We start from the raw sequence: 123,670 nt of genomic DNA, 5'->3' as shown, positions 1-123,670 counted from the left end.
TAGCATCAAAAAATATTTAGGACTTGGGCAGCCCCAGTGGCTCAGCGATTTAGTGCTGCCTTCAGCCCAGGGCCTGATCCTAGAGACCTGGGATCAAGTCCCACATCGGGCTCCCTGCATGGAGCCTGCTTCTCCCTCTGCCAGTATCTCTGCCTCTCTCTCTCTCTCTCTCTCTCTGTGCGTGTGTCTCTCATGAATAAATAAAATCTTTAAAAATATATATTTAGGACTAAATTTAACCAAAGAAATGAAAGATCTGAAAACCATAAGACATTAGAGAAACTGAAGATACAAATAAATAGAAAGATATTCCATGTTCATGGACAGGAAGGATATTGTTAAAATGTTATACTCCCCACAGTGATAAATATATTCAATGCAATCCTTATCAAAATTCCCAAGGCATTCTTTCACAGAAATAGAACAATCATAAAATTTGTATGAAATCACAATATAAAACCTCAAATAGCTAACGCAAACTTAAGAACAGCTGGAAGCATCACACATTCATATTTCAAACTATAATACAAACCTATAATCAAAATAGTATGGTAGTGGTATTAAAAACAGACATCTAGATCAATGGAACACAATGGAGAGCCCAGAAATAAACTCATGCATATATGATCAATTAATTTACAACAAATGAACAGACTATACAAGGATATATAGAAGGAAAGGGGAAGAAACTATAATAAATGGTATTGGGAAAATTGGATAGGCACATGCAAAACAATGAAACTGGATGCCTATCTTACACCATACACAAAAAGCAACTCGAAATGGATCAGACTTGAATGTAAGACCTCAAACTGTAAAATCCCTGGAAGAAAATATATGAGGTAAGCTCTTTGACATCAGTCTTGGCAATGATTTTTTGGATTTGACACAAAAACAAAAGCAAAGATAAACAAGTGACACTACATCAAATTAAAAACCTTCTGCACAGCAAACGGCACTATCAACAAAGTGAAAAACAACCTGTCCAAGTGGAAGAAAGTATTTGCAAACCATGTATTGGATAATGGGTTAATATTCAAAATACATAAAGAATTCCTATGACAGAATAGCAAAAAAAGAATCAAATTTAAAAATGGGCAGGGATGCCTCGGTGGCTCAGTGGTTGAGCGTCTGCCTTCAGCTCAGGGCCTGATATCCCCATCGGGCTCCCCACATGGAGCCTGCTTCTCCCTCTACCTGTGTCTCTGCCTCTCTAGGTCTTTCATGAATAAATAAAATCTCTAAAAAAAAAAAATTAACATTTTTTTTAATTGAACAGATTAAAAAAGAATTGAACACTTTTAAAAGATTTTTATTTAAATAATCTCTACATCCAGTCTGGGGCTTGAATTTACAACCCTGAGATCAAAGTCATGCGCCAGGCACCCCGAACAGACATTTTTCCAGACAACATAGCTTGTACACGAGAAAGTGCTCATTACTCATCATCAGTGGAATGCAAATCAAAACCACAGTGAGACATCATGTCACACCAGTTAGGATGGTAACCATCAAAAAGACAAGAGATAGGGATGCCTGGGTGGCTCAAGCAGTTGATCGTCTGCCTTCGGCTCAGGGCATGATCCCGGAGTCGCGGGATCAAGTCCCACATCGGGCTCCCTGCATGGATCCTGCTTCTCCCTCTGTGTCTCTGCCTCTCTTTCTCTGCCATGAATAAATAAATAAAATTAAGAAAAAAAAAAACAGAAAAACAAGAGATAACAAGTGTTGGTGAGGATGTGGAGAAAAGGGAACCCTTATGCACTGTTGGTGGGGATATAAATTGGTGCAGCCACTGTGGTTAATGGTATAGAGGTTTCTCAAAAGTAGAAACTAGAAGTACCCTATGATCCATCAAACTCACTTCTGGGTACTTATCCAAAGGAAATGAGAACAGGTTCTTTAAGAGATATGTGGACTGCCATGTTCACTGCACTAGTGTGAACAATAGTCAAGATATGGAAACTTAAGTGACCATCAGGGGATGGATGAGCAATGATGATGTGGTGTGTATATATATATATATTATATGTATATACATATGTGTGTATATATACACAATGAAATGTTATTCAGCCATGAGAAAGGATATCCTGCTCCTTGCAACAACACAAATGGACTTTGAGGGCATTCTGCTAAGTGATATAAGGCACAGAAATACAAATACTGTATGTTCTCACATAGGGAATTTTAAAAAGGTGAACTCATAGAAACAGACTAAACTGGTGGTTACAAGGAGCTGGGGAGTGGGGAAGAGATGTTGGTCAAAGAGCACACACTTCCAGTTACAAGATGAGTAAATTCAGAAAATCTGACGTACAGCAGTGATTACAGTTAATAATATTGTATCATATACTTTTTAATTTTTTTTTATTTATATATGACAGTCACACAGAGAGAGAGGCAGAGGCACAGGCAGAGTAAGAAGCAGGCTCCATGCACCAGGAGCCCAACATGGGATTCGATCCCGGGTCTCCAGGATCGCGCCCTGGGCCAAAGGCAGGCGCCAAACCTCTGCGCCACCCAGGGATCCCTGTATCATATACTTAAAAGTTGCTATGTTTTAACTGTAAGTGGTGATTATGTGACATGATGCAGGTGTCTGCTATGGTAGTCATCATTTTGCAACATGTAAGTGCACCACATCAACACGTTCTTTTTTTTTTTTTTAAGATTTTATTTATTTATTCATGAGAGACACAGAGAGGGGCAGAGACACAGGCGGAGGGAGGAGCAGGCTCCCTGTAGGGAGCCCGATGCAGGACTCTATCCCGGGATCACGACCTGAGCCAAAGGCAGATGCTCAACTGCTGAGCCACGCAGGTGCCCCTCATCAACACGTTCTATACCTTAAGTTCATGCAGTGTTACAGGTCAATTTTATCTGAAAGCTGGAAGAAAAAAAAAAGACATTATGAGGTGGTGCTGGAACAGATGATGCCAAGTTCCTAGTGGCAACAGGACTCAATGTCTGATATGCTAAGTGTGATAATGATGAGGCTTAGACAACTTATTTCTTCAATTACTTCCAAAGGTATACTGCTATGAAAAATTCCTTAGAAGCCTAAGCAATAATAGACACCAAAAAATCACCTTCCCACTTTGTGAGAACTCAGTGACCTTTACTAAGCATCACTGGCAAAACCAATACAACCCTATCTGTATTTGTACAGGGCAATGATCTCTGGGACCTCACTGAAAAGACGAACCAGACAACCCCATCCCATGGTAGGAGCTGGGGGACCATCGGTTAGCACCTGTCTCATTCCCAAGGAACCCCTCCAGTCCAGGCAATCTGGGTTGGTGGTCACCCTCAGGGCTGTTCTGTGTGGCATTTTTTGGTGACTATACTGGCAGTGTCATAAAAGCTTTTCCAAGAGGCTCCCACACACAAGATGCTGCCTTGTGAGGTACAGGTGTGCAAAGATGAAGACAGTTCTGCGGGTGCTGTGTGAGAGTGCAGTTATCTTATTTTTTTCAATATGTAGTTTCTAAAGGTCATTCTGGAAATGGACATCCAATGGGCAACTCACTGAAAGTTGTGGGATGTCCTCCACAGGAGCAGCTCCAGAACAGCTCAGCTTAGAGGCAGCATTGGTCTCCCATCCTGACTCTGCAACTTGATGGCTATGAGACCCTGATCAAGTCACTCACCTCTCTGTGCCTCGCATTTCCTCGTCTATAAAATGTGGAGAGTCATGGTACATGTGCTTCGTATCGATAGGAATTAAATGAATTAAAACATGAAGATTTAAAATCGTATCTGGTACACATAAAGTGCTCAGTAAATGTTATCTCTTCTTTTTAACACCATCATCTAAGAAGGGGTCGTGTTCACTCTCAAGAAAAAAGATGTGAAAAGTGAAGACCAGAGGGGATACTGTATTATTTCTAACACCTGCAATGGAAAAACCTGTGTCTTTATTTTCAGGGATAGATCAGATGGAGAGTGTTGGGGAAGATGGTCTCCTATGTGACCGGCGGTGGGGGGCCGGTAGCCAACTGCAGAGGAAAGGAACACAGCTGAAACTTTCAAAATGTAAGCCTGGAACTTGATCAATAAGTTTTTGAGCAAGTATAACCTATAACAAAAATGGGGGGGGGGGAGCACCTCATTCTAATGTCATGCAGAGCCTAAAAAGGAGAAATTCTAAAGAGCTGTTACTTGACTAGATGATTTTTGGTTTATATACTATGGTACCAAACAAAATTAGGAGAAACAAAATTGCATGGGATTACACACATGATGTTTATTGAGAACTTCGTCTTGTTACAGAGAATTCATAGCCCTTTAGTTACATGATAGGGAAAAAAAAATGATAGGGTAAGATGCTGGACAGCAAACACGGTTACCAAAAGTCATCTGGTTCTTCAGGAAAAAATCCCGTGAAACTAAATTAGGGAAAGAAAAAAAATTGTGATTTATTAAATTCTTGTCAAGTTTATTCAGGCATCTTCATAATGTTCTCATTCTTTCTCTGTGGGGTTTCTGCCCTTGCTTACAATTGGTCTCAGAAGCAATTTCACAAGTTAAGAAATGCAATATATTTTTAAGTAACTAATTTTGATTGTTTCACTAATTTCTTACAGGCTGACTTCAATATCTGAATGAACTTGGCTGACACACCAGCAACATAAAGGTTTGCATAGAACATCACGTTGAGGAAACCATACCTTTCGTCTTTGTCACTAGATGGCAGTGTGTCCACTTCTGAGCCTTCTCTGACAATTTTCTTTGAACTCTGATACAAAAAGGGAAAAAAAAACTTTGAAATTACATATATATCTATTTTATTTAACACTCTGATTTCTGTACGAACTAATTTGAGATATATATACCCAATTCAAGAGCCTAAAAAAGAGGTCACTTTTAAACATGAAATTCAGCAAGCTGGGCAGCCCGGGTGGCTCAGTGGTTTAGTGCCAACTTCAGCCCGGGGTGTGATCCCGGAGACCCGGGATCAAGTCCTGCGTCGGGCTCCCTGCATGGAGCCTGCTTCTCCCTCTGCCTGTCTCTACCTCTCTCTCTTTCTCTCTGTCTCTCATGAATAAATAAAATCTTAAAAAAAAATTCAGCAAGCACATCAAAATAAACTATCTGGTATACATTCTCAACATCCACAGTTGTGACTTAAGTAAAATATTGAGGTCTCAGACAATACTAATGCATTCATTATTCGTTGACAGACTTTTCATTATATATATATATTTTACGATTTTATTTATTTGACAGAGAGAAAGAGTACAAGCAGAGTGGTAGGCAGAGGGAGAGGGAGAGGTAGGTCCCCACCAAGCAAGGAGACTGATGATGGGCTCAATCCCAGGACTCCGGGATCATGACCTGAACTGAAGGCAGATGCCTAACCAACTGAGCCACCCAGGCACCCCTTCTTTCTTGTTTTTAGAATAATGAGACATTCCAATTTTTATAAAATTTGACAAATCAAAACCTCCTCAATCTTTACTTAAGCAAAAAAGTGATGAAATTTTGTTGTCACAACTGTAATGTATCAAAAAGACCCAAGGCTCTATTTGGACTGTGGATTTTTTTTTTAATTTTTTAAAAATATTTATTTATTTATGAGAATACACAGAGAGGGGAGAGAGAGAGGCAGAGACACAGGCAGAGGGAGAAGCGGGCTTCATGCAGGGAGCCTGACCTGGGAATCGATCCAGGGTCTCCATGATCACACCCTGGGCTGCAGGCGGCACTAAACTGCTGAGCCACTGGGGCTGCCCTGGACTGTGGATTTTCTATGCTTTCTACCTTTTTGTCTCCAATGGCGAAGGCAGATTTGGGTTCTATAGTTTTCAAACAAACCAAAACATCCCTTGGCACCCCCCTCCACAAAAGGCTGGTCCACAGTGTCAGCACCTTATCTGCCGTCTCCTGGTCCTGATTCTGCTGAATAATTTTCATGTATTTCTCTAAAGGATTTTCATCACCAACAGCTTTCTCCTTCATTTCTTCAACACTCAATTCTAACTCTTTTTCCATTTCAATCTTCAATGATTCTTCAATCATCCTCTGTGGAATAGACACCAACAAAGGAAATATACAAATACATTAAAACTTTTAAGTGTTTAAAAAGGCATGGTAATAGAGTCCTGATCCTTTAAGTACAACCTGCATACCAAAGAACTATTGAAGTCACTGCTACCAAAGGGGGGCAAACAGGTCCTCTCTCTCTTTTTTTTTTTAAGATTTTATTTATTTATTCATGAGAGACACACACACAGAGAGAGAGACAGAGACATAGGCAGAAGGAGAAGCAGGCTCCATGCAGGGAGCTGGATGCAGGACTTGATCCTGGGACTCTGGGATCATGACCTGAGCCAAAGGCAGATGTTCAACCACTGAGCCACCCAGGCACCCGAAACAGGTCATCTCAAAGAAGGAAGGGATCAATTTGCCTAAAGTGTCCTGTGCTTTACACCAAATTAACCTGGAGTCCAAGGAACATCCATATGGAAGATGAATTTCAGTAAGACTTGGGTGTGTGAAGAGGCCAGAGTAATACACACACCTGGCACCAGAATCAGAACACGGAAGGCCAGAAGAGAACCAGAGGAAGGAGGAGGGCAGGGGAGCCCCTGGAGGCCACTGTTGACCAGCAGTCACTTCCCTGGGTTATTCTAGTCAGGCTAGCTGACCTTAGAAGTCTTTATTTTTATTTATTTATTTATTTATTTGTTTGTTTGTTTGTTTGTTTTTTTCTTAGAAGTCTTTAAACCCCATTTAAAAAGAGAATACCTATAGCAAAGCCAAGCCCACCTCCTTTATGGCTTATTTCCAGGACCAGATGAAAATGCTGCAAATGAGCTTGCAAAAGCTCCCCTTTGTTGCTGAACTTCTAAGGTCTATGTTATTTACACAACCTTTCTCAGTGCTCTTAATAAGCAAAGGAGAAGACGGGGATGCTTACATTAGGCTTTTAATAATACTAAATTTAATACTACTAAATACTTAATACTACTAAAATTTGTATGGAACCGCAAAAGACCGCAAAAGACCCCCACATAGCCAAAGCAAACTTAATAAAGAAGAACAAAGCCAGAGGTATCAAAGCCACTTCAAGATATACTACAAAGCTGTAGTTATCAAAACAGTATGGCACGGGCACAAAAAATAGACACATAGACCAATGGAACAGAATGGAGTCCAGAAATAAACCCATGCTTATATGGTCAACTGACCTACAACAAAGGAGGCAAGAATATACAGCAGGGAAAAGAAAGTTTCTTCAATAAATGGTGCTGGGACAACTGGACACAGTAACATGCAAAATGATGAAACTGACCACTTTCTTAAAAATAAATTCAAAATGGATTAAAGACCTAAATGTGCAACCTGAAACACAGAAATCTTAGAAGAGAGCACAGGCAGTAACTTCTCTGACATTGGCCGTAGCAACATTTTTCTAGATATGTCTCCTGAGGAAAGGGAAACAAAAGCAAAAACAAAACAAAACAAAACAAAACAAAACAAAACAAAACAAACAAAAACCCAGAACTACTGGGACTACATCAAGATAAAAAGCTTCAGCACAGTGAAGGAAACCATCAGCAAAAGAAAAAGCAATGTATTGAGGGATGCCTGGGTGGCTCAGCGGTTTGGTGCCTGCCTTCAGCCCAGGGCATGATCCTGGAGTCCGAGAATCGAGTCCCGAGTTGGGCTCCCTGATGGAGCCTACTTCTCCCTCTGCCTGTGTGTCTCTGCCTCTGCATCTCTCTCTCTCTCTCTCTCATGAATAAATAAATAAAATCTTAAAAAAAAAACCAATGTATTAAATGGAAGAAAATATTTGCAAATGATATATCCAATGAGGGTCAATATCCAAAAATATAAAAAACTTACACAACACGAAAAAAAAACCAACAATCCAATTAAAAATGGGCAGAGGACCTGAACAGACATTTCTCCAAAGAAGACATATAGATAGCCAACTACCAAAGGAAGAGATGCTCATCAATCATCAGGGAAATGCAAATCAAAACTACAATGAGGTATCACCTGACACTTGTCAGAATGGCTAAAATCAGAAAGACAGTAAACAAGTGTTGGCGAGGATGTGGAAAAAAAGGAACCATTGTGCACTGTTGGTGGGAATGCAAACTACTAGGGTGCAGCTACTGTGGAAATCAAGATGGAGGTTCCTCAAAAAATTAAAAATAGAATTACCATCTGATCCAGTAATTTCACTACTGAGTATTTACTCAAAGGGAAAAAAACCCCACTAAATTGAAAAGATATGTGCATCCCTAGGTTTACTGCAGCATTATTTACAATAGCCAAGATATGGAACCAACTCCAGTATCCATCGACAGATGAATGGATAAAGAATAGTATAATATTACTCAGCCATAAAAAGGATGAGATCTTGCCAATTGTGACAACATGGATGGACCTAGAGGATATTATGCTAAGTGAAATAAGTCAGAAAAAGACAAATACCATATGATTTCACTTACATGTGGAATCTAGAAAACAAATGAACAAAGAAACAACAACCCCAAAACACCCAGACTCAAATACAGAGAACAAACTGGTGGTTGCCAGGGAGAAGATGGGTAGGGGGATGGGTGAAAGAGACAAAGGGGATTAAGAGGTATACACTTCCAGTCATAAAATAAGGAAGTTACAGAGATCTGAAGTACCGCATAGGGAATATAGTCAATGTTGAATGGTAAGAAAACCAAAACCAAACCATCAACAAAGTTACCTTCCACTCCTAGGACTTCGGGCCACACTAAGGACTCATGTCCCTGAGAGGAAGGTACTTACTGAAGGTAAACCATGGGAAAAGCAGCGGAGAATTTGCATGTTATTTAGCATTACCCGCTCTTGATCCAGTTTTTCTAGTTCTCTTCGTTCCCTTTCCAAAGCCTCTTGCCACTCATTCTGCCTTCTTTCTTCTCTCTCCTTGCGTTCTCTCATGTGCTCTTCCCATATTTTTTCTTCTTCCTTCGGTTCTCCCATTTGTTTCTGATCTTTGCCTAATGGGAAAGAGAGAGAACACGTAGTTTTTCCAGCATCGGATTTTTCAAATGAATGCATGACTACTTTCCAGGGGCCTTTGCCAAGACTCAGGAAGATTGCTTGGTTCTTAGAGGACTCCTGAGTTGCTCCATCTTGGAGCCCCCAAACCCACTCCTAGCACTGCACCCTGCCTTTTGCTTTGGTGAGATGAGGACAAGTCACTCATAATACGATGACATTAACTCTTTTTTTAAAGACTTTTTTTATTTATTTATTCATGAGAGACATAAAGAGAGAGAGAGGCAGAGACATAGGCAGAGGGGGAAGCAGGCTCCATGCAGGGAGCCCGATGTGGGACTCGATCCCGAAACCCAGGGATCAGACCCTGAGCTGAAGACAAACACTCAACTGCTGAGCCACTCAGGCCTCCCAGACAACTCCCCCACACACCCCAGTCTCAGCTTCTCACTCTCTGGGTCTGCCCCTCCCCCTTAGCTTTAGGACTCAGACTTAACCCTTATTCCCTCTTCACTTGCACAGCACTTTCCCTACTCTTCCCTTGCTCCGACTCTTCCCTTGCTCCCTTCCCTTGCTCCCGTGCAGGGGTCCCAGTCTCTCCTGACCCAGACAGGACGCAGTACCACCCCGCCCCCCACTCTAGCCAGCGTGCTGCTGCCACCCACTTCCTCCAGGCTGATCCTCGACACTTCCCACACCTCCTTCTCTAGTCCTTACCTCTCCGTTTCCTTACACCCTGCTAACGGGTCTCCTGCCATCGACACAGAGACACCCTCCCTCCTCACAGCCTTGGCTTTATACTGAACTCATCATTCCTGTCCCTTTAATCATGCTTTTTCCATACTATGTCCACTGGGCCACCAGGGCTTACAGGTTCTTTGTCCTCCACCTGCTGCAGTGAGGGTTCCTATCACCATTTACCTGGGCAGCTGAAATGACCTAGTCAATGCTCTCCATGACACTGGCTTCTCTGCCTTCAAGCAACCCACCTTCACCTTTGTGAGCACCAGTCACTTCCTGGATCTGCTCTGCATACTCTCTGCTCTGGGGGAGTCCAAATCCACAGTGGTTTAGGCTGACAATTTGTCTTTTTCTCTCCAGTCTCCAGACTGCCTTCTTCTATCATCATAGCTTCCCATTTGAAACATTCCACCTGTAGAGCAGCGCGCTCAGTTACCTGAGTACAGCTGCATCGGCCTTGCGCCATGCCTTTGTTTTCACCATCTCCTTAACCCGATGTGCTCCCTTCTTCTCCCAAAACCTTACCTACAGTGCAAGCCCTCACCTAAATGCCACCTTCTCTGCAAGGTCCTCCTTGTTCCTAAAGTGACAACTGGCCACTCCAGCACCATATTCACACAGTACTTTGTACCTGCCTTCTCAAAACCCATATGTACCTGTCTCCCTGCTTCTATCCCTTCTGCTCAAGGACCAGGTTTTAATTGTTCTCTGAGCTTGCACCACAGGTCTCCAGGCCTCTCACGCTGAATCCAATCTCAGTCCCAGAGAGGACTGTGCTGACTTTTTCTTTCCCAGCCCTGGCCTATAACCTCAACTTTCCCCAGCAATGCTAACGAACAACAAGTTCACAGGATCACCAAGGGACTTCAAAACTCATTGCAGTGCCCTGTTCTAAGTCACTAGCAAAAAGTTCGTTTTACTAATAAGAGAGGAACAACATAGTCTTAATTCTGGTCATGAAATTCAAATCCCAAAGGAGGCCGCTGACCATTTCTATAGGCAGTGACACAGCCTCTTCCTGGCCAGGGGAAGGAGGGTTACTCCTGGATGTATCACACACTCACATAGAACAGCAATCTCGGCGTAGGAATGTTGTTTGGAAGCTACTTTACACAGATGAAGAGAAAAAGGCTGCTTCTTCCCTGAGAAGTGTATTTTGTAGCTGCCTAGTGGCGTACTGAAACTGAAACCACCCTGGACATAAGAGCAAAGAAAAGAAGTATTTCCACTGGCACAAAGACAGCAAGTCCGAAGCTTTCTCATTTCCTTTGCACCCAGATGAAGAGGTTAAACAGCAGATGTAAGAGACTTCCCCCGATAATCAAAATGTAATCATACTATTTAACAGTAATTTAAAAGGCCATTTATTATAATCTATGTTACATGTCAGAAACAGAACACCTGTCTGCTCAGTTGGTTTCCCTTATTCTGTTATTTTTCTTCCCTACTCACTCTTGTCTGCCAAATGGCTGTCCATCAGATCCTCTCTTGGTTGTCACTGTCCCTATCAGTATCTCTCCATGATGGCTCGCCTACTGCCCGACTCTCCTACTAGAAGCTCCATGAAGCAGGGACCTGGGTTGGTACACTGCTGTATGCCCAGCCCCAAGCAAAGTGCCCAGTAAAGAAAAGGCTCTTGATCAAGTCTCAATGAATGAGTGCTTTGCTTTCCAGAATGATTTATTCTGGAATCTGCAAAAATCAATCTTCTCAAAGTCTCTTGCTTCTTTCAGCGACTACTCACATTCCCAACTGTGCCTTAAGCCAAGAAACTGTTTATAAGAAGTTTTTCCATAGGTTTTAGGGATGATGTTCTCCCAATGTTTGGAAAGGACTAATAGCTGACTTTACTTGATGCATTTCCTTTCAACTTTAAAGCTTAAACACTTAGGTTCCAAGGAGAAAAGGACCTGGCTGTTGGCTGAGCCCTGGAGCAAAGCTCAAATCTCCCCGCTACACCTTTCTTCCACACTGGGGAGGGAAGTGGGTCATCTGGAGAAGGTTAAGAGGAAAGACAAGGTAGGCCCAAGCAAGGCAAGTCTGATGACCAGTTTTCCTCCAATGTCATCAGCTTTTCTGAAAATTGAAATACAGAAAGGTTTTCCTTGTCCTACTTTTTTAAGGCATGGAGGAAGCAAACAGAAAATGAAATAAGATTGAATATTACTAATTTGTTAATATATTTTGTTAATTAAAACAAAGGAAAACTTACTTGGATAGTGAAAGGATACAGCGGCTGCGGCAGCATCCATGTGAGGCATGTCGCCAGCAGGATGGAGGACATTCACTTCAAACTGCTTTGGCGTGCTCCCTGCACCTACAGGAGGTGCAAACAAGTATCCCCTGAGTCCTCGGGAATAAGGGCAAGAGAAGGGAGTGCAGTACAGTGTAGGGCTAACTCATGGTGAAGCACTTCAGTTCTGGCCAAACCAACTGGGCCAGCTCTTTGTCTATACGACTCTTAAGAAGTCTGCATTGGAGCCGCCTGACAATGGTATTCACACTTCTTTCAAGAATTAGGTTCACTACAAAATCTAATTAGTTACCCAATAGGGAAATCAATCGAGTGAAATAATTCACCTGGTTTGCTGATAATCATTTGGATTCTATTTGAAATCAATGATTTCACAAGCTTAAAGTTAGTCATAAGGATTTTGAAAAGTTTACTAAGCCTTATCATTTAAATGTTGAAACCATTATACTCTCACACTCAGCAATAAAGCTCATGAAATGAAATGACAGGTTATATACAAATATAAAGACTTGCAAGCTGGAAAGGACTGCAGAGATGATCCCCCCTAAAACTCTATTTGATACTAAAGCAGTAGGCTCTGAGGCAGTGCCACAGCCAGGACACCCATTTCTAGGCTCTCAAGCCTGGATTATTTTATCTCTATTCTTTAATTTAAAAATGAGTTTTGTAAATCTTAGGTAGTCAATGGAATTAGTATACAAATAAAAATAATAGTATGCTCATGTTCCATAAAAGGGGAAATTTTTTTTTTAATCACTTATTTTAAGTCTGAGGCAATCTCAAACTTGGTAAACTGAGTTAAGGATTCAGTTATAGACTTAGTTCCAACTTTGAAATTGTGAACTATCCTGAAATGCTTAATAAATGGAACTCAGAACACACCCTTGGAAATCTTTGTGATATAAAAATGAGGCAATCTATCTGTATTTGTGGTTTTATCACAAAATAAAAATGTCCTAATCTGTAACTGCTTTGCTTCTTATGACCATGAACGTTTTCACCAAAACTAAGCTTTCTACATTTTGAACTTATAAAAACCAGTACTCATATTTGAACTTACATTCAAAAGATGATTCAAGTTCCTCATTGTCCTTAAAAGGTGGCTTGTCTGGATTTGAAAATTCAGTTTTGTCCTGAAGCTTCAATTGTTTCTGATAAAGACTGGATCGGAAGAATAAAATTCAAGAATGTCAAGTTGCGGGAATGTAAAACCCAAGAGCACAGGGTGATAAAAACCTTTTGGGACTCAAGAAAATGCTTTTGAAAAATAGTTTTTCATGAGCTCACAGAATACAGGAGCTACACTGCAGTGGGTACCCCTCTGAACCATGCACTTAGTTATTCCTCATAACCACGACATGCTGTGAGATAAGTACTACCATCATTACCACATTGTTCCCAGGAGCAGTTTCTTTTCTCCAGAACCAGAAAACATTTTTGAAAACAACAGATTCTGCACACCCTCAGCACATGCCAGCTGAAGATGTCATACTATAAGCCCCATGTGCACTAAGGGGCCCTAACTTAGCACACGAGTCTTTCTTCTTGGCTCTATTACAACAAAGAGTGATATAAAAAACCATTACATACTTTAGGATCATAATAGGCACATGTGGCAGTTTACAACTCTTTACAGTATAACAGAATCAACATGGGGAAGCCGAGGCTAGAGCCTGGAACTAAGGGGTCAGAGTCTCCTGCCATGGGGATCAGGCATAAATAGGAGTCCCACATGTGACTTGAATCCTAGAGTGGGAAACCCACTGGTTAGCTCCTAAACATACCCAATCCCCTCCCTGCTTTAGCAATCATATCCTAGGATCCACTACCAATTTTGAATTTATTTCGATGATAAACAAATTGGGACCTTTGAAGATCAGCAATAAGCCAAGGATGTCCACTCTTGCCACTTTCATTCACTGGAAGTCCTAGCCACAGCAATCAGGTAAGAAAAACAAGGCATCCATATTGGAATGGAAGTAAACCGTCACTATCTGCGGATGACATGATCCTATACAAAAAAGTCCTCAAGACTCCACCAAAAAAACTATTAGAACAGATGGATTTAGTGAAGTTGCAGGATAGAAAATTCAGACCAAGAAATTGGCTGCATTTCTACATACTTATAGCGAAGCAGCAGAAAAAGAAATTAAGAAAACAATTCCATTTACAAATGCATCAAAAACAATACCTAGAAATAAATTTAACTAAGGAGCTAAAAGACCTGTACTCTGAAAACTATAAAACACTGATGAAAAAAATTGAAGATGACACAGATGGAAAGATATTCCATGTTCATGGATTGGAAGAAGTAATACTATTAAAATGTTCCTGCTACCCAAAGCAATTGACAGATTCAATGCAATCCTGATCAAAATACCAACAGCATTTTTCAGAGAACTAGAACAAATGTATATGGAACCACAGAAGACCCCTGAGCAGCCAAAGCAATCTTGAGGAAGAACAAAGCTGGAGGGATCACAATTCCAGATTTCAAGATATACTACAAAGCTGTAGCTATCAACACAGTATGGTACTGGCACAGAAATAGACACATAGGACAATGGAATAGAACAGAGAGCCCAGAAGTAAACCCATGATTATATGGTCAATTGATCTATGACAGAGGAGGCAAGAATATAAAATGGGGAAAAGACAGTCTCTTTAACAAATGGTCTTGGGAAAACTGGACAGCTACAAGCAAACTAGACCACTTTCAACCATACACAAAAATAAACTCAGAAGGGGTTAAAAACCTAAATGTGAGACCTGAACCCATAGAAATCCTAAAGGAGAGCACAGGTGGTAATGTCTCTGACATTGGCCCTAGCAACATTTTCCTAGATATGTCTCCTGAGGCAAGAGAAATAAAATAAAATTAAACTATCAGGACTACAGGAAAAAAAAGAAGAAAATAAGCTTTTGCACAGCAAAAAGAAACCATCATAAAATGAAAAGGCAACCTACTGAATGGGAGAAGATATTTCTAAATGATATATCCCATAAAAGGTTAGTATCTAAAATATGTAAAGAACTTCTACAACTCAATACTAATAATACAAATAATCTGATTAAAATGGCCAGAGAACCTGAATAGACATTCTTCCAAAGAAGACCTACAGATGGCCAATAGACACATGAAAAGAAGCTCAACATCACTCATCAGAGCAATGTAAATTAAAGCCACAATGAGATACCACCTGACACTTGTTACTTCTTGTCTTTTGGTTATAGCCATTCTGACAAGTATTGGTGAGGATGTGGAGAAGGAACCTTTGTGCAGTGTTGATGGGAATGCAAACTGGTGCAGCCACTGTGGAGGACAGTATGGAGGTTCCTCAAAAAATTAAAAATAGAACTACTCTATGATCCAGTAATTTCACTACTGGGTATTTATGCCAAGAAAACGCAAACATCAATTTGAAATGATACATGCACCCTTATGTATACAGCAGCATTATTTAAAATAGCCAAGATATAGAAGCAACACAAGTGTCTATTAATAGACGAATAAAGAAAATGTGATATATACACACATAAAGGGATACTACTCAGCCATAAAAAAGGATGAGATTGTTGCCATATGCAACAACATGGATGGACCCAGAGTGTGTCATGCTAAGTGGAGTAAATCAAACCAAGAAAGACAAATACCATGTAATTTCACTTACATGTGGAATCTAAAAAACAAATGAATAAACAGAGGCGCCTGGATGGCTCAGTCGGTTAAGTGTCTCTGACTTTTATTTCAGCTCAAGTCATGATCTCACAGTTGTGAGACTGAGCCCTGCTGTTGGGCTCCACACTCACCGCAGAATCTGTTTGAGATTTTCTCTCTCTCCCTCTGCCCCCCACCCCCAACTCATGCATGTGCACTCTCTAAAATAAATAGAATCTTAAGAAAAAAAGCAACAAATGAACAAACAAAAAGCAGAATTAGACCTATAGATAGAAAGAACAAAGTGATGGTTGCCAGAGAGAAGGGGGGGATGAGCAAAATGGGTGAAGGGGCGGGGGAGTACAGATTTCCACTTTTGAAACGAATAAACCATAAGAATAAAAGGTATAGCATAGGGAATACGGTCAATGGCAGTATAATAGCATTGTATGGTGACAGATGGGAGCTACAACTGTGGTGAGCACAGTATAATGTACAGAGTCAAATCACCACGTTGTATACCTGAAACTAATCTAATGTTGTGTATCAATTATATTCAAGTACAAAAAAAATTATATTCAAGTACAAAAAAGACTGAAACCTTATCTGTTTATATTTAAGTACCAAACCATTTTTAAATGAGTTTTTAACAATATGTGAAATTGTTTCAAGTTTCAACTGAGTTTGTTTTTGCAGATTTTTTTACCATTGTTTTATCTTCATAAACCAAGTCTATTCTCAGAAATATGAAGATGTTTACTAATACTATAGTGTATATTCTACACACCAAGTTTAGCAAACAAGTAGAAAATTACTTATTTGCTAAAAAGTATGTTTCCTCCCAGCCACCCCAGGTAATTTAGAGGATTTTCAAAGATCATACATCTTACAATCTGATTACAAATTCTATACTGCCACATGGCCTTTAGTATCACCAGAAAACCCAAATCCAGGCTGAGACCCCGTGCAGTTCAGCAGAGGCTGAGCTGAAGGTGATTACCTGGCCTGCTCTGGAGAGCTGGGCAGCTGATGGAGGGAAAGGCTGTGCCTGGACTCCGCGGGTGAAGGCCGGGGCATTCCGTCGGGACCAGGACTGGGGCCAGCAGCATGGGATTGGGCTAGACCTAAGGGGCAGAAGGCTTGACTATTAAAAATGGCAAGGAGAAGACAGCAACATGGTTTCTGAACAGTTCTATTACTTTGACAATGAATCCTATTATCCTTGTCAACAGTTGAATATAATGCATAAATGATCTACAAAACTAACCATTCCCATACCTAAAAGAAACTACAATAGTAACAATAAAACATATGTCACTAACCAGCAGTAAAAGGAAAGCCACTATCACTCTGGACATGTCTGCGTGCCAAGGAAATGGCTAGAATGGGACACTACCCCCCCACCTTCCACAGCACCCTGCAAGGTGGGGGCAATGCCACTGTAAAGCAGGAAAGGCAGGTTCAGAGGGAGGACACAGTGCTGAAACTCAGGCCTTCCTAGGCTCAGCCCCTGCTCCTTCCTGCCGTCCCGGGCTGCACACTTACTCGGTTAAGGGGCCCCCGAGGACCAGACACCTCCAAATCCAGAGCATCCCACAACCTTCTTCGCAACAGCTCACCTTCCAGATACATTTCATCATCGAGACTCCTTTTCGCTTTGGGAAGGGGAGTAGAGGAGAGGCGTCTGGAGGAAATGCTCCGGCATGGCCGCGACGCCATGTTGCCTGTCTGAGCTTCTGAGGCACTGCTCTTGTCCTCATCAGGTGTGCCCACCGCACACTGCTCGGAGACAACCTTGTCCTCTGCAGAAGGAGGTCTTTGGGGGGCACCTGAAGTGATGTTTTTGAGCGTTCCTACCAAGTGCAGGGATGGCGGGCTCTTGGATGTTAAAGGGCTTTTAGCAGGGTGTTGACTAACTCTTCGATGGTAATTTTGGAAAGCTTTCTCCAAACGTTCGGCCTCTTGTTCTAGCTCTTTCACCCTCATCTTGGTATTGACTACAAACTCAAGGTCAGAATCAGGGGAACTACTCTCCGTGCTTGCATTTGGAAGACTTGTGATCCTTGGTATAATTGCCATCAGCCTTTCCTGTTTGAGGGGATTTTTCAAGAAATCCCCGTTTAGATCACCATTCCAAGGCACCACCGTCTTGCCACTTAGTAGTCTGCTGACAGAACGATCGATGAGAGACTGCTTTGGGTTGCGGTAGACTTCATTCTCTAGGGCTGTGGGTTACAAAAGGACCATGTGAGAAATGAAGAGAAAAGGTGGAGAACAGAGTTAAAGTTGATGGAGAACATTATTTCTCAAAAATGAAAGGAAGTATTAAGGACAAACTTGCACATTAGTTTCTGAAGCGGCAGTAATGATAGTGATTATTAACATTTATCAAGAAGTTATATATACCAGCTATGGCTTCATATGCCTTCTTTTATAACACAATTTTATTTCACAATCCATTATGCATAATAGTGAAATCTAAAAAGCTCTGAGAACTGAAAATATATTCCTAATTTATTTGGTGCAAAGCCCAAACAATGATTTGGTTGAAGAGCTTGACCTGAACCAATATAAACCCATTTACAATCTTTATTTATTCCACCTAGCACGAGTACTAATGCATTTGATTACAAAATAGTGAATGTGTTTCACCGCAGGATGGTGCCCCAGAATCTCCAGGGCTGTGGCAAAACTCACAGGCCATGGCGGCATCTGGCCTGAGTTCTAGATAAGGGAATGAGGATGCGCCATCACAATAACGCTGTGGACTAAGAATACTCACTGTACCCATTGTACAGAGCGGGTACTGAGGCTCGACCGAGGCAAGCTCGCACAGTGAGCAAGGTGTAGAGCTGCTGGCATTTCCTGATGCAAAGCCAGTACCTGTGCCCACTGCCTCTCCTACAATGCCTCCCTGATGCAGCTGGAGAGCAGAGGCTTGCGATGTGCAGTGCACATGTTCCAAAGGTTCTACCTTATTCAACTATTTTTCATGGTATGAGGTGCAGAACAGCGGAACACATAAAACCACTGAAGAGTCAAGTCAACCGGTCTTAGTGTCAGGGTAACAAAACAGGAAGGCCTAGCTTCACGATGAATTTGGGGACTTCTGTGTTACTACCAAACCTCTCTTATTTGGGACATGAGGCTCTCCCAAGCCATGGGGCATCTGTGAAAGCAAATCACTTAAAAAAAAAACAAAACACAGATGATCATAGGGGAAGAGAGGAAAAAATAAAACAAGATGAAATCAGGAGGGAGACAAATCATAAGAGACTTTTAGTCACAGGAAATAAACTGAAGGTTGCTGGAGGTGAGGGAGGTGGGGGGATGGGGCAATTGGGTGATGGGCATTAAGGAAGGCACGTGATGGCATGAACACTCGGTGTTATATGCGACAGATGAATCACTGACCTCTACCTCTGAAACCAATAACACATTATATATTTGTTAACTGAATTTTTAAAAAAATTTTTTAAAAAGAAAAAGATAGCAAGTCACTTTAGCTGCTGACCTGGTTGGTGGTCCTGAAATAGAAATTTTCCTAAGGTGACACATATTTCTATAGCTCTTCTCCTACTATGAGAATTACTAAAAATTCATGGAGTCATGATCATTACATCTTCACAAACATCAGAAGCTTTACACACTTACATACACACAGGTTTAAAATGTCTCTGACCTGTCTGGGTTTGTTTCAGTTGCAATCTTAAATCGGCAACCTGTATGGTTAACCTGTTTACGGACTCATCATAATCACGTATCTGGGCCTTCAGCTGTGCAGAATGTTCAATCTGAAAAGATTTAGAGAAGGAAAAGAAATCAGTGTAAAATAAATCACAGCTTACTTCAAAAGGAACAATTCTCTCATTGGGCTTTTCTCTTTTTGTTTCACCAATTCTGAGCAGCTATACACCTGCCACTTTGGAGGGGGTCCCTATAAAACAACAACAAAACACACAAGTTTAAAAGCTCCTTCTTTGCTCATCTCAAACAGCAGCTACTCCAGGACATGAGGCAGATATCAGAAAGAGAATGTCACCCTGTGACTTAACAATCCTGAGAATCAAAAGATACTTTTAACAATGGGCACCATCAAGACTTGGAAAGCTGTGTGTTAGAAGAGTTTACCTTCCTCTTAATTTTATTATGAATATGTCACATGATCATTTGAGAATTTTCTCAGATGAGAAAGAATATTGGGGGGAATGATTAGCATAAGGGGGGAAATTTATGATGTTAAAATAGATCTCATTTATACTGGTGTGACATACACCAAATTTACACCCCCCCCCCCAAAGTGCACTGCCCTAACACTTGGACGAGCCAAGAGCAATACTCACTTCACTTTGCAGTTGTTTTTGCAAAGCCAGCTTGTGGTTTTCAAACTCTTTATGCTCAAGTGCAATAGCATTTTCTGCTTTCTTTAGTTCTTTCTGAAAAACCACCAGCTCAGGAGATGGCTGAGCAATGTCTGTGAAGGTAAAAAGGCCTGGTCATTATCAACCTGAAGTTTTCTCTAACAAAAGCAGCTAAAGAGGCTTTAAATTGTTCTTCCCTTTCTTTGAATGCACATAATTAAAATTAGTTTTATTAAATGGACTAAGAGCAATTCTCTCAAATTTCAGAACATAGAATTTAATGCACATAATTGCAAACTTGACTACTCTTCAGAGTTCTACTCCCAATAAAAGAATTCTTTCAAACCTTCAAATTAATGTGAACACCCGAGTCTCTTCTAGTATGCACAGAAGGCACAGAAGGAACACTCTCAAAGCATGCCAATGACTGCCCCTAGGTCCAATCAAACCTGTGTGCATCTGTCCGTGGCACTCAAGAGTCCAGGAGCAAAGCAGATGGTGTCCCCAATTCGGGTCATTGGAAGACCCTTTAATAAAGAGAGACTTACACAGAGTAGCCACAAAGGATGATGTAGTTCCCTGGGCTAGTACTGGGGCCAGGCTGTTATCAGTCTTTGGGCCTGGAGGGTCAGAAAGGGAGGCATTCCCAGAAGCAGAGAGAGTGAGCAGGTCCGGGGCACTGGGACGTCACTTTGCTGAGGCACAGGGCCAGTGCGGGGCTACTTCGCAAGGGGGAGATGGAGGAAGGATCGCAATCACCTCCACCTCACTCTTCCCTTTCTCCAAGCGCCTGAGCGTGTCCTCACTGGCCAAACCTGACCCGCCCAGAGGGGTCAGAGGACAAGGGCAGCAAGGTACCATCCAGAGAGGCAGACTTATACAGTTGCAAAATTTGTCTTCTTACTGGCACAATTAATTACGCAGTAACAGGCAAAAGCAAAGTACATTCAATCCAAGAAGCTTAATTTTATAAAATCTTCCCAACTGAAGCCTCCCTTAGAGGACAAAGCAGTTGCAGAAAACTAAGCTACTATCAGTTACAAAGCCATGAGTCTGAAAACGATGACCTACGGTTTAGGAGACGCAGGTTTTCATTTCTGGAGTCTTCCACCTGTTGTTTGAGTAATCTATTTTGTGCCTGAAGCTCCAGTTTTCCTTCTTTCAGAAGCGAATAATCACTCATCTCCTTCACCTTTTCATTCAGCAGGTGGTTTTGGTTTGTTATTGCCAAACACTGGGCTCTGACAGACTCCAACTCAAGCTGGAATCAAAACAGAGAAACTTAAAAAAAAAAAAAAAAAAAAACAGAGAAACTTGTATTTGACAGTGACTTGATGGCACTGCTTAAGTGAAAGCCAGCTAGCTGCCTTGAGCTGGGCATCATGCTTGAATTAAGGCCCCCTGACAGAAGTCTGGTTCTCTCCAGCGAGACTCGAACTCCAGCAGTACAAGTCATCTTTTGCCCTAGAGTGGGGACAGGGTGAAGTTCCTCCACCTGCTACCATGTACAACCCTGTCCTGCAAAGCCAGTGCTTCTAATCATCACCCCCTTTCTGGACGCAACTAAGTGTTCAACGAAGTAACCACAGGTTGCAGATATATATATATAAAACATATATATTTTTAAATAAAAAGGTGAGAGATCGCTAACGTGCTGCAGGTTGCTTTCCTTTTCTTACTACAATAGGGCTCAAGTTTGGTTATAGAAGCCTACAAAGTTCTCAAATGAGTCCTTACAGCTACAAAAACATGTTCTGTATATAAAATTTATTATAATTACCTAATGTTCCAGCTCTGTCCTTCAGATAGCAAACATACGAATTAACAGAAATAAAGTACCAGTGGCATACGAAAAATGCATGTCATTTTGCTGTAAGCTGTAAGATCTTGACACCATGACAGAAATTTTGATGGGAAGGAGAGGAGGCTGAGGTAGAAGCAGCATGTGTAAGCCATGTGCCATGCACATAATCAGCTTACTGAATTCCCTGCACAACCATGCAATGCAGGCAACATCCTGAGTCTACAGGTAAGGAATCTGAGGTCAGAGAACTTGCCCAAAGGCACACAAGCAGAAAGGGAGAGAGACAGGATTCAGGAAGGACTGTAGGCCCCAAAAGACATCCTCTTCCTATGCTTCCCTAGGAAACGAGAATTGAAATGAACTAGTGAATGAACAAAGAGCAGCCCTTACCTTCTCAGGGAATCAACAGTCCAAACACATCAAGAAAGTAACTGAAGATAAACGACGCACGACTAAAACTAAACTTTCATACATTGTTTAATATCTGTTCCAAAACAATAGGCTTAACAATTACCTCGAGCTCTTTGACACGATTGACAGAATGATTAAGTTCTTCCTTTTTTGAATTAATAGCACTGAGCTCCTCTTGCAAATGTATAGCTTTTTCTGAAAGAAAGAGCCAACCAATTAACATCATGTTTTCCTAGTGAATACAAATCATTTCATAATTTATGGCCAGTAGGTCAGGCCTAATGACTATAATTCCATTATTTAAAGAGCAGATGTCAGAGTCAAAAAAAATATCAGCAGGCAGGCAAGAAATAAGCCCTTTTACTCAACAGGTGATGGGAAGTTAGTTGTAACGGTCAAATATGTGGCAAACTTCCTCCTGCTACACACCCTCATCACTTACAGGAGCGCAGGGCCCTTCTGCCAACAGGTCTGAATTTCCTTGAAGACAGAGATTTGTCTGTTGTGATTTTATAGTTACCATTTTATCATTTTTGCTTCATCTAACACAAGTCTATGTAGATATATCAGAAAAACACTTTGCTGACTATATGATGGTACAGGTACCCAAATAAGCATTAGCCTCCACGAGACAGCTGCGAAGGAGCAGCCCCATGCTAGGTGACCTTGCTGGTCAGTATCAAGTACCTAGCCCTGGTGTCCTCCCAAGAGTCCATTTAAAATTGCCACTGAAAGTTTAACTTCTTGTCATAAGTCTGTTCCTAGAAATATATTAAAATGTAAAATATCTCAAAGATTGAAAAATTATTCAACTTTCCTAGTCTCAGGCTAATGTATACAAGAGTATAACAGGTTATAGGTCAAGTGAAAAAATCATGAAGAATAAAAATACATTAGAAGTACAGGAAATAAGAAACTAGAGCACAGGGACAGAGAAGTTAAAATTTTCCTTAGTTTCTCATGGTTAAGAGTTATATTTACTGGATGGCAGTAAGCTGCTGCCACCTTCTTGAGAATCACATTTATCAAAATACACCGAAATAAAGTTGGATAAAATCCTACTGATAAATTACTGACCTTTGGGAATATACAAAAGGTTAAGCACTAAGGTTCACAAAAATGAAGTTAAGACAGTATTTTTTTATTTTGTAAAATTAAAATAACAAACAACATATCATTTTTGTAGTAACAAGATAGTGTAAGCTGTGTCTTTTTTAGAATATAGAACAGGCCTAACTAGGAAACCAACAGCCTACGCATTGGCGCTGAGAAATACAGCTTGCCCCCAGAGTCACCTTTATTCTTCCTTTCGTCGTCAATCAGCCTGTTAGTTCTGGCGATGTAGTCGTCCTTTAGTTCGAGTTGATACCTGCGAATCAGAAGAACTAAACATGAGCTCCCTGTCGCAATCCTGGATGGTCTACCATCAACACGTGAGCTTATCTATGACACCTGGGGCACATAAGGGCATCAACCATGGTGACACGTAAACCCCAGGCTCTCTCAAGACTAAAGCCAGGGATCTGAATTCTCAACATCAAAGATCCGTCCGTAAACCTCTGCTATGATCCTAGAAATTCGGTCCCAAAACTCAATCACACAAAGTGAAGGGCTCTGTTGTCATGAGGTTACTGAGAGCAGGGATTCCTCTTGGTCTCGACAGATGCCAAGAAGTAAATTAAGGTAAAGTGACAGCGTGTATGACAGACACTAAATCCCAGATGATAACCAAGTCAGTCACTTGCAATTCACCTATCCCACCCACATCCCTTCTTCTTAGGTAAGAACTTTTGCCCTTCAAGACTGAGCACAGTATTGAGAGCGCCAACTGCCAACAGCATCAGACCTGAATTAGTGGTACCCAAAGGCACATCTCAAGGGGCTTCTACCATCTCCACCAGCTGTTAGCAGTCAACTTTCTGGTTCAGAGGTCAGAGAAAGGAAATGAAAGAGAAGTGCTCCTATGATATCCCCCCCAACTTCAACACTTGCTAACGGCCCATGAGGACACCCAAAGCCAGACAAATGATACCAAACAGTTCACTGCATCCACAGCTATGCAAAGTTAAAGCACATATTTTTCTCATTTGTCACAGTTTAACAACTAGAGTTACTTCAGTGTTTGCTAGTATGTTAGAGGAGCAGATATAAAATATGTAGATAAAATCCATTTCAAAACTGATACAAAGAAAAGGTGCTGCTTTTCCTTTTTAACAGAATTCTTTTAAACAATAACCTCCAGAAACCTTTGCGGTACTATGTAATGGAATTCCAATGACAAATTATGAGCAAGGCAATAAAAAGGAGACCAATGACCTTAATCAGAGGAGCTGAGCAGAGTCATCTCTTCACTACACATGCATTTACTCAACTGGTACCAACTGAGCACTTATTATGTGCCAGATGCTATACCACGCACTGGAGGGAAAGTTTCCATATGGGCTTAATGTATTTGCACAAAGGTATTATTTACCAGAACACAAAACTCAGGCTATAGGAAAGCCCCAGGGACCACACTTGTCCACATTCTCCTCTCCTATGTTGTTTTTTTTGCTTCATATGATTATTTGGCTTTTTTCTAGATTTTGGCTTTCCAGAACCTTGAAGGAACACGAGGCACATGATAGATAAACACTCTAACCAGGTAAGAAGACCAAAGTAGGGATCCCTGCATGGCTCAGCGGTTTAGCACCTGCCTTTGGCTCAGGGCGTGGTCCGGGAGACCCAGGATCGAGTCCCACTTTGGGGTCCCTGCATGGAGCCTGCTTCTCCCTCTGCCTGTGTCTCTGCTCCTCTCTCTCTCTCTCTCTGTGTGTGTCTCTCATGAATAAATACATACAATCTTAAAAAAAAAAAGAAGACCAATGTATACATTATTGCCTATCCCCATCTTAGTGCCAGTATGAGGAGAAAACAGAACAGAAAGTGATTTTAATTCCAACTTTACAGTTGCTTAGCCGTGCAAAATGAGCAAGTGCTAAGGTTCCCTAAAAATTGAAGCAAACCTTAGGCCCTCAGTAAGTGTCAGAGAAGCTACAAGTAAGAATGAGCAGAGGATGCCATTCTCTGTATCTTTTTAAACTCATCTTAAATAATGAAGGGAAAGGCTTAATTACTAATGAAAATATGTTTTTTAAACATTCAATTTTGCCATCATTTATCTGTCTTATCTACTTCATCAGTGTTGCCATGTTTCTAGCAACTTATTTTAACACAGGATTCCTTTAAAAATGTCAAGCAATTACTTGAGAAGTTCATTCTTGAGCTTCTGGTCATAGCTCTCCTCCATGCTCTTTATATTCAGCTCCCGCTTCTTAAGTGCATCAGTTATGCTTTTATTTTGTTCTTCTTGTAGCCTTTGAGCCCTGAAATTAGCAAAAATAGAGAAAGCAAATAAGGAAACCACGACATCTGAAGTAAGAAACTTTATGGGGAAAAAATAACTTGTGTTTTAGTTCCACAGGCTAAAACTGTAATATGGCTACCACTGCCAGGAAATAAACTGTAAGAACCTGAAGTCCTCCATCTATTTTATGAACTGACTCAGTTCATAAACAAGCAGATGGAATTATCTGGTGGCACCTGGCTAAAGGCAGTGTGAATGTATCAAGACCAAAGTGGTTGCTTATAGAAGATGATCCACACTCAAAAAAGGGTTACAGGGGATAAATGGTCATAATCAATTTAGGGGTAAAAGGGTGAGGTTTTTAGTTACAAAGCTACAAACCAAACTCTAGGGTACTTAAATGCTTGTTTCTTCTAGAATATTATTTCTAACTGTGAGACTTAATTGACTAGCCCATAAGAATTATAGATAGAAGATTTGTTTCCGGCATTTAAAAAATCCATCAATTGAAGGTTGAAAAGAGTGCCAAAATAGCAAACGATGAGTCCATTAGAACCTCCAAATCCGAAGAATGGAGTGCTTTTCATGGGGAGACCTTCAATCACCCACAAAACCAATTCCAGAGCCTAGGATCAGGTTCACAAGTACTTAGTCCAAACGGTAGTGAGGAGGGCTACAAACACTCTGTTCCAAGCAAAGGATAAAGGCTTTGTGTTAGGGGATCCCTGGATGGTTCAGCGGTTTAGCGCCTGCCTTTGGCCCAGGGCGTGATCCTGGAGTCCCAAGATCGAGTCCCACATCGGGCTCCCTGCATGGAGCCTGCTTCTCTGCCTCTCTCTATATATCATGAATAAATAAAATCTTAAAAAAAAAAAAAAAGGCTTTATGTTAGAGCTCCCTCTCCTGACTAATCTTAAACCAAAGGAGCATTAAATCCATTTATTTCATTTAATAGACTTAGACAGGAGAAGTAGGGGACGACGAGGTAGGGAAGTGATTATATAATCATGATTATATCAAGAATCTGCCCAAATTTTGTTCCTTTTCTTTTTTCTCTCGTTATCAATGTGTCATTTTAGTATCGCCAAAAGGAGAGTAAGGTAGGCAGAGAGAAGAAATCAAATGAACAGAGCCTATGTAAATGAAAAAACAACATTAATAAAGATGGAGACAAACTCTTAAAATCAGATTCCTGGAGTATCTATGAATGTCAAGATCCCAGATGGCAAAGAAAGCTTATTCCACCAAATATAGACTGGTGAGAGGGGTATTAATCCCAGGTAAGATTTGAAGGATGATACATCTGTGAGCACTTAGAAAAAGTAACACACACACCAGGAGAAATAGTTTCACCTGATACAAGTCAAGTCAGAGCCACCATATTTCCTTTTTCCTTTTTCTTTCTTTTTCTATTTTTGACAGCAGAACAAGTAAAGGAGGAAGGTCTAGGTATCTAGAATTCAGTTGCTATGTGCACATCAAAACTATTAGATCTGAATGACCACAAACGTAAAGGAGAAACACAGGATTTGTTAAAGCATTATTAGCTCCTTCAAATTATGTGTCTGGTCTTACTGTAGCCCAATGATGGCACCTCATTCTGTGTCTCATCCTCACGTGTAATATTTCATAAGCAAAACCTCAGTCTTTCTCTTAAATTGTGCCTTTTAAAACTAGGTGTTGTCACTTCTACAACCAAAAACTCTACTTAGCAATTAGCAGACTATTAAGATACATATTTAGTTCTTTTAAATCTCATTCATTTCGAATATCCGAAACGAATACGTTACTCACAATTCAAAAGCTTCGATTCGTTGTTTCAGCTCTGCTTCTCTGCCTCTTAGCAAATCTATATCTTTTAGTAGAAGCTGCCTCTGAGAATAAATTTCTTTGGTTTCAATCTGTGTATGAAAGCATTAATTTTTAGCAAGCAAGCTAAAGAAAATAAAAACAGATCTGAACCCGTATACTGCTTCCTAAATTCCAGAGAACAAACTACAGACATTTAGGGTTACAATTTCCCTTTCAAGAGGTTCCAATTTGAGGTATGCTTTTTGCCTATTCCTTACCCAACCATGTGTTCCCTTCCTCAATGATTGTTAAACTCCATTATCCTGTATTCCTAACATCCCTGGTCTATTTATTCTACTTAACATCTCTCAGACACTTAAAATTTGGGTAAGTGCTTTGGCAAGAAAAAAATGACACAAAACGTTAAGTTTAGCAATAAAACTTCAAAAGAATAGAATTTGCCTGATTCTGTTGCTGTAAGAAAGTTTCAGTTCCTGAGTCATTCTAACTCAGTGGTAGCAAGCTGAATGAATGAGTCACACTTCCATTTGTGTTTGCTGAGCAAGGATTCACTAAATACCTAGCATGTGTCAAACAGCACACTCGGAGCTAGACAGAGAAAGATGAACAGATACAGAATCTTTACAAAATTCACAGCTTAGGGAGAGAGAAATAATCACACTATGATATGATGATTTTATAATCAAAATACATAAAGACTCTGTGGCAGGAGTGACACCTGGATGAGTCTGTCAGCAGGAGTTCAGGGGAGGCACCACAAGGAGGTGACATTCAAGATGGATTTGGATAGCCAAAAGTCTCATTAGGGACAGAAGAAGAAGGGCATACCAGGTGGTGAACTAAAGATAGATGATTTGCATGAGGATAGCCATCTTCTCCAAAGTCATCAGTTAACTAAATGAATATTCTGGTCTGGTAACTGGTTTGGACTAGGAAGTCACCAGTCTTGAGGATGTAGTTGTTAATCTAAACGTAATCCCATCATCTCAAAGACAGTGCTTCCAACATTTATTTTTATAGGAGCCCAATCACCAGAAATGGCATACAAAATTTTATGGGAGGATGCAATCAGCATGAAATGACAAGGTCTGAATTGCCCAGAGCAAAGGTGGGGGGGTGTGTGTGTGCTGGGAGGGAGCCCTTCTACTTTCAACAGCTTCTGACGGGAGCAGTTCTGGCTGAACTTGGGAGACAGCATTCCAAATTCAGGCTGGTTTAAGATAGCCCCTTGGGAAAGGAATCGGGTTTTCCTAAAAGAGTGGATCCCATGCTTCCTGCTGCTCCTCAGCCTTTCCACCTCCTGTCCAGTCATTTTCTGGGAGAGAAAAACAAATGGCCACCCGCCTGACTTCCGCAGTCCTGGACTCCACTACCCCTGGGACTTTGCCCTTTGATCCCATGGCAGCACACTGTTTTGTTTCCAGTCTGACACCTACAACCCTCTCCTCTTGGCCCATGCTGCTTCTTCCACCTGTCGGGATCCCCAGACCTAGTCCTTGATGTCTCTGACACTGCCACACAGCCTTCCCTGCTCCCCTGGGTTAGTAGGCACCCACCTTCCCCCCTCTAGTTTCCTTCACCAACCCACCAAACCCCAAGGTCTTTAAATAGGCTGCTTTTCTCAAGCCAAGTAAATGCAATTCTATAAAGTGCCACTCCCCCAAGCGCCTCTATCTTTCTACCCTCGCTAACCTTACAAACCTTCCCAAGAACTGTAACAGAACAGTAGTCTACAAGTACTTGGTTTGGTCTGTATCAGTGGCAGGCTGCCCATCTCAGTTGGGTCCCTCAACAGTTTCATCAATCCTGTCTGCTTTAGATGATTGCTCTGCCTCTACCTCCACAAAGCCATTCCACAACTGGTGATCCTCTTCTTGAAGCTGCCCTCCTAACCCTCAAATCTGCCCAAGATGATGGAGCTTATTCCACATGAGTTCCTCATAATCCCCACCTGGATGTTTGCACCCGCAGTTCATCCTTCCAGCAGTTTTGGAGGAAGAAAGTCTACATATCCTTTTTTAAGGCCGATCCTTCCACTTGTGCTCTTGACCCCAGTCCCTAGTACTCCCTGGAGGGCTCCATCTCGTCTAACCGCCTGCGTCCCAACCCACTCTCGGACCTTGAGCCAAACTACTAACAGCTGCAGGAAACAGACACCCAATAGATAAATGTAAAATGTTACCTCCTGGTGCTTTTGAATTCTCTCAAGAGCCAACCTTTCACGAGAAATGAAGGCTTCAGATTTGGCTTGTAAAGCTCGCTCAAATTGGTTCCGAAACTTGGCTAATTCCTTCTCAGCCTTTCTTTTCTCTTCCATTTTAATTTTTGCTACTTCAGTATCTTTAAAATACTTCAACTGCCAAGTGATCACAAATAATTGTAAATACCAGTAATTTTTCTAAAGAAGTAACTTATCTCTTCATGGTTAGGTTTAACACTAATGCTCCACTTATATTTAGTTTAACTCATCGTTAGTTTCATCTCATTCACTGTACCTCTAGGATTCATTCTAAAGGCATAAACAGCAACATCAACTAGAAAGAAAAATCAAATGTGCAAGAGTTTATCACAATAAGGATTCTAGATTTTTTTTCTCCTTATACGTAAGATGAAGACATTTAAAATACAAGCACAACTATCACTCTTGCTAATAACAAGACAGAGCTTACCTTGTGACACATTTCTGCCTGGAGTTGTTGTTCTATTTCTTTCTTATATTCATTTAACTTTATTTCTAAAGATTCTAACTTGGGACGCTGAGGGTTGGCATCTGCAAACTGATGATCAATAAGCTGAAGCTTTTCCGCTTTAAAAAAAACACACACACACACAGGAAGTTAAGATAGAGAAAAGAGAATGTTCAAAAGCAAAGAGTATGCTTCGGAGAAAGTGTAGGGATCTCTGCAATTTACTTGGAAACATCAAAAAATTAAGATGGATTAATGGATGGGACAGAGAAGTGACCGAGCAAATATAACACAAATTTACTGGGAGAATCTAGGTATAGAAGTGTTCAGTGTGCAACTGTTTCAACTCTTCCATATGTCTGAAAATTTTCATCATCAGATGTCCGGGGAAGAGAAAGCAGAGAGTACAAGTCAGAAAACACTGGCATCTCTTTCCAGTCCCTGAGTGCCAAGGCAGAGCACACTTTCAGTGGACTTTGGTTAAAGGGGACTTATGCATTCAAAACCCTGACCTCAAAATAACTCAAAGATCACCATATTTCCACTCTGCTTTACAGAGAAGGAAATAGTGGTCCCTACAGTCTGAGTCCTACAGGGCTAAGCAACTATGTGATGGTGGAACCAGGACTGAAACCAGTTTACTGACTGTCTCTCACTGCAGTGCTCTCTCCAGTAGACCCACAGCCCTCCCACCAACTGTGGATCAGAATCAACAATGCACAGAATGCCTGGACCCCGAAGGCATCTTGGTCATGTGGAACATCAACATCCACCAGAAAGGATGCCTAGGAAAAAAGGTTGGCAGAAGTAGATTAAGATTGGCAGTGTTCATCTCTTTAGAGAATTTGAGACATATTTTCATTTACTTCTCTGTATTTTCCAAATGCTCTGTAATCGTGCTGTTCAATATAGGACTCTCTAGCCACATGCAGCCACTGAGTAGATGAAATGTGACCATCTGAACTGACATGTGGTCTAAGTATAAAAGACACACCAGATTTCAAGGACTGCGCACAGAAATTCTATCTAAAATAACCTCAATTTTTTTATACTGATTGGTCATATTATTTTGGTTATACTGGGTTTAAATAAAATATATTAAAACAAATTTGCCTGTGGGTTTGTTGTTTTTACTATGGCTAGAAGGAAATTAAAAATTGCACATGTGTTGGGCAGCCCGGGTGGCTCAGAGGTTTAGTGCCACCTTCAGCCCAGGGCCTGATCCTGGGATCAAGTCCCACATCGGGCTCCCTGCATGGAGCCTGCTTCTCCCTCTGCCTGTATCTCTGCCTCTCTCTCTCTCTCTCTGTGTCACTCATGAATAAATAAATAAAATCTTAAAAAAAAAATTTGCACGTGGCTCATATTATTGGACAGCAGTGCTCTAGAACAAGCACGTACCATGTTCCCAATGGAATAAAATCTATGCCAAAATAAATTAAAGGCCAAATTATACAGTGTAGCTTTTATAAATTATAGACTTATCTTCTTACAGGTTAGAAGCCCCGTTACTCCTTAAGACTCAGGCAGCGTCACGAAACTGAGTAATAACATAATTTTAAAAACCTTGGACTCTAATAGCAGTTCTGCACCAGAGCGAGTGTTTCCAGGTTGCTGTAATTCTGGGGACTACTATTTCCTCAACTGTAAATTGAAGTGATACACCGCTGACTTCTCTAACCTCTGTGCCATGCGAGTCATCTAGGACTTTCTCACTTAGTAGCAATAAAACAAAGTTAGAATCGACACAAGGAAGAACGTGTCAGTTATGAGCGGCTGAACACAGCACACAAGGAAGAATGTGGGCCTTTGGATTCCCCCAAGATTTGGAAAGTGTGGCCTTAGCGGTCACGAGGGGAGGCAGCAATACTGGAGAGCAGGTCAGGTCCCTTCTCCCAATGAGACTCCAGAGGAAAGGAGTCCCTCTGCCACCCGTGGGTCACATCCCTCCCAGTCAAGGAACAAGCGGAATACAGTAGATCAGATCATTTCGTCATTTGAAGACAAAACAGAACAATTAAAATTCCGAAAGAAGGCTAGTTACCAAGAGAGTCTTTGCCAGGAAATGCCAAGCTTGTCTGAGTCTCCACATCACAGCTTGCCTTGGACTGATGATACTCTGCCAGTTCTCTTAAAAAGTGCAGGAGAAAACCTAAGAGACACAAAGTGTATAACACAGTTTTGCTGCACAAATTTCTTTCATTTAACCATTGCTCAGTCATGGTTTATGTAATCTTGGTTTTATTCTATTAAAGATTTTATTTATTCATGAGAGAGATAGAGACAGAGAGAGAGAGAGGGAGGGAGGGAGGGGCAGAGGGAGAAGCAGGCTCCATGCAGGGAGCCCGACGTGGGACTCGATTCCAGGTCCCCAGGATCACGCCCTGGGCCAAAGGCGGCGCTAAACCGCTGGGCCACCCGAGCTGCCCCATAATCTTGGTTTTAAGACATTATCTTTTTTTTTTTTTGCATTATTTTATGAATCTTTAAAGAATCATTTCTAAGGAAAGGCCTTTGCAAACATGACAAGACTAGAAGCAATAAGGAGAAATATTTATCAATCTAACAACGTAAAAATTAGAGACCTGTATGGCATGAAATGAAGTCAAAAGACACGTGATACACTGGAAAAAAATATTTGGAGGACTATGAAAACAGGACTAGGTTTCACAATATCAAAGAGCTCTTACAATTCAGTAAGAAAAAAATGGAAAAAATGGAACAAGACACGGACAAAGTTTACACAAAAAAATGTTTAACTGTCAAATGTGAACAAAATTATAAATAAATGCAAAATAATACAACAGAGAGACTGTGTTTTCCCAGTAAGATTGCTAAGATTAAAAACACAGGCATATGGGACTTCTGTAAAGATGGTGCAGTAGGAAGATTCTAAACTCACCTCCTCCCACGGACATACCTAGATAACACAGCAATGGAACTAATCCAGAAAACAAACCCAAACACTGGCAGAACAGACATTCCGCAGTTAATCACCGAGAGGGACCACACTGAAAATGGTAGGATGGGCAGAGACACAGTTGGGAACCAAACTAAACACCAACTGGAGGGACACTACAAGCACAGAGAAGGGAGGGGAGCAGATCCCAGCCACACCAGACACAGGAGACCTGCACTGGAAAGAGGAGTCCTCATTTCCTTTGGCTTTACAAAGCAATGGAGCTTGACTTTGCAGGTTTTTACAATCAGCAGGGCTTAACTCCAGGTACCTTGAAAATCAGTGGCCTTAGCTCTGGGAGAGCCGGAGGACAATAGGAAATGGAGTCCCCACCCTTAAAGAGCCAGCCTAACAAACAACCCCACAGATACAGCATAGAAGCAGCAGTTTGAAAAGCTCCTGGGGTACACCTACCTGGAAGCAGATTTATTTACTAATCTCAGAACCTGTGTTGGAGGAGCAGAGATCTTGAGGATACATCTCCAAGAACAGAAGAGCTACCAGGGGCCATTTCTCCCCAGACCCCCAAGTCTAGATAGCCAGACACTTCAGAACAGCATGGAGCACTCCCTCCCCAAACCTACCTTACTACCACCAACTAGCTCCCGTGTTCTCCTGTGGATCTGCCTCATCCAATGCCCAAATGGCAGGAGTCCCTCCAAAGCAGCTCCTGCCATGATATATCCCACAAGCAGCCATTACAAGGGGACTCCTGCCCTGGAAATAGGAGAAGATAACCACACACACCAGTTCAACTACAGCCCCAGCAAATGGATTTAGGGCAGACATCTACTCTGTCAGCCCCACCCACCAGCAACCTTTCAGGGGAAAACACAAAGAGAAAGCCCTGCATGTCAGGTTGGGCTTACTGCACCCCCAGTCAACAGATGGGGAGGCAGGCATCTGATTGGACTGCTGGCCCTGCCCACCAACAAAAGCCTCTCAAGGGACAAGGCAGGGAGAACATCTTGCAGGCTGGTTACTACCACAGCCCCAGGAAAACAGGCAAAGAGCAGGGATCTGGTCTGACCGCTGACACCACCCAACTACGATCCCATTTCAACTCCAGACTGGCCCTTTAACACCACAGGGACCAAACCCTGCCCACAACAGGTAAAGTGGGCCACTATAGCTGACTGAAGGCAAACATGGCTCAGCTACAATCAGGGCATACATAACCCCTGTAGGAGATACCTCTGAAGTGTCTGGTTCTGGTAAACAGAGGACATTGTGCTACAGGGCACCACAGAACCTCTTCTTCATAAGGCCACTATATTCAAGAAAAGGAGGCACAGCTGACTTTCTTAACACAGAGAAACAGAAAGACAAAATGAGGAGATAGATGAACATATCCTAAATGAAAGAACAGGACAAAACCAGAGCAAAAAAGCCAAATGAAATGGAGATAAGCAACATACCTGATAAAAAATTCAGTCATGGTAATAAAGATACTCGATGGACTTGAGAAGAGTGGAGGATCTCAATGGGACCATCATCAAAGAGATAGAAAATAGAACCAATCAGAGATGAAGAGATCAACTGAAATTAAAAATACACTAGTGGGAATCACAATAGCAGATCAGAGGAGACAGAAGAATGGACCAGTGAGCTGGAAGACAGAGTAATGGAAAGTTCCCAAGATGAACACCAAAAAGAAAAAAGAACAATAAATACTAAGAATAGGTTAAGGGAACTCCACAACACCATCAAGCCTAATAACATTCACATCATAGGGATCTCAGAAGGAGAAGAGGGCAAAAGGGGACAGAAAATTTATTTGAAGACATAATAGCTGAGAACATCCTTAATCTGGGGAGGGAAATAGAAATCCAGACTCAAGAGGCATAGAGAATGCCCAACAAAATCAACCCAGGAAGATCCACCCCAAGACACATAATTAAAATGGAAAAAAGTAATGATAGATAATTTTAAAAGCAGCAAAAGAAAAGTTACATACAAGAGCAAACCAAAAAGGCTTCAGCTGACTTTTTAGCATAAATTTTGCAGGCCAGATGAAAGTGGCAGGATATGTTCAAAGTGCTAAAAGGAAAGAAACCTGCAACCACACATACTCTACCCAGCAAGGCTATCATTCAGAATAGGATAAGTAAAGAGTTTCCCCAGACAAAAATTTAAGGAGTTCATTACCACTAAGCCAGCCCTGTAAGAAATGTTAAAGGGAGTTCTTTTAATTTTAAGAGACAGCCATAATCAGGAATAAGAAAATTACAAAAGAAAAAATTTTCACAATACAAACATAATAAAAGTAGATTAATCAATTATAAAACCAGCATGGAGGGATGCCTGGGTGGCTCAGCGGTTGAGCAGCTGCCTTTGGCTCAGGGCATGACCCCAGAGTGCCAGAATCGAGTCCCACATCAGGCTCCCTGCATGGAGCCTGCTTCTCCCTCTGCCTATGCCTCTGCTTCTCTGTGTCTCTCATGAATAAATAAATAAAATCTTAAAAAAAAAAAAACAGCATGGAGATTAAAGTACAAAGGCAGTAAATATCAGTTATATCTGTAAAAATCAGTCAAGATTCACCAAATAAAGAGGTAAAGCATGACATCATAATACATAAAATGTGGGGAGGTAAGAGGGGAAAAAATTAGTGCTTTTAGAATGGGCTCAAATTTAAGCAACCATCAACTTAAAACAATAATGCTATATGCAAAAAATGTTAATATGAGCCTAAATATAGGGGCACCTGGCTGGCTCAGTGGTTGAGTGTCTGCCTTCGGCTCAGGGTGTGATCCTGGGATCAAATCCCACATCAGGCTCTCCGCGGGGAGCCTGCTTCTATCTCTGCCTATGTCTCTGCCTCTCTGTGTCTCTCTTGAATAAATAAAATCTTAAAATATATATATATATTAGCCTAAATATAACCACAAATCAAAAACCAGTGATATGCAAAAAATAAAGAGAAAAGAATCTAAGTATATCACTAAAGAAAGCCAACAAACTGAGCATAGCAAGAAAAGGAACAGAGAACAACCATACAACGTGTAATAAAATGGCACTAAGTACATACCTATTAATACTTACTTTCAATGTAAATGGACTAAATGCTCTAATCAAAAGACACAGGGTGGCTGAATGGACCAAAAAGCAAAACTCATCTATGTGGCATGTGGGTGGCTCAGCTGGCTAATAATTTTATTTATTTACTCATGAGAGACACAGAAAGAGAGGCAGAGACATAGGCAGAGGGAGAAGCAGGCTCCCCACAAGGAGCCCAATGTGGGACTCGATCCTGGACCCCGGGATCGTGCCCTGAGCCAAAGGCAGATGCTCAACCCCTCAGCCACCCAGGTGTCTCTCCTCTTACACCACTTTTATTCAACCAGTACTGGAAGTCCTTGTCACAGTCACTGAAGGAGAAATGAAGAGTATCCAAATTGATAGGCAAGAAGCAAAACTGCAGATGACATGATACTACGTACAGAAAACTAGCACTGATAAATGAATTCAGTAAGGTCAAAACAGTAGCACTGATAAGTGAATTCAGTAAAGTCACGGGATATAAAATTAATATACAGAAATCTGTTGCATTTCTATACTTTAATAATGAAGTAGCAGAGAGAGAAATTAATAATGGCATTTACAATTGCACCAAAAATACCTAGAAATAAACTTAACAAATGAACTGAAAGACCTATACTATGAAACTATAAAACACTGATAAAAAAAAAAGAAAGATGACATGAATGAAAAGATATTTCGTGCTCATGAATTGAGAGAACCAGTATTGTTAAAAGGTCCATATTACACAAAGCAACCTACAGATTCAATGCAAACCCTGTCAAAATACGAACAGCATTTTTCACAGAACTAGAATAATACTAAAATCTGTATGGAACCACAAAAGATCCCAAATAGCCAAAACAACCTTGAGAAAGAAGAACAAAGCTGGAGGTATCCCAATTCTAGATTGCAAGATAAACTACAAAGCTGTAGTAATCAAAACAGTAAGGTACTAGCGTAACATCAGACACATAGATCAAGGGGACACAATAGAGAGCCCAGAAATAAACCTATACTTATGTGTCAGAATATACAATGGGGGGAAAAAAAGTCTCTTCAACAAATGGTATTGGGCAAACTGGACAACCACATGCAAAACAATGAAACTGGATCACTTTCTTACACCATTATACAAAAATAACTCAAAATGGATTAAAGTCCTAAATGTGAAAGCTGAAACCATAAAATTACTAGAAGAAAACACAGGCAGTAATATGTCTGATATCAACTGTAGAAACATTTTTCTACACAGGTTCCTCAGGCAAAGGAAACAAAAGCAAAATTAAACCATTGGGACTACACCAAAATAATGAGCTTCTGCACAGCAAAGGAAACCAACAAAACAAAAAGGCAACCTACTAAATAGCAGAAAATACTTGCAAATGATATATCCAATAAGGGATTAATATCCAAAATATATAAAGGACTTATAAACTCAACACACACACACACACAAAACGATCCAATAAATAAACGGGCAGAGGACCAGAATACACATTTTTTGGAAGACATCCAGATGGCCAACAGACACATGAAAAGAGGCTCAATATCACTTATCATCAGGGAAACACAAATCAAAACCACTAGGAGATATCACCTCACACCTGTCAGAATGGCTAAAATCAACACAAGAAACAAGTGTCAGCGAGGATGTGAAGAAAAAGGAACCCTCATGCACTGTTGGTGGGAATGTTAACTGGTACAGCCACTGTGGAAAATAGTATGGAGGTTCCACAAAAAATTAAAAATAGAATTACCATACAATCCAGTAATTCCGGTACTAGGTATTTACCCAAAGCATATGAAAAGCTAATTTGAAAAGATACACGCACCCCTATGTTTACTGCAGCATTATCTACAAGAGGTGAGATATGGAAACAACTCAAGTGTCTTGTCAGATGAATGGATGAGGAAGCTGTGGTGTAAATACACACACACACACATACACAATGGAACTATCACTCAGCCATTTAAAAAAAAAAATGAGGGAAGCCTGGGTGGCTCAGTCTTTGAGCCATCTGCCTTCAGCTCAGGGCATGATCCCGGGGTACTGGGACCAAATCTTACATTGAGCTCCCCGCAGGGAGCCTGCTTCTTCCCTCTGCCTGTGTCTCTGCCTGTCTCTCTCAAGAATAAAATTTAAAAAAAAAATCCTGCCATTTACAATAACATGGATGGAACTAGAGGGTATGATGCTAAGCGAAATGTCAGAAATATCATAAACTTCACTTGCACGTGGAATTTAAGGAATAAATGGAGAAACAAAGGAAAAAGAGGGGCAGCCCTGGCGGCTCAGTGGTTTAGCGCCGCCTGCAGCCCGGGGTGTGATCCCGGAGACCCTGGACCGAGTCCCACATCGGGCTCCCTGCATGAAGCCTGCTTCTCCCTCTGCCTGTCTCTGCCTCTCTCTCTCCTCCCTGTGCATTCTCATGAATAAATAAATAAAATCTTTAAAAAAAACAAAAAACAAAAAACAAAAAAAAAAAAAACAAAGGAAAAAGAGTCAAATAGACTCTTAAATACAGAGAACTGATGGTTGCCAAAGGGGAGGTGGGGGGGGGGATGAGTGAAATAAAGGGGATTAAGAGTACACTTACTGCAATTAGCACTGAGAAATATATATTGACAATGAATTGTTATACTATATACCTGAAACTAATATAACACTATATTAATTATACTTCAAAAAACTGTAACAGCATACTCATGCAATGGAATGCACAGCAATTAATATGAACTATTGCTAAAAATAGTATGAATCAGCATCATAAGGTTGAGAGAAAGAAGCCACACTCAAGATATATTATAGGATTCCATGTATATAAAATGTAAAAATAGGCATTAATAATCTATGGTGCTAGATATCAGAATAGCACTTAAGACTGGATAATAGGGAAAGCATAGTGATTAGGAGGGATACAAAGGGGGCTTCTGGGATGCTGGTATTGTTCTATTTCTTTTTTTTTTTTTAAAGGTAATTTCATTTTTTTAAAATTTTTTTTTGATTTTTATTTACTTACGATAGTCACAGAGAGAGAGAGAGAGAGAGAGAGAGAGAGAGAGGCAGAGACACAGGCAGAGGGAGAAGCAGGCTCCACGCACCGGGAGCCCGACGTGGGATTCAATCCTGGGTCTCCAGGATCGCGCCCTGGGCCAAAGGCAGGCGCCAAACCGCTGCACCACCCAGGGATCCCTATTGTTCTATTTCTTGTGGTAGGAGGTATTTCCTGGGTACGTTTATTTTTTGGTGGCTTATCAAGTTATATATATATATAATTTCTTTTTTTCACTTTCCTGAACTTTTATTAAAGAAAAAAAACAATGATAGTAAATCTTGAGAACATAGTCAATTTTCTAGGATTCTTCCCTTGAAAATGTGACATTTGATTTCCAAACACATGCCAGAGCATACATGGTTCCCAATTGTACTAATCAGGTGAGAAGCTGAAATCCTAAAATGTTCATCTTCCAACTTTACCCAGTCTGTGGTCTGTCTTTGGATCAGCAATAATTGCCTGAACAGCTACTATGGCTTCATTAATTTTTGTCTGTAGCTCTCTGAGCTCTTCTATATGCAGCAATCGCAGAATTTGAGCAGCTTCATTAAGAACTGCATCTCCTGTGTCAAAACCAAGAATGTGTTTATCTAGTGCAACAGGCAAGTCCTCTTTTGTTTGGTTTGCTTTGGCATCTGCATCTTGGGTCAGGCGCTCCTGTACCAAAATGCGAATTCCCTTAAGCATTACCAGGTAATCATCATGACGCTGAATCTGAAGAAGGTCAGCCAAAGCCATTACACCAGCCTTAAAATCAGGATTATTTACATCCAAATTGATCAAGGGCTGGGCATTTTTAGCTGCATTGTCAGCATTCTTTGTATTATTGGGTATCAAGTCCTTGTATTTTTCAGCATTATCTCCATATTCAAGTCTAAGAGCTAAACCAAGAAGCTAGTCAATTGCTTCTTGTCGATCTTGAATATTGAAAAGACAGTTAACATCTCTGAGATACTTTTCAAAGAACTTGGGCCAGTCACTGCTGTGGATGTTTCTTAAATTACCTCTGTCTTCAATCTTGTAGTGTCCGATTTTCTGGTCTTCAAGCCAAACAATAAAGTTTCTAAATTCTGTTTCATCTTTGCAGTTGAAGCCAGCCGGGTTGTGGTAGTCGAGGGCCGTCAGCTTGCGTCGGAAGATGGTCCCCGCGTCTCGCTCTGGTGCCCCGGGCCTCGGCCGGGAGAGGAGAGGAGAGGAGGTGCGGGCGGCGCAGGCACCGGCGACACGGCGAAAGGGCCTATATATATAATTTTTGCATTGTATTGTTATACAATTACATTTCTACTGAAAGATATGTATATACAACAATGTTCATGACTGCACTGTCCATATGCTATTGGATTAATCAGTTATGGTATTAATTGGGGCACACTCATTAAAAAAAAAACATGCATACCATAGAGAATCTGCAATTTCAGTTCCAGACCACTGCAACACAGTGAGTATCATAAACCAAGTCTAATGAATGTTTCCCAGTACGTTTAAAATACTTCCACTATACTGGAGTCTAAGCATGCAACAGCATTGTGTAAAAACAAAAAAACCAAAAAAACAGTGTACATATCTAAATTTTAAAATATTGCTTAAAAATGCTAGCCATCATTTGAGCTTTCAAGGCAGTCACAATCTTCCCGGTGGAGGGTCTTGCCTTGATGTTGATGGCTGATAACAGGGCAGGGGTTGCTGGAGGTGGAGTGGCTGTGGCCAAGAAAAGGACAATGAAGTCTGCCACATTTATTGACCCTTCCTTTCACAATTTCTACTACATCATTTACTCCAAATATAATCTCTCTCAAAACTGGAATCAATCCTCTCAAACCCTGCCACTACATTTATGTCATTTCAATAACCTTCACAGCATCTCCACCAGTAGATTCCATCTCAAGAAGCCACTTTCTTTGCTCATCCATAAGCAGCAAATCCTCATCCATTCAAGTCTGATTTTGAGATTGCAGCAATTCAGTCCCATCTTCAGGCTCCACTTCTAATTCTACATATCTTGTTATTTCCACCACATTTGCACGGACTTCCTCCACTGAACACTTGACTTGAATCTCTCAAAGTCATCCATGAGGGTTCAAGGCAACTTCTTCAAAACTCCTGTTAACGTGGGTATTTTGACCTCTTCCCATCAGTCACAAATGTTTTTTTTTTAAGACTTTTTAAAAAATTTTTTAATTTATTTTTTATTTATTTATGACAGTCACACACACACACACACACACACACAGAGAGAGAGAGAGAGAGAGAGGCAGAGACATAGGCAGAGGGAGAAGCAGGCTCCATGCACTGGGAGCCCGACATGGGATTCGATCCTGGGTCTCCAGGATCGTGCCCTGGGCCAAAGGCAAGCACCAAACCGCTGCGCCACCCAGGGATCCCAGTCACAAATGTTCTTAATGGCATCTAAGAATGGTGAATTCTTCCCAGGTTTTCTTTTTTTTTTTTTTTTTAAGATTTATTTATTCATAGAGACAGAGAGAGAGAGGCGCAGAGACACAGGCAGAGGGAGAAGCAGGCATCATACAGAGAGCCTGATGTGGGACTCGATCCAGGTTCTCCAGGATCACGCCCTGGGCTGCAGACTGCGCTAAACCACTGCGCCACCGGGGCTGCCCCCTTCCCAGGTTTTCAACAGACTGCTCAGATCCATCAGAGGAACTGTGGCAACTATTTCCTAAATAAGACTTGAAAGTCAAAATTACTCCTGCAGAATGGATGCTGTGTTAGCAGACATGAAAGCACTATTAATCTCATTGTACATCTCCATCAAAGATCTTGGGTGACCAGATGCATGGTCAAGGATGTATTTTTAAAGAAATTCTCTTTCTTAAGCAGGTCTCAACAGTAGACCTAAAATATTCATTAAACCATGTTGTAAATAAATAAATAAATCATGTTGTAAGCACATCTACCAACCAGGCTTTGTTGCTCCATTTATAGAGTACAGGCAGAGCAGACAGTGTAATTTTTAAAGTTTTTAAGTAATCTCCACACCCTACGTGGGGCTCAAACTCATGACCCCAAGATCAAGAGTTGCATGCCCTTCTGGATGAGCCTACCAAGTGCCCTAGATTTAGCATAATTCTTGTGGGCCGCAGAAATTTTGGAAAGGTAGAGGAGCACTGGCTTCAACCTAAAGTCAACAGCTGCATTAGCCCCTAATAAAAGAGCCTGTTATTTGAAGCCAGGCATCGACTTCTCTCCAGCTATGAAAGTCCTAGATGCCCTCTCCTTCCAACATACAAGTGTTTCATCTACATGGAAAATCTGTCCAGCGTAGCCACCTTCAGTAGTCACCTGAGCTAGATCTTCTTCTGGGTCACTTGCTGCTTCCCCTTGCACTTTGAGGTTACAGAATCTGGTTCATTCCTCAAACCTCACAAACCAATCTTGTGAGCTTCCATCTCTTGCTTGGCAGCTTCCTCACTGCTCTCGGCCTTCATACCATTAAAGAGAGGTAGGGCCTTGCTCTGGAGTAGGCTTGGACTTAAAGGAATGGTCTAGCTGCTTTGATCTTCTGCCCAGAGCACAACAGTCTCCATGTCAGCAATAAGGCTGTTGCACTTTCTTACCAGTTGTGTGTTCACTGGGGTAACCCCTTATGTTACCTTTAAGAACTCTCTTTTGCTTTCACTATCTGGCTGTTTGGCACAAGAGGCCTAGCTTTCGGCCTGTCTGGGTTCTCAACATACGTTCCTCACTAAGCTTGGTCATCTCTGGTCGTTGGCTGAAAGCGAGTGATCTGCAACTCTTCCTTTCCCCTAAACATTTAAGAGGCCATGTAGGGTTATTAATGAGCCTCACTTCAATACCTTTGTGTCTCAGGGAACAGAAAGGCTGGAAGAGGAAGATGCGGAGGATGGCCGGTCAGCAGGGCAGTGAGAACAGACACAATTATCAATTAAGTTCACCATCTTATATGGGTGGGGTTCGTGATGCCCCCAAACAATTACCCTAATAACATCAATGATTACTGATCACAGATTCCTGTATCAAAAATTTAAAACGTTGCAAGAATTAACAAAATGTAACAGACACAAAGTGAGCAAATACTGTTGCAAAAGCAGCTGGACTTTTGTTGCCACAAACTTGCTAGACACAGTGTTGCCACAAACTCTCAATTTGTAAGAAATACAGTATCTGTGAAGTACAATAAAAAGTGAAAATAGACTTGCTGGACACAGTGTTGCCACAAACTCTCAATTTGTAAGAAATACAGTATCTGTGAAGTACAATAAAAAGTGAAAATGAGGTATGTCTGTACTCTTAAGTGTTGGCAGGGGAACGGGGAAATAGGAATGCTCATTCACTTGGGAGAGATTTTGTCAGGGTTTACATACGCTCAAATGCACATCCCCCTTTGACATTGTCATTTCCATTTCCCAAAGTTTACACAGCTAGACTTCCAAGGGGCACAAAGGGTGTACTCAGCACACTGATTGCTTCCAATAGCAAAACACAGTAAGATGATGAAATCTTCACCAAAGGGGGTTAATTAAATACACTCTGTAAAAATAATTATTCCGAATATACAAAGATTCATCGGTGAATAAAATAAGTTGCAAAACAATACAATCCCATTTAGGGTTATAGGTTTTAATCACACGGATTTTCACCGTTATAAACTAAATTCTGGTAGGAGTAACAAGAAACTATTCATCTTAGGTATCAGTGGAAAGGCAGATGAGAAGATATGAGCAGCAATTTCCAGTTTTATTTCACTTATACTTTTCTGAATAGTTTGAAACTTTTTTTTAAAGCCAGAAGTATAAATTAGAAGTTTCTAGTTTCTTAAAACAGTTGGAAGTGCTCGGCTTCTGCATCAGCCAACCTAAAGGCCTTTTTTGTTTTTTCCTCTTTTCTGAAGAATTTGAAAATCTGTTCTTACTTCTTCTAATGTGACCTACAGTCTGTTCTTTCATATTCGTTGCTTGCAATGCCTCTTTGGCTCATCCACTGATCTTCTCCTGACCTTTTTTCCAATCTGCTTGTTCTCTCCTCACACCTTCTTGCTCAGGCATGTCTGCTAGACATATTACAGAAATTTTCTTCAAGATCCTGCAGTAGATAATCTTTTGAGATGTGTTCTTTCCCCATCACTCATTCTAGGTGAGGAATGGTCCTTTTCTAGTTCTGGAGTACTGTTCACAGGCCCGTAATTAGTTCCACTTCTCCTCTCTCTCTCTCTCTCTTTATATATATAAATATATATCCCCTTTAAGAAGGAATTCTCTAGTCTCATTTATTCTATTTGTTTACATTGGTATGGGATCATGAGTATTTCGTACATTGCAATTCAATTCCTATGTGATTATGTAACATTTTATATAATCCAGTATTTTACTTTGTTGCTCCATTTGTTCCAGCTTTGGCCTTTGGAAGGTCTTTCAGTTTTATTTTTGTTAATGAAGCATTTCCTTTCATCTGGCATTATAAAAGACTCCAGGCTCATCTTGTACATTCTCTGCCCCAGTCCTGGAATCAGCCACTGCTCCAGGCAGCCCTGGTTCCTATTATTATGGAATGGTATTGGAAACCAAATTTTAATGTTCTGAACTGGGCACTAGGTATGCTCATTTGTTACTGGGGTGTCATTGCTTCTAGGCCCTCTCAGCCTGCAGAACAAGGAAATTTGAGTATTCTAATCTGTGTAGATACACGTCTATAAATATCTGTGTATCCTTTGCATCTATATTAAGCTAAACCTAAGCTTATACTGAGGGTTCCAACAAATCCATTACCACATGGATCATTCTAGCTGCTTCTCCTTATTGATCTGTGAAATGGTGCCTTAACAGGGAAAAACCCGGCTCTCACCCTCTTCTATCCATTTAATTGTTCAGTTCCAGCATACATGTATGATGGCTTCCAAATTGTTAACCACTACCCCATAAGAAGTAATTAGCACCCTGAATACAGTGCCTATATATGGTTTCGTTTGCTTTTAGTCTTAGTCTTCATTTTCAAAGGTAGTCAGCTCAGCATCTTTTCTTCCCCATCCCCTCCAGTGAGACTGTCAGATGGTTTTGTTAGTTTGTAGGCCATCCTGAGATCACCTGACCTCCTCCATTTGCATATATGAAGGTTCACCCTTTGTACTATAGAGTTCCACAGGCTTTGACCAATATCTAGTGCTATATATCCCACCATCATAGTATCATATGAAATACCTTCGTGACCCTAAAAAAAGATTCCCTGTGCTTCACCTAATCAACCTCCTACCCCCCTCCCTCTGAGTCCCTGGCAACCATCGATTCACTTACCAGCTCTATAGTTCCACCTTTTTCAGAAAAGTATATATATATATGGAATCACATACTAGAACCCTTTTCAGACAAGCCTCTTTCACTAACTATGCATTTAAGGTTAATTTACATATATATACAAATTTTTTAAGATTTTTTTTAAGATTTACTCTCGAGAGATAATGAATGTGCTAGCAGTGGGGTGTGGGGGGTAGAGACGGGAGAAAGAATCCCAAGCAGACTCCATGTCAAGAGTGGAACCAATGCGGGGCTCAATCCCACAACCCTTTGGCCACCATCTGAGCCGAAGCCAGGAGACGGACACTTGACCAACCATACCACCGAAGCACCCCAGATTTATATTTTTGCATGGACTGACAATTCATCCCTTTAGCCAAATAGTATTCCATTGTCTGGATGTACCACAGCTTGTTTATCCACTCATCTACTCAAGGACATTTTGGTTGCTCCCAATTTCTGGTAATTATGACAAAAAAAAAAATTTGCTACAAATATTTCTATCTGGGTATCTACATGGACTGAATTTTTTCAAATCAGTTGGGTAAATAACTAGGAGCATCACTGTCAGATGGTAAAACTATGTTTAACTTTTGAGAAACTACCAATCTTCCAAAGTGGCTATACCATTTTGCATTCACACTATCAACGAATGGGAGGTCCTGTTGCTCCACATCCTCACCATTTGTTGTAAGTAGCCTGGATTTCAGCCATTCTAACAGGAGGATGGTGAAAGCTCTGTTGTTTTAATTTGCACTGCCCTAGTAACAAACGACCTTGAACATCTTTTTGTATGCTTATTTGCCATCTCTGTATCTTTGGTGACATGTCTGTTCAGATCCTTTACCCATTTTTTTCCTCAAGATTCAAGATTTTAGGGATCCCTGGGTGGCGCAGCGGTTTGGCGCCTGCCTTTGGCCTAGGGCGCAATCCTGGAGACCAGGGATCGGATCCCACGTCGGGCTCCCGGTGCATGGAGCCTGCTTCTCCCTCTGCCTGTCTCTCTCTCTCTGTGTGACTATCATAAATAAAATTTAAAAAAAATTTAAAAAAGATTTTATTTGACAGAGAGCACAAACGGGGGGGTGGGGTAGCAGGCAGAGGAAGAGGGAGAAGTAGGCTCCCTGTGGAGCAGGGAACCCAATGTGGGTCTTGATCCCAGGACCCTGGGATCATGACCCAAGCTGAAGGCACTTAACCAACTGAGCCATCCAGGTGCCCTTTATCAATTTAACTGGGTTGTCTCTTTACTGCTTTTATATATATATATATATTTTTTTTTTTTTTGCTGTTTTTTCTGTTGAGTTTTAAGTGTTCTTTGTGTATTTTTGATACAAGTCTTTTTATCAGATATGTCCTTTGCAAATATTTTCTCCCAGTCTGGGGCCTGTCTTTTCATTCTCAGTATCTTTCAGAGCAGATGTTTTTGATTTTAATAAAGTCTAATTGGTTAATTTTCTTTCATATTCTCATCGCCAACCCCAAAGTCACATGTTCTATCTCATCGCCAACCCCAAAGTCACATTTTTTTTAATGTTTTCTTACCTAAGTTTCATAGTTCGACATTTAAACTTATAACTTGTATAAGAACTAAAATAGATGGTAGATCTAAGGTCTGTGTCTAGGTTCATTTTAGTGTATGAGTGCCCCCAATTGTTCCAGCACCACAGGTGGAAAAGACCTTCCTCCCGTGAACCACCCTCACCCTTTGTCGAAAATCACTTGACTATACAGTTGACCCTTGAACAACACGGGTTTTATATGGGGATTTTTTTCAATCAATACAAGACAGTATTGTTAACATAGTTTCTCTCTTTTTTTTTTAAGATTTTATTTATTTATTCATGAGAGAGAGATGCAGAGACACTGGCAGAGGGAGAAGCAGGCTCCATGCAGGGAGCCCGACACAGGACTCAACCCGGGTCTCCAGGATCAGGCCCTGGGCTGAAGTCGGCGCTAAACCGCCGAGCCACCCGGGCTGCCCTTCATTTTAATTATTAACGACATTCTCTTCTCCAGCTTACTCTGAGAGTACGGTATATAATACATTTAGCACACAAAATATCTGTTGACAGTTTATGTTATCAGTGAGGCTTCCAGTCAACAGGCTAGTAGTTTTTGGGGAGTCAACAATTCTACATGGATTTCTGACTGCGTAATGGACATGGTTGGGAGGGTCAGAGCCCCTAACCCCCATGTTACTCAAGAGTCAACTGTATTGGCGGCGGGGAAAATGGCGGACAGGAAGGCGGGAGAGGAGAAGCCCGAGAAACCGCAGCGAGCTGGAGCCGCCAGAGTAATGGAGGGGAATGTTCCAGTCGCAGCGCTGAGAAGCGATCGGCTAAAGAAGCAGCTGCAGACGTCCCAACAAAGCCTACAAAGATCTCCAAGTTTGGATTTGCCATAGGTAGTCAGACGACAAAGCAAGCCTCAGCCATATCCATCAAACTTGGATCAAGTAAGCCTAAAGAAACTGTTCCAATGCTTGCTCCAAAAACCCTTTCAGTAGCAGCAGCTTTTAACGAAGATGAAGATAGTGAACCAGAGGAAATGCCGCCAGAAGCAAAGATGCGGATGAAGAATATTGGAAGGGATACACCAACATCAGCAGGACCAAACTCCTTCAATAAAGGAAAGCATGGTTTTTCTGATAACCAGAAGCTATGGGAGCAAAATATAAAATCTCATCTTGGAAATGTCCATGACCAAGACAATTAAATGATGTGTTTTGAAATTGGGGTGTGGGGTGGGTGTAAAGTTAAAAGGAACAGTTTCCTTTTTTAAAGAATGGTATAAGACTATCTTTGGAGCCGCCTTTTTGTTTTGTTTTTTAAAGATTGAGTGGTACACTAATAAATGAGTTTGAAATTAGAGGTAATTTATGTTTTATATACAGATTTCAAGACATTTGCTAATTTTGTAGTTTCATGTGATTAGTTTCCAAAGGTTACAGATAATAAAAAAATCAAAAAATAAAAAAAACCTTTCTAAGAATTGCATATTTTTTTAGACACAACTATTAGCACATTAAGAGGGACGCAAAAAGTTATTGTCTATTAAACTGCAAGCAATTAGTCTTAACTCCCTTATTAACCTAAAGTGTCTGGCTCCCAGGAACAGCCTTATAGAGAGGGAGTGTCGTATTGGGAGGAAAATGTTACTGAACTATTGACTGAAAGTATGTCAGATAAAATACAGCTTTTCTTTTTCCTAATGGGCATTTGTTTTGTTTCAAGTCATCATAAACTAGGTATTGCATTGCTATCGGTTGGTACAGATGCTTAGCTATTTAAAAAAATTTTTAAGAACTTTTATGTAAATTGTTGTGTATTTGAGATAGCCCACTTCACTTTAACGGGTCTTGTCTACCTTCATTAGTCTTCAAAGACCATTTGCTACGAAAGTAAATCAGTATTTTGAATGTGCTTCTCTTGGTTTTTGTTATTAGCTAGTTCCTGTAAGCATTTCCACCAGATCTTGAGGCAAATCATAAGGAAGCTGTTTCTTTTAAAATACAAACCACCACCAAAAATTTAAATGTACATAATACTTAAATATTTGGCTGTTTTTAATTTTTAAAAGGTAGAAACACCAAAAAAGCAACATTGTGTGAAGATGAAAATGAGAAAGATGCACTTTCTGTAACTTTGTTAAAGTTTACTTTAAGTTACTAACTTGTAAAAGTGAATTTGATTTGAACTTAATGCAACAATTCTTATTTTAGTACAGTAATAACAGTTCATTTGAAGTGTATACATATTAACCAATGGCCTCTCAACAGCACATTTTAGGTACTGAAGATTAAAAAGAAAATGCATCTTTAAGCATTTTATGGATTCTTTGACCACATATTCGTTGTTAGATCTATGTATTGTAGGATTTTTTTAGAATTTTTGTATATGGATTATTTTTTAATGTGACAGTTAAAACAAATCTTTAAAAGCATAGTCCCAGATAAAAGAAACAGAGTATAATGGTTTCTTTGAAAACTCCTGCAATGTTTAATTCGGAGGCAGCTTCAGACTATTTTATTGGTGGTAACTACTCGCTGAGTTCTTTTAATAGGTAATAACTCCAGAGAAGCAGCCTGTATATACTCCTAACACTTTGTTCATTTGCATTTAAGTTTTGAGTAAGCCCCAACAATGGAAATGTATATAGGACCGTTAGTTCTTACATGATTTAATTATATCAAGATACATGAATTTAACTTGCTTTAATGTAGGCAAACTTTCCACTTTGTCCATTTTACTGTTTGTTAAAATAACATCCCTTTCCTACATCATCTTTTCTTGACTCGAATGAAATATTAACCTAAGGTCAAGATGGGAGAGAAACAACTGAGATGAATGTCTTTACTAAAATACCAATAAATTTGTCAAACTCAAAAAAAAAAAAAAGTCAACTGTATTTGTCTAGATTGACTTCTGGGCTTGCCGTTCTGTCCCACCGATATATGTAGCTATTCTTTTACCCATCACAGATAAGGGTTTTAAGTTCCAGAAAACAAGGAGCCAATGTCCAAATTCTCTGCACAGCTTTTTTTCCAGCATTATCTATGAAAAGTTAGGGGTGGAAAGGATGGGTAAGTGGAATCTAGGGGAAAAGTAGTATGGCCATTCAACAACTCAGCACCCTTGAATACAGATACAATAAAATAAAACTACGGGTCTCTGTTAGGGCATAAACAACAGTTAGGTACAATATATCTCCCTACATATTTTCCAATGTTCTCAATTTTTTAATCAGAAGCCACAAAATTTTAATTTCATTTTAAAAATAGCTGTTTTAGTGTTAGCAAAGAGTTCTACCCAAATCTTGCCATGAGGATGCCTACATGCCTGCTATCCATAGTTTTTCTGAATTTCAGAACTTACACTAGGATGCTGGGTAAGGCTGGTAAGAGCTGTTCACCACATGTCTTTCTGAACCAGAAGCATTTGAACAGAGTGTATAAAGGCAAAAAACTATTTTTAAAGATAACATAAAATATCAGTAAGTGGATTATTTCTTAATATCCCTTTAGGCCTCAAGTTTCCTTCTGAAAGAATAGTTAAGCTACATATATCTACACCTTAGATCTGTGTCCTGCCCAGTATGATATGTGGCTATTTAAAATCTAAGATGCAGTTCTTCAGTTACACTAGCCACATTTCAAATGTTTAATAGTCACATGTGGCTAGTGGCTACTACATCAGATAGCAGATATAGACATTCCCATCATTACAGGGAATTTACATTAGATGCTACTGCCTCTATATTCTATACAGAATATAGAACCACTTACCATACTGAAGTTCAATTTGGATGTCCTATGCTGCAGGTACTCTGGAAGGTCTTGTGATCATATTTACTCATCCTCTGGTAACATTACTCCCAAGAGACTAGGTAATTAAGTCACAGACTAATGGTTGCAGAAAATAAGTACTCAAATGTTTGCTGAATGCTAAGTTCCTTTTTTTTTTAATTTATTTATGATAGTCACAGAGAGAGAGAGAGAGAGAGAGAGGCAGAGACACAGGCAGAGGGAGAAGCAGGCTCCATGCACTGGGAGCCCGACGTGGGATTCGATCCCGGGTCTCCAGGATCGCGCCCTGGGCCAAAGACAGGCACTAAACCGCTGCGCCACCCAGGGATCCCTGAATGCTAAGTTCTAAATGAATGCCCTACTGGGGATGGTAGCAATACTGGCAACAAAACCCAAGAGCACACCAACACAGAAGGGCTGCTATATATTGTTATAGATTATTTAAAATAGACCTAAAGAATATGTATTACAGGCAAGTTACCAGTTTAAGTTCATGCTACAAAGTCCATCATCAAGCCCAGCCCATGGTCTGGCACCCATGGCAGTTATGGACTCTATGAAGGTTGTCAAGGCCAAGATTAAAGCAATTTATCAGGCTCACATAAATACTTAATAAAAAATATATATATTTAACACTTAGTACTGACCAGATACCTCATTCTTTAAGCAAATATTAATAATCTGTAAACTACTTGAGGGAGAGATGTAGGATACAAAGATACCTAGCCTCAACATTGTTAATTTGTGTGTGTGGAAATGCTCCCAACAATGGGTGTCTTTTTTTTTTTTTTTTTTAGTATTCATGAGAGACAGAGCGAGAGCGAGAGAGACAGAGAGAGACAGAGAGAGACAGAGAGAGACAGAGAGAGACAGAGGCAGAGACACAGGCAGAGGGAGAAGCAGGCCCCATGCAGGGAGCCCGATGTGGGACTCGATCCCAGGTCTCCAGGATCACACCCTGGGCTGCAGGCAGCACTAAACCGCTGCGCCACCAGGGCTGCCCAATGGGTGTCTTTACAAAAAGTAGCTTTCAAATCATTTGTAGGGTTCTAACAACTTCTGTCTCTTCTTTGAGTAACTAAGAGCAATTAAGAAGAATGAAACGTGGGGAAGTGATTTACATTGTCAAATTGGATGAATTGTTCTATTTATTTAAAAGTTAAGGTACTGGGATGCCTGGGTGGCTCAGTTGATTGGATGTCTGCCTTCAGCTCAGGTTGTGATCCCAGGGCCCTGGGATCAAGCCCCGTATCATCAGAGGGGTGGTGCCCCTGCTCAGTGTGGAGTCTGCTCCTGTCTCCCCCTGTGTTCTCTAATAAATGGATCTTTAAAAAAAAAAAAAAAAAAAAAGGTAAGGTATTGGGGTGCCTGGCTGGCTTAGTCAGTGGACCATGTGACTCTTGATCTTAGGGTCGTGATTTCAAGCTCCATGTTGGGTGTAGAGATTACTTAAGATCTTTTTCAAAAGTTAGATTTAAAAAAAAAAAAGGATAAAAAGGTAAGGTACTGTCACAGCATGGAAAAATCAAATTCATATTAAATTCCCTACTCATACCCTTCAAGATTATTACTTTCATAGTTCTGCAGGAAAAAGTACATGACAAAAATCTTGCTATTTTTATTTTATAAAGATGAAGGCTCCTACCTTTGTTTTCTTTATCAAATCCTGAGATCTGTTAAAAGAAAATATTTCATCTTTATTCAACTGTTCAGTTATAATTAACAGACCAAAGCAGATTATGAAAACTAAACAATCCTACCAGTGATTTGTAGAGACTGGAGTCAGGGTTGATTTTAATGAGTTGTAATAGATCTTGCATAGTAAGCACCTTAAAGAAAAAAAAAATTAGACTTTTTTACATCGGTGTTTAAATGATAAACTAGGAGGCTTCTGAAGACAATTATGCTTTGGATTAAATTTAAAAATTTATAACCATGCTAATAATGTAAAATTGAAGCACTTTCTTATATTATTAACATATTAAAGTCACAAGGATAAATTTTTTTAAAAGATTTTATTTATTTATTTATTTATTTATTTATTTATTTATTTATTTATGAGAGAGAGAGAGAGAGAGAGAGAGAGAGAGAGAGAGAGAGGCAGAGACACAAGCAGAGGGAGAAGCAGGCTCCATGGAGGGAGCCCGACATGGGACTTGATCCCGGGTCTCCAAGATCACGCCCTGGGCTGAAGGTGGTGCTAAACTGCTAAGCCACTCAGGCTGCCCAATATTTTTCTTGATCACCTAATTAATCTCCAAATATTTCATAGTGAATACGTCTAATATGTCTAAATGGCTAATACCTTATAGATTATAAACACACAAATATCTGATGAACCAATGAATACATATATAATTTCCAGGGTCTCCTAACTGCAAGAAAGTTTTTAAAGTATATTGCTTCAAAATATAAATGAAGTTTTATTGTCTTTACAACAATGAATAACTAAAGCATACACAAAATAGTTTTAAACATTTTTGGGTCGCTATTCTTAATATATATTTATACTATAATGCTTATTTACTAAGTCTACCCAGAGAACATTGATAGGTTTTCAAATGGTTTTCCTTTAAAGAAAATATTCTACACAGCATTTTAGAGTAGAAACGAAGTATGTGGACTGGATTATCTACTACTGTAACAACTAAGTAATTCACTATTACTCATGCAATAAGCAAAATTCTAAAACATACTTGGAAAGTTAGGGGCACCTGGTTCAGTTGGTAGAACATGTGACTTTTTTTTTTTTTTTTAAGATTTGAGAGAGATTACACAAGCACAATGGTGGGGGGTACGGGGAAAGGGAAAAGGAGGCTCCCTGCTGAGCAGAGTTCAATGTGGGGCTCAATCCCAGGACTCTGGGATCATGACTTGAGGGGAAGCCAGATGCCTAACCAAAATGAGCCACCCAGGTGCCCTGAACATTTGACTCTTGATTTTGAGGTTGAGTTCAACCCCCACATTGGGTATAGAGTTTACTTTAAAAAAAACAAAACAGAAGAAACCTTAAAGACTGATGGACCAAATAAGAATTCCTAATGTTGATAAAGAAAATTTGGTTGTTAAGAAATAAATACAGCACATTTGAATTTTCAAATACTAACATTGTTCTTATTTTCTTAAAACTCCTGAATATGAAACTTTTGGTCAATTATAGACAAGGAATAAAAATACAGTAACAACACCAAGAGTTAAACTATGGACTTTAGGGGCACCTCGGTGGCTCAGTTGGTTAAGGCTCTGCCTTTGGCTCAGGTCATGGTCCTGGGGTCGAGACCCACATTGGGTTCTCTGCTTAGCAGGGAGTCTGCTTCTCCTGTCCTTCCCCCTATTCCTGCTCTCTTGCATGCACGTTTGTGTGCTCTGTCTCTCTCAAATAAATATTTTGAAAAATAAATAAAAATAAACCATGAACTACAGGTGGTAAGGTGTGACAATGTAGGGTCTATTGGAAAACTGTATATAATGGGGGCGTGTGGTTGGCTTAGTTGGTTAACCATCAAACCCTTGATTTCAGCTCAGATCACGATCTCATGAGAGATCGAGCCTTGCTCAAGGCTCCACAATGGGTGTGAAGCCTGCTTAAGATTCTCTCTCTCCCTCTTTCTGCCCCTCCTTGCCTCCCTCTCTTAAAAAAAAAATCAAGTATTTAATTAAAAAATGTTGCTAGTAGGGGAGGCTGTGCATGAGTGGGAGCAGGGAATATATGGGATGGCCTCTTTTCTGCTCAGTTTTGCTCTGAACCTCAACTGCTCTAAAAAATTAAGTCTATTTTAAAAAAATAGGCAAAGTTTGCTATACCAGCCTTTAAAATAATCAAGTATGACTATTTCTCCACTATTACTATTGAACATAAATTAGAAAATAGGTAAAAACAGGTGTTTTAGTTATTTGAGTAGTCCACAAATTTTTAAAAGCTATTGTATCCCTCACTTCTCTTGGGTAATCCCAAGGAATAGAAATATGTGAAGAGATTTAAATGTAGTAAGAACACAGTTTAGAGATCTAGATTTACGTGAATTCAGAGATGCCCGAGAAACGGACGTTGCTAGTGAAGGAATACTCAGCTATTATGCAGAAAGCTGTTAACAGAAAATTCAAAAATAGAAAAGGAAGGATTTTACCTTTTCTTTGGCCAAACCACTTTCCGGAAAGAAAACAGAAAGCGAATACTCATAGCCGCATCTCTGTAAGTAATCTGCCACTAGAGAGTTAGAAGCGCTGGTTAAGAGGGCACTCCCTTCCACCGAAACGGACGGGGGCTGCAGTTCTCCATTCAACACAGGGTGCATCAATTCGTGAATTAGCTTGTTTCGGAGTTGTGTCTAGCTCAAAAAACAAAAATGAAATGAGTGAAAAATTTTTCAGCAGGATTTCACTAGAGGTATGCAGATTTGTCGCATGAATTAGCATCCTTATTTCCAGAATGGTTTCAGATCCATGACCAAAAGTTAGGAACCATCCCCTATATGTTGTGTTGCCGTGTGACACAAGTAGCTCAATGAGTTTTGAAAAAAGAAACTCGTTTTCACCGACTTCCAAGTTAACTTGTGGTGAGCCAGAATGCATGTATATTCTAACTTCACTTCCCCAGGAGCCCATTTCAGGAGGTTTTAGTCAGGATACCAAGTACAGGAGACAGTTCTGCCCCTTACTCACTTTTCTGTGGACTACTGGAGGATATGAAAATATTGGGCATATTGACCAAAACAAAATTGGGTTCCCAAAAAAATAAATCTCACATACGTGAGAGAAATCAGTAAATCCAAAAAACTTACTACGATGTACTTTTTGCATACAGTATTTACATCTCAAGACATGGAAGTAATTTTCTCACAAAGTGGGTCATTTTCTCAAGCATTATTCATCTGAGTTTTAACAAAATTCCCTAAGTTACTCAGACTACTGGGTAGTTGTTCTAGTCTATTTTGGAAACACACAACTGGGCTGAGCTTAAGAGTACACTGCCTACATTCAGGAGGTTCAGCAGTAAATTATGTCTAATAAGTTCATATTAATAGAATCCAAGCAAGAAACTAATGGAGTTGTTATACCTCTTTTAGCCGTTAGCTCAAGAGTAGAAGAGCATATAATTACCAGTATAGAACAGGCCTCGGAATACATCTAAAGTCCCACAGTAAGAAGGAAAAAAAAAAAAAAAACCTGTACTCTGTATAGAATACATATGCCCTGCCTCATCTAGTATAGTTCAGTAACTGAAAACAAGAGAAATTATAGCATATTCCACCAGTAAAATTTAGAGGTGATTTAATTAGATTTGTAACAACTAAGGAACACATATATATTTTTTAACAATGTATTTTGGGGGACGCCTGGGTGGCTCAGCGGTTGAGCGTCTGCCTTCCGGCTCAGGGCACAATCCCGGGGTCCTGGGATCGAGTCCCACATCAGGCTCCCTGCATGGAGCCTGCTTCTCCCTCTGCCTGTGTCTCTGCCTCTCTCTGTCTCTCATGAATAAGTAAAATCTTTTTTTAAAAAAAGATTTAGATCCAGCTTAATAAAATGACTTAAGGGGTCTTGCAAACAAGACCCTACTGAAATAGGTTAAAATTTAGAGGAGTGACAGAAGCATAAAGATGAAAATGAGGGTAGAAAAAAAGCAAAGAATATTACAGATGAATCCCCAGCTCAACAAACACAAAAAGCAAGCCATCTAGCACTTGCTGGAAGGAATCCCAAAACTGGCTGGGGGGCTCTCCAGCAGCCAATGCAAAGAGGGAAATCCACTCAGAATTACTGCTCCTAAAATAGAAGTACAATTATTGTGGATGGGGAGGCAAACTGGGAGAGAAGAGACTTGTGGATCCTCAGCACATCTCTCTTGGAAATTAGGGTAGACTCAAAATAAGGAAAAAGACTTGATAAATTGCATTTAATGGGTACTAGACTTTGTAGTTAGCCACAAATTCTTTTCAAAAACACCCAAATAAAATGTTCATTAGGCCATTAAAAATTCAATGAATTTTAAAAATTAAAACTCAGGGATCCCTAGGTGGCTCAATGGTTTGGCGCCTGCCTTCATCCAAGGGCGTGATCCTGGGGTCCCATGATCAAGTCCCACATCGGGCTCCCTGTGTGGAGCCTGCTTCTCCCTCTGCCTGTGTCTCTGCCTCTATCTATCTCCGTCTCCCGGTCTCTCCCCCTCTCTCTCCCTCATGAGTAAATAAAATATCTTTAAAAAAATAAAATTAAAATTAAAACTCACTCAGGCCATAGTCACTGAATTGAGAAAACAAAAATTAGCCCAGACTTAGTAAGTAAAGATCTGTCTTGCCATTGGTAAAGCTGGAATAACAGAACTGAACAGCCAGCTGAAAAAAGAAACAATGTTTCTCCAGAAGATAGACTGTATTTGTTTTTTTTTTTGTTTTTTTTAAAGCTTTTTATTTTTTATATTTATTTATGATAGTCACACACACACACACACACACACACACAGAGAGAGAGAGAGAAAGAGAGGCAGAGACACAGGCAGAGGGAGAAACAGGCTCCATGCACTGGGAGCCCGACGTGGGATTCGATCCCGGGTCTCCAGGATCGCGCCCTGGGCCAAAGGCAGGCGCCAAACCGCTGGGCCACCCAGGGATCCCTGATAGACTGCATTTGTAAAGTAAACAAAGTTAGCAGAATCTGGATACCAAATCCAAACAAGGAGTACTTAAAAAGGATAAGGATAGGTCAGTATCATTTGCGACTATAAATAAAATAGAAATCTAATTCAGAAGCACAGTAAAAGAAAATATGCCATGGCCAGGAATCCAAGGACCATTCTACAATAAAAACCACATTAATGCATTAAACACTACAACTAATTCCAAATGGGTTAAACTTAAAAAAAAAAAAAAAGGCCTTCTTAAAAAATAAAAAGGGAATATTAGTTCTCTTAGAAGAACTGAGAATAGCCAGCAAAAGAAAAAAAAATAGATTTGGCCATACTAAAAACATAACATCAATATTTTTGGAATCAAATCAAAATTGAACACTGAGATAAAGTATGGCTGCAAAAAAATGGAAAAGAGATTTAGTTTCTATTAAAAGACATCTTAGGGGCAGCCCCGGGTGTCTCAGAGGTTTAGTGCTGCTTCAGCCCAGGGCGTGATCCTGAAGTCCCTGGATCAAGTCCCACGTTGGGCTCCCTGCACGGAGCCTGCTTCTCCATCTGCCTGTGTCTCTGCCTCTCTCTTGGTCTCTCATGAATAAATAAATAAAATCTTAAAAAAAAAATAAAACACATCCTATACGTTAATACAACACCCCGGGGAGAAAAATGGGCAAGAAACATGAACTGCCAATCCACAGAAAACATATGAATCACCAGAAAATATGTGCATCCTCAATAATTAAAGGAATCTTAAAATAAAGTTAAAATAAAGTTTTTCCAGTGTTTAAACAAAGTCATGACAATACCATTGGAGAGATAAGCATTGTCAAATTGCTGGTAGTATACTATTATAATCTTTTTAGGACAAGAACCATATACTGAGAGCCTTAAAAAAGCTCAGGCCTTGAGTGGTTCAGTCGGTTGAGCGTCTGACTTTAGCTAGGTTCATCTCAGGGTCCTGGGATTGAGCCCTGCATTGGGTTTCACGCACAGTGGGGAGCTTGCTTCTCCCACTCCTCTGCACCTCCTCCTGCTCTCTCGCTCTGTCTCTCATAAATAAATGAAATTTTAACAACAACAACTCAGGCTTCTAAGTCAGTAATGTCACGTAACCTATCCTAGGCAAAAAATGAGAGATGCATTAAAGGAATGTGTAGACCTGAGTGTAACGTAAATCTTCAACAGGGGACTGCTACATAAATTACCCATACGTTCAAAGACAAGCCTGGTGCCACTGAAAATGAGGATTTCAAGGAACTTTAAAGGATACAGGAAAATCAGATTATACAGGAGGGGTACCTGGCTGGCTCAGCTGATGAAGTGTGGGACTCTGGGTCTCCATCCAGGCTGTGGGCCTGAGCCTTTTATTGGGTATGGAGATTACTTAAAATCCTGGGGGGGGGGGGGGAGTTACTGTTATGCCATTTACTGTTTATATTAGGGATGATGTTTCTCCACGTCTTTCCACATTTTTCAGATGAATCTGAAGGTTTTTTAAGTTACGAAAACAATGGGAGAGGGAGGAAGGTTTTTAAAAAGCTCAGTTTTCGTTGAATTTTTTAAGGCAGGGAGGGGCAGAGGGAGAAGCAGAATCTTAGGCAGGTACCGGCCGCAGTGCAGAGCTGACACTGGGCGGAGCCCACAATACTGATCAGGACCTCAGAGGAAACCAAGAACCAGAGGCTCAGCTGACTGAGCCACCCAGGCGCCCCCTTAACATCTTAAAATGTACTTTTGAAACCTATCCAGTAACAAAAACATTTGAGCTACTCTTACTCCTTGGTGTTGATACAATGTATACTAATGCTTGCGGCCCAAATGTTTATACATCTGAATACATTTTAAAGGAGTTTCTCATTTCCCAAATTATTCTACTGTAAATAGTACACCTAATGTTTTCTATATGCTGTCAAAGTCGTTCATTCAAAAGTGAGTAGTATTACAAACCTATTCATTCAAGATTTGCAAGCCAGATTTATAAACCAAGTCCAACTCTACTAGAATATGTTCACTTTACGTGGCTATCCACTACTACCTTATTATCAGTCCAATAAGCCTATTACTTAAATATGTTATTTTAAGACCACTCAAACCCTAGACCATTTTCAAGAGTTTTGTGCTCCAGAACAGAGTTACACAGGAACATAAAAATGTAATTCACCAAAAACAATCTATGTCATACTCTTTTTAAAATGCAAGAGCTAGGTGTATTTAAACGTTGGGTGCCTGTTACAGGTTAGACTTGCCTAAGTTCTGTAAAAGATATGCGTAAACCTCATACCTTGAGTGTGTCCAGTATTCCCCGATCCTTAAACGTCTGGTACAGCTTTTTTCGCAGTTCATCTTGACTCAACACGTCGGGTTTGGAGGGCATTGTGGTCTGGAAGAAAAAACGGTTACGGGTTACCTGGTGGGCAGACGCAGCGCGAACTTCTGAAAACAGAGGAGTGGCCTCCAGGGAGGGAAACTCTAGGAGGCCGATCAGGGGGAAAGGAGCTATTACGAAAACAAACAAGAGGCTACGTTTCCGCCGCTCCCCGAGGAGGGGCCAGTGTATCTACCCGGGCCCTGGGGTGTCGGCCTCCCACTGCCTCCGACTCCCCCCAACCCTGCATTATATCCTACTTTGGCCCGAGTTAACACCCCGCCGGAGCTGCAGGCTCGGGAAGAGGTGGAATCCCGGCCTCCGGAGCCCAGTCTCCGCCTGGGGGCAGTCGAGGAGAACAAGGAAGCCGAACTCCGCCTCTCACTGTGAACTAGGAAATGTAGACCATTCGCACTTCCTTTCTCGGCGGTCCATGGGTAGGCGGAGTCGCGGCCCACAGGAGACTTTCCCACGCGCCTCGGGGGCGGGGACCGGTAGTGAAGCAACAGAAGACAAACACGTAGGAGCAGGAATTCGCCGCGTTCCGCATTGACCCCGCCTCTCCCCGAGGCCCGCCCAACCGAACGGCCCAAGCCGGGAGTGCTACTGCGCACGCGCCGTACTCGGGCCGGAAGCCCCTCCCTCCTCTCGCGAGACGCCAACGCCGGACTCTCGCGAGATGCCACCGCCGGACTCTCGCGAGGATCGCTCGGGGAGTTCCGACGGTGGCCGCGCGGCGCGGGTCGGCCTTGGGAAGTGTGGCTGTTCCCTTTGTCGGATTCTCGCCGCAGGTAGGAGATGGAGTGAGTAGGGGGCGGGAGCTTCCGGGGACATTCCCTGCCCCGCACGCCGCGAGTTGTGTCTCAGCGTCTCCAGCCCGCCTGAGGGCAGCCGGGTCGGACCTGGCCAGTCCCCTTTCGGCTGATCTCATCACAGGCCACCCCGCCGATGGACATCGCGTTTCAGCCCGCAAGCGTCAGCCAGCTCAGGGCCTTTGCTTCATTTAGCCTTTCATTAGGTCGTTCATCTAACTGGGGGCTTCTTAAACTTGGCTGCAGTATTCTTTGCAGCTGGAAAGTTCTTCATTGACGCTATCCTGTGATGGGAGGGGATTAGTCCTCTCACTGGGGCCTAGCCTGGTAGTTCGTGTGTGTGTGAGAAAGTGCCTAACATTGACCCGAATAAATTCCCAGGTAACCTCTAAGGAGCAGCCCTGAGCTTGATCTCTGGGCAGTTTGGAAAAAGTCTGTCAAGTCCAGCGCTAATTACTGGGCGCTCGCGTAGGTACTGCCGTTGGATCACAGCCCGCTTTCCTGCTACAGACCGTTGTCTCCGTCTTATCAGCACCAGGTCCTGGCCGTCACTACCAGTTAAATAGAAACTGGCTCACCAGAGGTAACCTATTTGCCATCCCTGGTCCAATTCCTTTTCCATTAGACAGTCTACACTGTATCTCCCCACCCCAAGAAACACCTTCCTCTCCCCACTCAGTTCCTTCAGTAGCTCTTCCCAGAGCATTCCTTACTACACCCAGTTCACAGTTATTAATCCTTTTAAAATAAGCTTCCCAGGGCAGTCTAGGTGGCTCAGCGGTTTGGCGCCTGTCTTTGGCCCAGGGCGTGATCCTGGAGACCTGGGATCAAGTCCCACCTTAGGCTCCCTGCAGGGAGCCTGCTTCTCCCTCTGCCTCTGCCTGTCTCTGCCTCTCTCATGAATAAATAAAATCTTAAAAAAATATATAACATAAGCTTCCCAGAAGGAAGTGTGTTCCCTGGCAATAGGATTATTTAAGAGCACATTATCTTAATGCAGGCCAGAGTTGCCATTAGCTTTCTGCCCCCTTTTAGAGCTTGTGAATAATGTAAACTTTGGAATCTTGTAAATAAGCTGCTCTGAACCTACGTTTCTCATCTATTGTACAGGGGTTTTTTTTGTTTTTGTTTTTGTTTTTTTTTTGTTTTCTTTTTAAAACACGGGACTTGTTTTTGCATTCTCTTAAACTATCTTGTTACTTTCACTACGTTCTCTTAGCCTGGAAAAGTTTTTGAATCCTTAGTGTTGCCTTCCAGTGTCTTGGCTACCCGAACATATTATCCTTGCACAGGAGAAACTCTCCCACTTATAGACTCAAAATGTTGAACAGGACTAGGTTAAGGTCAAGCTCAAAGGTTCCCTAGAGACCCCATGCTGTCAGCTGACTCAGAGAACCTTAAGTTCCCTGAGCATGCAAGTCAGGTAGGAGTGGTCCCTCACTCAAATAGCACGTGATGCCTGCCCTGCCCCGCCCCAGCTCTGAGGGTACCAGGATCTTAAATTCAAGCTACCCATCTCCACTTCTCAGGTAGATACCAGGTTCCGTCGTAAAATTATTTGCCATCTCCTGGATTTCTCTTCCAAAGCAGACAAAGTAAGTTTGGCAATACTTATTCTCACATAACTGGTACTTTATGAGTGAATAACCACTTACTGTTTTTGTCTGGGGATTCAGGTTAACGAAGTTAATGTAAAATAAAAGCTCCTAGCAGGTTATCTGACTGGAGACTGGCATTAATGCGTGTTTCTCTTGGGGTTTTAATTTATTCCAAAAGTTGTCAATTACAGAAGAGAAGCCTTTGCTTCTGAAAATAGTAACACCTCAGATGGTGTAACTTTTGTTCCTGAGATTTCTCATGTTGCTGATTAGTATACAATCACATTTGTTGATCCAAAATAGAAAATATGTGGAGACCTGAAGGCCCGTATTTATTGGGAGGGTTTTTTTTTTTTTTTTTTAATATACCTGTCTTCAGGTTCACAGTGTACCTAACTTTGTTTTTGTCACAGTTGCTATTTAAAAATCAGGCTCTTTGAGATAGTTCAAGTTCAGTAGATCTGCATCCTCGTATGTACCAGCTAACCTTTCTCCCCTTTTTCCTGATTATACTCTAAGGCTTTTTTCTTATTTCACACATTTCCATTCATTTTCTGCTTTTGCCCTTCTCATGCCAGCCTCACAGATACATGGTCTCGTTTTGTGTGTTCATCACTAGTTAGCGTCCTCTTTCAGTTCAAGGTAGTCCGGAGCTCCTATATCACCACTTTGATTTCTTCAGTTGTCACGCACTCTCTCAAGCGGTTTCCATCACCTAGCCATCAGAGGCAGCTGCTGTTTTCATCCCAGGTGAGTGTCTTGGCGCCACTCCATTCAGTCAACAACTCCAGTCTCTTGTCATGGAGAGTTTTTTCACGACTGCCTAAACCTCAACTTTTCACAAAGGTGTTGTTAATCACTTCATCAGACTTCATCAGTCAGGCCTCTGAGACTGAGGGCCTCAGCACTAGAAAGTTCTGTGTTGAGGCTACTTAATCCCAGCATACCTCCCACTCCTGTGTTCCAGCTTTCCCTGGCACTGTCCCCACTATTGCTCCCCTCCTCACAGTTCCATTCCACAGGCATGGAGCGCTTATTAGGTACCGAGCTCTGTGGTAAGCCTTAGAGAGGCATGCTGGGAAAGAAAAATACCTACCTTAGTATCCCTAGTTAGCTTCCCATTGATGCACCACTGTCCCCCCCTCCCTTCCTCCCTCCAACCTTCCACAGCACTTTGAAACCCTTGTCCCGTGATAAACGGGACACTCCCTTTGTCCTCAGTCTCCTACACACTGCACTCACCTTTTTTTTTAAACATTTTATTTATTCATGAAAGACACACACACACAGAGGCAGAGACACAGAGGGAGAAGCAGGCTCCACGCAGGGAGCCCGATGTGGGACTCGATCCCGGGACCCCAGCATCACATCCAGAGCTGAAGGCAGGTGCTCAACCACTGGGCCACGCAGGCGTCCCATGCACTCACCTTCTGTGAGTACTTTGAGTATTTCATTTTTTCTCATTCCTACAGCTTTTTCAGCTCTGATGTGTGTTGTCTGCTGCCGTAACAAGGTTGAGTGGCTTAAATAACACAAATTTATTACCTTACATTGAGGTCCACCACGGGTCTTCGTGGGCTGGAATCCAGGTATCAGCAGGAACGTGTACCCTTGTGGAGGTTGTCAGGAAGAATCGGCTTTGTGCTTTCCAACCTCTAGAGGCCACTCACCTTCCTTGGCGCCTGGCCCTTTCTTCCATCTTCAACACCAGCTGCGTTGCAGCTCTGTGACCCTCCTGTCCTTGCACTTTCTTCTGACCTTTCTCTTGGGCTTATCTTCCCTGCCCGCCCCCTTTAAAGACCTTTGTAATTATTTTGGGCACACTTGGTTAGTCCAGGCTCCTCCCCATTGTAGGGTCAGATGGTGAGCAACCTCAGTTCCACCTACAGCTTTAATTCCCCTCTGGGAGGAAACTAACATTCACAGGTTTTCGAGAGCAGGATGTGGACAGAGCAGGGCGTGCTATTATGGCTACCACCGCATGCTAAAATTGACGTGTTCATTTCATCCCCTTTTTTCCCCTTATTTCCTTTCTTGGTGAACAGACTCATCTTGATATTCTTCAGCTTGATCACCTCGGTCAGGCATTTGGATATATCCTTGATTCTTCCCTCTTCCTCAGTTCCCCAGGCTAATCCATTGCCAGGTTCTGTGTCGCTCTGTCCTCCACACTTGGAGACCTAGTCTTCTTTGGAGATACTTGAAGGGCCGCTATTTTAGGTGATAGGGAAATTGAGCAGACACACACGGCAGTTGCTTAATTTGTATTACAGCCCGGAGTTCTAAGTAGTACTTGCTCTGTGGAGGGAGGGAAGGTAGAAGAGGTTGCAGAACTTAAAAAGCTTCATTGTTACAGAGCCCTACTGTCTGATACAGTAGCCACTAACCACAGGTGGCTACTTAAGTTTAAATTTAAATTAATTAAAATTAGAGTCAAAAATTCAGATCTGCAGGCACAAGAGCCACCAGTGGCTATCACTTTGGACAGTGCAGATACAGGTGCATCCCCTTCCTGAGACACTTCACCTTCCAGTTTTGCCTATAGAATTGAATACTTATATGAGTCCTTCAGCTGCTGTGAAGCCAAATTATTGACAGTTCAGTTTCTGCCCAGCAGGAGCATTTATGACATAACCTTTATGTGGTATTTCCTTCGGTTCCCTTTCTGTTTACCCTCACCCTATTATGACACTATGCAGGCATGGGAATGAGGGCTAGCTTCCTTACATGTGTATTGTTTTCTGCTACTTCTTAAATGTTTGTACTGAAGAAATTGAGCCCTTCCCTTGGCAAACTCCAGCTATGAAACCTATTCCAGTTAATGACATCTTGTCAACTTTGTTCAAATTTAAAGCTCCCGTCCCTCTCCCCCTTGAGAATTTCTTTCAATCTTGAGAATTGTAGCTATTTCTCCTAGTTTTGCGGAGCTTTCATATCATTCCTGCCTGTCTTGTTATTCAGTTTTACTATTTGGGCCTTTTCCTCATCTATCCCTAAGACTCTCCCTGTAAAGGATCAGATGGTCTCTGTCCCAACTGCTCAACTCTGTCATCGTGTTGTTGGGCAAAGGCAGCCTTCAGCAACAATAAAAGGATGGGAGGCCAGATATTTGGCCTGCAGGCTGTAATGTGCCAATACCTGCCCAAAATAACATTTTAAATCCTATTTACCTCGTCATGCCCAAAGAACGTCCTATTTGCCCTTTCTTCCAGTCACGGGCCTTCCATTTCCAGAGTTAAAAGTGCCAGCTCTGCCTTGATGTCCTTAACAAAAGGTTGTATTCATTAGGAAATACATTTCAGATTTTCTGATGGTCTCTGTGAATCAGAAGTTCTAGTGAGGCTTGAAGAGCCCTGGGCTCTGACACACCTCACCGTACATTCTCTGAGATGGTGTACTCAGTTAACCAGATTGCTGCCCCACATGGAGGCCTTAAGAGTCAGCACATCTCCATGTGCATGTGCTCCTCCATGTTGTTCTAGGTAACGTGCTGAGCACCTCCTATGAGCCAGATACTGTGCCTGGTGCTTCACATGCATTATTGTATAATCCTCAAAGTCATTGTAAGGGATCTATGATCGTTACCTCTATTTCACTGAAGAGGAAACGGACACTGGGAGTTTAAGGACTGTGCCTATGGTCACGTTACTAGAAAGTGGCAAAGCTAGATCTGAACCTAACTTTGTCTGATTACAAAGACCCTGTGCTAAAAATACATGCATTCATATATGAATCCTTCTACCCATCCGTCTGTCCATCCAGATTATTGTGCTAAAAGCCATACAATCCCTGATCCCCTTCCAACATGCCTCCCCCACACTTTCTCTTCATTTCCTTAGCAAACTTATTAACAACAGTTTTAACACTTAATGCCTTAGATGTCTTTCTCTTTGGCTTATGGTTTCTTCCATCTTTTCTAGAATACAAAATTGTGTCTTCCTTTCTTATTTTTTAAAGATTTTTTTTTTTAAGTAATCTCTACATCCACCATGGGGCTTGAACTCATGATCCCAACATCAAGAGTCACATGCTCCACCGATTGACCCAGCCAGGCACCTCATGTCTTTCTCATGAATGTTTGAGGAAGCATATCATAGGCTCCTGCATTTGCAGAGACTTAAATTTGTAGCAGATGGTCTTCAAGTAGGAAGAAGACAAAATCAACACCCTTTATTAATTTTTCCTGGTGTTAGTGCTAATAATGCTAACTGGTATAGAGTACTAAAAATATGTGTTATTTTCACTTAACTAGGAGCTACATATTGAAGACAATGTCTGGAAGCTTCTACTTTGTAATTGTTGGCCACCATGATAATCCAGTTTTCGAAATGGAATTTTTGCCAGCTGGAAAAGCAGAATCCAAAGTGCGTATGGAACCTTAAAAAATTCTGTAAGAACTGTTATACTGTTGTAATGATAATAGTGTGGCATTATTTTAGAACTGAAAGAGATCTGGACAGATGAGGTAACTGGAATCCACCACAACTAAATGAGGCTTGCTCTGCAGTCCCACCAGGTTGATAGAAGCTCGCCAGAGAACATCCTCTGAGTTGCTGATTCATCCTTTAATTCAGCACACATTTGGCACATACTAGCAGGATGCTCAGGGTCTGTTCTCGGATATGTAGTTCACTGTCAATCATTCCGAAAAGCTGCTCCCTCAGCACATAGAAACATAGTCCACCTGTAGTGGGCCTGGAAAAACAGTTGTTACTACTGGAAATGCCACGAGAGCCCATTCTGTCCAAGTGAATTACCTTTTTCATCAGAACATACATAATAGGTCCACTTACACCTGGGAGGGTTAAAAGAGACCCTTGCTTCCATGTCCTGCTGCCCTTGAGAATACGGCAGTTTTCAGTGACCTTCTGCACCACCTACTGGCTGCATGGTGCCCGCATGCTGTCCTCCCCAGTGACATCACCCAACTTTTTTTTTTTTAAGGTTTTATTCATTCATTCATTCATCAGAAACCCAGAGAAAGAGGTGGAGACACAGGCAGAGGGAGAAGCAGGCTCCATGCAGGGAACCTGATGCAGGACTTGATCCTGGGTCGCCAGGACCACACCTTGGGCTGAAGGCGGCACTAAACCGCCAAGCCACCCAGGCTGCCCAACCACCCAACTTTCTTGTTGCCAGTAATGGTTCCAAAAAAACAAGCTTGGCTCAAGAACATGCCATTCAGAGTAAACGTAGAATCCTGAGATGAGAATACCTGGGGCCTTTCCACCTTTCTATACTAGTCCATGTTGCTAATAAATTGCTGACAGGTTAAAGTGTGTTTCTCTCAATTCCAAAAATAAGCTTTAATGTCCTTTAAGACAAGAATTGATTTTTGAAATTAATTGTAATGCATAATGTCCAGTGTGTGATGCTTTTCAACTATTTAAATCTTGCCACTAAAATAAGATAGAAATTTGGTTAGGGTATTCTCAGGTGGCTTTGCTACATTTTTTCCACACATTCCTGTGAGCACACTGCTCCTTTAAAACTTTGTATTGAAGCGTCTCTGTAGCAGCTGTTGCTTTGTGGTACAGGGCTACTTACATAGTTTCTGTGGACCTGTGGTAGGCAAAGCTGTGCGTATAAAAACGCTTTGTTGCACACTTTGACCATGGTTCTTTCTCCTGCTACCACTCACCTTCTAAAGCATTTCTACATTTTTCTTCTAATCTCATAATTGATCATCCATGTAAAGTGATGGAAAACACTGCTGTAAGCCAGACACAAAATACATCCATTTCTCTAAGGATTAAATTAGCTTTGTCATAGTGATGTGATGAAGTAAACATGCCTGAACTGTGCAGGGGATTCCAAGGCAACTGGCAGCCTTCCTCCAGCCCAGTCACAAGACAGCCTCCTCAGCAAGGAGGTCATATTAAGTTTCCTTTCCCAGGGCTGTCATCATAGAACACACAAACCGGGTGTCTTCAAGTAAAAGCAGCTCATTGTCTCACCGGTCTGGAGGCCAGAAGTCCAAGAACAACGGTTCAGCAAGCCAGGCCCCCTGTGAAGGTGCTGGGGGAAGATCTGTTCCAGGCCCCTCTCCTAGCTTCTGGAGAAGTCTAGTCTTCACATGGCATTCTCCCTATGTGTCTGTTTCTAAATTCCCCTTTTATAAGTACACTGGTGATACTGGATTAGGGGCTATCCTACTCTAGCGTGCTAAGTACATTTGCAATGACCGGTTTCTAAATAAGGCCACATTTTGAGGTACTGGGTGGGGTCGGGGTGGTTAGGACGTCAACATAAGAATTCGGTTTGACCCATAACAGAAGTGTTCTTTGACAAATTTTTTTTGTTTTTGTTTTTTTAAAGATTTTATTTATTCATGAGAGACACAGAGAGAGAGAGGGGGGCAGAGACATAGGCAGAAGGAGACGGGAGCCTGATGTGGGACTCGATCCGGGTACTCCAGGATCCTGCCCCAGGCCAAAGGGAGGCGCTCAACTGCTGAGCCACCCAGGCTTCCCGAAAATTTTAGTTTGAAATAAAGAATCCCTCAGGACTAAGACTGTTCCAGGTTGTGAATTCCCTCTCCATATTATGGTGGGACAGTCCCACCTCCAGGTATGCCCACGAGGACATTCAGCTCTGACAGGACTGTCTCCCCTTGTTGAGACAGGTGACTGCTCACAGCTGGGGCTGAGCATGGCCTCTGCCACTCCCAGATCCCCCGTCACATAAGCTTCGTTCACCTGAAAGAGGCCTACGCCAAGCCTCTGAGAGTACCGCCTCCTCAGCTGTCTCCACTGCTCATCAAGTGTCACTGGGCCCAGTGAAAAGGCCTGCCCTTTTCCCCTGCTGACCCTGAGATCCACGCCAACATCATTTCTGTGTAGCTCTTCTTCACCACCTCCTTGGCTCTTCAGCCTACCTAAATTGCTGTCCTTTAGCCATAACCACTTAAAGATTTTTTCACATCTTTCTCTAAAAAGATGTGAATGTCTTTAAAGCAGAATCTCTTTTTTTATAACCTACTATTCTTTCCTCATGTGCTTAAATGATTACCAAATTTGGGAACTTCCTTCTTACAAAATTAAAAAAATAATCTATATAGTTTCTTGAACACATTTCATTTATTAAGTCACTGGCTGTTTCTATTTGCTGAGTTTTAGATACCAAATTAAAAAGACTATGATGTAAAAACAGTTAAGATATTTTCTAACCCATGATAGTAATAAATGAAGTGAAAGCAGAAGATGCCATCCCACCCCCAAGAAAACTGTATACAATTTCCAGAATAAAATGCTGGCATTCTTGATGCTGTCTGGAAAGTTGATCTGGTGCTACTCACATTGTCATCCAGGATGATCATCGTCATCTGAACCAGTTCATAGCTCATGCTGCTCTCGACCTTGTAGATGAGAATATGTGGCTATCGAACAACATGTACCTGAAAACCGTGGACAAGTTCAACGAGTGGTTTGTTTCGGCATTTGTTACTGCAGGTCATATCCTTATCTTTTAAATAAAGATCTCTAACTAAAGGTTGGGGTAACAAACTAGAACAACAAAGGACATAGATGCCAGACTCCAAGTCTGGACTTCAAAGTGTCAGGTAAAAATTGCCACTCAGAGAGCTTCAAAGTGTCAGGTAAAAATTGCCACTCAGAGGGCTACTTTTTTTTTTTTTTTTTTTTTTTTTTTTAAGGGGAAAAGAATACCCACATTTTGTTTAACAGATAATTTTAAAGCCAAGTCTCATATGAAACTAAAGTTAACCTGAACCATAAGGTTGATTTTACTTTGTTCTGTAGTTATTTTTTTAAAAAGATTATGTCCTCTTAAAATGAAACTAACCTAACTTCAAACCCAGTTTATATATTCAGCTTTTCCATCACCAAATACAATGCATGTGACTCATTTGAAGGATATTGTATCACCTGACTACTTTTCATTTCTATTAAGATTATACCTTAATTCTTTCACATATGAGATTTATTATGCTTCATGACATAAGACAAGAAGATGGAATAAAGAACTTTTTTACTGATGTTTATGATTTATACATAAAGGTATGGTATGTTCTATAACTTTTTCAATGTGATTGTAAAAGGGATTCTGACTTTGACAGGAAACTGGCCTGTTGCCGTAACTCCCTCGTACTGCTGTTTTCATCTCCTCCAATCAAACAATCCCTGCAAACTCCCTCCTCAGGCAAGTCTTCACTGCCAGGCTACCATGTATTTGACAGAACTCACTGTAGTTACTTTTAAATTGGTTTCAGTTTCCCCCTTTGAGCACAGATGGTTGATCCTATCTGTTAGGGAACCCTAAAAAGAGAAGGAAGCAGGTTACAGAAGGAAATTGCTTCATAATTCAATCTAAAATGTTCTCCATCTACTTTACAAGTAAATTACAATGCAATAAATATAGATTACAAACTGTCAGTTTACCAAGTAGTCACTCAAGGAGAATGGTGCCACTCACATTTCTTGATAATTAGAAAAAATAAAATAGTACTAGGATGTCTATGGTTAAAATGCAGTGCTAACAGTATGTTCTATTGAATGTTTTGTACTTAGACAAGAGTTTTTGCATATCTGCACAGTAATATTCCTAGTCAGAATTAGCAAGTAAAAATATTTAGCCCTGTAAGAGTTTTCTCACACATATTATGATATTACACTATTTAAGAAACTGATCACTTAGCCTTGTGTTAAAAGGACAGTATTAAAAACCTAATTGCTAAAAAAAATTGCTACATAAGTGCAATAATAGCAATGTAGTATACTTTTTTTTTTAAACTATGGGCATATGCTGGATTTTCAGTTTTATGTACCACAGGGGATTGAGCCATATATTTATAATTAATATGAGTACATTACTATTTCACACAAAGGGTGAATCCTGAAAGTTCATTTAGCTTACATTGGCAACACTTATCATACCACCATTGGTTTTGCCACAGGTACTTCTCAAACACCAAGACCCAAACCTCGAGGGGGCATTACTCTTTACCCACGGAACATTTTTGTTGAAACTTAATGTGGTCTTCAGACTTTTGTTTTGGATGTCTTTGATGATTTAATTTAGAACTTTACAATAATTTCCTTCTAGACATCTATGATTTGTCAGCCTTTGTACTTTGACAACCTCACTAATACTTTCTTCTTTCCTAGTTTGCAATGAATCCATTTTATGAACCCAATTCTCCTATTCGATCAAGCGCTTTTGACAGAAAAGTTCAGTTTCTTGGGAAGAAGCACCTTTTAAGTTGAATCTGGAAAAGTTTGGAAATACACAATGTCACTACAATGGGGTATTCTCAGGAATGTGTACGTTGTAAGTAACTTAATTAAATAGCCTGGAAAAGTTTTACTTCTAGTCTAAATTTATCTAAACTTAATGAAGTTTCTTGTATATTTCAAAACAGTACATTCAGTTTCTTATGATTATCAACAGATCAATATTTGCTTGTGAATAGTGTTACTTATAAACTCTTTATAACCTTGAAAATATCCTTATTCTAAAAATTAAGAATGAGCTTTTGACTTTACTCATTCAGATAGTTTGATCTTGATGTCACGATCCAGAACCAAATGTCATTGTCAAGATTTTGCTAGACAGATTTAAACCTAAAAGTCTCTGCAGTAGGGAATGAAATTGATAGCATGTACATGGGCTTCTATACGTCTAGAAATATTGTTATAAAAATCACATAGGCAGTATATATAACACTACTCAAGAAGCCGAAGCAAGCAGCTTTTGCAGTGCCAAATGCCACGAAGCCCCCCTCTGTCAAAGACTGGGAATAGTGATTCTGCTAAAAATCTAGAATCCTAGATCCATATTTGTAAAATGGGAAGCTGGGACCAAAGTGACAGGTTATGTTCTTATATTGCCTTTCCTTCAGACAGTAAACTGAAAGTTAAGTGAACCTGTTGATAGTTCTACTAGTAAAAAGGTGGAAATCTGGAACTGTAAACAAAAGTTTATATTAACATTTGCATTCTTGGCTTTTTTAGGCTGTATACCAAGGGGTGGGGAGTGGCCTCCTGTAACAAGTGGGATCTTACTATAAACTACTAAATGTCCACTTAAAAAACAAGTACTATAACCAGATATTTTCTGTGCTAATTGTGAGCACTCAATTTTGTTCCATCCTGAACAACTTGAGCAAATCATTCCAAGTTTGGTATCAGACCCTTGTGTGAAGTTGGTGTCATAATTGTTTACCCCATTTATTTATTTGATTTCTTAAATAAAGATGCTTGTCCAAGATTGTGGAAGTTCAATCGAATTTTTTAAGTGTTGCTCACCCTGCTACCGCTGTTTTAGTCCTATTTCCCCTATTGAGAGTCTACAAACTATTATCTTAACCCATTTTCCAGAATTCAGATCACCTCAAACTAGGTGCCAGAACTTTGGGAACAGAAAGATACTCTGCTAGAAATCTAGGCGGGGTTTCAGCCAGGCTCACCAGAGAAACCCCAGTGCGTACTTAGCGGATACAGCTTGCTCTGCCCTCAGTAAACACGTGATGCAGAGAGCTGCCAGCAGCAGCAGCAGCAGGTTTTCAGCAGGAGGTTGTAGGGTACCTTGCAAACAATGATCCTCTCCTCCAGGGTGCGATGGGAGCAAGTCACAGAAGCCCTACGTGAGTATGTTACCGTAGCCAAGTACCAAATGGTATGAGCAACTGTGTCTTTGAAGGAGCTTGAAGCAAGCCCAGTGCCAAGTGTGGGTGCGGATGGGACGTCAGATGTGAGCTGCATTGGGAAAACACATGGGCCAAGAAGGGGTGGACAAAAAGCAGCACTGGGCATGTGGATAGGATGGAACCAGGACTGGCAGGAAAGCTAAAAAGCCAGCAAAAGCTTGGATCTGGTAGTAGGTGATGTCACACAAGGTTCAGGACCACAAGAGCAATGGGATGATGTCAGCAGCGCCCTGGGCATGAGGCCCCACTCAGCATGTGTGTGTCAGCACTATGTCAGCATTCCTCAAGGGACCCAAAGAATGCACAATTCTGATATGGTCTTTTACTAGGACGCTTCACTGGTGCCCACGTTTCCTGTGTACATAGAGAGACCGTGGATTTCGGCTCTGCCCATGCTACACTCATATTCTTTCACTTTTCAGGCACAGCAGCCCATTCTGGTTGCCAATTCAGTGGTGACTTCTCAAAATCCACGGACAGGACGCAGGTCCACTTTCTACTTTACACGTCACTGCCCCACAAGCCACTGGTATTGTGAGAGCACTGGTATCCATGCGTCATGATACTAAAGGGAAAGCGGACACACATTTTTACAGAAATGTAAAAATTTTAAGGAACGTCTAGGATGTTTTAACTAATGTTTCACAAGGCGACAAAAACATGACCCCACTGACAGAACTGTACTTTGCCGTCTTCCACACTGCACTTTGTATTTGCTACAAGGGCTTCAGACGTACAGCTGTCTATTCTCCAAGTTCAGTAGTTTGCTTTTTTCTTAACGCTGAACTGTCTCAAAGGCTTTACGTGAGTAAACTACAGAAGCACACGTTGTCACAGAGCCAGCCTGGCGCCGTGTGGTGAGCACAGGCACTGCAGGCGACACTGGGGCCTCTCCTCCCTTAGCGAGGGGTGGCGGGGGAGGGGTGGCCTGCAGACATTCCCCGCTTCTGCTGGCTTCCTGGGGACCTTGCAGCTGCTTCCACGGCTCCTGCTACCTCGGGCGCCAACTGCTTTGTTCCCAACTCTTGTTTTTTCAATATTTCTCATCTTTGTTTAGGTAACACGAGCCGATCAAAAGATCTTTTACTTCCTAAAAACACAAGTCCGATCTGCAGCTACCTTTCCCTTCTTGTTGAAGAGCTTTTCCCATCAGTTAATTGTAGTCTCTGAAGGCCGAAGTGATTGTCAGGTTTCGTTCCTCCTTAGTTGTCACATTTCAGGACTGTGCTTGGTCAGCTAGCCCGTTCCTGGATCACCTGGAGTCACGGTGTTAAAGAGGATTACTCTCCCCACCAGCCTGTCTTTTTACACACATGAAGATCGGTTCCCTTGACCATTTTTTGCCTCCTAGCTCTAGACCTCTTGAATAGCAAGGAATCCCTGAGTATTTAGCTGAAAAAAGGTTACTGAAAAGCTGCTTGTTTTTTAAAAAACCAGCAAAGTATGTTTAATCTATACAAGAACCAAATATACATTATGTAAATACCCACATATGTATTATGGGCTGGTATGTGTCCCCAACTCATGTTGCAGCCCTAGCCCCCAGTCCCTCAGAATGAGACTGTATTTGGAGACAGGGCCTTTAAAGAGGTGATTAAGAAGAGCCCATTAGGGTGGCCCTAATCCAATCTGACTAGTGTCCTCGAGAGAGGAGGAAATTTGGGACAGAGACGTGGTCACATGATAAGGTGGTGGGGTGCTGCACACAGAGGAAAGGTCATCTGCAAGCCATGGAGAGAGATCTTAGGAGAAACTAAACCTACCAACACCTTGATCTTGGACTTACAGCCTCCAGAGCTATGAGAAAAATTTCCACTGTTTAAGCCACTCAAGTCTGCATTCTGTTATGGCGGCCCTAGCAAACTACTACAATATGCTTTCCTTACATACTAAATATCTAGCTTGATACCTAAGAAACGGACACATGCTGCCTCCAGGGACAGGAACTGAGTGACAAGGGTAGAGATATGTCCCTTATATCTTATGATTTTGAAACGTGACTCGTCTATTCAAAAAATGAAAAATTTACTAATACCTGCTATTGAACCTGTGGGAAACTGGCACTTTCGTATACTGCTGCTGGATGGATGTGTGTCACTAGAGAATGGTTTGAATAAATTGGTAAGCATCCATACAAGCATCCGTACAGCTGAAAAATGAGGTAGATATACTATAATGGAAGTATGTCTACATACATTAAGAGGAAAGAGCAAGTCACAAAACAATGGGCACACTTTTGATTGAAAAAAACAAAGCAAATCCCCTAGAGAAGAAAAAGAATATATAATATACAACAACCTGTTAGTGGATTCCTATTTTTTTTTTTAAGACTTTATTCATGAAGGACGCAGACACACAGGCAAAGGGAGAAGCAGGCTCCCCCGCAGGAAGCCCGATGCGGGACTCCTTCCCAGGACTCTGGGATCATGCCCTGAGTCAAAGGCAGATCCCCAACCCCTGAGCCACCCCCGTGTCCCCGTTTTTTTTTTTTTTTTTTTTTGATGGCGGATTACACTTTTGGGAGGGGGGAGAAATTGATTATAAATAATAAAAACAACTATCTGTAATATGAGAATATGAAGATTTAATTTCCCCAAATTCCAAATGTGAAAATGTTTGCGTATAGCCAAATTGTGTTATGTTAGATTAGACTTTCAAAAACTTGGTTACTGAATGATACTGCTACTCTTTTTCAGTGGCTCCCAATGAGTAGGGCTTGATAACCCTGCCCCAGCATGTCCTGGTAACCCACAATGAGCTGGTTTGCCTCTGTGGGATGGGACGGGCACAAATGGCACACCATGTGAACTGTAATTTGCTTTATCAAAATCTCCTTGAGAGCAAATCACTAAACAGTGTTCAATGATAGAGAAAGCAGTAATGAATAAAGATGTGCTGAACGAAGATGTTTACCTTCACACAAAGTACAAGCCTTAGTTTTTCCTCCAAGAGTGATAAAGCTGGCTTCTGTGTTGGGGGTGGCGGTCCTGCATGTGGCACACAAATGACGAGTGATTACTAATGAGATCAATTCTGATGAGAATGAAAATGTGAACACTTAAATAATTTTAAAGAGAATGAAGAAGTAATCAAAGAACCACAATGCAAATGCATTAGATTTTAATCTTTATTATTTAACATTATTGCTTTAGGGAATCTTTTCCCCCCTCAACCAGGAACTGAATGCTAATTACACAAAAATATACACATATAAAAAGTAGTTCTCCATTTTCCCAGGGGAAAAAAAAACATTAACTTCCAGAATATTCAAGTGTTTTAATTATAATTAAAGTCTTGATCATCTCGTTTATTAGCTCTGTAACTTACATATTTAAATTAAACGTTATTAGACAACCATTACAATTTATAAATGTAAGGTGCCACTACTGAGTAAATTGATTCTTCCATGAGTGGATGTGTCCCTTCTCCCACCCACTAACAAAGCAGCAATATGGTTAGTTTAATTTTATGAGTAGGTGATCCATTGCTGCAAATGCTAATTCTCTTCTCCACCCTGTGATTTTTCCTGTATGTGTGTGTAAGTTGGTTAGATCGCACAGGGAACCTCTCTAATGATCAACAGCAAGATGAGCTAGGCTTGGGCTTTCGGTGCAGGCTGACTGTGTCTGTCTGAATCAGGTGATCTGACCTATCCTCAGTAGCAAGCACTCTTCGAACAGCTTCCTCAAAGGCTGCTGCGACATTTGTGGCATCTTTTGCACTTGTTTCAAAGTAAGGATAGTCGCCGTTGTCCCTGCACCAAGCTTGGGCTTCTTCTGTAGACACTTGTCGTTCACTTATGTCAATCTTGTTGCCCAAAATCACAAAAGGAAAGCTTTCGGGCTCTTTCACATCTGCATAATATATGAATTCTTTCTTCCAGTTACTCAAGTTCTGGAAGCTCTGAGAATCATCAACACTAAAAGTGAGCAGGCAACAGTCAGAACCTCTGTAAAACGGCGTCCTCAGGCTTCTGAATCGCTCTTGACCGGCCGTGTCCCAAATCTGCATGGTAACAAAATGTCCATCCACCTCCAAATCTTTATTTAAAAATTCTACACCTATTGTATGGAAGAGCTGGGTATCAAACTTATTGGTCACATATCTGTTCATTAGAGAGCTCTTCCCAACTCCACCATCTCCAAGGAGAATTACTTTAAAAAGTGAAGATTTTCCTGCCATTATTGATCTCAAGATCTTTGACTTTAGAACTCTGTAAAATAAAAAGGTACCATTACATTCCTTTAGACCTGTACATTTCTCTACATGATCCTATGAATATCAGCGCATAAAGGAAATAAAACGCAGAGTACCCATTCCTTTCTGTACAGAAAAGACCTAATAGCCACAGCTGTCCTATCCTGAGCACTCAAGCACGTACCAGGCACAGCTCTACTGCTGCTCCCTAAGACAGCCGGTGAGGGCTCAGCTCAGTCTTCCCCCTCCGTGGGCCACAACTGACTGAGGCGGGCACTCAAAGCCAAGTCTCACCCCAAAGACCTTGCCCTCAACCATTTCTCTCTACTCACAATAAGCCCTGCCACTATTTGTTAGAGATGCAGCAGGAGACCAAAGTACGCAGGTGTTTGTAACAACTTCAAACAACCCTTCGGTGGCACAGTGACAGTTTTACTGATGGCTTTCGTCTTATGCCAAGGGTTTTCTCAATGACCTCCCTTTTCTCTCTTCCAATGCTATCACCATAGGAGCTGGTAACCAGGAAACCAAACACAGAAGCTGACTGATCTGGCTGTGAACAAAAATAAGCCAACAATTGAGTAAATGAACTCCATTCTCTTCATTAGGAACACTATCTGGACTTTGCTAAAATTAATGACAGCAGCAATGGAATTTTTTAATAGAATATTATAATCTAGCACATTCTACCCACAAGACTCATTTGGGCAGTTCCAACTGCTAATAAATGCAAACCAGGGCTGTCACTTCTGTGTTTTCAGAGGAATGAGATAAACCTTAAAAATGTGGTACACTCTAGGTGCGCCTGGGTGGCTCAGTTGATTTTTGGCTCAGGCCACAATCCCAGGGTCCTGGGATGGAGCCCTGCGTCGGACTCCCTGCTTCTCCCTCTCCCTCTGCCACTAACCCCTGCTTGTGCTCTCTCTCCCCGTCAAAATAAATAAAAACCTTTGAAAAAAATGTGGTATTCTACATGCCATTTTGGAGAAGCCCTGGGGCAGGATTAAACATTTCCCTACACCACAGGAACCAAACTGTATGGGGTAGAATTTCAGATGCCCATTTTACAGATGGCTACTTCTAAGCACTGGAGTGAGCACTGTTCCTATTTAAGGCTTCTGTTTTTATTCTTTATTATGGAAAATTTCAAACATACACAAAATTTCTGAATGAGAATAATATAATGAAACCCCCATGGATCCCAAACCTAGCTTCGCCAATTATCAACCTATGGCAAATCCTGTTTCTTCCATAACCTCCCATTTTTCCCAGTTATTTTAAATCAAATTATATTATTTAATCTATAAATACTTCACTATTGCATGGCTTTTTAAAGCATATATACATTTGTAAAAGAAGACAACCTTTGGAGTAGCACTAACAAAATTTTCTGTAATGATGGGAAATATCCTCCATCTGCACTGTCCAATATGGCAGCCACTAGCCACAGGGGACTACTGAGCACTTGTGGCTGGAGGGAATGAGGAACTGAATTTTAAATCTTATTTAATTGCAACTAATTTTGAATAGTCACATTTAAAGAGGCAATAGCTGTTGTAATGGCCAGCACAGTTCTAGAGCAAAAATGGTAATTAAGTTTAACATGAAAGTGGATATTGTGGGGATCCCTGGGTGGCTCAGCCGTTTAGCGGTTTAGCGCCTGCCTTCGGCCCAGAGTGTGATCCTGGAGTCCCGGGATCAAGTCCCACGTCGGGCTCCCTGCGTGGAGCCTGCTTCTCCCTGTGTCTCTGCCTCTCTCTCTCTCTCTCTCTCTCTCTCTCTCATGAATAAATAAATAAAATATTGTTTTAAAAAAAGAAAGTAAGTGGATATTGTGAATCCTTCAATGGGAAGGTAACGAAGACATGAATAATAATTGTTCTATTGACCAGGATGGATTTGCAAATTCACTGCAGTAAACATTATCTGGCAATCTCCTGATTATACGGCAAATGTGACCCTGTATAATGAAATTAAATACTTCCTGTAATGTGTAAGAATTCTGCATTTCCAACTACACGATATACTATTCTGGTAAAATCTGTAGCAACTTATCCCTAAGTCTTACTGGCTCTTTTAAATTACTACTACTACAAAAAAAATTACCACTACAGTAATTACTGCTATAACTGATACAATTTAAATTGGCTAAACAAAACTGTGAGGCAAAGTACTTAGCTCTTAGAGACTTTTTTGACTTCAGTGGATTGCTCTGCCCAATGTCCAAACTAAATTCATGTTAGAGAAGAAACTGAAACAATCTCAAGCCCCTTTAATTTCCTGACATAGGTAACAACTTGATAAGTCGGTTCCTTGAACTCTTTGCAATCTTGCTTAAACAATTTCAATTTACAGAAAAAAAAAGACTAACAAAACCAAAAATGTACACCAGCTATTCTGATACGAGGACACCACTGGTCTAATGCCCTATCCTTAACTCTCTTCAGTGGTTCTCCAGAGATTCAGGTCTAAATCCAACTTCTAAGACAAGACACCTAGCCCTGCTCTTCATTTTCTTTCTTTTTTTTTTAAAGATTTATTTATTTATTTATGACAGACATAGAGAGAGGCAGAGACACAGGAGGATGGAAAAGCAGGCTCCATGCTGGGAGCCTGACGTGGGACTCGATTCCAGGACTCCAGAATCGCGCCCTGGGCCAAAGGCAGGCGCTAAACCACTGAGCCACCCAGGGATTCCCTGCTCTTCATTTTCGACTTGCCCTCACCCTGGCACATGCGGTTTCCTCTGCTGGGGATCCTACTCCACTTAACTGCTGAGCCCTCAGAACCAATCAACATGGTCTCACCAACACTGGGAACCTTTCCCAGCAGCCCCCATTCCAAGATTTTTCTTTTCACAAGATTTTCAAGATATATAAACACAAAAGTTCCATGCTGTGCTATGAGGATGTAAGAGATGTGTGTGATTCTAGTATACCATCTATTCTAGTATTTGAATAAGTCTCTAATTACCTTACCAGACATAAAGTTTTACTGCAGAGCATTGAACTGTTAGGATTTTCACATCAAATTATAAAGCAGATTATGCAATCTAATAACCTCCACCCAGATGACTGGTTGCACACATCTACCAAGTTAAGTGTTAGACATGCCTTGAGATTTGTCATTTATAATTTTATTAGGACACTTTGACACAGCTCTTTTCTTTTTTCATAATAGTGTGGGATTTCCTAATTGGTGCCATTATTCTGATTAAACAAATTTGAGGTATGCTAGACCCGGGCATCAGGAAGTGAGGTACAATTTTTTTTTTTTGCATTTCCCTTCTATAATCTAGGGCTTCACAGATATCCTATTTGCGAGTATGCTGGCATTTGATTAAACAACTAATTTATATATATAAACATTTCTCTGATTCTTACTATAGAGTTGTATATAAACATACATGGTGATACAGATAATTATATAAGCCATCTTATTTCCCATGGACTCCAACAAAAGCTAGCTTGAAGCAGTCTATACATTAACATAACCACTAACTGGCTCAGAGACATTAAAAATACTTTTTCTTTTCTAAAAATAGTAAAACCCTTTGAAACTTTAGTAGAAGTTGAGTGAACAAAGGTATCCCTGTTATGTTACTTTCAGAACTTACATTAAAATATAATGTAAAGTCTTTTATACTCTGCAGTTTGGAGTGATTGCCCACAGGCAATAATAATCTTCACCAAGGTTAAAAACATGACTTTAACAATTCAGCTAAATTTGATAAAGAAACCTGAATAAGAAAAGCATATTACATAGGTCATAAATGTTACCTTAATTGTTCAGTTCAAGCAGCATCATTACCTGAAAAGAAAAAGTTACAAAGCTCACCTTAGCAATGTACTTTCAATTTGTTCTCAAGAGTTTTAAGGGTAAAAATAAAAATTAAAATGTGAATGAATATCTGACTTCTATTAGCACCTAGATTCTTAATTTAAAAGGAAAACCAATAAATAAATGAATAAAAGGAAAACCATACCAAAAAGCTTTCCATGACCTTTCTCAGCCTTAAAAAAAAAATCCTAGAATCAAATATCAAATACTACATTTTAAATCACTATTTTTTCAAGTTTTTCACCTGCCCACCCTTTTTTCAAATTTAAATTCAATTAGCCAACATAAAGTACACACTTAGTTTCAGATGTAGTGTGCAGATTTATCAGTTGTGTGTAACACCAAGTGCTCATCACATCACATGCCCTCCTTAATGTCCATCACCCAGTTAGCCCATTTCCCCCCATCCATCTCCCCCCCAGCAACCCTCAGTTTGTTTCCCAGAGTTCAAAGTCTTTCATGGTTTGTCCCTCTCTCTGATTTCTTCCCATTCACCACTCTTCTAAGTTTCACACTCAGACAACTGTAAAAATTTTTTTAGAAAAAAAAAGTATAAAATATGCCACTCATTCTTCAAAATTTGCCCGAATGTTGAGTGGCTTAGAATAATCCTATTCCAAAGAATTAAATAGAGCTAACACAAACAAGAAAAAAGAAGGGTCACGAGAGGGATGGACACCAATGCAACACAGGAAAAGCTAGACTAAGGCTAAAGCAGCGCTGTGTCGTGAAGCTTCTGGGCAGCCAAGGTAGAGGTGAAAACTTTCTTGCCACAAAAGAGTAGCCTGCTGTCAGAAAGGAGAATGGTTCTTGCCAAAGGCCAAGAGCACACACCCCTGGACAAGCTACTTGACATTCCAAAGCTCACAAGACAATGGCAACAACAGTACCTACCTCCCAGGGCTGTTGGGAAGATTCACTTGGTCACGGATGAGAGGGAACAGCTTTTCACCACAGTGCCAGGCTCATAATAGGAGTGTAGGAAGTTTCTGCGGAATGAACAACATGAAGAAGTCTTTACTGGCAGTTTTGTTTTAAATTTTTATTTATTTATTTATTCATGAGAGACACACACACAGAGAGAAGCAGAGACACAGGCAGAGGTAGAAACAGGCTCCATGCAAGGAGCCTGACTTGGGACTCGATCCCAGGTCTCCAGGATCACGCCCTGGGCTGAAGGCGGGGCTAAACCGCTGAGTCACTGGGGCTGCCCTTTACTGGCAGTTTTAAGGAAAGGTTTCTTTCATGACCATTTCTTAAGTCAAATTTCAGTAAGAATCTTTAGCAGAACAAATAAGAAGATAATGTAGGCAGACATGAGGAAGCCAAAGGATCCTGGCCCTAGAGACCAAATTCAAGTGAGTGACGGATTATGTGGGAAGCTGGGCTAGAGCGCTAGCCCCTCTTAGTCTAAGCCAAAGGTTTTACTCCCAACACACATCTTTTTTAAACAAAGGGCATTTTTGTGGAATGATGATTTTAGCTGCATGCTGTCCATAGAGAGCAGCCTCACCAAGATCTGCTTCCATGGTAGCGGGATTTGACCCAGGGTAGGTCAGTTTGATCACAGGCTAAGCTCAGCAACAGGAGGAGAAAACCCTGAGAAAAGCAGAGGAGGGCGGGGCCAGGAAGTGATGAAGGCAGCCCAACATCAGGGAGAACCCCAGGCAGGCCTGCGAACCGGGAGCCCAGAGAGGGAGGAGTGCTATACACAGGCCCGGAGGGAGTGGCCCTGGAGCAGGCAGGGCCTGAGACGCATGGGCAGGGTTTCTGCCTACACCCCTGGAAAGATGAGAGCACTGAAATAGCTTCAGCAGCAGGGAACCTGATCAGATATGAAGTCTGGAAAGGTAAATGGCTGAGGCGAGGAAAGAGGAAGGCCTCAGGTAGAGCTTCAGTGGATGCCCTTATGATCCCTTCCAGCTGGCTTTGGGATTGAAAATGGTGCCTTTTCTGCCTTGCAGGTGACCTTGGAGTAAGATAGTCACTCTGTGGTTATATACTTCACCTCCTTTTGATCCTTTCCTCTTGCTACCTGGCTAACTCCTGCTCACCCCTGTAGATGCAGCTAGACCTCATCTCCCACTGACGTCCCTTCCCCCACATTCCTAAAGCACCCTGTACATACCTCTAAGTGCAGAGGTAATAATGATGAAATTTGCATGCCTATTATGTCTAATAAAAATGAAACATACTTGGGGGCACCTGGCTGGCTCAGTCGATGCAGAATGAGATTCTTGATCTTGGGGTTGTGAGCTGGAGTTCCATGCTGGGTGTAGAGATTACTTAGAAAAAGAAAATAAAATCTAAAAAAAACTAAAACAAAAGAAACATGCTGTCTTAAAACATTCAGTTTCAGGACACCTGGGTGGCTCAGTGGTTGAGTGTCTGCCTTGGGCTCAGGTCATGATCCTGGGATCCTGGTATCAAGTCCCTCATTGGGCTCCCCACAGGGAGCCTGCTTCTCCCTCTGCCTGTGTCTCTGCCTCTGTCTCTCATGAATAAATAAAATCTTTAAAAATAAATAGATAGATTCAGTTGGGATGCCTGGGTGGCTCAGCGGTTGAGCGTCTGCTTTCAGTCCAGGGTGTGATCCTGGAGACCCAGGATGGAGTCCCACATCGGGCTCCCTGCGAGGAGCCTGCTTCTTCCTCTCCCGATGTCTCTGCCTCTCTCTGTCTCTCATGAATAAATAAAATCTTTAAAATAGATAGATTCAGTTTCGTGGAAGCACATTACACCATCACAAAAATGCTCATACTTTTCCCCAAATTATTAATTATCTAAACTATAGGGACGCCTGGTGGCTCAGGGGTGGAGTGTCTGCCTTTGGCTCAGGGCGTGATCCTGGAGTCCCTGGATCCAGTCCCACATCAGGCTGGGGAGCGTGCTTCTCCCCCTGCCAGTGTCTCTGTCTCTCTCTGTGTCTCTCATGAATAAATAAATAAAACCTTAAAAAAAATTATCTAAACTAGAGCAAAAATACATCCCCATACTATTCTAAAATTGTCCCAAAAAGAAAAATCAATCAATCAATCAAACTGCAAAAATGCAAACAGTAGAGCAAATGCCCTAAATGCCTAACTGGGGATGTTTTGCACTCCCTGAGGAAACATGGAAAGGTGGGACTGTAGAAATATGCTATTGTTGAGTGATAAAACAGCATGCATACCACAATCACATCATGTAAAAGCCTACAAGAATTTACATTAAAGTCTGCAAGGGGGCACCTGAATGGCTCAGTCAACTGAACATCAGACTCTTAGTTTCAGCTCATGTCATAATCTCATGGGTCGTGAATGAGCCCCACATAGGAGTCCATGCTCAGTGGGGAGTCTGCTTGAAGATTCTCTCTCTCTCTCTGCCCCCCCCCCAACTTGCGTGGGCACACAATCTCTCTCTCCCAAATAAATAAATCTTTTTTTAAAAGATGCAATAGTGCAATGATAATGGAAAATAGCCTGGCAGTTCCTCAAAAAGTTAAACATAAAGTTATCATATGACCCAGCAATTCCTCTCTTAGGTAGATACCTAAGAGAAATGAAAACATACATCCACACAAAAACTTGTACATATATGTTCATAACAGCATTATTCATAATAGCCAAAAAGTAGAAACCACTCAAATGTCCATCAACTGAATGGTCAACAAAATGTGGCATATACAGGGTGACTGGGTGGCTCAGCTGGATGAATGTCTGCCTTCAGCTCAGGTCATGATCTCAGGGTCCTGGGACTGAGTCCTTCATTGGGCTCCTGCTCAGTGGGGGGCCTGCTTCTCCCTCTTCCTCTGCTCCTTCCCTGGCTCTTGCTCCCAGACACACACACTCTCTCTCAAATAAATAAAAATATTTTAAAAAATGTGGTGTATCCGGGGATCCCTGGGTGGCTCAGCGGTTTAGCGCCTGCCTTTGGCCCAGCATGTGATCCTGGAGTCCTGGGATCGAGTCCCACGTCAGGCTCCCCACATGGAGCCTGCTTCTGCCTCTCTCTCTATCATGAATAAATAAATAAAATCTTTAAAAAAAAGTGGTGTATCCATACAGTGGAAGATTAATCAGCCATAAAAATGAGGCACTGATACATGCAACAACATAGATGAATCTCAAAAATATTATACTAAGTAAAAGAAGTCAGACACTAACGTTCAGAATAGGCAAATCCATTGACAGAAAGTAGATTCGTGGTTCCAGAAAATGGGAGGGGAGAGGTAAATAGGGAGTGACTGCTAATGGATACAGGGATTCTTTTGGGGGGAGAAGGGGTTGACAAAAATATTCTGGAATTAGACAGTGGGTGATGGTTGCACAACTTTGTGAATATACTAAAAATCACTGAATTGTATACATTAACAGGGTGAATGTTATGGTATGTGAGTCAGATAAAGAATATAGGTGTATATTTAGAGGCACACGCACAAATATGTGTATGGCCTAAGAATTGGCAATAAGACCCTAAAATGAGATTTATGCAAAGCCACTAATGATCTCCTTGTCCCTTCAACAGTGTCCTTTTAAATCAATAAACCAGTTACACACACACTAGATACCTTAGGATTACAATACAAGTGCTGGCACCAACACATGTTGTATACAGCACACACTAATCTGAATTGGAAAATGGATAAGTGGGTCACTGGCAGGAAAGAAAATGAACTATGTTTTCAACAGATACCTCAAAACTGAAGATAAACACTGTATGTCAACTCTTTCCTTTTCACACTATTTTCCCAACATTTCTATCGCATACTTTTAACTACCAGTTGTTTATGAATAGTTTATATCGGTAATATCCTTTTCTCTGGCTTTTCCCAATCCCTTGCTGGTTTCCAAAGCCATATATTACAGTAAACCAAGAGGGAGTCAGATCCAAGCATAGAAAATAAAAATCTCTAATAGGAATGTTTGTAGAGATCAAAAGCAGACATCTTTTATTGTTTATAGATTCAATTGCATCCATTCTTAACAGATAACTAGCCTCATTTATTTATTTTCATTATGAAAAGGTTTTCAGTGTGGCATTCAAAGGGCCATCCAACATTGCTTACAAGCCTGTCCCAATTATATAACTATAACTCACTGTCCCCACACCTATCACAGGCATTTACAGTCAAGTCTTTGTTCAGGCCCTTATCTTGGACTGGGAGTTCCCTCCCCACACCTAGACACCTACGAAAATACGAGTCATTCAAAAGCTTTAATTCAGATCACCTCATCCAAGAAGGCTGCCGCCCCCCACCCAGAAACCTAATCTTCCTCTTTTCTTTGCTCTCATAATCATTTTCACCTGATTATAGCTCTCACTCGGGCTCTAACCACTGTCAGTACACGTGTATGCATATCTTTCCTAATTACAATGTCAACTCCCTAATTACACAACACCCAATTCTATCTATTCATTTGTCCTTTTTTTGGTTCTGCAACATCCTGTACAAAACTTTACATATGGTGATGTATCAAATAAATGCAAAGTTGAGAACAAAGAGTAGTAACTTCCTCCTTTATTCTCGTTATTCTATTCTTATTTTTCTATTGGTACTTTTTGTGCTTATAATTCTTTCGCTATTCAGTTCTTCCACCATTCTATTTTTGAAGTCTATTAAAACGTGTGGGAAGGGACAAAAAAAATTGATTCTTTCTTGCAAGTGTCAATGAAAAACATCACTTTAAAAATAAGTACTACTGGCTCTAACAGGGAGCTGGTGAACTTTAAAAATGACTATATTCCTCCAATAAGTTGCCAAAGGGAGAGTAGGTTGGGTTTGTAAACTGCTCTCCTCAAAAGCTCAGATGTGAAATACATACTCTGTAACTCCTCGACTAGTTCTCACATCCAAACACTTAAATTGAACTTACCACTCTTGGTTTAAATTTAGGAACAGATCTTTCCCCCTCAAAATTGCACATTCCTTTTGCATTTACCCTGAATGTCCTAGTTAGAGACATACCACTTATTCTGAGTCTGAAAGGAACTAACCAAGGAAACAAAAGCATGGATAATCTCGGAATTATTTTTTTAAATATTTTATTTATTTATTCATGAGAGAGAGAGAGAGAGAGTCAGAGACACAAGCAGGCTCCATGCAGGGAGCCTGATATGGGACTCGATCCCGGGTCTCCGGGATCATGCCCTGGACTGAAGGCGGCGCTAAACCGCTGAGCCACCTGGGCTGCCCCTCTGAATTATTTCTATTTTTGTCTAGAGCGGTATTCATTTCCTTGAATCTTAATATCAGTATGTCTCATTTAACAGTCTAATTAGTTCCATGCTGTTTCCAGTTCTGTTGGTTATCTTGCTGAAATGCATGAACAAGAACAAAGTCAAGGAAATCACTAAGTGTAATGGGTGCTAGATCTGTACAGCAAGAGGTCAACGTGTGCGCACACACAGGCACAGGGAAGACTTAAGCAAAATACCATAGGAAGAGACCAACTTGAAGGTACAACTTGCCAGATGAAACTAACCATCTAGTCGACCACTGAACGTCACCCCACAGAGATAGTGAGAGAAGGGGAAAACTGTAACTCAAACTACAGTATTGCAATGCCACAGCAGCACACCCTATTTAAATAACTTATTTCGATAAATACTTTCTTAAAAATTATTTTATTTTAGAGACAGAAAGAAGACAAGTGGGGAGGGCAGAGGGAAGAGGGGGAAAAAATCTCAAGTAGAGTCTGTTGAGCGTGGAGCCTGATGCAAGGCTCAATTTCAAGACCCTGAGATCATGGCTTGAGCCACCCAGGCGCCCCCATAAGTACTTTTTTGAAGATAAGTCACTTGATTAAAGTTTCAAAAAATACATACTCACAATTTTGCTTAAAACAAAGCACCTCTGCAGTTAAGTATACGAACTGATCATTCACAGTGGTGGAGAGTGGAGGAAAAAGAGACGTTAAGGAACTAAGTCTTCTTAAACCATCCTGAAAATACAGAGCACCATGACCACACAGAACTTGCTGTGACGACAGAGATACTCTCTTCCAGTTTTCTCAAAAACATTTATTTACTCATGAGACAGTGAGAGAGAGAGAGAAAGAGGCAGAGACACAGGCAGAGGGAGAAGCAGGCCCCACGCAGGGAGCCCAATCCTGGGACTCCAGGATCACACCCTGGGCTGAAGGCAGGTATTAAACCACTGAGCCGCCCAGGCGGCCCAGAAATATTCTATTCCTGCACTATCTACTATGGTAGCTCATTAAGCACACATGGCTATTGAACACCTGAAATGTGGCTGGTCTGACGAACTAAATTTTTAATTTTTATTTAATTTTAATTAGTTTAAATTTAAACAGCCACACAGATATTGGACGGTGCAGGTATAGAGTGTGCATAATTGGGGAGTCGATGAAGGAGCTGCAGGGGGAAAACACTTCCCAGAATGACATGTGAAATTAGGCTGGGTGTATAGATGGAAGTGTGCACTTCAGCTTTTCTCTGGAAAGAGTACAAAGGGTTTCATCTGATTCTTTAAAAAGATTTTATTTGAGAGAGAAAGAGAGAGCACGCATGTGTGCCTGCACCCACGCACAAGCCAGGGAAGAGGCAGAGGGAGAAGCAGACTCCCCGCTGAGTGGGGAGCCTGAAGTGGAGCTCGATCCCAGGACCTCGAAATCACGACCTGACCAAAAGCAGACACTTAACTGACTGAGCCACCACTCAGGTGCTCAGTTTCATTGGGTTCTTAAACGGATCTAAAATGATCAATACATGTTCACATCATTTGTGCGTGCATGTGTATATGAATTTTTTTAAGGTAAACTCTATCACCAACATGGAGCTCGAACTCACAACCCCAAGACCAAGAGTCGCATGCTCTACCAACTGAGCCAGCCAGGTGCCCCCTACATCATTTGTATATGACACATGATCTGTTTGTAAGTTATAACACCCTCCAGACTTTCATCTTTACTTGGCACCACTATTTCCCCATTCTCTCCCTCACCTGTGGGACTTTATTAATATTACATTTTGACCATGAACTGTGACAGTTCAGTGAACAGACTTACTCGTGGGAAACTGCTAATCCTGGAAGTGAGGATAACATTTTGTTCTCTGTTCTGTTTAATGAGGCCCTTTTTTTTTTAATGAGGTCCTTAAAAGAACACACATAAATCTACCTATAATAAGACATTTACCTGTGAAAGATAATTAAACTGTTCAACAATAAAGAGATTTTTTTTAGTTTAAGGTTGTTTAAAGTACTTCAGATAGTTTAAGGTTGCACTGTAAGGGACAATTCAAAGACAAAGAAATGGATAAAGGTCACAAGATTGGAATATTGGAAATTCCAGCTAGGTATTTCAGGAAAACTGCATTGTGAAAGAAATGAATTTAAATATGCATGTTACAAATACGCATTGAAGCAGCAAAACACAAATTAAATATGACCCACAATGATCTGCTGTACTAAAGGGAACACTGATTCCTACACCTCAAGTCAGATAAGAAACCAGGTGTCTTTGTAATTTGGAGAAAAGGTAAGGGCCAGACTTTCATAAAAACCCAGGGAAGAGTTAGTACACAAAGATGACCACACAAAACATGGAGCCACAAAAAAGTAGAACTTTTTGGCTGTTAAGAAATTAAGTAAGAGGGCCGCCTGGGTGGTTCAGCGGTTGGGCGTCTGCCTTCAGCTCAGGGCGTGATCCTGGGATCTGAGATCGAATCCCACATTGGGCTCCTTGCAGGAGGCCTGCTTCTCCCTCTGCCTGTGTCTCTGCCTCTCTTTCTCTCTGTCTCTCATGAATAAATAAATAAAATCTAAAAAAAAAGAAAGAAAGAAAAATTAAGAGGAGTGGGGATTTCCCAAGATATATTTCAAGAAGACAGCTATACATCTAGCATACAGCTCTCAACTAGATTAGAGGAGCCCATTCTGTGGGGAAGTGGTCACCAGGTCAAAATGAGAAAACACGGAAGAGCACTGCAGGCAGCTTACAGGAAAGTTCACTTCATCCCACTTCTCCATCAATGATGCCCCAAGTTTGCCCCAACCAAGAGAATGGAGCTGACTGCTTACAAAAAGCTTCACTACCTACTGAATTCACCTCTAGGCCTGATCAACTCTCTACTCCATTCCAGTCACTATACACAGGCTCCCAACTTCTCCATCCCGGAGTGTCAGCAGCAGTCACCAGAGACCTCCTAAAGGCCAATCCTCAGTCCTCATCGAATTGCCCTAGGGTACACACAGCCCCAAAGCAAATAAAGAGAAAAGTGCTTCTCTTAGGACTTCACCGTGTATGCTTCCAGAAAAACACCTCCACAGTGAATTCTCTCAGATGTAGCCATTTGTCTGGATGTACATGACATAAAAACTCAAAGGGTACTCAAGACATTTTTCTTAAATAAATAAGGAAATGGAGACCCAACTGGGAAAGATTCTAATGAAGTATCACACCTCCAGCTAGAGGCATAAGTGGAACCTTCAAATGTTAGCCAGAACTCAGCCACCATTACTGCCTCTATTAGGTCTAAACAGCCTGGTGGTGACTTTGAAAATTTTCTATTTAATGGTCTATAAAACTTCCCTTATGGGCAGCCCCGGTGGCGCAGCGGTTTAGCACCACCTGCAGCCCACGGTGTGATCCTGGAGACCCTGGATCGAGTCCCAGGTCGGGTTCCCTGCATGGAGCCTGCTTCTCCCTCTGCCTATGTCTCTGCCCCCACCCCCGTGTCTCAATAAATAAATAAATAAATAAATAAATAAATAAATAAATAAATAAAATCTTAACAATCAAACAAACAAAAACTTCCCTTAGCTTTCTGCAACTCCTTCTTCTAACAAGCTCTTAGAGTAGGTATATCATAAGGTTGAAGCCCTTACCTCTTCACAAACCACATTTTCCTGAGATATAAAACTCAGTGATTTTCTAAAGTCCACCCCCACCCTCCCCCCTCTTTGGGACAAGAATTCCAACCCCTTTTAAAATATGTGCATGTGGTACCCTGATGGCAGTTCAAATTCAACATATATAAAACCAAGCTAATTATTTCCCCCATTTCCAAAATCTCTTCTGTCTTATCCACTTCACCCACACAAGAATGTGTCCACTTCTCTCCCTACCTGTTGCCATTGTCTTGCTTGCTCAAATAATAAACGCTATGACTATAGTAATATTAGCCACCACTGTTTACTGAATATCTACTAGGTACCTGGCATATAGCACCTTCAAAATCATCTGCATGTTGGACACTATCACCCTATGTTTTACACATCAATGAACACAAGTTCACAAAGATTAACTTCCTGCAGTCTAATTAAACAGGGCAGGTCGACCATGTGTTACCTTCGCTTCCACCAAATGACAAAAAAAGTCTAGAAAATAGGGGTGCCTGGATGGCTCAGTCAGTTGAGCTTCTGCCTTCAGCTCAGGTCATGATCCCAGGGTCCTGGGATCGAGCCCCCCATCTGGCTCCCTGCTCAACCAGGAGCCTGTTTCTCCCTTGCCCTCTGCTCCTACCCCTGTGCTTGCTCGCTCTGATAAATAAAATATTAAAAAGTCTAAAAAATACAAAAACCCGAAGGGACAAGAAGAGGGGAATAACCATAGATGAGAGACAGCAATGAAAATGAGATAGAAAGCAAATATTCTAGTAAGGACAAACTGAAGAGATGAGGAATGCTAACTCAGGGAGAAGCAGCTAACAATGAGAAGGCTGATTCCCATGGAAGACTTGAAGAGGCACAACGGCACTTCTGGACAATTACTGAGGCAGGCTGGCCATGCTGAAAGCACAAGGGTTTCTCCTGAAAGGCCAAAGACCCCATGACCATCCGCTCTGCACCTAGTGGCCCCTTTCTCCACAGATAAATCTACTTCCTAAAGAAGTGTGTACAGAAGAAAATGGGGATGAAACCCTATGAACTATCAAGCGATAGTCCTCATAGGCAACAGGGGCAGGGCAGGCTTTTTTAAATTTTTGAGGGAACTATACAGAGGAAGCTGATCTAAAACATCACGTAAACTAAGCTGGTGCTCAAGGGAGTTCATGGTTTCAACATTAGATTGTACCACATTCCTTTCGATAACACTGTTATCTTTGCAAAGCTGGGTTTTCCAGGGCTAGGGTGATAAAAATCAAGTAGTACGCAAATATTAAAGAGGATTAGGACATGAAGGTGGCAGCTGTTTGTTCCACAACAACTATTTATGAAAGTTTATTTAATATTACTGGAACTCGGGGTGTCTGGGTGGCTCAGTTGGTGAAGCATCTGCCTTAGGCAGATCTCAGGATCCTGGGACCGAGCCCCACATCCCAGCTCAATGAGGGGGTCTCATTCTTCCTTTTCCTCTGTGAGTTCTCTCTCTCTCTCAAATAAAATCTTTTATTTTTTTTTTTTAAGATTTACTTATTTATTTATGAGAGAGAGAGAGAGAGGCAGAGACACAGGCAGAGGGAGAAGCAGGCTCCATACTGGGAGCTGGACACGGGACTTGATCCCGGGACTCCAGGATTGCGCCCTGGGCCAAAGGAAGGCACTAAACCGCTGAGCCACCCAGGGATCCCCAAAATCTTTTAAAAAATACTGGAACACATTCCAGAGAATGTTCTGCATTCACCAATGTGTGGTCCTCAAATCGTTCTTCTGCTGTTCTGACTTCCAACTAAACCACGTATGCATTTTCAGGTATGTTTATCTAATCAATGCTCTGATTAAATACACAAGCGTGAAACTGCACAGAATAGAGCAGGTGCCAGCTACACACCACACCCCAGTGAGTTCTAACTTTTTTGAACCTTTTTAATCATTTCAACACTCCTCTAAGTGTTCTACATAGCAAGTTCTAGAAAGTGAAATCTGTAAGGCTTTTTCTGGGCTTCTCTAACACTGACAGTGCATGTAAAAACTACCTTCAGAAAACTACTTTGGCCTCTGTACTCAAAATCCTAGTCCAATACACAAAAACTTGGAATTAAAACATTTCAGTTTACATTGGCCTAATAGTTCAGTCTGTCGGTTTACACTGCTCTGCTATCCCTCACATGTGGATAACGAATGTGGCCACGGAACGAGTGTATCAAGTTGTCCCATACCGTTTCTCTGTCCCCTGTCAAACGAGTACAAAGATTTGTAAGGCATCAGGCCTTGGACAGAGGTGGAGTCTGTGTTCAAACTCCCCATCATGAAGTGAGCTGGGTTCGGTGAGGGCAGAATGTGAAGCCTCAAATGCCTGCTTCATTTCTGTATTTTTTTCAAAACTCACACCCGTCTTTCTCCACTCCGTGGCGATCTGTCAGCTTACTTGCATTTACTTCTAGCTGTCCTCTCTGTGTTCGTGATAAGCAACAGCATCTAAACCCTGTATCCACCATGGTCAAAAATTAACAAAAAGCAATGGAAGAATACAGAATGTGGAAATGCCCAGAGCTCAACTTTCACAACATGTACAACATCAAGATTCATTCTGGGAAACAGAGATTTCTCCTCTAAGTTATCTAATGAGCCTGGGCACCCCTAGGCTCCCTGGCAAGCACAGGCCTGGGACTACCTCCAGCCTTACCTCCCCAACACAAGGAGAGGTCAGGCCCCCTCCACTAGCTTACACACCCGGGTCCCCCAGGCATCCTCTCTCAAGTATTCAGAACCTGCTTCTGCATCACAGCTTTCCAAACTCCCTGAGGCATTTTATGAGCTCATCGCCTGGCCCCCGAAAATCCTTAATAAATGTTCTCTGTTGATGACCTACTTAGTCACAAGCCCTATTTTCTGGTCCTTGGTTTTGACTAACAAATTTATTACCTAGCTAGCTTTCATGTGAGACGCGTTTCTCAAACACACAAGCACACTTCTATTTGGCTTATTTCCTCCTGCTGCTTAACCAGCAAATTGCCTGGAGCTGAACTACTTGGAAGCCAATAATTTGATGTCTCTACTTGGTGTCATATAATCTCATAGAGATTATAAAATACAACCATCTCATTTTACAAAGAAAGAAATGTGGTGACCTACCTTAGCCAGAGTAGCAAGCCAACTACTCATCCAGCAAGGTTCCTGAGGCCAATGGATGTTGTTCCTGCACCAATTTCTTTTGATCCTTCCCAGAATAAAACCCGTCCAAAGAACACACATTCCTTTGCTAGATCCCATATGATAGCAATCATTTTTAGGTGTACAATTTAGCATCTCCTCTACCCCATAGGAGAGAATTACCTATAAGAGGCAGAGAAATCTATAACTGACAAAGAACATGCTGTCCATCAACATGAGTCAAAAGCAACGCTACCCACAAAAGATGCCATGTTGGCTGCGTGAATAACACTTTCACCACAGTGATTCCTAAAAAGATAGCCAAACCTTTCTGACTCAATCACTTACCCCAGAAGTTCACCTAACAGTTACATTCACCACCAAAATGAAGTAGTACATATCCTGAAGGGCCTAGTCTTAGACAGGTATGGTGAAAACGGCTGGAAAACAACAGAAAGAAAAAAAAATGATGCAAAAGAAGTCATTTTTAAAAATTTCTCATTTATTTCTTGATTCCCATGTACAATACATGCATAACTACTGTTTACTATGGCTAAATGTAAGGAAGAATTTGATGCTCGACAAGAATGGCTCAATTTGATTCTTGTAAATATTCACCCCTGATCAACCTAAAAAGCTATAAAAAACACATCAATTGTTCCCCCATTTCACCTAAGTACATCCACAGTAAATGCCCTACAGGTATGTGTGTGGGTACACAGCTATTTTTTTTTTTTAATGACACCTAGCCCCTGACCTTGAGTAGCCCAGGCAATAAATTTTGTTCTAGGGCAAAGTCAGAATCTGCTCTTACAATTATGAGACTGTAAGCTTTGCAGAATTGGCGACTCCTTATTGCCCTTCATATCACCAGCACCTTCGTATTAGTGCCCAACAGCCTGCCCAGTGTTTACTGACAACTGGAATATTATAGAAACCAAACCCCTAAGTCTATTTCAACAGCTCTGAATGGCTCTCAAGTTCTTTTTGACACTTTTGCCTTTAAAAAAAAAAAAAAAAGATTCTGGAGGCACCTGTGTGGCTCAGTCCATAGAGCATCCAACTCTTGATTTTGCCTCAGGTCATGATCTCAGGGTCACGGAATCAAGACCTGCTGTGGACTCTGTGCTCAGTGCAGAGTCTGCTTGGGATTCTCTCTCTCTCCCCCTCTGCCCCTCCCTTGCTCACATGTTCGCGCTCTCTCTGGCTTTCTCTCTAGCGCATAAAATCTTTAAAAAGAAAAAAAAAAAGGGCAGCCCCCGGTGGCTTAGCGGTTTAGCGCCGCCTTCAGCCCAGGATGTGATCCTGGAGACCTGGGATCGAGTCCCACATCGGGTTCCCTGCATGGAGCCTGCTTCTCCCTCTGCCTTTGTCTCTCTCTGTCTCTCATGAATAAATAAAATCTTAAAAAGAAAAGAAAAAAAGAAAAAGCTACTGGGGGCACCTGGGTGGCTCAGTCAGTTGAGTGTCCAACTCTTGATTTAGACTCCGGTCATAATCTCAGGGGCCTGGGACTGAGTCCTATGTGGGGCTCCCTACTCAAGGAGTCTGCTTGAGGATGGTGTCTCCCTCTCCTTCTGCCCCTTCCCCTGCTCCTGTGTGCTCTCCAAAAAAAAAAAAAAAAGAGAGAGAGAAAAAGAAAAAGAAAAAAACTAAAGGAGATCCCTGGGTGGCACAGCGGTTTGGCGCCTGCCTTTGGCCCAGGGCACGATCCTGGAGACCCGGGATCGAATCCCACATCGGGCTCCCGGTGCATGGAGTCTGCTTCTCCCTCTGCCTGTGTCTCTGCCTGCCCCCCCCCTCTCTCTATAATAAATAAATAAAAATTAAAAAAAACTAAAAAGAAAAAAAAGATTCTATTATCAGGAATTATCTGCTCATTCCTAAGTCTTTCAAAGAAATGAATATGAATATGCCTATTGGTCAAGTTCTCAAATTTTCCCCACTGCTCTTTCTTAAAATGATGTGGAGGTATCCTAAATAGAAAAATTACATTGCATTTGAAGAACTACAAAAGCACTGAAACATGAGCCCCAGAATTACACAGATTGCTGTAAAGTAGAGTTTCTCAACCTTAGCACTAGTGACATTTTGGGCCAGACAATTCTTTGCTTGTGCAGGGTTGTGCTGCACACTGTAGGATGGTGGGCAGCATCCACCGCCTCCACCCACTCAGGCGCCAGCAGCACTCCCTGTCAGGTGAGAACCAAAATCATCTGCTGGCACTGCCAAAAGTTCACAGGGTGAGAACTACTGCTCTAAACTCACAAATGCTTGCTTTAAATCCTGCCTCTGCCCTCTTCTCTATTTGTGTGTCCTGGGAAACAGACCCAAACCTCCTATGCCCCCAACAAACTCCTCACCAGTTAAATGGAGCTAATACCAGAGAACTGTCTTGAGATTTAAATGAAATGGTGTATGAACGGAATTTATTAAGCACATAACATCTAGTGCCAGAGTGACTGCCCAAGAAATGGTAAGAAATGAGAGGAGGCTAAAAATTAATCTCTAGAATGAGAGGAAGTTAGCTTCAGGCCTCCAGAGTACTGTAGTCTACATGGAAGGAGTGGTGGGGATAGAAAGAGACAAAAAGAGAGGATGGAAAAGAGGAAGAGCACTAACATATTTTCCCCCAATTTCCAAGAGAGAGTCAAGGCTAACGATGTTCTCCTTAGTTTTCGTTGGGTCTACTCTAATGTCACAAATGATAAATCAAAAATATCCCCAAATCAGAAAACTCTCCAAAATAAGTCACCAAGCCAGAAACTTTTTAGTATAAGCAAGAGGATTTTACTACAATGCCTATACAAAATTACTAAAAGCACCGGATTACATCATTGTCTTAGATTTGGAGATGTAAATAGGATACTGAGAGTCACAGACAAGGAGTAACGATAATTTCAACATAAGCTCTTAAAAGAAACTAGGCGCAGCCTTCTTAAAAGCCCCTGTCTGAAGAATTCTGCGTTTCATCTCTACAGTTTTGCTTCATGCAAAAGTTTTTGGGATTACGGGCAATTTAGGAATCTTCCATCACAATGTATGAGAGAAAGACAAACGTGCAAAAAAAATTCTCTTCAATTTTAAAAAAGGAATCAAATTCTATTGATTTTATCAGGTTGCTGAAACCCTATAAAAAGACTGCGATCACATGACATTTTGGAAACTAGTAGAAAAGTCATTCCTCAAAAGAATCGTGGTCACGGGATGTATCATCACTTAGAAAGAAAAACAACGACAAAAAGACCACTAAAACCTCCACATCTATCTGGTCAGCCCTTTAAATTCTCATCTTGCCTCTCGGCAGCGTAAGTTGGAAGAAACGAGCAGGATTCTGAAACCCTAGCTAGTCTCAGATAACGCCCCAAGAGTGCCGCCAGCCCCTACCATTGGCTTTACGTTCCAAATTCCTCAACAGAGTGGTCATTAACACATTAGCAAACGTTCACGCGGGCGGCAGTCGGAGGTCGCCCAACTCAAACCGTGTGAGCGCTTTTGCTCCCTCTACGTTAATCATTTGGGGGTACGGTGTGGTTTGGGTGCGGTGGCGCGGGTGGATGCGTGTGTGCCCCCGAGGGCCAGGGGAGAGACTGGGTCTATGTGTGTGTTTCCCCGGGGTCGTGTGTGTACATCTCCCCCCTCCCCCCCGAACGTGCGTACGTGTCGCTCTCCCTGGGTGTTTGGGTCTGCGCGCGTCCAGGGCGTTCACGGAGCTCTCTCTCCCCGGGTGTGTGCGTGTGTCCCCGTGTGTCTTCCAGATCTTTGGGCGTCTCTCCGCGTGGCCTCGCGTGTTCGGGTGTGTGTCCCTCTTCTCGGGTTGTGTGGGTGTGGGAACTCGCCTTTTCTCCTGCGTCAGTCAGTAGGACACTGGAGGCACCAATCCGTCCCCTGTCCCAACACCGACGACGGCCCCACGCCCCCCGCGCCCCGGCTGCCCGAGGGCCAGGCCGCACTCGGGGCCCAGGCCCCACCGCCCCGCACCCCGACGCTGGCTCTAGCGCGCCTGGCCCCGGCTCCCGCCCGGCCCGGAGGGGCGTCCGCGCTCCACTCACCTCGCGGCCGCACACAGGACGCCCGTGAGCTCCCGGCCGGCCTGGCTGGGTGCAAAGAGGAGACGAGGCCGGGCACCCGCGGGCACGAGGCCGTAGCGCCGCTTCAGCCCAACTCCGGCTCCTCACGTCCAGCACCAAGGGAACAACATGGCGGCGGGCCGGGGCGGGGCGGGCCCCGAGGGGCGGGGCCTGGGCGGTGGGGCCCGGGGAGGCGGAGCCTCGGGGCCGCGGCCGGGGCCGCCGGTCCTCCTCTCCCTAAACCCCGCCGTTTCTTGGGGCGGGCTGCCCCTCCAGGCCGCAGCCGCGTTACGCCGACGGACGACACGAAATAATAGTCATCTTTAAAAGTTTACCATGAGTGGAGACAAACAGATCGCATCGGCACACTCACAGGCTGTCGGGATCACCATAAGAAAACGAATATGCAAACGGGAGATGAAAAATGGAAACAGCTGTGATAATGTGGCATACGGGAATTTTTAAGATTGAATTTAAAACTTTTCCGTGACCTCGTTAAAATACTGCCTCTGTTTTCTCTAAATATAAAGCAGTGGTGGAGAAAGGCTGTATCGGAAAAGCTCTTCTTAATTTCTCACTTTATATATGGAGTTGAGTGCGTCGTTCTTATGATACAGGTCCCTGGAAGCCAGAGGGACTTTTAGTGACCTCTCAGCATATTTTTGGGGTGGATTTGGTTTGTTTGTATTGCAGGAAAGGGATCTCACTTTTGTAATTTGCTGAGCAAATCATTAAATAACCTCGGGCTCTTTACGGAGTCATTTTCAGGTAAAGAATCTAATTAATGTAGCTTCTTCATTCAGCACTACAAAAAGCATACTTAGGAGACTTTTTTACAAGTACAAAAGACAATTTTAGAATACTTGTGACAATCAGGCATATAATAAAGATTGAGGGGGATCCCTGAGTGGCTCAGCGGTTTAGCGGCGTGATCCTGGACTCCTGGGATCGAGTCCCGCCTCGGGCTCCCTGCGTGGAGCCTGCTTCTCCCTCTGCCTGTGTCTCTGCCTCCCTCTCTCTCTCTCTCTCTCATGAATAAGTAAATAAAATCGTTAAAAATAAATAAATAAAGATTAAGTTCTAGTTTCAGCTTAAATAAATTTTTCTCTAATAAAGAAGTCTATTTTTTATCCATGCAGGATATTTCCCCAAAGAAATATAAATAAAGGTTGATAAAATATAAACCTGCTGAAAATAGGAATGGGAAAGAAATATTATCTTCTTTTAAATACAAAATAATTAAGACTATACAATAAAACATATAAGAACATTAGAATTAATCTCCCCAAAGACAAAATATACTGTCACATACATTGGACTAAATTGTAATAAGCAATCCACAAGATCACTAAGGAAAGACTACCTGAAAATTATATATCATGATCCTAATCAGAGAGTGATGCACTTTATCTCCATAACTACTAAAACCAGCAAGCTATTAACAAGAGCTCCTACAGAATTACTGTATCTTGATTTAAAGGCAGCCTTGGAAAATAAAATAAAAATTATAAAATTTGTAAAGGGTACAGCTGGGTGGCTCATTTGGTTAAGTGTCTGCCTTTGCCTCAGGTCATGATCCTGGGGATCATGGGATAGAGAGCCCCCATTGGGCTCCCTGCTCAGTGGGGAGCCTGCTTCTCTCTGCCCCTCTCCCACACTCATATTCTTTCTTGCCCACTCTGTCAAAGTAAAAAAAAAAAAAAATCTTAAAGTAAGTCTTGGGAAATCCAAGAGTTTTCCAAAAAAGGGTTCTAAGAAGGTCCTAGAAGTGATTTTTAGGCTATTCCAAAATGTAAGCAAAGCATACAAACATCTGAGAATAGAGCTTACCGTCAGCATCCCCCTAAAAAATAAGGGGTTACTTTTTCTGAAAAAAACTATTACTTAGACACTAGACAACTGGACACTTAAGAATACTCCTATATTCTGGTCTCTCCCACCATTCATTTCTTTATCTAATTGATTTGACAGTGCAAGAGTAGGGTGGGTCAAAAAAATTTTCCCTAACGGGCAAGTTTGGGGGATTTTGTTGCTGGATGTGTGTGGTTGGCAAGCTGACACAAGTTAGATGGTTTCTATCTTTCTTGCTCCATGAACTTGTTTATTGACGAAAAACATCTAAAAATTGACCTTATTTGACTCACTTCATCTAATTAAGATTTTTGTCTTTATATTCTGTAAACATCTATTGCATCACTCGCGGAGGAAAAAGAGGTCAAGGTTGCTCAGCATTAATATTTTCTTTTGTTAAATGACACCCACTTATTACTGTGAGCACCGGGAGTTAATACCCCATTTCCAGCTGGAGTCTGAAAGAAATAATCTCTGGTATCTCTGATGAAAAACTACAAATAAGTGGACCCCAGACTCATGAATCAAATACTGATATAGTTAAATTGATTGTACTCTTCAGATACAAGGAGAAACACAGAACTCAATGGTAGGCAATTTGACCATTCAATGACATATTTAAATAATCAGGAATTTACTATTTTCCCTAAATCATTGACCAAAATAAGAGATTTGGGGGCAGGCTGGGTGGCTCAGCTCAGCGGTTTAGCACTGCCTTCAGCTCAGGGTGTGATCCTGGAGACCCAGGATGAGTCCCATGTGAGGCTCCCTGCAGGGAGCCTACTTCTCCCTCTGCCTGTGTCTCTGTCTCTCCGTCTCTCTGTCTCTGTCTCTCTCTCTCTCTGTCTCATAAATAAATAAAATTAAAAAGAAAAAAAACAAAATAAGAGATTTGTTCTCAATATTACATAGATATACTTGCATAGCTGTACTAAGAAGAAAGAAAAGCATAAAAAGTAATTCAAAATCCATTATATTTGGCTTTAAAGTCAGAGTGAAAAGAGGTAACAACATACAATAAGTGGAAAAAATGTTATCAAATAGTATATGAAGGCAAAAAAATCCCAATTCAGTGGAGGAAACATTTCTTATATAACTTTTCAATAAATATTGAAATATTTGTCTAATATCTATATTTACATAGATTTATAATATTCATTTATAATTATATATTCATTTTTAAGATTTGTTTATTTATATATTTATATATACATTTTGAATATTTCAAACAATGTCACATGTCACACCTTTCCAGTTTGGCTGGACACTAAACTCAGCATGTTTCCTACACTAACTTTCCATCATGATCTTTAAGTCTGATAAAATTTCAATATGAGAAAATATCAGAAATCTGATTTCTTTACTGCTTTGCTTAAAAAGGAGTAGTAAATCAAAAAATGAATAGTGCCATCATCCTTAATGTATATCTCATTAGTAAGAAAACTTCAGAATTTGCGATCTTTAGGTTGATATAATCAAATGGAAAGTCTGACTTGAAAACCATGATAGAACATAGTTTTTTCATGGGTCCCATGAGCTCTGTACAGTGGCTGATGTTGAATGGGTACCAGAGAATCAAAAACCACCAACATGTATCCTTCTATCAGCCTGCCCACTGTCAGAAGAGAGTGGGCATGGGCGTCATGAGCCAATGTAACTGGCACCTCCCAAGTTTGCGGGTAACCATCACACCAGCCCAAACCCCTCCAATGCTTGCAGTACAGACACACATCTACTCTCTTTCCCTGGGTGGTTTTAAGACTTTTCAGGAAATGAAAAGTCATTTCATGTTAATGTTTATTGATTCAACAAATATATATAGTGAGTGCCTTCAGTGTGCCAGGTACTGAGAATAGTGGTAGACAAGATGCAGGGGGAATTCAAGGGGTGTCCCCAAGCACCCTTCCTGCATTTTTGCTCCCATCTACTAGCTGTATTTACATAACATGACCTTATCTTGGTGAATCAAATAGATTCAATCCCTTTGTTAGGAAAGCTCAGAAGAGTGAGGGAGGCATTCAGTGAGCAACTAGACATATGTGTAGTTAAAAACTGGATGAAGAAACAGGAAGGAAAGAAACAAGGTGCAGGCAGTGGGAACACAGGGGATGGGACCAGAAAGGGCATGAATCAGGGGACTCTGCTGAGCCCTAAGATGAGCTGTGGAAAGGTGGTATCAGTTGAGAAAAGAGCTGTTCACTAAGAACCTTGCACCTGGTAGCACTCAATAAAATTCTAAACAGGAAAAGATGCAAACTATTAGAAAATATTCATAACTGATGGAAAAACCGAAATTATAATTGTTTCTTCAGCCATAACTAGCTCTTATGTATTCTCTTAAAAATATTAAGTGTGGGACACCTGAGGGGCTCAGCAGTTGAGTGCCTTCGGCTCAGGGAGTGATCCCAGGGTTCCGGGATCGAGTCCCACATTGGGTTCCCTGCGTGGAGCCTGCTTCTCCTTCTGCCTGTGTCTCTGCCTCTCTCTGTGTGTCTCTCATGAATAAATAAATAAAATCTTTTTAAAAAATTAAGTGCATTTCGAATAGTGATGCTCTTTTGTTACCATACTCTAAACATAGCTTAACTCCGGTAATTACAGATGGCCGAATGGAACAGGCATTACAATTCAGGAATGAAGTGGGGAACCTGATCCCTTTGCTGATTTCCTGATGAATGTGAGTCATAAGATGAACTTCACCTTTAGTGGCAGTAGAAGGAAAATTCCAGGCACACCATGGTTACATTATATAAAAAGTACGTGTGGGGGGGGGCGGTGTTTCTGCATAGGAGTGTTCATTTATAAAGGAATGGAAAGCAGCAAGGAAAATCAAAACAGTTGAATTGTTAGGGCAGCAGGATTCTGGGTAATTTTTATTTAAATTTTGAATTCCATGCTATAGTATTTTTTCAGCAATAAGTAGAAATTTTTTAATGAAGCAATTTTAAGGAATCTTTAGAAAAACTTTATATGACATCCAAATCAATCTTTTCCTTAGGCTATAATAGTCAGGGAAGACAAAAATCCAGTTATCTTAGCAACTTTTTCCTTCAAACAGAAGCCCCCCTGAAATCCACAGACACATCCAAAACTTTGTGTTGCTCTTAGAGCTCAGAACAGTAATGTTAAAGTGTTGCTCTTCCCACCTCCCCATTGCCATATGTCTGAGTACCCAATGCCCATCAACAGCTTTCTTGACCTTTTTGGTTTAAAACCTGAGACCACTGCTGCACTCACATAACCAACTTTTCATTCTCTCATCTCCTCCCCTCATGGCCATCCCAGTAGACATAATAATCCAAGCTTGTGCAGACTCCTGGCCATAGCTGTAGCCAGACTCAACCTATACCCGACCATGATTGGATTAAAGTGATAAATCTCTCACCCTATCTGCCTAATAGAAGAGAGAGGGAATCCTCTCAGTGGTGGAAGATATCATCTAGAGCATTTATGTTGTATTTATACACAACGTCCAGCATTCACCAAAAAAATATTAGACATGCAAAGAGGCAGCAAAAAGTGACTAATAATCAAGAGAAAATAAAACAATATAATTTAACGCATGACAATTTGGGTGTATCTCAGGGATGCAAGGGCACTTTAACATTAACAGTTTAGGGGCACTCGGGTGGCCCAGTTGGTTAAGCATCTGACTTTTGATTTCAGCTCTGGTCATGATCTCAGGGTTGTGAGATGAAGCACTGCTTCAGTTCTGCATTGGGTGTGGAGCCTGCTTAAGATTTTCTCTCTCCCTCTCCCTCTGCTCCCACCCCATCCCTGTTCGCACATGCATGTGCACTCTCTCAAAATGAAAACGTGAATAGTTTAAGGGGAAAAGAAAACATACAATCAACTCCATAGATGAAGAAAAGAATGAATCCAATAAAATTCAACACCCATTTGTTACGAATAATCTCAGCAAACCAGGAATAGAAGGGAAATTATTTAACATCATAAAGAATATCTACTAAAAACCCATACCAAGCATCATTCTTAGTAGTTAAAATCTGTAAGTATGCCCTCTCCTTTTTTTTTTTTTTTTTTGAGATGGAGAAGGGCAGAGGGCAGAGAGAGAATCCCAAGTGGGCACATGCTCAGCATGGAACCTGTTGTGGGGCTAAATCTCACAACCTTAAGATCATGACCTGAGCCAAAATCAAGACGCAGATGCTTAACTGACTGAATCACCCAGGTGCCCTACAAGTATGCCCTTTAAAACAGGAAAAAAAAAAAATAAGTGTGCTGCAAGCACTCTATTTAACATTGCACTGGAGGTCACAGCACACAGAAATAGAACAAGTATGCAATAGAGGATTGCAAAGGTAGCAACAAAACTGAATGAAACACATACAATACGCTTGGAAATTCAAAAGGACTATATAGAAAACTTATCATTCAAAGAGTTTAACAAGGTAGACTGCAGACTAGATGTTTGTGTCCCCTCAAAATCCAGGCGTTGAAATCCTAACCCCCAATGTTATGGTTTCAGGAGGTGGGGCCTTTGGGAGGTGATTAGATCATGAGGGTGGAGCCTTCACAATGAGATCAGAACCCTTATTAAACAAAACAAAACAAAACAAACAAACAAAAAAAAAAAACGCCGCACAGAACTCCCTCATCCCTTCTGCCATCTGAGGACACTGTGAAAATAGGGCTATCGATGAACCTGAAAGTGGGCTCTCAATAGACACCGAATCTGCTGACAGATCTTGGACTTCCAGCCTCCAGAACTGTGAGAAATAAATTTCTGTGGTTTGTAACCCACCCAGTTTGTGGTATTTTGTAATAGCTGCCCAAATGGACCAAGATAGTGACTAGATAAAAAATGTTTAAGAAAAATAAATTCCATTTATACAACCAACCAACACAGGAAATGTATATTTAAAAAGATACCAATTTCAATAGCAAGATTATAAAACATTTAGAAATAAATATGACAGAAAACGTAAAGACCTTAGTGGAGAAAAGTAGGTGAAGTAAGTGCCTAAAAGGACTAGAAATATGCTGTCTAATACAGTAGCCACTAGCTATATGGGGTTACTTACATTGAAATATAAATAAATTAAAATTAAATAGCACTCAACATTCAGTTTTTTAATTGCATTACCTCATTTCCAGGGCTCAATGGCCACATGTGGCCAGTGGCCACCCCATTGGACAATGAAGATATAGATTATTTCCACCAGCACAGAAAATTCTGTTAAATAGTACTAGAAAATGTCCACTCGCTTCAGAAATTTTCAGTTACAGTACAGTCATTTATACTACAATGCTCATGTTAGACCTCCATAAAGGGAAGCATGACTTAGCAAGAAATGCAGATTAGGAGTTGTAAAGTTCTCTTATCTTCTGAGAGTTTTGGGGGGGGGGGTTGGGAGAAGGGGTTTTGCTTAGCACCTGAATGCCTTTCTGTTAGGGAGCCAACAGTTTTATGAGTCTTTTCATTACAACCACTCTATAGGCCAGATACTTATATATTTGCTCTTCCAGAACCGTGGCAACAAGGATACGGGCATGAGACCCAAGACTGGCCAGTCACACACTCTTTGAAGATCTGGATCTTAGGCAAGGGACACAGAGATGCTGGAATACTTCAAAGTTCATTCTGGCAAGTGTAGTGGTGGCCTCTGGTATCCAGGAACCACAGATGGTGCCAGTGGTGATGATGCCAGTGGCAGTACCTAGCACCTAGCAGTGACAGCACCTTTATCAGGCCAATTCATGTTGTGGATTCTCATTGTTTCTGTCCACTGTCCAAACTCAATACTCCAGCCTTGCCTCTAAGAACTATTCAATATCTCCCTAAGAAATTCCTCTTCTAAGTCAGAAGGAGTTGATATCTTTATTTGAAATTACAGTTGATACCTGAACAACATGGGGGTTACGGGCTTTGACTCCCATGCATTGGAAATTCCTATATAACTTTTGACTCTCCCAAAACTTAACTACTAATAGTCTACTGTTAACCAGAAGCCTTATCAATAATATAAACAGTTGATTAACACATATTTTGTATATTTATTATATACTGTATTCTTATAATAAAGAGAAAAGAAAATGTTAAGGAAATCATGAGAGTATATGTACAGTACTGTATTTATATTTTAAAAAATCCAGCTATAAATGGACCTGAGCAGTTCAAACCTGTGTTTTTCAAGGGTCAACTGTACAAACTCTGAATGGTACAAAGTTAGAATGTAATCTTATAGATCATCTAGTGCAAACCTACTGTTATTCATAATATAAATTCAGGTAATTGGAATTATACCTCTCTTAACGCTTTTGTATCGATCAGTTCAGGCTTAGCCATGCCATCGTCAAAAAAAAAAAAAAAGAAAGAAAGAAAGAAATAAATAGGGGATCCCTGGGTGGCTCAGCAGTTTAGCGCCTGCCTTCCGCCCAGGGTGTGATCCTGGAGATCCGGGATTGGGTCCCGCATTGGGCTCCCTGCATGGAGCCTGCTTCTCCCTCTGCCTGTGTCTCTGCCTCTCTCTGTCTCTCTGTGTCTTTCATGAATAAATAAGATCTTTTAAATAAATACATAAAATCTTTAAAATAAATAAATAAAGAGGACCCCTCCCCAATCCCTGCCAATCTCAGTGGCTTATAAAAACAAAGATTTGTTTCTCACTTTAATGTCTGTTACAGGTCAGCTATGGTTCCATTCCATGTCATGTTCCCTGTGGACCTAAGCTGATGAACCTGAGCTAATGCAGAAGCCTGTCTGATATTCTACAGGTCTCATTGGTTGGCTCTTAAAGCTTCTACCTGGAAGCGACATGTATCACTTCCACCCATATGTCCATGGCCAAAGTACACATCAGGGTGCACAATCTTTCTAAAGGGAGGGGTAGTGCAAGTCACATGGCAAATCTGATCTAAGCGATATGGCATTCTAGAATTGTCTCACTGGGAAGGTCATCAAATACTTGAGCAAGAATACAATCTAACACAGCTCTTATGACTCAGAACTTTCTTTCATTACTTTGGTAAGTTTCAAATGCCATAACATGAACGAAATAAATTTGAGTAAATTATTTTTTTGGAGATAGGGTTTGAAACATTAGCAATCCTAACATTTGATCCAGTTTATTAAAGATGCAGTGCTTCAAGTGTGGGGTAGCAGATATAGAACAGAAACATATATGACTCATTGAAATTCCACTCTAAGTAAAAGCCTATTTTACAAAATTGCTTTAAGCATCTACCATGCCCAGAATTGATCTTGGGGCTTTGAGGGATACAAACATAGCTAAGATGTGCACAGGGAGCTTAATGGACAATTAAAGGGAAAAAAATATGTCCACAAATAACATGAAGCAGTGATAAAACAGAGGAGAGAGAGATAGAATGGAGAAAATTCATAGCATGAGCTAAGTGTAAAATCTCTCAGCCTAGAGATATAATGGAATTGTGTAAGGAAACCCACTAATTTTTTTTAAGATTTTATTTATTTGAGAGAGCGAGGGTGAGAGAGAGAGTGAGGGAGCACGAGCAGGGGGGAGGGGTAGAAGAAGAGGCAGATTCCCTGTTGAGCAGGGAGCCTGATGTAGGACTCGACCCCAGAACCCTGGGATCATGACCTCAGCCAAAGGCAGTGAGCCGACCGAGCCACCCAGGTGCCCCAGAAACTACTTTAAAACCATATAATTTTTTTAAGCCATATAATTCAAAGGCACAAAAATTTTATACCACGCGGTAGGTGTGTTTGGAAGAAGCTATGCAGGGGAGAAAAAACTGATCCAGCACATTGCTAAGAATTCCTAACTTTGGTCCTTGCTAAACAATGGCTATAAGTCTTTAGTAAAGACAGTGGTTATAGTGATGAAATCTGATTGAACTCTACTTTGCCAACTAAAATAAGTAAGGGAAAATATCCATATTTCCCCTTTCTTAAAGAAAAAAAAATCTTGTGACCTTTATCTTGTAGATTAAGAGTGAGGTTTTTTTGTCCTTCAAAATGTCAAGTTTTAACATGTGATTATCAGAAATTATTGACATAAAAATTTGAAGAAGTACAACTATGACAGATGTAAATGTTAAATTATTTATTTAAATTCAATTAAAGCTGCACTTTAAATAAAGGCCAGTACAGTTCCTTTGGTTAGTAAAATATGGTCTACTTCTCAAGGTAAAAAAAAAACATACTTTCAGCATGTGAAAGAAGCCAGACACAAAAGACCACATATTACATGATTCCACTGATACGAAATGTCCAGGGTAGGCAAATCCCTAGAGATAGAAAGTAGGTTAGTGGTTCCCAGAGGCTCAAGGGAGGGAAGAATGGGAAGTGACTGCTAATGGGTTTAAGGTGTTTTGGGGGGGCATTGATGGAAATGTTCTGGAATTAGATGATGATGGTTGTACAACTTTGTGAATATACTAAAAACCATTGAAAAAACTCATTAAGTCACAAATAATGTTTATATATGTGATTTGGGGATGATTATTTTTCAAAGAGGCACTTTTAGAATTACTGACATACAGCCAAGCACAATACATAGAAAAACTCAACAGCAGCAAAATCACCAAACGACTTTTTTTTAAAAGATTTTATTTCTTTATTTGAGAAAGAGCACGAGTGTGGGGCAGAAGGAGAGGGAGGGGGAGAAGCAGACTCCCCAACCAGCAGGGAGCCTGACATGAGGCTCGTTCCCAGGACCACAAGATCATGACCTGAGTCAAAGGCAGATGACCAACTGACTGAGCCACCTAGGTGCCCTATCAAATAACTTTTTCAACTATGTTCCTTACCTAAGATTTGTAGGGCCTTCTGCAGAGTAAAACAATGAACAGATAGAATTTTATTTATTTATTTACTTACTTACTTATTATTTATTTATTTGAGAGGGAGAGAGGTGGGGGGAGAGACAGAGAGAGAGAGACAGAATATTTTAAAAAATTTAATTTATTTAGAGAGAGCATGAGTGGAGGAGGGAGAGAGAGAATCTTAAGCAGACTCTCTGCGGAGCACGGAACCAAATGCAGGCTCGATTTCCCCACTGTGAGATCATGACGATCAAAATCAAGAATCTGATGCTTAACTGACTGAGCCACCCTGGTGCCCTTAGAACTTAATTTTGATCTCCTTTTCCTTTTTTATTTCTGGTGACAAAGCTATTGAACACTAAAATGGAAAGTAACATACGAAAAGGAAAAGGTTGGGACACCTGGGTAGCTCAGTTGGTTAAGTGTCCAACTCTTGGTTTTGGCTCAAGTTATGTTCTTGGAGTTGGGAGATCGAGCCCTATGTTGGGCTCTGTGCTGGGTGTCAAGCTTGCTTGAGATTCTCTCTTTCTCTCACTTCCCCTCCCCCAACCCACTAGCTCTCTTGCTCCCTCTCCTTAGAAAAAGAAAAAAAAAAGGAAAAGGTTATAAGACAACCTGACAGTTATCTATACACTAGATATGGTGGTAGAAAACATACTGTGGTCAGACTCTGGATATATTTAACAGCTTTACTGAGGCATAATTTACATATAGTAAAATTCACTCATTTTAAGTACACAAATGATTTTTAGAGAGTTTGTGCAGTTTTTTTTTTTAGTTTGTGCAGTTTTATAGAGTTGTGCAGCCATCACCACAATCTAATTTTAGAACATTTCTAAATCCAAATTTAAACATTTCCCCAATAGGATCCGTTATGCCCATTAGCAGCAACTTCCCAGTCCTACCCTCAACCTCAGGCAACTGCTCATCTACCTCTGTCCTTATGGATTTGCCTATTCTGAACATTTCATATAAATGGAATCATAGAAAGTGTGTGGTGTTTTGTGGCTGGCTTCTTTCACTTAGCTAATGTTTCCAAAATTCATCTATATTATAGCACGAATTATATCAGTATTATATAGTACTTATATAGTATTATATCAGTACTTCATTCCTTTATAATACTGAGTAGTATTTTTTTTTGAATGGAGAGACCATAATTTGTTTATCCATTCAGAAGCTGATAAACACCTGATTGTTTCACTTTTTGGCTATTATTAGTGATGCTGCTGTGAACATTCCTACACAAGTCTTTGTGTGGGCTTTTCTTTCTCTTGGGTATGTACCAAGGTGTGAAATTGCTGGATTATACAGTAAAATTGTGTTTAACTTTTTAAGAAATTGCCAAACTATTTTCCAAAGTGATTGCACCATTTTACATCCCCACCATCAAAGTACAAAGTTCCAGTTTCTCTACATCCTTGCCACACGTATTTTCTGGTTTTTAAAATTATTATTATAGCCATCCTAGAAGGTATGAATTGCTGTCTCATGGTGGTCTTGATTTGCATTTCCCCAATGACTAATGATGTTGAGCATTTTTTTTTTTTAAGGATTTATTTATTTATTTGAAAGGGAGAGAAAGAGAGATCAGGCAGGGTGCGCGGGGCAGAGAGAGAGGGAGAGAGAATCTTGAGCACACTCCAAACTAAGTGTGCAGCCCAATGCAGAGCTCAGTCTCATGACCCTGAGATCATGACCTGAGACAAAACCAAGGGTCAGATGCTCAACCGACTGCACCACCTGGGTGTCCCAATATTGTTGAGCGTCTTTTCATGTGCTTATTTGACATTGCTCTATCTTTGATCTTCTTTGGTGAAATGTCTATTTAAATATTTTTGCCCATTTTTAAAATAATTTTTTGGGGGGGACGCCTGGGTGGCTCAGTGGTTGAGCATCCACCTTCAACCCAGGGTGTGATCCTGGAGACCTGGGATCAAGCCCCACATCGGGCTCCCTGCACAGAGCCTGCTTCTCCCTCTGCCTCTGTCTCTGCCTCTCTCTGTCTCTCATGAATACATAAATAAAATCTTAAAAAATAATAATAATTTTTTTTTAGAGAGAGGGAGGGATAGAGAGAGAATCTTAAGCAGGCTCCATGCCCAGTATTAAGCCCAATGCCAGGCTCAATCTCATGACTGTGAGGTCATAACCTGGGCTGAAATCAAGAGTCAGACGCTTAACCAACTGGTTCACCCAGGCGCCCCAAGCTTTTGCCCATTTTTACGTTGGGATTCTTAATCTTTGCAATAGAACCAATAGGATTTGTTGATTGATTGGAAGTTCGAAGGAAGGGAAAGAAAGGAGTTGATCATACCTCCAAGGTTTTTAGCTTAAATTATGCAAGTATGCTATTAAGTGGAGAAGTGGTGATGGAGAGAAAATCAGAAGCTTGATTTTAAACATATGAAGTCTGACATGCTTGTTAGACATCCAAGTAGAGTTCTCAAGTAGGCTGTTAGATGTCGGGGCCTGGAATTCAGAGGAGAGATGCAAGCCTGATGATAAAGAGGAGTCATCAGCATGTAGATAGTATAGAAAGCCACAGAACTAGGGACGCCTGGTGACTCAGTGGGTGAGCATCTGCCTTCAGCTCAGGGCCTGATTTTAGGGTCTGGGTTCAAGTCCTGCATTGGGCTCCTTACAGGGAGCCTGCTTCTCCCTCTGTCTATGTCTCTGCCTCTCTCTCTCTCTCTCTCTCTCTCTCTCTGTGTGTGTGTGTCTCTCATGAATAAATAAATAAAATCTTAAAAAAAAAAAGAAAACCCTAAACTAGATATGTCAACAAAGGAATGAGTGTAGATATGGAAAGTGTCCAAGGACTAAATTCTGGACACTCCAAAGCTAAGAAGTCAAGAAAATAATGAGGAAGCAGCAATAATATTGAGACAGAGTGACCAGTAAGAGGGAAAACCAGAGAGAGCGCAACCTACTGTAAGCCACGCCAAGCGTTCACAAGGAGGCCAGCGTGTCAAATGCTGCTGGCAGGTTTCAGGGCTGAGGAGAACCGTCCCTTGGATTTAGTAGTGTAGAGAGTGGAGGTGGTTGGTGACCAAGTGAAGTCGAGAGACCCATGTTAGCTAGGGACTCAGGCATTTCATCCAAAAGTATAAGTGGGAAGGCCGAGTTCACAGGCCCGGTTGCTGTGGACAAGAGAGCACTCACAAACTGTAACATGCACGGAAGGAGTCACCGAGGGCTCTGTGAAAACATACATTCAGATTCAACACATCTGAGACGGGGCCCTCGTGTTTGTATTCGCTCCCAGGTCTGGCTGATGCCGCCGAGGCCAGGGCCTCACTGCGAGGCAGCGAGAGTGGAGGGCTGAATTCATCTGCAGTTTTGTTTGGAAGCACAGATCCAACCAGGGATGTAAACGGCAACTGCTCTGGGTTGACTCTAGAAGATTTTCTATGTTCTAGGGGCTCGACCGTCATTCACAGTGCAGCTCAAATCTGTGGCTTGAGAAACGGGGAAGAAATATAAGGAGCAATGATGTTTTGTGACTGAAACAGGGACAGGCCTTCTATCGAGAAATACAAAGGCTGCAAACTGCCTGGACAGAGGCCGAGGCGTGTGGACACGGCCTCTCCGTGGGTCAGTGTGAACTGGCAGGGGCGCCCCCTGCAAGGCCCGTTTGAGAAAGACTGCCATTATTTCTCCGTTACACGTATGCACACACTAAAGCTTCAGAGTGACTCGGTGAGATATTCAATCGAGGTCCTATTTCTAACTCTCTCTCTCAGTTCTTTTGATTTTTTTATAACCGCTTTATATACTGAGGTCTGATTTACAGACCACACAATTCACTCATTTCAAGTGTACGATTCGATGGTGTTTTGCATAGTAGTGCCACCATCACCACAATCAATTTTTGAGCATTTTTGTTGTCCCCAAAAGGAACCCTCGGGCCCTTTAGCCACCACCTGATTTTTAAATGGTATTGAAATTCACTAAAATGTCTGCAAACTTTCAGCTCAGCAATTTGTGAGATTTCACAAAGCTGGGGAATACACATACATTTGCTGCATGAAAACACAACTGTAGCGGTGCCTGGGTGGCTCGGTCCATTAACCATCTGCCTTCAGCTGGGGTCACGATTCCGGGGTCCTGGGATGGAGCCCCGAGTCAAGTCGGGCTCCCTGCTCAGCCAGAAGCCTGCTTCTCCCTCTCCCTCCACCCCTCTCTCTGCTCATGCTCTCTCACTCACTCTTGATCCCAAATAAGTTAATTAAAAATCTTACAAAAAAAAAAAAAAAACAATTGTAGAGCTTCAAGGCCTCAGTCAGAGAGACACTAAAGACAAGATGCCCGGTGGACTCAGAGATGACAACACACACTCCACTTAAACCTGGGAGTTCTTTGCAGTCAGACATGGGTGACCGTCTACTTCAGCTTGCCCTGGTAGAGGTTCACCAGTTCCCCTGCCCCAGGCAAGAGCCAAGTGGAACAGTGACTGGACAAGCTCTGGCTAGGCCGTGGTTGGGGAAAGAAAATAGGAAGTGGGTTCAGTCATTTACACATCAGCACATTAGGTGGCACCCAGCCAGATGACTCACACCTCACTGGGCATCCACGGAAATGTCTTAATTTTTTGTTTCTACCCACAAAGGTGAATTTAGCAAATTATGATGCCATTTTGATGATTTAAAAGCAGCTCGATATTTATTATACATGTTGAAAGTGAACATATTCTAAAAATATTAAGTTTTTGATTGGGGAATATTTTTGTTTATTAATTAGATCTGTCACTTTCCTATGGCTGTTTTAGATTTTTTTAAAAAGTATGTGCCATCGGGGTGCCTGGGTGGCTCAGTCAGTTAAGTGTCTGCCTTCAGCTCAAGTCGTGATCCCCCAGTCCTGGGATGGAGCCTTGCACTGGGCTCCCTGCTCACTGGGGAGCCTGTTTCTCTCTCTCCCTCCGCCCCTCCCCCTGCTTGTGTGCACACGCTCTCTCTCAAATAAATAAAATCTTTAAAAAGATTTATTCATGAGAGACACACAGAGAGAGGCAGAGACCCAGGCAGAGGGAGAAGCAGGCTCCATGCAGGGAGCCCGAAGTGGGACTTGATCCTGAGTCTCCAGGATCACACCCTGGGCTGAAGGTAACGCTAAGCCGCTGAGCCACCCGGGCTGCCCCCTAAATAAAATCTTTAAAAAATATATTTTAAAATATGTGCCACCATTTGAAGAAGTAACTACTTGGAACCTACTCCTATTTGCACCTTGTTTGTATTTTAAAAGAAAGAACATGCCCAATAAATTCTTTTTTTTTCAATTGTCCTGTAGGATGCTTGCAATAATTTAACAAAAGATACAAAACAGCTTGGTTCATTTGGCATGGCTGATTGTTACCTTTGTTATATAATCTCCCGAGCTTGTACAGAGACTGAAGGTATAACGGCCACTATGTTTTAGAGGAAATGGTATTTAGAACTGCATTCATTTATACATCAGAGGGAAGGATGCAGCCCTGGGGCAGACAGAGCCTATAAAGCACACATTCTTGTCATTGAAAAAACAAACCACAACTAGAAAACAGTGGAATTAATAGGAAGTCTGGACATTTGGGGAAGCAAAAGGATATATAAGAACAAAGCCCCCAAACAACACCTCACCTGGCTCTGGTACCTAACTTAATCCCTCTAGGCCTCAGATTTCTCACCTTTAACATGCTGGCAAGGTAGCTGTGAAGGTTAAATGAGATGCTGTAGATGAAGTGCCAGGAATCTAGCAAATAAGGTGATGGAATACCCTTCCCCATTCCTCTGCCTGGCTAACTTCATCTCCACATTTACCCTGAGGGTCACAGCCTTCCCTGATCCTCCTGGGTCCCTGTACCCCTGCTTCATCAGTCAGGCGGTGTCCTTGTCATAGCTTTTAAAATGTAAAATGATAGCTGGCCACCAGGCCACGGCATTGGCACTTCCCTGTCATTTTGCGGGTCCCGAGGCCTGGGGGGGCTCTTGATCATCTCATTGCCCCTGGCACCCGGCAATAAAGCAATGTGCAATCGCTACTGCACAGCATTTCTGATAATGCACAGCAACGTCTCTGCAAACCTCACTTTAAATAATCATGCAAATGGAATTATATGAAGCTATCATCCTTTCTCCTTTTGGGCTGTAGCCTCTTCGGAAAGCAAGATGACGCCTTCTACAGTCTAGGCATTTACAGTAAATATTAAAAATATTTTTGTAAAATATTTAGCATTTACTGGGAAGTTATAAATAAAGCCATCTGACCTGAAAGACGAAGACCCCGCCCTCGCAAAGGCAGTGGAGCGCTGCCAGCTGCAGGCTTCCTGACTGGTGTTTAGAAATGGTAATAGGGAATGAAAGGAGCCTCTCATTCCAGGAAGTGCTGGGAGAGAGACAGAGCAGCAATTGTACCCAACTTTTTATCTAAAAAAAGTAACACAGACAAAAGGAGAGTGATGTGGGAAAAGGCGCGAAGAGCCCTTCTAGATTCAGGTATAACAACTGATGCTTCTGCCCCATGCAGTTACTCCTCATAACCAGGGCAACCAAGATCCAGGCTATACTTGTATTGTGCTGCCTCTCTGTGCTGTTAGTTTGTTTTTATTATGGGTCATGGGTAGGGAATTTGTGGTTGTTGGATTTGATGAAACATCCATTTGCAAAATTGCCAAAAGAAGGAAGGAAAAAAAAATCGTTTTGCTTCTACCCCACTTAAATTCTTGGCTGGGACTCTGTAGCAAAAGACAGATGAACAAGAGGAAAGCATTCCCATTTACTTAATATAGATTTTACCTGACACAGGGGCCTTCATAACAGAATGAAGCCCCAAAGACAGTTAAGTCGGTGTGGGATTTTTTACTTTTTTTTTAAAAGATGTATTTATTTGAGAAAGAGAGAGAGAGAGAAAATGAGTGGTGGGGGGAGGCGAGGGAGAGGGAGAAGCAGACTCCCCACTGAGCAGGGAATCTAACCTGGGGCTCAATCCCAGGACCCCAGGAGCCTGACCTGAGCTGAAGGCAGACACTTAACCAACTGAAGCCACCCAGGTACCCCTAAACTGGTGCGTTTTTGTACCAGGTTTGATGAAGAGTGGAACATCAGGGAGGAATATGATAGAACAAAAGGGCATGAGCTGGGGGAAGGCGAGAAAGTCTTTGTTCAGACTCCCCTGGGTGTCCCTGCCTCTGCAGGGATCAAGGGTGCCCCTTGCCTTGGGTATGAGGAGAGCACCTCTCACTGGAGGGTCTGAGGACCTGCCCCAGGGGAGAAGGGAGGGGCAGAGTCCTGCTTGCACTTGCCCTTATTCAAATTCCTTCCACTTCTTCAATATGCCAAGGTACCAGATTCTGGAGCAGGGTTTCCTGAACCCTGTCACCAAGGGCTTTGTCAACTATAAAGATGCAGGGAGAGGAGTCTCCGTGTACTCTTGCTTGAAACCAGTCCCGTGACAACTGGACTACTGCTATGGCCACCTGCCTGGGGATCTCTGCATCCAGGCTTGCTTCCCTCCCCCTCTAACTTAACACAGCGGCCAGAGGGAACTTTCATAAAGGCCATTCAAATGGGATCACTACCAACTCCCTGGTTTCAATGGCTTCCCACCCGGCTTGGACAAAACCCAAAGTCCTTATCATGACTGACAAAGGCCCTACTGAACCCAATGGCCCTTGTGACTTCACCTCTGTCCTTCTTCTCCTTGCCACTGGACCTCAGCTCCAGTGGACTCTTGCCCTACCTGGTCTGTGTCAGCCACCCATTGGCCCGCCCACAGTAGGGCCATTGAACTTGCTGTTCCCATAAAAGTGATTTTAAATTAAATGAAAGCTTTCCCACCCCCACCTCCGCAAGCAATTTTAAGGAAAACAATTTCTTTTTAGTGGATAAGACATAAAATGTGAAAGAATGATTATCTCTACTTAAAAATGTAATGCTGTCTCATTGGCTAAAAGAAAAAAACCCACGTTACTATTTGCCTATTCTTGTTCCAAAAGTTCCTGACAAAGTTGATTTAAAAAAAAAAAAGTTGATAAAAAATGAGAAAGACTACCCAGATTTTTACATTTTGGAGAGTAAAGGAATTTCCATTTTAAATGCTTCTGTTCGTCTCCAAATTGTTTGCCCAATTCCAGCATAAAATATTTTTTAAAACCCCACCACACACACAAAAAAAACAAACCACGACATGAACACTGGGTTTTCATGTGATGTGCTCTTTTATAACCGCTGAATAGTTTTTAAGATCGTTCTAAGTCACATGAAACCAGTTTGTGAAACTTGGAAGTTTTAGGTGACTTTGCAAGTTTCTCCTTAAAAAAAAAAAAAAAAAAAAAAAAGACTAGCGTGTTACATCACAATAAGCAGCCCTGGGAAGCCACAGGGAGAAAAGATATCAGAATAGAGGGCACCTGGGTGGCTCAGAGGTTGAGCCTCTGCCTTTGGCTCAGGTCATGATCCCCAGGTCCTGGGATCGAGTCCCAACATCGGGTTCCCAGAGGGGAGCCTGCTTCTCCCTCTGCCTGTGTCTCTGCCTCTCTCTCTCTGTGTGTCTCTCATGAATAAAAAAAATAAAATCTTAAAAGAAAAAAGATACTGGAACAGAATTTGCACTCAATGGCCTCATGGCCTTGGTTACTTCAAACCCATTTGAACACACATACATATTGTAGTTTTAGGCACTGTTTGGGGAACTGTGTCAGGAGGCAGGCAAGCTGTGTATCTGGTTACCTTCAGAGCTCTGACACAGGAAGTTAGGATGGGTAGGAGAAAACTGGCGAAAATGTGTAGGTGTAGGTGCAGCGAGAACTCAGAAGTAAACTTTTTAAAACTGTAACCATTCACATTTGACAAGTTCTCCAAAGAGAACTTGTTCAGCTATAAACACGCAGAAGGCGTGTTGGGCGTAAACAGTTGCACACTGCAAAAGCCTTAAAGAAGGAACTTCCTCTTCAATTCATGTATTAATGTTGGTAGAGTCAAAGGCTGAGGCAACGGACGACCTCTGACAGATCGGGGCCTGTTTTTACATAAAGAGAATTGGAACTTCACACCTAAAAGGGTTCAGAGTATGTGACCCCCAAATACGCCATCCGGGCATGATGATCATTCCAGGCTGAAAGCCCATGAGAACAGACCAAGTCCACACAAGCTCTGGGCCTTCCATCCACCTGCCTAAGGGCAGAACGTAATCTCCTGCTGTGAATTCTGTATCAGGAAGGAGGAAACCACCTCCTCGGGTGGCAGCAAGAAAAGTCCACAGAAACAGGCCTTACTACACAGACATTATGTTCCATGACCCCCATCCCCGTATATTTACCCTCCCACAGTCTGCTGCCCCTAAAAGCCTAAAGCCCTTTGCCTTTGTCTTATTTCATTCTTTGTTAAGATGCTACTATACAAGCCCATGTTCTCTTTTTTTAAGATTTTATTTATTTATTTATGAGAGATACAGGCAGTGAGAGAAGCAGGCTCCCCACAGGGAGCCCGATGTGGGACTCGATCCCAGAACTCCAGGATCACGCCCTGAGCCAAAGGCAGACGCTCAACCACTGAGCCACCCTGGCGCCCCACAATCCCATGTTCTAATCTCCACTGGAATTCTTCATCACCAGGTTTCTCCTCTATGCATCACGCACCATGTGTTAATAAACAGATTTTCTCCTGTTGGTCTATTGTCTAATTTGCAGGGTCCTGCCTTCAGAGCCTAGCAGAGCTTTTTTCCTCCCCTACAGATCTAAATTCACATGCCCTGGAGAACATGAAGACTCCCTACCATCAGAAACCAAACTTCATCAACAGTTTAGATACTCCGGAGAACTTGTGCAAAACAAAACAAAACAAAACAAAACAAAACACCCAACCCAAACAAACACGTGACTCCTCTGACTAGGCAAGGGGACTAGAAGCAAAATTCTAACTGCGAGGTTAGAGGATAACTTTCATGGTTCAAGGGAGACACCAGTAAAGTGAGAAAAGACAGGGGAAAGTAACCAAGCCCTGGTTATCCAACGTCAGAGCCTAAAGACACTATTCATCTCGTCCCACATGGCCAGGAATCCATTCCTAAAGGTCCTGCATGGAGAATTTGGAGGAGGACAGTGTGGGAGCCGTTGGAGTGGGGCTGGCTAAGGCTGTATGGCTCGGCCAAGTCATGGCACCTTTGAGGACCCGTTTCCTAATGATGAGGGAGCAGAAGGCAAGCTGAGGACAAAGTACAAGTTGACACCTCCATGACCCCGGCCCCCCCAGAGTGGGATGTGTGTGACATTCCCTAGGCACTCCTGGCTGCCCTAAAGCTATAGGAAAGGAGAGACAAATGGTTAACTTATATAGTCCAGTAGACCTGAGTTTCCCTCATTTTACAGAATATCTCAGTGATTTATAAAAGAAAAGCATTCTTGGGGCACCTGGGTGGTTTAGTCGGTAAAGCATCTGCCTTCACCTCAGGTCATGATCCTGGAGTCCTCGGATCCAGCCCCACATCAGGCTCCCTGCTCAGCGGGGAGTCTGCTTCTCCCTCTCCCTCTGCTGCTCCTCTTGCTTGTGCTCTCTCTCTCTCAAATAATCTTAAAAAAAAAAAAAAAAGCATTCCTATTGATAACCTAACTTCCAGAAGGAAACTCCCAACTGCCTTAATATTAATGCTTTACTACAGGGAAAAACAACCTTGACAATGGCAAGGCCTCCAGTATCTTACAGGTCCTCTTGTGCATACAGAAATTCTTTAGAAAACCCCTTTTTCCTTACCCCCTATTCCCAAGTATATAATCAGTCATGTGTCACAAGCCTGGGGCACCAGCTCCTTCTGCCCAGAGGTCCTGTCCCCTGTGCTTTAATAAAACCACTATTTTGCACCAAAGACTGGCCATCGGGCTGGGGACCTCACCTTGTATATTCAAAAGCTCTATCATACAGAGCGACATTCTTTTCTTAGAGCTGTGAGACAATCAAGTGAGAGCCTGTGTGTGAGCAGTTCTCAACTCTGACTGCATCTCAAAACACCTTGAGGAATTAAAAAAAAGCAATGGCGATGCCTGGGGTTGCAGCCCATGCATTCGGATTCAATTGCTCTGGGGAGGGCCCTGAGCATCTGTGGGTTGTCAAGGCTCCCCAGAGGACTCTCATAGGCAGCCGCCCAGGACTACAGGCCTACTGAGAAAGCAGCACTTCTCAAACTGTCTTGAATAGGATCACCTGAGGCTCTGCCAAAATTCAGAGTTGGGACTCAGGAGCGCAAGGCCTGGGACTCTGCATTTCTAACAGGCTCTAGGGCAGGAGGAGCTGCTCTCAGCCACACTCAGAGAACAGCAGAGTAATACGTGGCCACAAAACAAAAAGTCATCAACTTTCTCCCCAAACGGTCACATTTTAGTGATTGTGGTGTGAGCTTGAACGAATGACTTTCCTTCCTTCTTCTTAGGGTTGTTTTAAGAACATAGTGTGTATTAGATTTTATTTTATTATTTTTAAAATTTTTTTAAAAAGATTTTATTTATTCATGAGAGACAGAGAGAGAGAGAGAGAGGGAGAGAGAGAGAGAGGCAGAGACACAGGCAGAGGGAGAAGCAGGCTCCACGCAGGGAGTCCAACGTGGGACTCGACCCCGGGACTCCAGGATCACGCCCTGGGCTGAAGGCAGGGGCTAAACTGCTGAGCCACCCGGGCTTCCCCCCTGTATTAGATTTTAAAAGCAAGCATAACAGGGTGGTATCAAAAAAAAGGTATCACTCTGGTTCTTGGTTAAGAGAACATTTATTTACAATTATAAGCACACCCACTTGCTATGGTACCACTGCTCCCCACATTCGTTACAGATCACATAGGTCATCATCTCCTCATCTGGATTTGAATTCCGTACCCAACTTGGAAGGAAAAGTGTGCCTCTGGCGATTACGGTGACCTTGCAATTGAACTTCTCACAGCGTCTGCATTTTATTTTTCTTGTGTGTGTGCCCTCGATCGCTTGGGGAAGGTGATGCTCCTGTATGCAAGATTCCGTGTAGGAGGCTCTCAACTGCTTCAGTTCCTTGTTTGCCATTTCCATCACAGTCATCTTGGCGAATTCTCTTGGAGACATGGTCCCAGAGAGCAGGTTTTGTTGTAAGTGAGAATTTTTGGGGTTCCTCAGATTGGCAACTTTGCTTCTCACACAAGTTTTGTATTTTTTGAGGTTCTTGGAATGAAGGGTAAAAATGTGCTCTTCAATTTCTCTTGCAAAGTCTCGCCACAAATCAGCTTTGGGCTGCTCTGTGAAAGGACTAGTTAAAGCTTCATAAAGAAGCTCTGTGCATTTAGCTCTCACAGGTACCACGGGATCCAGCAATTCACTGGATCTCTGGGCAGTGGATTTAGGGTCACCGCCCCTGAAATGCTCCTCCTTAGGTTCCGTCTGACTTGTGCTATTTTCAGGCACAATCATTTCAATGGCTTCTGCAACACTGTGTGATGAAGAATTAGAGCTGGAGCCGCCTGATAGCTCATCCTGACTTGGGTCATGAGAAAGTCTTGAGTTTTCTTCATTTCTACCCGTAGGGAAAGATTTGTCCCTCGGTTTGAAGTGGAGATCCTTTTTATAAAGAGCTTTCCATTCTGACAGCAAGTGTTTGGCTTTCTTTTTCAAAGCCACCAAGGGGCAGTGTTTGAGGACTCTGTACACAGCCCTGACCACAATGGTCTCCTGGAGATCTTCTTTCGTCACACACAGAGTCTCCAGGTCAGTAAGGTGGTTGCCAAGATCCTCAAAATTCCTTTCAGACAGCAGTTGCTCAATAAGGGAGGCGCTGGCAGCTATCTGGTTCTTGTCAGACATCTTTACAGCTGCAAGGAAAAGAGAAAAGAGGTTTCTGTTTTTTTCAAGCTTGTGTTTGCCAGTCAAACTTCCTGATAATAGCAGGGCACTTTCTGCCAACTACCTATGTGGTGTTTTCTGAAAGAGTTGTGTAACACAAGTGGGTGTGACCTGTTAGAAAATGGAATCTGCAATGTGGTATGGTTTAGTTTCAAAAGGCTGAGTCGCAGTAGTTGGAAAAAAAAAAAAAGCGGCACTGTAACCAGCTTCCGCATTAACAGTTGCTTAAAAGAAGCTTGTTGGAAGAGCTCTATAACTTTTTCCATCCCAGATTTTACAGATTAATAGTCTTTCTGGATCCAGATGGGTCAATTGCTTTGGATGGAATTTGGTAGTCACATTGGGCATGAGATCATGCCAGTGTCAGCATCAACAGGGTAAGTCTGAGCAAGGCTGGCCCATTTCTTCCCATATTCAGTTATAAAGCTGAACTACTTGTGGATTTTATCATCTTTAATTTGTACTTTTCTGAATACACAAGAATGAGAAACAGGGCAATAAGGGGATGCTATTTAGTGACGAAATGGTGAGATAATAGAGGCTGCAAAGCAGCCGGAGCCAGATCTGATAAGCCCGAAGAGCCAATGGGCACTGTGCTGATATCCAAGTCTTCTGAAAAACAGGGTAAGCATTCAGACTAAGCAATCTGGATATTTTATGACTTTGGACCAACTAGTCGTAGGCCAGTTTGGTTCCATTAACTTTTTCGTTTAGCTTCTAGGTATAAAAAGTTGTTTGATGATTATATCTCTGTGAATCTCATCCCAGGCAGGTGTTTACTTTATCTAACCATTCTATTTTTCTCTCCTTATAATGTACATAACCTTGCTACCTAATACCCTTGTACCTACATCTGCTCATCTGGTCTAAAAATGGACATATGCATCTTGATGCCAGGGACCCTGTCTTTTCAAAAACTCATGGGCTTCCATTTTATAGCACTTGATATTAAATGCCCATCACTGGGTCCCCTGGGTGGCTCAGTCGGTTAGGCATCTGACTCTTGGTTTTGGCTCAGGTCATGCATGGTCTCAGGGTCATGGGATAGAGCCCATCTTGGGCTCTGCCCTTAGTGAGGGAGTCTGCTGGACTCCCTCTCCCTCCCCCTCTGCTTCTCCCCTTGCTCGCACATGCACTCTCTCTAAATACATAAATAAATAAAATCTTAAAAAAAAAAGCCCATCACTAAGCACATAGGCTAATAACACCGAAGGGAGCACAGAGAAGATCAATGCAGCCTTCTTATTTTTTATTTTTTAATGCAGCCTTCTTAGAAACCATCTGACAAGTTCTGTAAAATGCAATGTTCTTTTAGTCAGCAATTCTACTTCTGTAAGTTTACATTAGGGTAACAAAAGATGTGGAAGCTGTACATGTAAGAATTTTCTTCAAACTTTGAAGAAACTGCAAGGTCCCAAATGGCTAAACTTGCACATAAATGTGCATAGCAGCATTATTCTTAATAGCCAAAAAGTAGAAACAACCTGAATGCCTGTCAACTGATAGATAAACATGTAGCCTATCCATACAAGAGAATGGTATTTGGCCAAAAAAAAAAAAAAATTCTGATATATACTAAAACATGGATGAACCTCGAAAACACTAAGTTAAAAACACAGAAGACCACATATTGTATGATTCCATTTATATGAAATGTCCAGAATTGGCAAATCTATAGAGATGGAAAATAGACTGGTAGTTGACTAGGACTGGGGCGGAGGGATGAGGGGGGCAGTGGGGTGGAATGAAAGGGGGGTGGCTGCCAACAGGTGTAGTTTTTCTTGAAGAAAGTAAGCAATCTTCTCTAAAGTTGACTGTGGTGGTGAACTGCACAACTGTAAATATACTAAAAATCACTGAAGTGTACACTTTAAGGAGGTGAACTGTATGGTGTATAAATGATACCTGAATAAAGCTGTCATTTAAAAACAGCATATATGGGGCATCTGGGTGGCTCTGTGGGTTAAGCATCTGCCCTTGGTTCAGGTTAGGATTCTGGGGTCCTGGGATTGAGCCCCACACCGGGGTCCCTGCTCCTCGGGTAGCCTGTTTCTACCTCTCCCTCTGCCTACTGCTCCCCCTGCTTGCATGCTCTCTCTCTGTTAAATAAATAAAATCTTTAAAAAAAATAAAAAATAAATAAAAACAGCATATAGAGTCTGATTCAAATTTTATTTAGGAATCACATATGAAGAGAAAAGGTCAAAAACAGATACACAAAATTTTAGGTAGTGACATTTTCTGAATGGTAAGATTTTTAGATGACTTTTGTTTGTTTTTATTCCTTCCTGGATTTTCTATGATGAGTATATATTATTTTCATAACCAGAAAAGTGATTCATCCAATATAATTTCATGACCAATTCCACATACTTACAAATATTTGCCTACT

At 41.6% G+C, this 123,670-nt stretch overlaps 4 protein-coding genes and 2 pseudogenes across 16 annotated transcripts in view; 2 read left to right on the top strand and 4 right to left on the bottom strand.

The window, feature by feature from the left end:
- Window positions 1-4,229: 4,229 nt before the first annotated feature.
- On the bottom strand, window positions 4,230-60,125 carry OFD1 (OFD1 centriole and centriolar satellite protein). The gene is made up of 23 exons (XM_055338648.1): window positions 59,935-60,125; window positions 59,591-59,689; window positions 54,812-55,012; window positions 52,445-52,513; window positions 52,330-52,357; window positions 32,116-32,223; window positions 30,054-30,190; window positions 29,567-29,740; window positions 27,367-27,473; window positions 25,472-25,591; window positions 23,522-23,595; window positions 22,330-22,421; window positions 21,083-21,272; window positions 19,994-20,124; window positions 19,333-19,444; window positions 17,270-17,875; window positions 16,651-16,774; window positions 13,053-13,153; window positions 11,951-12,055; window positions 8,839-8,996; window positions 5,875-6,027; window positions 4,674-4,741; window positions 4,230-4,391 (listed from the first exon to the last, which is right to left on the bottom strand). Exons 2-23 carry the CDS (start codon window positions 59,681-59,683, stop codon window positions 4,349-4,351), a joined length of 2,994 nt encoding a protein of 997 aa, XP_055194623.1. The 5' UTR covers window positions 59,684-59,689; window positions 59,935-60,125; the 3' UTR covers window positions 4,230-4,348.
- Window positions 39,437-42,556, bottom strand: LOC129518535 (RNA transcription, translation and transport factor protein-like; annotated as a pseudogene).
- LOC129518497 (PEST proteolytic signal-containing nuclear protein-like) lies at window positions 47,610-48,216 on the top strand (annotated as a pseudogene).
- A 245-nt stretch (window positions 60,126-60,370) lies between the features above and the next one.
- On the top strand, window positions 60,371-72,311 carry TRAPPC2 (trafficking protein particle complex subunit 2). Of its 9 annotated transcripts, none has more exons than XM_055338629.1 (8): window positions 60,371-60,465; window positions 60,868-61,069; window positions 62,016-62,081; window positions 62,721-62,834; window positions 66,337-66,448; window positions 69,394-69,542; window positions 70,021-70,102; window positions 71,210-72,311. In XM_055338629.1, exons 5-8 carry the CDS (start codon window positions 66,356-66,358, stop codon window positions 71,306-71,308), a joined length of 423 nt encoding a protein of 140 aa, XP_055194604.1. In that variant the 5' UTR covers window positions 60,371-60,465; window positions 60,868-61,069; window positions 62,016-62,081; window positions 62,721-62,834; window positions 66,337-66,355; the 3' UTR covers window positions 71,309-72,311. The 9 variants fall into 9 exon arrangements, with proteins under 9 accessions (XP_055194604.1, XP_055194602.1, XP_055194603.1 ...); XM_055338627.1 differs by having other exon boundaries at window positions 62,663-62,834; XM_055338628.1 differs by lacking the exon at window positions 62,016-62,081.
- A 3,552-nt stretch (window positions 72,312-75,863) lies between these two features.
- RAB9A (RAB9A, member RAS oncogene family) lies at window positions 75,864-97,971 on the bottom strand. 5 transcript variants are annotated; one of them, XM_055338526.1, is made up of 6 exons: window positions 97,816-97,971; window positions 97,424-97,610; window positions 94,112-94,203; window positions 81,682-81,776; window positions 80,727-80,757; window positions 75,864-76,963 (listed from the first exon to the last, which is right to left on the bottom strand). In XM_055338526.1, the coding sequence occupies exon 6, from the start codon at window positions 76,930-76,932 to the stop codon at window positions 76,327-76,329; it is 606 nt and encodes a 201-aa protein (XP_055194501.1). In that variant the 5' UTR covers window positions 76,933-76,963; window positions 80,727-80,757; window positions 81,682-81,776; window positions 94,112-94,203; window positions 97,424-97,610; window positions 97,816-97,971; the 3' UTR covers window positions 75,864-76,326. The 5 variants fall into 5 exon arrangements, with proteins under 5 accessions (XP_055194501.1, XP_055194500.1, XP_055194502.1 ...); XM_055338525.1 differs by lacking the exon at window positions 97,424-97,610 and adding an exon at window positions 93,746-93,946; XM_055338527.1 differs by lacking the exon at window positions 94,112-94,203.
- A 22,221-nt stretch (window positions 97,972-120,192) lies between these two features.
- TCEANC (transcription elongation factor A N-terminal and central domain containing) overlaps window positions 120,193-123,670 on the bottom strand; it is a 5,968-nt gene continuing 2,490 nt past the window's right edge. Inside the window, exons 1-2 of the mRNA XM_055337974.1 lie at window positions 123,656-123,670; window positions 120,193-121,247 (exon numbers count right to left, since the gene is read on the bottom strand). The exon at window positions 123,656-123,670 is cut by the window's right edge and continues 2,490 nt beyond it. Coding sequence (XP_055193949.1) covers window positions 120,193-121,239 — 1,047 coding nt within the window. The 5' untranslated portion in view covers window positions 121,240-121,247; window positions 123,656-123,670. The remainder of the gene's footprint in view (window positions 121,248-123,655) is intronic.

Source organism: Nyctereutes procyonoides, unplaced genomic scaffold (assembly GCF_905146905.1).
Source record: "Nyctereutes procyonoides isolate TBG_1078 unplaced genomic scaffold, NYPRO_anot_genome, whole genome shotgun sequence".
NCBI classification, from domain to species: Eukaryota; Metazoa; Chordata; class Mammalia; order Carnivora; family Canidae; genus Nyctereutes; species Nyctereutes procyonoides.
The sequence above is the reverse complement of the archived record's forward strand: the minus strand, read 5'-3'. Positions and strand labels throughout refer to the sequence as shown.

Coding starts and splice junctions, on each gene's coding strand:
- TRAPPC2 (XM_055338631.1), top strand. CDS start 66,356: ATGTCTGGAAGCTTCTACTTTGTAATTGTTGGCCACCATGATAATCCA. Junction 69,543..70,020: donor TTTGTTACTGCAGGTCATAT/CCTTATCTTTTA, acceptor TCTTTCACATAT/GAGATTTATTATGCTTCATG. Junction 70,103..71,209: donor TTTATGATTTATACATAAAG/GTATGGTATGTT, acceptor CTTCTTTCCTAG/TTTGCAATGAATCCATTTTA.
- RAB9A (XM_055338526.1), bottom strand. CDS start 76,932: ATGGCAGGAAAATCTTCACTTTTTAAAGTAATTCTCCTTGGAGATGGT.
- OFD1 (XM_055338648.1), bottom strand. CDS start 59,683: ATGCCCTCCAAACCCGACGTGTTGAGTCAAGATGAACTGCGAAAAAAG. Junction 30,191..32,115: donor TCCTGGCAAAGACTCTCTTG/GTAACTAGCCTT, acceptor TTTTTTTTAAAG/CGGAAAAGCTTCAGCTTATT. Junction 16,775..17,269: donor TGATGAAATGTATCTGGAAG/GTGAGCTGTTGC, acceptor TCTGCCCCTTAG/GTCTAGCCCAATCCCATGCT.